The 109,649-nt window shown below is 41.6% G+C and overlaps 1 protein-coding gene across 3 annotated transcripts; it reads left to right on the plus strand.

Annotated features, from left to right (window-relative positions):
- Positions 1–1,119: 1,119 nt before the first annotated feature.
- On the plus strand, positions 1,120–98,521 carry TPP2 (tripeptidyl peptidase 2). Of its 3 annotated transcripts, XM_073614449.1 has the most exons (30): positions 1,124–1,441; positions 5,140–5,268; positions 11,565–11,660; positions 12,691–12,795; positions 15,990–16,114; positions 16,446–16,609; positions 17,402–17,556; positions 21,692–21,768; positions 23,508–23,635; positions 24,522–24,621; positions 27,437–27,585; positions 28,757–28,872; positions 32,717–32,885; positions 34,768–34,925; positions 37,759–37,835; positions 40,527–40,633; positions 42,187–42,341; positions 43,135–43,251; positions 46,897–46,997; positions 48,233–48,329; positions 53,274–53,411; positions 56,470–56,714; positions 64,488–64,566; positions 73,064–73,102; positions 81,890–82,041; positions 83,496–83,592; positions 87,658–87,788; positions 90,466–90,673; positions 96,786–96,905; positions 97,307–98,521. In XM_073614449.1, the coding sequence occupies exons 1-30, from the start codon at positions 1,280–1,282 to the stop codon at positions 97,394–97,396; spliced, it is 3,786 nt and encodes a 1,261-aa protein (XP_073470550.1). In that variant the 5' UTR covers positions 1,124–1,279; the 3' UTR covers positions 97,397–98,521. The 3 variants fall into 3 exon arrangements, with proteins under 3 accessions (XP_073470552.1, XP_073470550.1, XP_073470551.1); XM_073614450.1 differs by lacking the exon at positions 73,064–73,102; XM_073614451.1 differs by lacking the exons at positions 96,786–96,905; positions 97,307–98,521 and having other exon boundaries at positions 1,120–1,441; positions 87,658–87,799; positions 90,466–90,637.
- Positions 98,522–109,649: the final 11,128 nt, after the last annotated feature.

Genomic DNA, 109,649 nt, shown 5'->3' on the forward strand with positions numbered 1-109,649 from the left:
ATATCTCCTGTAACAGTACCATGCTCCTAGTCCTTATCTCCTGTAACAGTACCATGCTCCTAGTCCTTATCTCCTGTAACATGTCTGCCGTCTCTGATGGTCTCTTGTACCATGCTCCTAGTCCATATCTCCTGTAACATGTCTGCAGTCTCTGATGGTCTCTTGTACCATGCTCCTAGTCCATATCTCCTATAACATGCCTGCAGTCTCTGATGGTCTCTTGTACCATGCTCCTAGTCCATATCTCCTATAACATGCCTGCAGTCTCTGATGGTCTCTTGTACCATGCTCCTAGTCTCTAGCTCCTGTTACATGTCTGCAGTCTCTGATGGTCTCTTGTACCATGCTCCTAGTCCACATCTCCTGTAACATGTCTGCAGTCTCTGATGGTCTCTTGTACCATGCTCCTAGTCCATATCTCCTGTAACATGTCTGCAGTCTCTGATGGTCTCTTGTACCATGCTCCTAGTCCACATCTCCTGTAACATGTCTGCAGTCTCTGATGGTCTCTTGTACCATGCTCCTAGTCCACATCTCCTATAACATGCCTGCAGTCTCTGATGGTCTCTTGTACCATGCTCCTAGTCCATATCTCCTGTTACATGTCTGCAGTCTCTGATGGTCTCTTGTACCATGCTCCTAGTCCATATCTCCTGTTACATGTCTGCAGTCTCTGATGGTCTCTTGTACCATGCTCCTAGTCCATATCTCCTGTTACATGTCTGCAGTCTATGATGGTCTCTCGTACCATGCTCCTAGTCCATATCTCCTGTTACATGTCTGCAGTCTCTGATGGTCTCTTGTACCATGCTCCTAGTCCATATCTCCTGTTACATGTCTGCAGTCTATGATGGTCTCTTGTACCATGCTCCTAGTCTCTTCCTCCTATTACATATCTTTGTAGCATGCCTGCAGTCCGATAGCTCCCATGTAGTATGGCATTAGTAGACTATTGTATGCATCCATTGTAGAGGTGAGTGTCCCCCCGGAGACCCTCTCTCCCAGCACTGCTCTATACAGTACGGTGATAACCATAGTTGAGCACACTCCCGCCTTCCTCCATAGAGCCGCCCTCTGTACTTCCTACTCTCCGCTCTTTCTTCCGCCTTAGACCGGGGGGCGGAGCTGATGAAGCGAATCGCCGTGTCCGTCCATCTGTTTGGTGGTAAGGAAGAGGCGTGGTCACCTTGCGTTACGTCTCCCTGGAAGGCAGCGCTGCCGGAAGATTGCTGCTATCTGTTCGCCTTAACTGCCATCGGCCCTCTTCCTTGTCATTATCATGGCTGCCGGCACCGAAGAGCCTTTCCCCTTCCACGGCCTGCTGCCCAAGAAGGAGACCGGAGCAGCGTCGTTCCTCACTCGGTACCCCCAGTACGATGGGCGCGGGGTTCTGATCGCTGTGCTGGACACCGGGGTGGACCCGGGGGCTCCGGGGATGCAGGTATAGTGGGGGAGGGGGTGTCATGGTGTGGGGGTGTACACATCATTGGAGGAAGTACTCTCTATACAGGAGGACTCTATGATTTCCTCCTCTGATCTCAGGCACATATACATTACACTGCATGCCTAGACACCCACAACTAGATCACAGGAGGTGCAACCATTGGAGGACCCCACTGATACCACCCTCCATTGTCTGATCTCTGATGGCTACAAATTCAGGTGCTTCAGCAGGGACCCGCCATATATCTATCTATGACTGCTCCTCTTTTAGATGAGATGATCAACTTCTCTACATCAGGAATGTTGGGAAATTTGTGTCTGATCAGCACAGGCAGCCAATCAGCTGCAGCTATGATCTGTGTATTCTGACAGAAGAGGATCCCTCTATCACCACACTTCTGTGGATGAAATTATGATTGTTGGCTGAACAAATAAAAAGATGTCTAAATCTCCCTTGCCACACATAGAGGCTACTGACAAGCGTTGTAACGCCTCCTCGCCACCTGTTTTAACCCCATTTTTGCTGTGTTCGTTGAACGCGGTTGTTGGGTGTTTGCCACGCTTCCCCTTTTACTTGACTGTGTAGCTGTTGACGGGCTTGTGGCCCACCGATCTGTGCATGTTGGGTGAACATTGCCATGGGTTTGAAGTATTGTGCCCGTGGCATATAGACATCCCTGTCTGCTGCCTGTTGCAGGTTAATGGGGGCAGCTTTTATCTACAAATGCCCTTTATTAGCTTAGGCAGTTTTCTAGTAAAGGTAAGATGCGGTGCACAGAGTTGAAGGAAATGTCATTTTATGACCTTTCAATAAAGTTAGAAAAAAAAAAAAAAAAACACAACACACTGCCCCTGCATATCACACACCAGCAGACGTGCATTATACAGAAGTCAATGGCAGCAAATCAAAATGCATATAACACTTGCCTACCGCCCACTGTACGTTTACTGCAAGTGGCACGGGCAAGCTGGATTATGTATATGTGCGTGTTGTGTATGTGCAGGTTAGGGGCTTGTAGTGTGCTGCTCGGTTTGGCAGCTGTGGGGTCATGTGATCTATGCGATGATCACCATGTCAACAAAGCTGTTCTGAAAAAATTTCATTCATAACCGCTGTTTTCTGTCATGTGGTACCTAGGCCAATCACAGCACCCTGTGCTATAGCCAACCACAGGTCACCAGTAATTACAGCTGTTATGAATGTAACCCATTCATGACAGTTTAGAAGATTGCACTTACATTGATCATCATTTTAACAGCAATCAAAGTGTAAAATAAACTCCCTTACCCTCCCCCCAGTGTAGTAGTGTTACTATGGTGACACTGAACTACTCTGATGAGAGTAGAGCTGCACGATTCTGGATAAAATGAACATCACAATTTTTTTAATTTTTTTTTGCTTAGAATAAAGATCACGGTTGTAACATCATCTTTTACATTATACAAAACAATTGGGCTAACTTTACTGTTTAGGTTTTTTTTTTATTCATTAAAGTATAATTTTTCCCCCAAAAAAATTGCGTTTGAAAGACCACTGCACTAATACAAGGTGACATAAAATATTGCAACAACCACCATTTTATTCTCTAGGGTGTCTGCTAAAAAAAAAATATATAATGTTTGGGGGTTCTAAATAATTTTCTAGCAAAAAATACTGATTTTAACTTGTAAGCAACAAGTGTCAAAAAAGGTTTAGTCTTTAAGTGGTAAACTGACCTCATTTAGGCCCAGTTCACACTTGTGCGATGCCAGACATTGCATGTGATTCGCACCACATTGCTTTGCAGATCACATGCGATGTCTGTGGGGATGCGATTTCAGCCATACAAGCTGTATGGCTGAAATCACATCGCATTTGCACCAAAATGGTACAGGACCCTTTTTTTGGTCCGCACTGGAATTGGATTGCATGGATGTTCAGTTTGCACTGTGATCTGCGAACCAATCTGGAAGTGTCATTAACTTTACATTGACACCCGCAGCGGTTCGCAGATCTCGGTGTGAACCAGTGCGTGATTTAGGTGCGATGTGGGAACCTGCACTGGATTCGCAGGGTTCTTGCATCGCAATAGTGGGAACCGGTCAGTTCACTCCTTTGATCCAAGGCTGCATTCACACCTGAGCGTTTCATTTTCAGGCACAAAGTCGTGCTTTTTTTCCACAATTTTTTTTCCGGCGTTTTTTTGCCACGATTTTGCACAGGTCAAAAGGTCACCAATGTAAAAAGCAGAAAAACACCTGTAATCTGCCCAAAAAGAAGCTCATGTACTTTTTGAGCTTCAGGCATTTTGCTTCAGGCTACAAAATGCTCAGATGTGAACAGGGGCCATTTAAATGAATGGGATTTTGCTTGTTGGGTGTTTTTCGGGTGTTCTTTCTGGCGTTTTACGAGCTGAAAACACTCAGGTGTGAATGCAGCCTAAAAGAAATATGTTACAAAGCTTCTCTTTAACAATGTTGTGAGAAACTTGGCAGGCTGCCTGTTTTTTTTTTTGTTTTTTTTTTTTTTTTGTGTTTTTGTTTTTTGACAGCTGTCTGCTTGAGCAAAGAGCTCTCTGCACTGAATCAAGGAAATGCTTTTTTAACCACTTGCCGTCCACGATATAGCCGAAAGATGGCTACAGCGCGGACTTAATTTGCCGGGAGGGCGTCCCTGGACCTGGGTCGCTCTGTGATCAGCGAGTCTATGAGACTCGCCTGATCACAGATCGTAGTAACGGGTTGATCCCAACCCCTTAACACGTGATCAGCTGTCAGCCGATCATGTGATGTGAACAGAGCCGGTAATCGGCTATTTTTCCTCCTTGCACTGATAGCGTGAGGAGGAAAAAAAAAGCCGATCACCGGCGGCTGCGAGAGGGATATCGGTCCCGATCGTGGAGGTACCTACCAGCGCCACCTGTCAGTGCCCACCGTGCCGCCTATAATCAGTGCGTCATTACCAGTGCTGCCTACCAGTGCCACCTACCAGTACCCATCAGTGCCGTCTTATCAGTGCCGCCTTATTTGTGCCCATCAGTGCAGCCTCATCAGCGAATATCAATGAAGGAGAAAAAATTTTATAATAAACTATTAAACATGTTTTTTTTTTTTTTTTCAAAAATTTCTGTCTTTGTTTTTTTTTTGTTTGTTTAGCAAAAAATAAAAACCCAAATGGTGATTAAATCCCACCAAAAGAAAGCTCCATTTGTGTGAAAAAATGGTAAAAACTTCATATGTGTACAGTGTAGCACGACCGTGCAATTGTCATTCAAAATGTGACAGCGCTGAAAGCTAAAAATTGTTCTGGGCAGGAGAGGGGTTTAAGTGCCCAGTAAGCAAGAGGTTAAGATCGGGACTAGGGTAGAATAACTATCCCAATGCTTTAACGATTAATCATGCAGCTCTAGATGAGAGTATTTAATAAAATAAAATGTTTAAAAAAATTTGAATAAAAAACGATTTCCTTTTTTGTTTTTTTGTTTTTTTTTTTTTATTTACCACTGTCACTATCAATGATCCCTGCCACAGCAGTCATGTAATCTGTTCTATATGTTTGTACTGTCCTGGCATTTTAGCTCCTCAAGAAATGAGAGAGGCCGTCGGTACATCAGGATTGATCGTTTTTCAAATATACAGCAACAGAGTCGTGTATAGCGCTCTAGAAATAATAAATTCCTTATTAAAGTTGCCAATACTATTTATTTTTCTCCTTAGCAAACAACAGATGGAAAACCCAAGATAATTGACATCATTGATACAACTGGAAGTGGCGATGTGTGCACTAGTACTGTGGTTGAACCAAAAGATGGTATCATAGCTGGCCTTTCTGGAAGGACTTTAAAGGTAAGGTCCCATGCGACTTATCTCAGATGGCGCACAAGTGCATTTGTTTGCTTGGTAGGTTATTGCATAATCTAAAACAACAAAACAAAATGCCCAGCAGATTTACCAGCTAGCTAGCAAACAAAACAAATAAACAAATTGCACTGTATGCGTTAAACAGGTTTTAGTTGCACAATATTTGCAAGTATATGTGAAAGCCGCATTGCCTCATCAAGGCCCCTCCATATAGTGTGGTCCTAACTCTCATCTGCCTTTCCATGTAGAGTATATTTGGCAATGGATAAATTAAGAGCAGGTATCCCTTGATGCATCCCATTTCTCCCTAAGGAAAGTGCAGGGACACACCAGACGCTCAGCACAAAACAATGCCAGCTGAAGGCTACCAATGTGTCCCCAAGCCAATTCCAGCAAACTAAACAAAAATGGCAACCAATGGCCTAGTTCACATCTGAATAGCACTAGAAGGTTTGTTGCATTGCTGTGCGATTCTGCAGGTCAATTATTTGAATGACTATAATGGAAAAAAATTACTGCGCTATCCCCATAAAACCTGTATACAACCAGTGTACATAGTATAGGAAATCAAATAACACAAAGCTGCAACTAGAAAATGTGAGACACCCACACTGTAATAAACCAAAATCAAAAGTAGCTGCGCTGAAAAACTTAAATAATGGATGAGAATGAAACAATGAAATCACCTCTCAATGTGAGGGTTATGCACCCGTAATGTAGTGACAAGTAGTGAGAAAACTTATTTAAACCACATCAAACAAAATAAGTATAACATGGAAAAATGAGTGAATTGAGTCCATTCCAAAAGTATGAAGGGGAGGGAAAAAGTTCACTGGCAAAACACTCCTTCAGAGATGGGTGAGACAAGCATCCATGCGATGTGAGTAATACGACTATAACACCCAGAAGAACATGGTGACAGAAGGGTTCCTCCACCAATATAAATGCTGCCCCTTACCATCTCCTTTGATCTCTTGTTACGGAGATCATACAGGCGTGTGGCTATCTACCCCAGCCTCGGGTCTTGGTAAGGACGGGTCCCAATGTGTCTCTCCACCATGGGTCTTCTAAGCAGTAGTTGGACACTCATCCCCCATAACTCCTCTGCTGCCACCTTCAGCTATGTCTCCTCTCTACTTTCTCCTGGGATTTGATGTGGTTTAAATAAGTTTTCTCACTACTTGTCACTACATTACAGGTGCATAACCCTCACATTGAGAGGTGAGGGTTACCATGCGATTTGGTGCCCACAAGCGTACTGTGTTTGCAATCAGCCTTTAGGGTGCTGTTAACATTACATTGGCACCTGAAGCAGATCGTAAAGAAGTTTCGGCACAGTGCAGGAAACATGCATAGAACATGTATTTCCAGCATTGTGTTCTGTTGTAAACTGTCCCCTAGAGCAAGGTATACATGAAAGGGCTTTGCACAGCACATACAAAAGATAGGGGGATTTACTAAGACTGGAGCACAAAGAATCTGCAACAGCTGTGCATGGCAACCAGTTAGCTTCTAGCTTTTATTTTAAAAGTGTAATTGAACAAGCTAAAAGATAATGTAAACGCAACATTTCATATTCCTGATATGTGTATATGCTTTTATGTACTTGTATAAAAAAGTATCCTGTTCTTTTTGTATTGCTTCCCTTGTGTGAAATCCCTGGTGTTTCTGCCAGTCCCTCTGCTTTTCTATTAATAACTGACCACACTAGGCATGAGAGCACAGTGGTCAGTTATCTAGCTGTGCCTGCTCTCCTCCAGTCTTGGGGGCTCACACGTGCCCCCAACCATTTACTGGAAAGTTCAGTATCCGGCTGTTTCTCCTTCCCCAGCTCTTTGAGTTCCATATGCAGCTGAGAACAGAGGGTATGTGATCTCTCTAGGCTATAAAAAGATTGCCAAGACTCTGAAACTGAGCTGCAGCACGGTGGCCAAGACCATACAGCTGTTTAACAGGACAGGTTCCACTCAGAACAGGCCACGCCATGGTCGACCAAAGAAGTTGAGTGCACATGCTCAGCATCATATCCAGAGGTTGTCTTTGGGAAATGGACGTATGAGTGCTGCCAGCATTGAAGGAGTGGGGGTTCAGCCTGGCAGTGCTATGAGCATACGCCGCACACTGCATCAAATTGATAAGGGTAAAGATGTACTGGCCAAGCATGTCTCCAGACCTAAACCCTATTGAGCATCTGTGGGGTATCCTCAAATGGAAGGTGGAGGAGTGCAAGGTCTCTAACATCCACCAGCTCCGTGATGTTGTCATGGAGGAGTAGAAGAGGACTCCAGTGGCAACCTGTGAAGCTCTGGTGAACTCCATGCCCAAGAGGCTTAAAGCGGAGTTCCACCCACCTTTTGAAGTCCTCACCATCCAGCAATAATGTGTGCAGTAATTCCAAATTGGCATATCATTTTTATTTATTTTTTCTGGATCACTTACTTTAGTAATTCTTTATTCTATTCTCACTTCCTCCTTCGTGGCCCTGGCCACGCACGTTATTTGCGGCTTTGCAATGTCTCCTGGGAGATACATATTATCAATCCCAGGAGACAACAGATTCTTTGTAGCCATAACAATGAGGCGGACACTTCCTCCGTCGCTGCCCGTTTGTTATGGCAACAAGACCATCTTTGTATGCTACGGCCTGTGTATACTGCGCGAGATCGGTTGGTTTATGCTGGGTAGCCAGCTGCACCATATCCTGGTACAGACTCCTAGTGGGCTTCACATGCCCACAGTGAAGATGGAAGCGCTCTGCAAAGAAGAAAACAAACCTGAGTACATACAAAAAAAAAAAAAATCCAGGAATTGAACGGCAAATTTATTAACCACACACATTAAAGTATTTAATGCAGTGTAGCAGAACGGATTAGCAAAAAAAATAAAAAATAAAATCTGGGTGGAACCCTGCTTTAAGGCAGTGCTGGAAAGTAATGGTGGCCACACAAAATATTGAAACTTTGGGCTCAATTTGGACTTAGGGGCGTACTCTCTTTTGTTGCCAGCGGTTTAGACATTAATGGCCGTGTATTGAGTTATTTTGAGGGGACAGCAAATTTACACTGTTATACAAGCTGTACACTCACTACTTTACATTGTAGCAAAGTGTCATTTCTTCAGTGTTGTCACATGAAAAGATATATAATAAAATATTTACAAAAATGTGAGGGGTGTACTCACTTTTGTGAGATAGTGTGTGTGTGTGTATTTTTGTGCCCTGGCAGAATTTGATTTCTTGGCCATTTTTGTGGCATTTGCGTAGTAATGACTTTCTTCTGGCGACTCGACCATGCAGCCCAGCTTTCTTTACGTGCCTCCTTATTGTGCATCTTGAAACAGCCACAACGCGTTTTCAGAGAGTCCTGTATTTCACCTGAAGTTATTTGTGGGTTTTTCTTTGCATCCTGAACAATTTTTTCCTGGCAGGTGTGGCTGAAATTTTAGTTGGTCTACATGACCGTGGTTTGATTTCAACAGAACCCCTCATTTTCCAATTTTTGATTAGAGTTTCAACACTGCTGATTGGCATTCTCAATTCCTTGGATATCTTTTCATATCCCTTTCCTGTTTTATACAGTTCAACTTTTGATGAAGGTCAGTTTCTGTTGCCATTATGATTTATGGTGCTTAAGCCCACTTACTGCGACAAAGTACCCCATGGTTAGTGGGTCCTACGCTATCCATAGAATGGGAGATCCTGCTTCTCTGAACCATGGGAGCCATACACTCCTCTATATGGGAGAACTAAAGGACATTTATGAACCGATGACACAGGTGTACACTAATGAGAGGCACTGATGTGGGAGTGGTGTGCTCCTGCCCAAAAGGATTTGGTCAGAATCCATACAATAGATGAACAAGATATTTGGGGGGAACACCCTAAAAGATGCATTAAAGATGGTGCAGCCATAAGACCATACAACAGAACAGAATATTACAGCGCACACATGCAAAAAAGACATTTACCTCCTGCAATGCTATTTAAAACACCTAGACATTTTCAAAAAACATTATCAAAAAATATGGGGCTTTGGTCACACCATATTGCTGTATGGTGCTTAAGCCCACTTACTGCAACAAAGTACCCCATGATTAGTGGGTCCTATACTATCCATAATCATAGGGTACTTTGTCACAGTAGGTGGGCTTAAGCACCATATAGCAATATGGTGTGACCAAATCCCCATATATTTTCACACTGGGGCTGCCCGAGCATTAGCGGTAAAGTGCTGCTTTGTATTAGCGGTGCATTAGCGCTGTTTAAGCAGCGCTTTTCGGACAATAGCAGGGCGTTTTAACCACCGCTAGTGGCCGAAGAAGGGGTTAAAAGCGCCCGTGTTGTTGTGCTTTTGAAACGCTTTTCAATGAATGGGCAGGGGCGTTTTGGGGCGTTCTGTATAAAGCGCTCCGCTCCAGTGTGAAAAGTCACACTGAAATGAATGGGAGGCGGTTTTCAGGCGCTTTGCAGTTACTATTTCTAGCGCTAAAATGCCTGAAAACTCCCTCATTGTGAAAGGGGTCTAAAGGTGGAAAAAGTTCTTGAATGATTTTTCTTTGTCTAATTTTTTTTTTACATCGCAGAAACCTGAGATTTTATATACACTGTATATTTTATGTGTATGCATGTTTTGACTTTCATTTTTATTTTAATCAAAGGGGTGATTTACAAGTTGAGGGTTCACATATACTTGAAGCTAGAAACTGGTTACTTTGAACAGCTGCTCTGAGTTTAGTAAATTCTGCCCGATATGTTTCCAAGCATACTTACCAGCTTGCCTGCACAGCAAAAAATAAAATAAAAAGCAAATTACACCATTCAACAATCTGTGTTTTAAAAATAGAGATTTACATCTATCCAATTCAAGGTTTACCTTTTTCATTGTAGTGTTTTATTGTAAGTTTTTAATGTATTACAGACACAGTGGGATGTGGTGTCATTCACTCATAAAGCTCAGATCAGCAAAGCATTTCCCAATCATATATATTGTAGGCCTTAAACCACTTTATGTTCAACAAGTTTCGTTTACAGCTCAGACGCTACCTGTGTTTCACACTAGGGCGGGCGGGCGGGCGTCGGCGGTAAAGAGCCGCTATTTTTAGCGACGCTTTACCGTCGCTTTTGCAGCGATTTTCGGCCGCTAGCGGGGCACTATTAATCGGTGCTGCCCATTGATTTCAATAAGCAGGAGCGCTTTAAGAGCAGTGTGTACACCACTCCTAAAGTGCCTCAAAGATGCTGCTTGCAGGACTTTTTTTGGCGTCCTACCAGCGCACCGCTCCAGTATGAAAGCACTCGGGCTTTCACACTGGAGTGACAGAGGCGCTTTACAGTCACTATTTTTAGCGCTATAGCGCCTGTAAAGCGCCTCAGTGTGAAAGTGGCCTTTAGGCAGGCTAAGACATCATTGATTTCTACCGTGGCTGCAGCTGTCAGTAAACGTTGATTGTGTCGCATCCAGTTTAGAATCTGTAGAACTGAGACTCTTTTTCAGCAAATGCAATCCAGCCAAAACATATTCTGTGAGCAGCGTAGACCTCATTGATTTCTTATCCTGACTTTGTAGGTTTAACTTGAAGCTCTCTAGATGAAGAGGTCAGCTGCACCTATTGTAAAACAGCATTAATAATCCTATTTATTAGGGATACTCCAATACTGGTATCGGTGGATATCCCCGTCCCGCCGATGATGGCAAATTACGGCCGCTGGAGATGTAGAGGCAGTCTGTCCCCAAGCTGACATCACTCCCCCCTATGCCCTCAGGGTCCTGAAACTTCTCCAGCCCTGTGATCACCACCGGCGCCCGTGATTTGCTATCATTGACGGGACGGGACACCTATGTAGATTTTGCATCAGGTCAGATATGTACTGTGAGTTCTAAAAATTTTGAATAACACACACACACAAGCAGTGGGGGAAATAGAATGTGATTTGGACAGGAATCGCATGCGATTCCCTGCAGTGCGATTTGTGGCAATTTATTTTTTTTGTATTGACGCAAATTACACCGCAAAGTATCGGTACTCCCTATCGGTGAGTACTTAACCAAAAGTATCTGTACTCATACTTGCCGATAAAATAAAAAATATCAGTACATCCCTACTATTTATAGCTGGCATTTGTTGATACATCTCTTTTGACCTATAAGTAGACTGATTTGTTATTTTTGGCCATCTGGGTAATCCATGAGCCATAATTTTATAACTATGACGTTCCATGTAAGTTGTATCATCATTTTTTGTTGCTTTCATAAAGGATTGCTAGTTATGTTTTCTTCTTGTAGATACCCACAAGCTGGAAAAATCCTTCAGGTAGATATCATATCGGTGAAAAGAATGGCTTTGACTTTTATCCAAAGGCCCTCAAAGAGCGACTGCAGGTAATAGTAATTCTCAAAACGTATATCCTCTTTTTCCTTTTATATATAAAAAAAAAAAAAAGACAAATGATCTTAAATTTTGTACGTTAACATCTTCATAACCCGGGGGAATTTAGTGTTTGTGACTGGCGTAACCCCAGTTGACTTGTGTTTTGATATGTTTCTAAAATTGCAAACAAGTGTCAGTCCTTAGTGCTAGTTCACACAGGGGCGACCTGTTAGGTGACTTGTCAACCTGACAATTCGCACTCCATCCAGTACTACTTTGGGGCGACTTCGGAGCGGCTTCAATTGACTTCAAAGTCGGGCGACTTTGAAGCCAACCCTGTGTGAACCGGCACTAAAGGAAAGAGAAAAGTAGCTTTTTAAGAAAAAGCAATGTCACAACAGCACTATGTTAGGTTAGGTGGTTACTGTCAAATTACCAACAGTCACCAACTAGGAGTAGATGTTTTTATGTCAGCAAGGTGCCACTCTCAATAGAGTACTAGCCTCATGTAGCTGGCATGGGTTGTTATCGATTTTGACAGGTACCTGCTTCCCACTTCCGTTCCTAGCGGCGCTCGCAAAGGCAAGTTCTCCTTCCTCCCTCCCCCCTGCAGTATTCTGAGACACTAAGAGTTCCCAGAAGACTGTATCCACCACTCACGATGTACAGCACGACTCACGCATGGGCAGTGGGCACCCGGCTGTGAAGCCGCAAGCTGTCACAGCCGGGTGCCCATAACGAGGATGCTGGGGACCAAAGACAGCGAGCAAGACCGACTGGGGTGAGCACACCGCTGGATCGTGGGACAGGTGAGTGGCTGTTTTTTTAAAAGTCAGCAGCTACAGTTTTTGTAGCTGTTGGCTTTTTATTTTTTTCACAGGTGGCTAGAACTCTGCTTTTAACGTTTTTCACGTGTTACAACCATAAAACCATAACTACACCTAACCTTTGCAGAATTTTGATTTTGTAATTTTAAATTTTATGTTTGCCACTGTTTATTGTTGGACATAGTTACATTAACTTTATTTTTTGCTGTTCTAGAAAGAGCGAAAAGAAAAATTGTGGGATCCCACCCACCGAGCCATACTAGCAGACGCATGCAGGAAGCAGGAGGAGATTGACACAGGCTCGAACAATCAAACCCAGGTTAGAAATAAACTTGCGTGAAGGAAGCCCCTATGATGCGGTAATGTGTTGTAGCTTATAGCAGTTGTCTGCCAAGGGCTTTTATTCCTACACTAGGCAATATTATTTACCTTATTCTGGCACTTCAAACCTGGAATGTTCTTCAGCATGCCAGCGTAGCCCTTACAATGTTGTTATGTTAGTCTCTTTCATATCAATATGGAATTTGCCCATTCAATCCACTGTTGTATCATGGGAGCATGAGAAGACAGCCAAAAACGATCGCTTTGTTTACGGGCAATAAAAAGAAGACGTAATATAGCAGTGGGTACAGGAAGTGTAAGCATTTCCTAATTTAGTGAACCCAGGTGACAAACTGAAGGATCTTGAGGTAAAGAGATATCCTATATAGAGCAGGGCTCAAAATTTCAAGTCCTGAGCTACTAGCCAGGCCTCAAGGGTTACTCGCTCCCAGTTGCACAACCCCTACCCTGCCCAGCCCCTAATTCCGCCCCTAAACACGCCCTCATAACTTATCTCATGAAATTACACTTAAATGTTTTATGCAGAATTAAGTTACAAAAATAAATATTAACACCTTTATCAGCGCCGCCTCGCCTGTGCCCCACAGTGCAGCCTACCTATGCAGGGGAGGAGAGGAAGAGGATTGCTGGCCGGATCATCAGAGTGCCAAGGAACATCGCTGTAACAGCTTTCGTTTGAATTGCTGAGTGTTACTGCCGCTCGCTTTTTCATACAGCGCCACCTCCTGGCTCAGATACTTTGATATACATCACACATCCTGGCATTGGTTGGCTGATCTGTCTATCAAAGTACCTGGGCTAGGAGGCAGGGCTGTGTGTGACAGTGAGTGCGGGAACACACGGCAATTCTAATGAAAGCTGTTACAGCGATTGTTCCTCGGCGCTCTGATGATCCGGCCACCTGCTCTCCTCTCTCTTCCCCGGGGTGATCACTGGAAAAACGGCTCCCATTCAACCCCGCCTACCAGCGGTGTTTGCCCCCCCCCCCACACACTCCAAGGCAGCCCATGCTCACCAGCCCTCATTTTCCATTTGCAAAATGCGAGTAGGCGAGTGGAAAATTTTAGGGCTGTATAGAGGATATAGGGGGTTATTTACGAAAGGCAAATCCACTTTGCACTGAAAGTGCACTTGGAAGTGCAGTCGCTCTAAATCTAAGGGGTAGATCTGAAATAAGTGGAAGCTCTGCTGATTTTATCATCTAATCATGTGCAAGCTAAAATACTGTTTTTTTTTTTTTTTTTTTTTTTTTATTTTCCTTGCATGTCCCCCTCAGGTCTACAGCAACTTTACTTCCAAGTGCACTTTCCGTGCAAAGTAGATTTGCCTTTAGTAAATAACCCCCATAGTGTGAAGGATATTTGTCCAGTACCTGAAAAGCTCCAAAACATGAGTTGGCTCTCCCAAACCACAATGACATTTTGGACAAATGAAAGAATGTCACCTACCCAATCTAAATGGTTTTGTAGGTGTTCTCTAGACTCGATGTAAGCAAAATACCGTAATTGCAACAGGTTTTGAGTACTGCTCAGATAGCCCCCTAACCTGTAGACTTTGCTTTAAATACTTCTAAATTTTCCACAACAGGATTATTGTAGGAAAAGTTGAAGGGGCAAAGGGAAGGTTAAATAAGTGTCAGCTTGGTATAGCAGCCATTTATATAGGGTCATGTATATCTATTATATCCCAACCCGTAAATGTTGAAGCTAGGCAGCATAGAAATAGATCCTAGCATTTGGGACTGCCAAACCTCCTTGATCTTTGCCATATTGTAAAGCAGTAAGTTTAATTGCGGCTGCTTGTTTTATCCAGATAAGTTCCCAGAATTGTGAATCTATACGAGCAAACCGCTTATGTGGTATCCAAATGGAGGAATTGTGTAATTTATATAGAGTAACTGTGTGGCCCATACCATCTTAATTAAATTAGTTCTACCGATGAATGATGAAGTGGTACACACTAGGTTTTTGTTTTTTTTTTTTTTTTTTTCTTTATGCCTAGTGGGTTGAACTGAAAAAACTGTCCGATCTGACGTTCGTACAGAGATCTCCCCCCACTAAGCTGTTGTGTTCTGACAGGGGACACCCCCCCACACTACTTCTGGTGGCCATAAGTCATCCAGGTCTCATTCCCTCTTCCCCAGTGGTACCATATAAGGTGTCTGTCCCCTTAAGGGGGGATCCGCTATGTACACTCAATACCAATATTGGCTGTCCTATGAATATTGGTCGTACCCGAGAAAAGCTTGAATGCAACAGATAGATTTGCTGCAAGTCCACAGCACAAAACTCTCTGGTAATCACATCGAGGAAATTTGGTCATCCACTGCAATCGCCACTGTCACCAATTACCACTGAGAATGATATCCCTTTTACTTTGGACCAGGTGAATTAAAACTGCACTCTATCAAAGGAAAAAGCTCATCACACCAGCCAGTAAAATATGCTCATAGCGCAATATTTATTTAAGAGTTCCAGCAAGCATCCATTACATAAAAACTCCAAAGAAAAACAAACTCCAATAACAAGCCACTGCACAGCATCCAGCGGCTTTACACAGTCGCTACATCTCCACTCTACATAAGTTTCTTTAGTCCAATCTGTAATGGTAGTTTGGGCTCAGGAGCAGTTCTATCCTGCTGTGCAATGGGCACCATGTCAGAGTTCTAAGCATGTGTACTCAGTTCCCCATTTTAAAGAGCCGCTTGCTTCCTCCTTCTTGAGCATGGTATCTTCGCTGTCCACATCTACCAGGTTTGGCACCTCTGTTCCACTGTGGGTTGTTTTTAGCTGGTGTTTTAGCAAATCATTTCTGGAAAGCTTCCTTATACTTATCTTTCACTGAGCGGGGTGGGAGCCCACCATCTTGGAGAACTGGATCTGCTGCCAATCTGGTGTCTTTGCTCTGTTTAGACATGTCTGAGAGGAATTAAAACAATACCAGAGAATAGCCGCCATTGTGGGAAACCCAGCAAAGTGTAGTGTGCCCGAGATACGAGCACTGGAGAAGCGTCAACAGGATAAGACTGGAGCCTTGGCAGAGAAAGCAAACTCTCATCCTGCTGCCAAGCCAAGCTTTAATTCCTCTTCAATTGCATAACTGGTTTATGGTACACACTCCTGTTTTTAGAACTGTGAATTTTTCTTCTTTTGTCTTTTTTGTTTTCTATAGTTGGGAAAACTGATCAAAGAAGATGTTCAAAATCAAGTAGAACTGCTGAATTCATTTGAGAAGAAGTATAGTGATCCGGGTCCAGTGTATGACTGTTTGGTGTGGCATGATGGGGAAACGTGGCGGTAAGTCCTCGTGGATTAATGAAAAAATCAGTTATCTATTTGACAATGAGAAATGATCATGAATGAGAAATGTAAATATGTTGAAGGTTACTGCTTGGAAGGAAAAATCCAGATGGCGGCAAATGTGATTCAGCTGGGCAATGCAAAATCAATCCTGGATAGTAAATGGATTTTAAAAATGTGGCAAATGACACAATGCACATTCAATAGAAAAAAAGTTGATAATTTGCTTGTCCTACTATAGAAGAAATCAGTAATTTTTGTTTAAGATCCTATAATACTTATTTTTTTTCAAGCATAAGAGTTGCTGAATTTAGGTGTTTTCTTCTAGTGCCTGCATGGACACAAGTGAATGTGGGGATCTTGAAGCTTGCACTGTATTAGGAAGTTACAGAGAAATACAAGAATATGCATCGTTTGGTACATCAGAAATGCTGAATTACTCAGTAAACATTTATGATGAAGGGAATTTGCTGTCTATTGTAACAAGTGGAGGTAAGGTCTGTTTTGATACTCTGTCCAACCTCATTTACTACCACTGACCGACGTGTGTGTGTGTGTGTATATATATATATATATATATATATATATATATATATATATATATATATATATATATATATATATATTATTATATATTTTTATTTTTAGAACTTTGAGTTGTTTGTATAGCATGTCTACTTATCCTAACTTGACATTAATTCTGTAATTATTGCTGATCTTTTTGCATCTGCTATGGCTCCCACAGCTTAAATGTGCTTTACCCAACATTAACATTTATTTATTTTATATTATTGTGCATGTATGTTAAAGTGGTTCTAAAGGCAGAAGGTTTTTATTTTCATGCATTAAGATAAAGAAAAACTTTTGTGTGCAACATCCCTTCTGAGCCCCATCTTGATCCAGTGATGTTGCACAAGACTCTGCTGTCCGGAACTCTCCCTCCTGATTGGCTGAGACACAGCAGCGGGCTCCATTGACTCCCGCTGCTGTCAATAAGTCAGTGAGCCAGTGAGAGAGAGGAGGCAAGGCTGGACCATGGCTCCATGTTTGAACGCACACACTTAGTAGGGGCTCGGCTCGGGTGCCCCCATAGGAAGCTGCTTGCTGTGGGGGCACTCAGCAGAAGGTAGGGGCCAGGAGCGCCGGCGAGGGACCCGAGGAGAGGAGGATCTGGGCTGTTCTGTGCAAAACCACTGCACAGAGTAGGTAGGTATGACATGTTTGTTAATTTTATACAAGACTTTAATATCACTTTATTAATTGTAATATTTGTGTATATTACAGGTGCTCATGGGACACATGTGGCTAGTATTGCTGCGGGTCACTTTCCTGATGAACCTGAAAGAAATGGTATAGCTCCAGGGGCCCAGATCCTAGCCATAAAGATCGGTGATACTAGGCTCAGCACAATGGAGACTGGCACAGGACTGATTAGAGCGGTATGGCATACTACTTTATCTTGGGAGTCTAAAATAACAACTATTTTCTTCATGCCCATTTAAGCTCCTGTCATTAGGGATGCTGCACCCCTGATGCCTGGCCCTGCCCTCTTCTGCCTCTTGCACTCCATGGCAGCCCACATTCATGCTGGTTAACCCCCTTGGCAATCTCTGTGGTATTGACAAGCCCTTCACCTGCTGACTTTTCCGGCCCTTGCTTTCCTACCTGCCCCCCTTGCGTGAAGTGTGGCAAACCTGATGTGTGGACAATTCTCGTTGGGGTTCTGCGTGGTAAAACTGCCGAAGACATCAGGCTCCATGTTCACTATTTAATTTTTATTTTTTTCACTGTCAATTTTCAGGATTTTTTATTAAGTACTTTTCCTTGCTGGAGTTGTTTAGTGCAGTGGGTGGAAATGTTGTGCCATGTCCCTCTAAATCTCCTTGTTTGTTCCCTCAAAACTGATGTTATCTAGTTCATGGCAGGTCCTCACCCCTAAGTACGTTCTTCCAATGTCTGCATAGGACCGCACAGATGTTGGTGCTTTGGTTACTGGGTAAGAGAAAAATTACTCTTCCACCCTCTCCTGTATGCATGGCAGGCTGCTGCACATGTTTTTTCTGTTAGACACGTCGTCTTTCCCAGATGTGTGATCCTTCCTGTAAGGTCTTGCTGAAATGCCAGGGCTATTGCTAGCTACTCCTGGCATGATGTGAGAATGTAGCAGCTTAGGTGACTGTGACATCTGGGATAAGTCCTGTGTAAGCCAAATTTTGCTCTCTCGTGCAAAGCTGGCTGTCAATACAGTCACATTAACAGCTACATTCTCACTCAGTGCCAGCTTTATCCCTAGCACTTTTTATGGTACTGAAAGCAAAACCAAAAATTACCAAATGTTTTCTGTTACTAGCATTAACAAAGCTGATTTTATTTTTCTGACTTCCCTTTGTAACAGTTTTTACCTGATGATTCTGCCAGTAAGTCTGTCGATTTTCAATTTCCTTTTACAGACCCAAGCTGTCCAGTAAAAGAGTATGTTAGAGGGTTGAAACAAACCATTTATCACTGACAAGGATAATTACAAAGGTCTTTATTCCAAAAGAAAAAAACTGTCCCTGTAAATGGTTAAAGAGTGTTGTCTTGAGTTCAGCTTTAATTTGTCACATTTGTAAAGTCTATCTAACAGTAGTCTTCCCAGACAATGCTGTTATTTCAGTTGTTCCTTTATACAGTGGAACCTCGGATTGCGAGTAATGCGGTTAACGAGCGTTTCGCAATACAAGCAATTATTTTTTTTTAATCCTGACTCGGTTTTTGAGTGTTGTCTTGCAAATCAAGCAGGATTGAAGCTTCTGCAGTGTGCAGTACCGCATTTGGCCAGAGGTGCGGGGGCGCCGGTGACACTTGGAGCCATTTGGAAATACTCAGAACTACTCCTAAATAATCGGGAACACGCGGAAATACTCCGAGACCACTCAGAAACTGAGTATTTCCGAGTCTCTCCGGCGCGCCCCCCCACCTCTGGCCACATGCGGTATTACATGCAATGGAAGTCAATGTGGAACGAACTATCTTCGTTTCCATTGACTTCTGTGGGGAAACTCGCTTTGATGTGCAAGTGCTTTGGATTACAAGCATCCTCCTGGAACGGATTATGCTCGTAATCCAAGGTTCCACTGTAGATAGATGATCCACCCTAAAACAGGAGGTGTGTTACTGGCTGGAACACCAGGTGTCAAAAAAAAAAAACGTTTGGATGAGGCTTAAGTGTCTATCTCCCCACTAGCGACAGCATTATCAGCTTGTGGGGGAAATCCCCATGCCCAAATACTCCCTTCCCTTTCTCATACCAGCGTTTTTCAGCTCAAGGACCATGACTCTGTGCAGAGAGACAGGTGTAGCTACAATACAAGAAAGCCTTGACGTGTGTGGAGGGACATGAATGTCCCATCCATATCCTCCACCCTCCTCTTGTTTGCAAACGCTTAGTGCTAGAGTCATCCCTTCAGGCAGAATAAATCAAATACTGGGCACCAGGGCCTGTACAAGGAGGGGGCACCTGGTTGCCAGGAGCAGCATGCAGAGAAATCTGTGCACAGAATACTCAGGCTATGGCTTCAGTCATTGCTACAGGCTGCCCAAACAGCGGGCTAAGTCTGGTTGGCTCCATCTGGGCTGTGACACTGAGAGCTCCTCTACAGGTGGGCAGAGCAAGAAGAAAACACAACAGTGCAGTGCCGATTACTGCTTCCTGCCCTGCACACATTACAGCTCACCTCAGCATGAAGATCTCACAGGATGAATGTCAGACAGTCTTCTTCCATGTGAGTCCCCACTGCTCTGCTTTCCAAACTGTACCTGCCTGTGCTGTAAACCTGCCCTGTACTTTGCAGAGCAGGTTTACTAAAAGAAGAACAATTCTTACGGTATGTATGTTGAGAATATACTGGGACTTTTTAGTTGGTAATGTTCTTTGCTGACCCACCTAGTACTTGTGTATGGGGAGGAAATCCAGTGCTTATCTAACTCCCCCCTGCTGTCCCCCATCCTGAACACCGGATGTGTCCCACTGACAGCTGTGTACTTGCTGTATAACATGCCTGATATTAGCTGGGTGCAATGAAAAAAAAAAAAAACCTGTCCTTATTATCCTTATTAGCCCAGCCTCCTGTCAGTCTGATCAAGCCCCCCCCCCCCCCCCTTTAGCCAACCAGCAGTTATCGTCCTGCCCCTTTACCTCTTCAGTAAATGATGATATAGTGGTGATGGAGAACAGTGTTCATTTCCCCCGCACACAGCTGAATGTAAGTTTCTTCCTCTGTGAGCTTCATGTGTGAACATGGCAGTCAGTTCTCCTGATCTCCCTCCTGTGTGTCCTGCTTCATTCATCCCCAGCCTCCCCATTACAGCTCAGTGCAAGCACAGGAGATGTGCAGAGCCCCCCCCCAGGGGCTTTCACACTGGAGACACAGCAGCAGCTCTTTCAGGGAGCTTTGCAGGCGCTATTTTTAGCGCTGTAGCGCCTGCAAAGCGCCCCAGTGTGAAAGGGGTCTTAACGCCGATTTACTGTCAATTTCACGGCACTATTCGGCGTGAGCATGCTATCAGCACAGAAAACTGCCGCCCATAGATGCATATGTACGGTGTGAGGGCTTTAAAGCCCACCCTCTTTGTCACCGCACATATGCATTACATGGATAGCTACAGGTTAAGAAATGCAGCCCATCACACGTGGTGTAAATGAGATCTTTATGTATGCTCTGAGAATCTGCCTACCGTCCTTTACTAGTCCACCTTGGCTAAGTCCATGGAAGGGACTTATGCTCATGATTGCTCTACAGAAAATCCAGGATGAGACGCATCAGGCAGCTTGACTTGTCTGTGTGTGGCCATCCTACTAACTGTTAGGACGTAGAACAATCTTTATGATCATGGCTGCACAGCCTCAAACCTGTAACTGATCAATGTCAGCTCAGTTACATAGCTTGTGGTATTTTTTTTTTTTCAGGGCAGCATGGTGGCAAATCTTGCCTTGCAATGCTGGAATCCCAGGTTCAGTTATTACTAGGGACACAAGTGTGAATGTTCTGTACCTGTTACATGGGTCTCTTCTCATAACCCAGAAACTTGTAGGTCACCTGCCTTCTGGCCTGATGATGTGTTAATAGGGCACATTAGATTGTAGGCTCTTCGGAGACAGATGAAGACTTGCTTTGAGGATGGGTAAATAGAGCTGCAGTTCCTGCCCAATTACATATACTGGAACCTGCTCAATCTCCTGGCTGCCGAATGGTTAACTTATTTTTTCAGTTAGACAGCTGCATCAGGGGAATTTACAAGTGGTCTTTCATTTGTTTCTCTTTAGTAGTACTTAAACTGCTCAGTTTTGCTTTTTTGATTGCTTGGACTCTGCAATTCGTTATTTGCTTTTAGTTTTAAATGGTGTGATAAAGCTTTCCTTGTGGGGATTATTACAAACTGACCTTTGTCACTGTCTATCTTCATTAACCAGGTTGTCTTAGACTTAGATGGTGGCTTGCTGCATAAAAGGGATGTCTGTTTACTTTGTTGAAATGTGTGGCTGGTACTCCCTTTGTGCTATGACACTTTGTTATTTTTTATTTTATTTCACAGATGATTGAAGCAATAAAGTATAAATGTGACCTGGTAAATTATAGTTATGGTGAAGCAACGCACTGGCCGAATTCTGGGTATGTTTCTGAGCCTAAGTATCAAGAATAAAAACGATGCACACTGAACAATTGGTTGTTATAAAGGCCGACGAATTTGGTAAAATTATGACTCTTGCCCATTCAGAAGGCAGTTAATTCTATGCTATGTTCAAGTAGCCCTTTAGTCAGAAAATGAAGTCCTGCTAGATCACTTCAGGCTGGCCCATTTTGCAGGTATAGCTATGTAAAACTTTAAAAATAAAGCATAGACAAAAACCTCACCCAAGCTCTACCGAATATTTATAGGATGATGAGCTGAATAACGGTGCTCAGGCCATTGTGTCCCATACATCAAAGTTGCAAAAAGAATGCCGGCAACTTGATTGCTTCTACTTAAATCTTTATTGAGCACAGACTGCAGTGTGACATCAAAACGCTAACATGTTTCGGCAAAAGCCTTCCTTATAGCATACTGATTTATAATAGAATCAAGTTTATATAGGAAAAGGTATCCATTCCTCCAAAAAAGGGGGACGGTACAATCCAATTTAAAATCAATTAACAATTAAAATCATGTGAGCTTGGTATAACCAGAGAAGGGGGAGGGAAAGAATGGACTCCTACTTACGAACGGCCTCAATGCCGGCTGCTTGTGCTCCACGCTGGTCCTGGATACCTCCGAGCAGTTATCTTGCCACATTCCACACTGCAGTACTTCATGTACTGCATGGCCAGAAGAGCCCCAGAAGCACCCGGAACATCTCACATCCCTGCACAGGCGGAAGTTACACTTACATACAGTGTTCCGACTTACGAACAAACTTACTGTCCTTAATGTGTTCGTAACCCGGGGACTGCCTGTATTGTGAGTAAGTGGTCACAAAGTGAACACCTCCCCTCCCACTGGACCGTACCTTCTTACTGATAGAAGAAGAATTCCCAATCAGATCACCACGTTCTCTAAGCTGCTTCTGTTTGATCTGCAACTGTCATGGTGCTGCACATGTGATCATTTATGACACCAGCCAATTGATGATTTGATGGCTTGCTTGAGGAAATGAGGAAATGTGGCTGTTATTACTAATCCTGGCTATCCAGGACTGTAAAAACTGTTAAATCAATTGTTTTAGTTCCGCTTATGATTTACTACTGCTCTGGGCTTCAGCAAAATGGCAGCCTCCAGCAAGAAGAAACCTGATCAATGCTGGAGGCAATTTTACAGCACACACAAATTTTGGTAGCATAATTATTAATGTGGAATGTATGTACCTTGCTAAAGAATATTATATATATTTTTTTTATCAAGTTATGAATAGAGTTCCGCTTTAAGCTAGCTAGACATGGCTCAATAAATTAATTCCTCCATGCTCAACGTTGTGGTTGGAGGAATCTCCACAGCCTTTTATTATGTTCAGCAGCCGCGGCACCCATGACTGCCTGACTAGTGTCACTTTTTGAACAGTAATTGCATTTGATAGGGACGCAGTCATTGTTTGGGTAATTTTATTTTCCACCGAGCCCTGTCGACTTTTCAAATAAACTTTTGTCGAGCTGGGTAGTGCTCTGGATCAACCCACAGCTCCCATTTTGGCCAATTCAGAGTTGGTTCTGGATGCTGAGCTGCTAACTGAGGAGAAAGGAGGACTATCGGTCATCTGAAAAAGGTTTAAAACCTAAATTTGCTTAGCTAATTTGAGTATGTCGTCCTTTCTGAATTATTAAACAGGCTGCTTGTTATGAATGTACAATCCTCTCTCGCTTAATTTGTCATTATGCAGGAGAATATGTGAGGCAATAAATGAAGCCGTGTGGAAGCATAACGTCATTTATGTGTCAAGTGCTGGAAATAATGGTCCATGTCTTTCCACTGTTGGCTGTCCAGGTGGAACTACCTCCAGTGTCATTGGTAAGTTGGTGATTTTCAGGAAAACAGCAATGCCCTTTTTAAGTTGTGGCCCCACCCAAAAAAAAAAAATGTTTTGAGACTTGAGCCCAAAATACAAAAATACAAATACAGTACAAAATACAGGAAAAAGCCTAGGACAGAGAGGTAGACCCGTAATGCTCTAAGGCTCGGTTCACACATGGGCGGCACGACTTGCAGGTCGCCTCAGCGAGGCGACCTGCAAACGACTGCCGGGGCGACTTGCGAGACGACTTCTGCATAGAAGTCTATGCAAGTCGCCCCAAGTCGCCCCCAAAGTAATACAGGAACCTTTTTCTAAGTCGGAGCGACTTGCGTCGCTCCAATTAGAACGGTTCCATAGCACAGAACGGGAGGCGACTTGTCAGGCGACTAGGTCGCCTGACAAGTCGCCCCAGTGTGAACCGAGCCTTAGGCTGACTTCATACTGTTGCATTGCAGCAACCCTCATTCATTTAACATTGCACTCCAGTAGTAAGTACTGTAGATGCTAATGAACACACACCAGAATGCACATGCGGTACAATGAATGTTCACTGATTTACAGTGTTAGTTTCACATGGCTGCTTGTACAGTTTTATATTGTGGAATTCAACTTGTACAGCCATCGTATCAAATAAAAATGAATCTTTCTTTTTGTTCACTGACAAAGTAATATGGAATTGCTCAAACAACCGCTTTCAGCTGAAAATAAATCACGTGGGTGAAAATAATGATCGCTGTGGCACATGGGTTTGGTGACATGGGCCCACTGTCTTATCTTTTACCTTGGTGCTTCCGGTAATATTTGTGACGACTGACCCTGTTACAGAAGCAAATGGACTGAGCAGGCTGGAAAATCTTAGTATTGTGTTCCTGTTGCCTATAGGTGTGGGTGCTTATGTATCGCCAGACATGATGGTTGCAGAATATTCCCTCCGTGAAAAACTTCCTGCCAATCAGTACACATGGTCTTCAAGAGGTCCTAGGTATGTTTTTTCATTTGAGATTTGTACTAATCTTAGGAGGTCATAGATTGTGCTAAGGCAAAGTAAGTGGCTTTAGGTTAAAAGTTGGGCAACTCTTCTAAATAACAGACATTAAACAGTCCTACATGTTTGACTGTGTACTCTTTCAGTTAGCTGAAGGTGCGCACATGGTAGGCTGACATCACTGCTACTGATTGAGAGGCAATGATTTAGCATGAAAATACATTAACTGCTGGTGCAAAGACAATGTATTTGTGAGAAATAATTTCTATAATAAGGCACATTCAAGACAGGAAATAACATAGTTCCATAAGCAATACTAATAAAACTTAAGTCCATTGAATAGAATAATGGTGGCAGCTATCCTCAGAAAAAGCCAGCTCTATGGAATGACGCAAAGGAGAGAAAAACAGGAAGCTCCACCTGAGTGTAGTATTATGCCCCGTACACACGGTCGGACTTTGTTCAGACATTCCGACAACAAAATCCTAGGATTTTTTCCGACGGATGTTGGCTCAAACTTGTCTTGCATACACACGGTCACACAAAGTTGTCGGAAAATCCGATCATTCTAAACGCGGTGACGTAAAACACATACGTCTGGACTATAAACGGGGCAGTGGCCAATAGCTTTCATCTCTTTATTTATTCTGAGCATGCGTGGCACTTTGTCCGTCGGATTTGTGTACACACGATCGGAATTTCCGACAACGGATTTTGTTGTCGGAAAATTTTATAGCCTGCTCTCAAACTTTGTGTCGGAAAATCTGATGGAAAATGTGTGATGGAGCCCACACACGGTCGGAATTTCCGACAACACGCTCCGATCGGACATTTTCCATCGGAAAATCCGACCGTGTGTACGGGGCAGTAGTGTAAATGATTTAATAGCAAAGATACAAAATGCTCACAGGATAGAAGTTAAAATATGCTCACCCAGAGGGAGAGGAGAGGACACCAAACCTACAGTGCTGAGGCGGACCTAATGCCACTAAAAATCGGACCGTTCTGGTCCTCCTCTCCCTTTTTTTTTTTTTTTTTTTTTTTTTTTTATTTCAAAGAGGTTTGGTCTGAATACATTTTTTTCAACCATAATCTGTATAGACCTTCATCTTCGCGCCAGTAGAAGGAGCTGATGCTCAGAGCGCGTAGCCTATCCAGGGCAGCTTTCCCAGTCGTCTCCCCGCTTCCGGTGATGTCATTTCCCTGCGTTCCACACTGGTTCAGTTGGACTTCCTGGTGGCCACAGGACTTTCTACAGACCTCTCTACCACAGCAGCCCGTGGATACAGTGTGAGGATGTCAGAGACCAGAGTGACATTTTACTACAGATATTTTTTTTTAACTGATATCCTGTCAGTGTTTTATATGTTTGCTATTAAACAGTTTACCCTAATACTACACTCAGGTGGCGCCTGCTGTCTTTCGCTCCTTTGCAGTGATTTAGCATGGACATGCTGTTACTGGCAGGAGTTCCAGGTACAAAACAAAAGATTCACAATAAAATGATTTGCTTAAAGGAGAAGTTCAGACAAAGCTTGGGTGGCTGTACTTCTCCTATGGATCACAGGACTGCAGTTAGTTTTGCACTCCTGTGACCCGGTTTCAGCAGAGAGTGCACTAAAGTCCGCTCTCTGCTGACATCACTGATATCAGTCCAGGCACCACGTCATCCCGACAATGGGAGTCTTGATCCGCCAGGTGCCTGGACTGACACCCACTGAGAGCCTGAGACAGCCGCCCTAGCCCCCTCCACAGCCCAGCTTACAATGAGTGAGGAGGGGGGCAGAGCAGAGAGCTGTGACTGGCAGTCTGCAGCTCTGTGCTCATCGCTCAGTTTTCAGTGCAGAGGCGCCAGGGGACAGTTGCAGCATCCACCTAGGTAAGTATAAATCTTAAAAAAAAAAAAAAAAAAAAAAAAGGAAAGAAACCCCTACTTCTCTTAAAGCGGAGTTCCATACAAAAATGGAACTTCCGCTTTTCGGAACCCTCCCCCCCTCCGGTGTCACATTTGGCACCTTTCAGGGGGGAGGGGGGTGCAGATACCTGTCTAAGACAGGTATTTGCACCCACTTCCGGCATAGACTCCCATGGGAGTCTATGCCTCTTCCTGTCAGTCCGCGCTGTCTCCTGGGAAACACACAGCTCCCAGGAGATAGCGGGGACCAGTTACGATGCGCAGCTCGACTCGCGCATGCGCAGTAGGGAACCGGGAAGTGAAGCCGCAACGCTTCACTTCCTGATTCCCTCACCTAGGATGGCGGTGGCAGCTGCCGAGAACAAAGTGGGTTCTCGGCGTCGCCTGCCGACATCGCTGGACCCTGGGACAGGTAAGTGGCCATTTATTAAAAGTCAGCAGCTGCAGTATTTGTAGCTGCTGGCTTTTAATATTTTTTTTTTTTTTTTGGCGGTTTAGGTGGACCCCTGCTTTAAGAAAGCTGTATACAGTGAGGCACAATGCCAAACCTACCATAAAACAGGTTTTGGGTTTACATTTGTTTTAAAAAGTGAGACCGTTGTTGAGTCCATATAACAAAGGACCCTAAATTGAAAATGGTATTTGAAGAAACTGGTATGATTTTACTGGGAAACTTTTATGTCTTTCTCATTACAGCTGACATATGATAGGCCTGAATGCTGGCTGATTCCTATAGGCTTAGTTTCCTTTTGTCACCGTAGGTGGCATCTGTAATTCCTAATCTAAACTTTAGTAGTATTTCCAACAGTAATACATGTACAAGAATAATTGTGTCCTAGTCATCCTCTCTTTTTTTTAATAAATAAGGTTTCTCTTTTTTTATTTTGACATTATTAGCACTGATGGAGCTCTTGGAGTCAGTATTAGTGCTCCAGGAGGAGCTATTGCATCCGTGCCAAACTGGACATTGCGGGGCACTCAGCTAATGAATGGAACATCCATGTCTTCTCCGAATGCTTGTGGAGGCATTGCACTAGTATTATCAGGTTAGCATAATTTGCACACTTCTAGTAGAAGAAGCTTCTCCATCTAAGGTGTCCACTATGTATATTGTGAAATGTTTAATTAATCCCTTGGGCCTCTTGTTTACATATTGTCTTTTACCTTCAGTGTTTGTGTGTAATATTTAACCACTTACGGCAATGTACTGTGGACGGACGGCCAGTACAGGCAAAGCGATATACTGGTACACCGCTGTTTCTGGGTTTAGGGTACACACATGCGAAGCGTGGATAAAAAAAGTTAGTAAAAAGCAGCACACATTACACAAATTGTCACTTTTAGCACACATTTAACCCCTCGATTACCTGAAATGTTAAACCCTTCCCAGCCAGTATCATTCATGCAGTGACCGTGTATAGTATTATCACTGTATTAGTGTCACCGATGATGTCAGTTCCCACCCAGTGTAAGTCGGTGTCAGATTGTCCGACACACCATCACAGTCCCACTATAAGTCACTGATCACCGTCAGTAGTATAAAAAAAAAACCACATTTGTATATGTGTGTCTGTGTGTGTATATATGTATGTATGTATGTGTGTGTGTATATGTGTGTGTGTGTGTGTGTGTGTGTATATATATATATATATATATATATATATATATATATATATATATATATATATATATATATATATATATATATATATATATATATATATATATATATATATATATATATATATATATATATAATATATTTTATATATATAATATATAATTTTGGAGGTGCTATAACTTTCATGCAAACCCAATCAATATACCCTTATTGGGATTTTTTTTTTTTTTATATCAAAGACGTAGCAGAATACATGTGCTTACATTTATGAAAAAATATGATTTTTTTTTTTCTATTGTTGGATATGTTTTATAGCAGGAAGTAAAAAAAAAAATAATTTTTTTCAAAATATTCGTTCTTTTTTTCTATAATAAAAAAAAAAAAATAAACCCATTGGCAATCAAATACCACCAAAAGAGAGCTCTATTTGTTTGGAAAAAAAATATTGTAAATTTTGTTTGCATACAGCGTTGCATGATTGCGCAATTGCCAGTAGAAAATGGTCTGGTCATAAAGGGAGTGAAACCTTCCGGAGCTCATGTGGTTAAATAATAGTGTATTCATACTTCTTCTTTTTTTTTTTTTTTTTTTATCAGGTCTTAAAGCAAATGATGTTGCTTACACTGTGCATTCAGTAAGAAGAGCATTGGAGAATACTGCTTTAAAAGCTGAAAACATTGAAGTTTTTGCCCAAGGGCACGGCATTATTCAGGTATGTCTTTGTCTAGAAACACAAATCTGGTCTCTTGTATAAAATATGCGGTATGTGTGATGATAAATGCATTTAAAAAAATTATGTATTTCGGATCACCACCTGCATGTAGGCCACTGCCGTCTTAATTTCAGTTGCCACAGATCCATGCCAACAATATTGATTGATTGAACTTTCCAGACCTTGCTAAGTTTGTTTTCACCTGACACCAAAGGTTGTCTTGGCCTTGATGCTTAGAAATCCTGCGCTAGAGTTGGGAAAGTGCTTCTTTCCAATTTTCTGGAAGATCTTCATGACAGATGCCAGTTTGCCGGGCTCGGAACGAGACCTGGATACACTGTCCGTGCAAGGGAATCGAACATCGAATGGATCTTGCCATGTACAATTTGCAAGCAGACTGCATTAGCCAGCAGTGCCTAGGTCACGGAAAATGATGCCATCCCTTCCTCTGAAAATCTTTTCTTGTCTACCCATAAAATCAAAATGAGGGCATTCCAGTGATCTTTATATCTCCAGTATGGGTGAGGCAGATATGGTACTCTGACATGATCAGACTTCTGGCAGACTCTACTTGGGCTTTTCCAGCTTACCTGGATTTTCTGTCCAGAGACAGGTTTACCATACTGCTTTTAAGGTTACTGGCTTTAATGGCATTTTTCTGTTGAAGCCCCAGGTCCTTAGAAACAATGGCTTCTCTGAATCTGTGATTCCTACACTAATCGCTATGAAGTCCATCTTCTGCCAGGTCTAAATTCTTTTGATCCTATTTTTTTGTATAAGGTTCTTGTACCGGGTATTTTATGTGGCTCCCCATGACTCGATGGGATCCGAATTTGATTCTCTCAGCTCTTTAAAAACACTTTTAAAAATACCAGTCGTATTTCCCTTCCTACTCTCTCACATGGCTGTGTTTCTTTTTGCCATCACCTCTGCGAGGTGAGTTCTTGAGCTGGCAGTCTTATCCTGTAAAGAACCCTTTCTGGTTTTGCATAAGGACAAGGTGGTGTTGAGACCCAGAACCTCCTTCCATCTGTCTTTTTCCCCAACCAGAACATCATTCAGTTTCCTTTTATTGCCTAGATGTAGTTGGTACTTGGCATATCTTACTTACAGCCACTGATACTGTTAGACTGGTTGTTAGGTTCTTATTCCTGATGGTCCTCATCAAGGGTAACCTGTTTCCCATTCCACCATTTCTCTGTGACTCAGACCATCTCTCAAGCTCATGGTCCCTGCTCATTTTTATCAAGGCATACTCTAGTAGATTTGTAAGCATTTCTTAGGCTTTTTGGCATCCAGCTATTGTTACCCAGATTTCTAAAAGCTGCCACCTAGTCTTCTGTTCACATGTTCGGTAAGTTTTACACTGTGGAAGTTCAGGCCTCATCTGATGCCATATTTGGGCATAATGTTCTTTTAGTCCACTTTTTGAGCTCCAGGCAGTCCTTGGTTCTTTTTGTTTTCATGTGGTCTTTCTTGAGGGAACCCAATCTACGGTTCCAGCACCGTCATTTATCTATCTTTATCTTTATTAACTCTTTATTAACTCTTTATGCATAGATGTGCATTGACTTTTTTTGTTTTGTTTTACAAATTTTTGTTTTCTTGTGGACCTGCTAGTCTTTTGTTGCTGTTTTGCACTCAGGCTACTTTCGGACATTCCAACAGCTTCTTATTTTCCTGTGTCCCTCTATGACCAAAAAGAAAATTGGAATGATGTTTTATTTATTGTAAAAACCCATTGCTTGTAAATCCTTTTAGCCACAAAGGATATAAATCCACCTTTTGCCTCGTAGAAGTTGTATCATCATTGTGCTGTAATGAGAGCAGAGCTGTGGGGGGCCCAGCAGGCCCTACCCACTAATGGCTGCCGGCAGAAAACTGCAGGAAGGGGCAGAGACTAGATCAGTTACACTGCACAAGGAGAGAGTGCAGCAGTAACTGGTCTTTATTACAGGAGGCTCCTGCACAAAGGAAAAGCTTCACACTGTATTACTGCATAGATCTGAAAGAAATCCACAAAGCACACCAGGATTTCAAGTAAGAATACACATGCCTCGCTTGTATTTCGACAATATTTGTTCATCCTGGAGTTCAGTTTTAATAGGGCTAAGCAAGCTGAATTTGTGAATTAACTTTTTTTTTCACTTTTTAAGGTTGCTTTAGCTGCAATTTTCAATAGCTCGAAGGACACCCTTTTTAATCTGAATGAGAAAGCTTTCGTACATATGATGCATAAAACCAGAGTTGCAGCATATTGTTATGGGGTCGGTTTCTTTTACCCCAAAATTAGGTTTGCATTCAACATTTGTATTCTGAACCAGAGATATATATCTATATATAATATATCTGTCTCTATCTCTCTAATACACCGTGCCTTGAAAGTATTGAAAGGAAGATGATAAATGGTTTTACAAATTTTTAATAAATATGTGAAAAGTGTGGCGTGCATTTCTATTCAGCCCTTTTTATACTCTGATACCCTTAACTGTGTGTAATTTTATTCTCAGTATAAATACAGCTGTTCTGTGAAGCCCTCAGAGGTTTGAGAACCTTAGTGAACAAACGGCGTCATGAAGGCCAGGGAACGCACCAGACAGGTCAGGGATAAAGTTGTGGAGAAGTTTAAAGCAGGGTTGGGTTATAGAAAAAAAAAATCCCAAGCTTTGAACATCTCACAGAGCACTGTTCAATCCATCACCCAAAAATGGAGAGAGTATGGCACAACTGCAAATCTAACAAGACATGGCCATCCACCTAAACTGACAGGCTGGGCAAGGAAAGCATTAATCAGAGAAGCAGCCAAGAGGCCCATGGTAACTCTGGAGGAGCTGCAGAGATCCATAGCTCAGGTGGGAGAATCTGTCCACAACTATTAGTCGTGGACTCCACAAATCTGGCCTTTATGGAAGAGTGACAAGAAGAAAGCCATTACTGAAAGAAAGCCATAAGAAGTCCCGTTTGCCAGAAGCCATGTGGGGGACACAGCCAACTTGCAGAAGAGGATGCTCTGGTCAGATGAGACCAAAATTGAACTTGATGGCAGCATTATGTTGTGGGGATGCTTTTCTTCAGCAGGGACAGGGAAGCTGGTCAGAGTTGATGGGAAGATGGATGGAGCCAAATACAGGGCAATATTAGAAGAAAATCTGCTAGAGTCTGCAAAAGACTTGAGACTGGGGTGGAGGTTCACCTTCCAGCAGGACAACGACCCTAAACATACAGCCAGAGCTACAATGGAATGGTTTAGATCAAAGCATATCCATGTGTCAGAATGACCTAGTCAAAGTCCCGACCTAAATCTAATTGAGAATCTGTGGCAAGACTTAAAAATTGCTGTTCAGATACTCTCCATCCAATCTGACAGAGCCTGAGCTATTTTGCAAAGAAGAATGGGCAAAAATGTCACTCTCTAGATGTGCAAAGCTGGTAGAGACATACCCAAAAAGACATGCAGTTGTAATTGCAGTGAAAGGTGGTTCTACAAAGTATTGACTCAGGGGGGCTGAATACAAATGCACACCACACTTTTTTCACATATTTGTAAAAAAATTGGAAAACCATTTATCATTTTTCTTCCACTTCACGATTATGTGTCACTTTGTGTTGGTCTATCACATACAACCAAAAATGTAAATGTATTTCATTGGGATTTTAACATGACAAAATGTGGAAAATTTTAAGGGTTATGAATACTTTTTCAAGGTGTGTGTGTGTGTATATGTTATGTTTCTTGATATTGTCTTAAATGGGGGTGATCCAGAGTCCCTCTTCATGTACATTGTTTTGATTGCAAGGCAGACAAATTTTTTATTGATATTTTTTTTTTCGTTTTTAATTGTAGGTCGACAAAGCCTATGACTACCTCATGCAGAACACCTCATTAATCAATAAAATAGGTTTTACAGTTTCTGTTGGAAACGGCCGTGGAATTTATCTCAGGGATCCAGTTCAGGTTTCTGCACCCTCAGACTATGGTGTAGGCATTGAGCCAGTGTTTCCAGAAAATACAGGTAATCTGCAGTAATGCAGTACAAGGGTGGTGTTAAAAATGCATATATTATAATGCAGTAAGTGTTTGTTTTTTTTTTTTTTTTTTTTGTTTTTTTTGTTTGTTTTTTTTTTTTTTTACTTTAGTCATACAGTACACAGGCTGCTTTAAATCTTGATGATGGGTTATATGCTGCCACATTCATGTGGGGACACTAGCAAACAAAGTTTAACCAATTCCTGCCTGGCCTATAGCAGATTGAAAGCCGGATGGTAGTTCAGTTATCCTGACTGGGCATCATATGATGTCCTGCAGGATAACAAGCCGGCACGCGCAGTGCGGCGATCGGAGGTGTTGTGTGTCAGTCTAACACACTGCATCTCTGATTGTGGTATGGAGCCTCTGACAGGTTTCTTACCACGTGATCAGCTGTGACCAATCACAGCTGATCATCGCGTGAACCAGGAAGTGCCGGTAAACACGGGGGGTCTGTGCTATTAATCAGCACAGCTTCCAATCAGTGGCTATCAGCTGGCTGTCAGTGGCAATCAGAGCCCATCCTCATCAGTGCCCGTCAGTGAAGGAGAAAAAAATGTTATGTCAAACTTTTTTTTTTTTTTTTTTTTCTTTTCAAAAATGTCGGTCTTTTTTTAGTTTTGTTTAGCAAAAAATAAAAACCCCAGAGGTGATCAAATACCACCAAAAGAAAGCTCTATTTGTGGGAAGAATGATGATAAAAATTTAGTTTGGGTACAGTGTTGTACAACCGTGCAATTGTCATTCAAATTGTGACCGGAGGAGGGGGGAGTACCTAGTATTGAAGTGATTAAGGCATTACATATGCTGTAACCCCTCCTGCTGTCAGTAACCCTTCAGTTTTTTGTTTTTTTGCTTTCTTTATTTCTGGTGCCCTTAGCCTCAGTTCACACTAGATGCGGTGCAAATTCACACTGAATTTACTGCGGATTCTGCACCTTATCAGAACCGTAACCCGTTCATGCGAACCGATTGCAGAGTGTATGTTAACGTAACAACATCCCAAAATCGGTTTGCAAAACGCAGTGCAATTTACAGAATCGGAATTTACAGAATGGGTGCGATCCGATTCTGGTGCGGACAAAGAAAGGACCTGCAATGTGGTGCGATTTGAGCCATACAAACCCATGGCTTAAATCGCACCCATGTGCATGTAATTCGCACAGGAATGTGCACAGGAATGTGCTGTGATTCCTGTGTGACTTGCGCGTGGTGTCCTGTGACGCATCGGTGTGATCGCTCGCTCTCTCGCTCAGGGTGCCAATTTTATACTGGAAGTTTGGAGAGTTTTTATTTGGATCCGCAAATGTAGAAATCCCTCCTCCCCCTGGCTGCATTGATGCCACTGTGGCAATAAGACTGGAGCTCCCATTTTTGACATCTGTTTCTAAGATTTGAAAGACCTGACTTTTATCAGGAGGCTGTATAAGCCTCTGCTGATGCCAGCTTTGGCCTTAAGGAGCTCCAAACCACTCTTTTTGAGTTTGTAACCTGGTCGCCTTGGTTTCAGCCCACTACTCAGTTTTATTTCTTGGGGGCATCCTATGGTTAATAACTAAGACTCTGTGTCCTGTACTGTATAATTAAGAAATGTAGGATTTTTTATGTACCTGTAAAAATCCTTTTCTTGGAGTATATAGTTATGTGGTCTTTCCTAACAACCTTTTTCCCACCTGAAGGTGACAGCTTATAGACCCAGCTTCATAAATTTTAAAGGAACCTGTGTCCTGTACTGTTGTCATCCAAGAAAAGGATTTTATAGGCCAGTCAAAAATCCTTAAATTCCTGCCAAGTCTTTAATCTTCTGTCGTAAAATGACCACGTGTCCCTGAAATGACTTGCTATATATATTATGTGTGTTTTGTCAGATAATAATGAGAGAATTTCCCTCCAACTTCACTTGGCTCTTACATCCAATGCCACCTGGATTCAGTATCCTAGCCACCTGGAGCTGATGAACCAATGTAGGCACATAAACGTCCGTGTGGATCCCCGGGGTCTGAGAGAAGGGGTGCATTATACAGAGGTGGGCATTTTAAACATCTCTGTGAATGTTTTCTTGACTACAGTGTTTGAAAATAATTAAGTTAAAAATGTCATAGGATATTGTATTAAAACTGCTGTTAGGGCTGGTGCATATGTTTTGGCAGAACTCTGCATTTTAACAGAGAAAATACCAGGTTTTTTGCCACTTTTTTATTTTTTTTTTTTACTTGTATATATTTTTTTTTTTCATAAAGGTGTTTTTTTTCCCCCTTAAAGTACAAACATTGCCAGTAAGGGAAAATGTGGCCTAACCATAAATTTGTAGATGGAATGCAGCACAGAGGGACATCATTAATGGTGGACATAGACTGTACGAAAAATTGGCCGAAATTCGGTCAGACAGTTTGTTCGATTTTTGGCCAGTTAATGGGCACAAATCAGTAATCGGTTGGGACGTTTTTGAGCGGAAAAAACGAAGGACAAGTTTGGAAATTTAACAATAAATTAAAAGGTTAATGTTTTTCCTGTCCAAACTGTTTGCACAGGGTATGTGTGAAAAATTAACAAAAAATGGATTAATTTTATGTTCATTGAATGATTTATCGGCCATTACATGATCGTACTATCGTTTGCTCTCACAGCTGAATGTTCGTTTTTCGAAAATGGGTTCGAACGATTTTTCGTATAGAGTAGGGCCAGCATTAGGCCCCTTTCACACATGCCTTCGGTTTATTTCATCAGTTCAGTTACATTTTTTTAAAGCGAGAACGGATCAGTTTTCCATCAGTTTTTTTACATCCACTTAACCACTTGAGTCAAATTTTTGGTTTACATTAGCGCTGCACGATAAAATGAGAATCACAATTTTTTTGCTTAGAATAAACATCACAATTCTCGTGGCGTAACATCTTTCACATTATACAAAAAAATTGGGTTAACTTTACTGTTTAGTTATTTTTAATTCAGGGAAGTGTATATTATATTATATTTTTTATTAATTTAATCGTTTTTTTTTTTTTTTTTTTTTTTTTGTTTGTTTTTTTTTTTCCCCCTCTTGATTTTATTGCTGTCACATAGGGACTAATGGTCCCCTATGTGATAGCAGATACATGACAGGTCCTCATTGGGGGGGGCAGTGTGTGTTCGGGCCCGCCACTAAATTAAACAAAGGGGCAGGGTCACCCAGTGGCATCACGCGATGACCCCACCCATTTGTTTAATTTAATGGCAGGCACAAATGACCGTTCCTTCTGGGCGTTAAGTATAGAAAAAAAAAAAAAAAAAAAAGGACAAATACATTTTAAAAGCTGACAATGGCAGTCATCACCGGCAAGTGAGGGAGCCTGTCTGTACAGACTGCTTCCTCACTGTGTATACTGCTCTGTCCTGTCCTTCTCCTTGCACACACTGCATCCCCCCCAATTGACTGCTCCAAAATCAAAAGAAAAAAAATAAGCCAGCTATTACAGTTAAAAGCCGAAAATGACAGTCAGTGCCAGCAAGTGAGGAAGCCTGTCTGTATAGACTGCCCCTCTCATTATGTACACTCGCTCGAGTGGGGGGAAGACTGCTACATTTCTCAAGGTTCTGGCTAGAGGAGTTTCAAGACAGATGAATGGACTCCGCAATAACTCTAAGCTAGAGTTCCGAGCATTCCCGTCTCCTCGTTTCCTCAGGTCAAATGTTCCCAAAGATCCAGAGAAAAAGAAGTCTCTCCTTCAAGCGTTAGGCCGACTTTTGTCGCAAAAAGTGATCATGGTGGTCGCCAGGGAAGAGCAGGGGTTGGGGTTTTATTCAAACCTTTTCACGGTGCCAAAACCAAATGGAGATGTCAGACCCATTCTAGATCTCAAAGATCTAAACCGGTTCCTGAAAGTCCGCTCTTTTCCCTTGGAATCAATCCGATCAGTAGTCTCCATCCTACAAAGAGGAGAACTTCTGGCGTCAATCGACATAAAGGATGCATACCTGCATGTACCTATTTTCCCCGCTCATCAGAAATATCTGCGTTTCCAAGTAGAAAAACTTAATTTTCAGTTTGTAACTCTGCCTTTTGGTCTAGCTACTGCACCCAGGGTGTTTCACAAAACTTCTGGCCCTTCCTCTGGCCAGATTATGGACTTAAGGTATAACCATTATAGCATACCTAGACGACCTGCTCTTGATAGACCGGTCCAAAGCATGGTCACCACAGTCAACTACCTGGAATACCTAGGTTGGGTCCTCAACCTAGAGAAATCTTCTTTAAGCTTTGCATGTAATAAGAGACACAACAGGGGCTAGTTACCACACCCGAGTTACCACTTACATTGCATGTTTTTTGTAATATTTTAAAGACTTACAGATAACTAAATTTTTTAACTATGCATTACCTCACATAAACCTAATGGAAACAGAAAAAAAGTCCTGGACTGCCGCACTCCATCAAAGAAGCATCTTTATTGAGTGATAAAATCCAAAAACGCAGACAAATGACAGAAGTAGAAACAACAGGGATCAAATCGCTAACGCGTTTCACATCCAAAGATGCTCACTCATAGCTATGAGTAAGCATCTTCGGATGTGAAATGCATTAGCGATTTGATCCCTGTTGTGTCTACTTCTGTCATTTGTCTGCGTTTTTGGATTTTATCACTCACTAAAGATGCTTCTTTGATGGAGTGCGGCAGTCCAGGACTTTTTTCTGTTTCCATTATCTTGTGCATAGCCAGCACCCAACCCTGGTTAGTAGGACGGTAGCACCTTGAAAACACGGAGACTTTCAGAGCGGCATTCCTCATTAGTCTCACATAAACCTACTTTGACACTGTCCAAGAATACATTTTACCCATGCAAATTAAATGTAATAATATTTATGTAAATGTTGTTTGCAGATATGTGGATATGATATATGTGCCCCTACTTCTGGTCCATTATTCAGAGTTCCTATAACTGTTGTTATACCAGCAAGGTAAGCAATGGCAGAACAAGAATATCGATTTTATATATTTATTTATTTTGTGGGAGAAATACAGAGGAAATCACTAACCTACCACAAGCAAGTAGATCAGAAAAGTTGGAGTGAATTTGGTACTCATCAACATATTTGTTCTGGATCAGTGACTCAGGGTACTGCAACAACCACATCGGCATGATGGCCAACATTTTCAGGTGGTCAGCAATGATTGCCCACATATTTCTATTGGTACAAGTTTCCTTGAAGCAAGGTTCCACCCAAAAGTGGAACTGACACTCATTTTGTCTCCCCCCCCCCACTTCACTCTCCCCCCCGGTGCCACATTTGGCACCTTTTGGCGGGGAGCGGATACCGGTCTTTGACAGGAATCCTGTCCCCACTTCCGGGAGACAGGGCCGTGGCACATTACGTCAGTAGCTCGGCTCCCTCCTCCTTCCCCCGCCGCCGGTCCATTAGAAGAGTGCAGAGGCGCCTCACGCATGCGCAGTAGGGACCCAGTGTGAAGCCCTAATGGTACAGTACAGGGTCCCCATACAAGCAAAGGCGGCGGCAGCAGCACCCGACAGCTGATGGAAACAGCTGCAGTGCTGACATCGCTGGACTCCAGGACAAGTAAGTGTCCTAGTATTAAAAGTCAGGAGCTGCACTATGTGTAGCTGCTGGCTTTTAATTTTTGTAGGGGTGGGCGGGCCTCCCCTTTAAAAGAGAAGTAAAGGATTTTTTTATTTTTTTTTGAGAATCATACTTGCCTAGGTGGATGCAGCATCGAACCATGCTGCGTCTGTCCCCTGGCACCTTTAACACTAAGAACCGAGCGATCATACATCTCCGTTCGGTCAGTCTTCAGAGTTTCCCCAGCAGAGCTGCAGACTGTTGGTCACAGCTCTCTGCTCTGCCCTCTCCTCGCTCACAGCGCTGGGCTGTGGAAAGGGTGTGGGGGGGGGGGGGGTAGCGGCCGTCCGTCTCAGCGGGTTGCTGAGAGGCTGAGGTGGGTGTCAGTCCAGGCACCTGGCGGATTCACACTTTATTGTCATGATGACGCAGTGCCTGGATCTAGTTTTACTTTCCCAAACAAGCTTTTGGGAGTGCCAAACCCACTTGATGCATGTTAAATGCATCCGTTGGTGGAATCCAAACGATCTCAGAAGCGTCTTTAAACTGTCATCAACTCTAGCCCAAAGGCCTCTCAACAAAGACCCTTAAACGCTTAAACGTAATCCCCAATATAACCATAAAATGTTACACCTTCTGCCTCATCTTAACTCTGTTCTCCCCCTATTCTTAAAGCCGAAAGTAACACTTGGCATTCTTCATGTCACTGAAACGCACCTTAATCTCTAATCCAATGTTCTCCTACACATAAAGGGATAGTTCACCTTTACCATAAAACTGCCTATGCAGGTAAGGGATGTCTATAGATAAGAAGAAACTGTGCAGCTCTGACTAAAGTTGAATAATACCATTGCTATATGTGTAGGCTCAGAGCTACAGCATCCGAGGAGAGAGAAAGAGCATGTGAGGGGGTTTGAATTAGAGAAAGAGCTCACACCTGTGATGGTGGAGGTGAGCAGTGATGACTAGGCCTCACTTAGCAACGTCCTGGAAGTATTCCAGTCAGACTTCATAAGGTATGTAAGTGGCCTACACCTATAGCAAGGGTATTATAAATCTTTAGCCAGAGCTGCAGTTTATTTTAATCTACAAACATCCCTTACCTTCATAGGCAGGTTTTTGTAAAGGTGTACTGTCCTTTTAGGCTGGGTTCACACTAGTTCACATTTCAGGAGGTTGTGACCGGCTCTCTGAGAGGCCGGTTCACATATCTCCGGAGAGGCTCCAGTGCGAGTTGCACAGGAGTGCTGTGCATTTTCAGGTCCGAATTCAGCCAAAAATCCAGACTGTATTTGGACCTGAAACGGTGAACGGGGATGCACCGAACCCGTGCTGCAGTGTGAACCCAGCTTCCAGTTAACACTAACCTAACCCTAATGCTAAAAAAATACTTTTATTTTTGTGCAAACTGTCCCACACCAATTATTCAGATTTTAAAGGGTTACTTTGACCTCTTGCCGTAGAAATGCCTATGCAGGGATGGAGGCGCCTTAGAAGCACCATCCCCGGATCTCTCCAGTCTCCGATGCAAACCCCATGCAAATGTGTGTTCTCTCTCCATCCCAGAAGTTCTGAGGCTGCTGCAGCAAGGGAGGATGACGAAGCACGCATGGGCAGGATTTGAATCAGGGATAGAAGGAGCTCCTGTGATGGCAGGAGCAAGTAGTGACAGCTAGGAGCATTTTTGCAACGTCCTAGGAAACGGGCAGGATGGGGGCAACATCTCTAGGAGTCTTTTCAGCCTGGCTTTAGGAGGTACATAAATAGCAAGGGCATTATGCAACTTTTGTCCTTTTTTGTATATATCTAGACGCGCTCCTTATCTGCATAGGAATTCTATTGTTAAAGGTGAAATAACCCTTTAACTCATTGATATTTTTGGACAGCACTGAAATTATTCAGAAAAGAGTATTCCATCCAAACATTATCTTGCGTCACCTACTTTAGCAAATATATATTCGTACATATTGAATAAATGTTGTGTGTGGTTTTTTTTTTGTTTTTTTTTGTTTTTTTTGTTTTTTTTTGTTTTTTTTTTGTTTTTTCAAGTGTACTTACTGTTCTTTTTTTTAGGCTCAGTGAGTCTGCATTGTTTGATTTGGAGTGTAAAGATGTACTTTTCAAATCTGGACAATTAAAGCGTCATTTTATAGAAGTTCCCCAAGGTGCAACCTGGGCTGGTAAGATATAAATGATGATTGATGGCCACGCAGACATGATTATGTTGTTCTGAGGTTATTCTTTAACATTAATTTTTCTTGCTGAGCTACATGTTGGTGGTATGCTCATCATCATTTCACTCCCATGCATTGTCTGCATAGCCTAACAATGCAATGCTGGTACATTTAGAAAATGTAGAGCAACACTACCAGATATTCATGTCATGCAGGACTCCTACAGACTGTCAGTGTAAGCTGTTTGCTTGTACGTCATACAGGAAGGCAGTTTCAAACTGACAAGAAGAATCAATGAACTACCAGAGCATTTAACAGTGACCTGGTAGTTAATTGAGAGCTACAAGCCAACATTCGCAAAGGATGTCTGTACTTGTAGTTTTTACATTCACAGAACCCTGTAAATGAATGATGCAGCCAGGCGGAGCCCCGTTTCCCCTCCTCCCTCCTCCCTCCTCCCTCCTCCCTTCCGCCTCCAAATATGGGTGTAATATGAAAGGTGAACTTATTCTTTAGAGTAAGATTAAAGATAAGTGGAGAGGGATTAGAACACCTGTCAGTTTTTTTTATTGCTGCCGCTGTCCCCGTTAGGAAGATTCACCCTATTGATTTATCATGTTTACCATTTATAACCTGAAAGTAAATGTAAATCCCAAATTTTGTGTTGTCCCCAGAACAGAAATAGAGGGAATGCCTTCCAATTGTAACACTAGTCCTGGTGTCATCCAGGGATTCCATCACTTTAGAGGGATTTTCTCTCACTTCCTGTCTCGTTATGGGGCAGATAGTGAAGGACAGTCTCCCCAGTGGACACAGATAGCAAAAATAAAACTTGCAGGGGTTCTAAACCTCCCTTACTCTACCCATAATGGGATAAAAAAAGTTTAAAAGTTTTGCCTTTAGTTCTACTTTACGTTTTATTAGGTGGATGTTCAGGCCTCAGCAGCGCAGGCTTAGACCTGAGGGTGCTTCAAGCTGTCATCTATGTGATTTTGTTCAGGTTCTTAACCCCCCCCCCACTCTTTTTTTTTTTTTTTTTTTTTTTTTTTTTAATGGGTTAGTTCTGTTTGCTGTGTTTCCCTCTGTGTTTTTTTTTTTTTTTTTTCTTTTTTGCTTGGGGACATCCTATGGTCTTTTGAATATAGATCTTGTATTGTACGATTACCATAATAGGTATTAGACTTTCCTATAAATTCTTTATCTTAGTGTACAGTGCAGGACACACGCCTCCCCTCTGTCTTTTATCCCTCCTTGTTCTTTTTTAAAAACAAAAAAAAAAAACTAGTCTAATGGATAGAGTGAGTTAAAGTGTGCGCATTAGGGGTGGCCCTAGCTAGTTTTCCCAGTGTCCCGTTAGCTAAAGGTAGCCTGCATGTAACTCATGATCCATGATTTATTTATTTATTTTTTGTATGATTTGTGAATGAGAACACAAGTGTAAATACACTTAAGCGCAATTCAAATGTGATTCCACAATAATTTAAAAAAATATATACTGTAAAACACTGCAGGTTATATCATTTGAACGAGTGCATTCTTTTGTCAACTTTGTTTTCCAGAGGTTAATGTGACCTCCCGTTCTCCTGATGTGGCCTCCAAGTTTGTTCTGCATGCTGTTCAGCTGGTTAAGCAGAAAGCTTACCGAAGTCACGAGTTTTACAAATTCACTTCCCTGCCTGAAAATGGCTCTGTGACGGAAGCATTTCCCGTTCTGGTGAGACATACTTGTATTTGTGTTACAGCAAGCTATGAATGTGGAGTTCTTCTTCATCCTTTTTTTATTTTATCTGAGACTTAAGAAGTGGTAAAAGCCCAGAGTTTATACTGGCCATGGCTATGTCTTTTGGGATTAACGGGCAATATAATAGCAATGAGCAGTGTTGAAGAGCGAGGTTGAACCAGTGACTTTGTAGAAAAAAGCCTACAGGTTTTAAAAGTTGTAGACATTTTTCCACCTTTTTAAACTGCTTCTGTTATCTTGATTGAGGGCCCATTCACACCAGAACATTTCCAGCACCAAACGCACTGCCCTTGCGAGACGTGCATGGTACAAAAATGTAATGGCACACCAAGCGCAGCTCTCAAATGCAGTATATTTGTGGCCATCAAACCCCATGGTACCTTAGTACCATGGGGTTTGTTGTGGTGTGGTTGCAAAAATATTGCTTAAACTACTTTTTCTGCATTGTATGTATGTATATATGTGTATATGTGTGTGTGTGTGTATATATGTGTGTGTATGTGTATATATATATATATATATATATATATATATATATATATATATATATATATATATATATATATATATATATATATATATATATATATAATATATTATACAGTATATGCCCATTTAGTGTGTGTATTTTGTATATCATTGCAGCACATTATATCTTGTATGTTAGGCCTTTCTTCTTCTTTCTTTCTTTTTTTTCTTGAGGTTTTTATTTGTGGTAGGATTTAACTGTTTTAGTTTATTCTTCTTTGCTTTATTTTTATTGCAGAGTGGCAAAACCATTGAATTTTGCATTGCACGTTGGTGGGCAAGTCTCAGTGATGTGAATATTGATTACTCCATTTCCTTTCATGGGCTTGTTTGTGGCCAATCTCAACTGAATATTGTGAGTTTCCTTTTTTACGTTATCATAAAATATGATCAGCAGATAAAAGCTGTAAGGGGTCATCATCTGGGAAGACATTTCAGGTTCTCTTGCAGAGCTATATATAAAATTAAAAAAAAAAAAAAAGTATGTTAACATTATGAAATTTGAGTTCCTTGCAGATGTGCAGCTAGTGTAAGTACTTGAATTTTCCTTATTAGCCTGCTGTAATACCCTGCACTGCAGCATTCGGGGGGCAGGAGAGCTACCTCTCCAAGCCAGTTGGGCTCTTCTGCAGTGAATGGTGACTGCGATGACATCAACATATTGTAAATTCTATTGAGAAGTGATCTAAAATATATGTATAAAACATCAATCTGCCAAAGCGCCTCAGAAAAAATTATATATATGGCTCTCGCTGCTGCCAAAAGCCAATCAGGAGTGCAAGTCCCCAGAGAGGCAAGGCTCTCCTGGACATTGCTGGATCGAGAGGGGGCTTAGGTAAGTATGTGGGGGGGGGGCTGCTGCTTGCCTTTTTACAACCACTTTAAGACCCATTCCAAGAATATTGGTTACAGAATGTTTATATTTTTATAATTAACAATTACAAAATTAAATTAAAACACTGTTTTACCACATCTTACTTGTTTGCTCATCATGGACTTACCCGGGGGCGCCTACAGTAGCGCATTCATCCTTTCACATTATCCCACTGTTCTGCTTGAAGGTTTCTTGTTTGGAACTGTTTCAGAGGATAGTTTTTTACGTTTTCTGTATAAGTTTTGCAATATTTTTTTTTTTTTTCTTTTTATATACGTCTTAAGGCATTGGTCCATAGTTATGTGATTTTGTTTGGTGATGCATTCGTACATATCCACTTATATCCAGGACCAGGCCTTTTTTCTGACACTTTATTTTTCTGTTTACTTTGTTTTGTGAAAAAATACACTTAAAATAATTTAAAAAAAAAACACAATATATACACATTTTTTTTTTTTTAAATATGAAAGATGTTATGTTGCGTAAATACACTGAGCAAAATTATAAACGCAACACTTTTGTGTTTGCCCCTATTTATCATGAGCTGATTGCAAAGATCTACGACTTTTTCTAGGTACACAAAAGGCCTATTTCTCACAAATATTGTTCACAAATCTTTCTAAATCTGTGCTGGTGAGATAATCCATCCACCTCACAGGTGTGGCATATCCAGATGCTGATTAGACAGCACGATTATTGCACAGGTGTGCCTTAGGCTGGCCACAATGAAAGGCCACTCTAAAATGTGCAGTTTTATCACACAGCACAATGCCACAGATGTTGCAAGTTTTGAGGGAGCGTGCAACTGGCATACTGATTGCAGGAATGTCCACCAGAGCTGTTGCTCTTGAATTGAATGATAACTTCTTTACCATAAGCCGTCTCCAAAAGCGTTTCAGAGAATTTGTCAGTACATCCAACCGGCCTCACAACTGCAGACCACGTGTAACCACACCAGCCCAGTACCTCCACATCCAGCATCTTCACCTGAAAGATCATCTGAGACAAGCCACCCGGACAGCTCCTGCAACAATCGATTTGCATAACCAAAGAATTTCTGCACAAACTGTCAGAAACCATCTCAGGGAAGCTCATCTGCATGCTCGTCGTCTTCATTGGGCTCTCCACCTGACTGCAGTTCTTTGTCATAACTGACTTGAGTGGGCAAATGCTCACATTCGATGGCGTCTGGCACTTTGGAGAGGTGTTCTCTTCATGGATCAATCTTGGTTTTCACTGTACAGGGCAGATGACAGACAGCGTGTATGGCGTGATGTGGGTGAGCGGTTTGCCGATGTCAATATTGTGGATCGAGTGGCCCATGGTGGCGGTGGGGTCATGGTATGGGCAGGCGTATGCTATGGACAACGAACACAGGTGCATTTTATTGATGACCTTTTGAATGCACAGAGATACTTTGACAAGATCCTGAGGTCCACTGTTGTGCCATTCATCCACGACCATCACCTCATGTTGCAGCATGATAATGCACGGCCACATGTTGCAAGGATCTGTACACAATTCCTGGAAGCTGAAAACATCCCAGTTCTTGCATGGCCAGCATACTCACCAGACATGTCACCTATTGAGCATGTTTGGGATGCTCTGGATCGACGTATACGACAGCGTGTTCCAGTTCCTGCCAATATCCAGCAACTTCGCACAGCCATTGAAGAGGAATGAACCAACATTCCACAGGCCACAATCAAAAACCTGATCAACTCTATGCGAAGGAGATGTGCTGCACTGCATGAGGCAAATGGTTATCACACCAGATACTGGTTTTCTATCCCCCCCCCCATACAGTAAAACTGCACATTTTTAGAGTGGCCTTTTATTGTGGCCAGCCTAAGGCACACCTGTGCAATAATCATGCTGTCTAATCAGCATCTTGATATGCCACACCTGTGAGGTGGATGGATTATCTTGGCAAAGAAGTGCTCACTAACACAGATTTCGACAGTTTTGTGAACAATATTTGAGAGAAATAGGCCTTTTGTTTACATAGAAAAAGTCGTAGATCCTTGCGTTCAGCTCATGATAAATAGGGGAAACCACAAGTGTTGTGTTTATAATTAATACCTCACATGTGTGGTGCGAACATCGTTTACATATTTGTGCATGACCTATGTATGCGTTCAGCACTGCGCTTGAGCACGCGGGCAGGGGCACTTTAAAAAAAAAAATGTTATTAACATTTTTCACCTTTTACACTGTCCATTTTTTAAAAGAAATTTTTCGATCACTTTTAATGCTCTTGCAAGGAATGTAAACATCCCTTGCGATAACAATGCATGACAGCTTCTCTTTATGGAGAGATCAGTGATCTAAAAGACCCCAAATCTCTCCTCTACCCTTTTAAAAGCAAAAGATTAAAGATTTTTTTTTTAATTAATATTTTGCTTTAAAAAAACAAAATGGCCTTGTTTACATGGGGCCAAAACCAGAAGTCACGTCGCTCCAGTCCTCCTAGGGCATAGAGTTGAGCGGAGGCCATCTTTCCTTAGCTCATCTCTGTGCCCAGCCATTGCCCGCCCCAAATCGTTTTTTGGGCTTCCTGATCAGCCAGGTAAGCCTGAAAACCACCGGAAAGCGATGGGACGTGGGGACAACCCCTCCCGCCGCTTCTAAAAGTGATCCGGCGGCAAATCCACCACTGGGGCCACTTTTTTTAAGAGAGAGAGAGAGAGAGAGAGAGACCAGCTCCTGAGGTAATCTAGCTGCAGCCATAACCCTGGTATTAAATGTTAAAATCATGACGTATTTTCCTAGTTAGGCGGTCGTCTTTATATGTTTATAGTATAGTATTTATTTGTATTTCAGTATAGTATTTATATGTATTTCAGACAACTGTTTCACTGTGTTTTGAAACCAGTGCTGTTCAATGTACTTTTTCTTTTATATAGCGGTGTAAATTAAAACAGCTACTTTTGGGTTTTGTTATCTTTTATATAAATTCACTATTTTTAGCAGAGCAGTGTCATTGCAACACATTTAATGCATTTTTACCTGTCTGTGATCAGCCCACGTTTTCCTTAGGATGTTTGAATAGCTATATGGGATTATCATGTTGGCTTTGCTTTTTCTTGTATAATTGTATATAATATATATTTTTAATTTTTACAGCATGCATCTGAAGGCATATTTCGTTTTGATGTATCCTCTACTTTAAAGTACGAAGATTTGTCTCCCAGCATTAGTTTGAAAAATTGGGTGCAAACTTTAAGGTATTATGCCTGTTATCATTCTTTTTTTTTTTTTTTTTTTTTTCTTTAAAAATGCTTTCATGGGTTATACTGATCTCAACAAATGTTCAGTGCGGACTGTAAATAGTGACTGATAGCCTTTGGTAATTGTAATTCTTGTATGAAAAGGCTCACATGTTTCTTGTTCACGTAACTAAATATTGACAATTTGTGTGGAAGTCATATGCTATTTTCTATGCAGTCAGTGCACAGGTTATGTATCTTTTCACAAGCACAATACTACTATTTGCATTGAGATCTGTTGCTCCTTGGGGTATTGCCAACTAATCCTTAAGTTGTTTTACTTCAATGCATTTTTAAAGTGCTTTTAAAGGTTCCCTTTTTTTTTTTTTTTTTTTTTTGAACGTGTCATACTTAAAGCGGACTTTCACCCAAAAGTGGAGGTGACCCCCTGACATGCCACATTTGGGGGCGGCGGATACCCTCTTCTCTTCTTCCCGGGGCTCCATGGAGCCAGAAGGAAGTTCCCCTCTCACCTCTCCTCCCTCCCTCCAATCTTCTGGGACATGTCACAGGTCCCAGAAGAATGCCCGGCCAATCCCAGCGCGGCTTGCGCATGTGCAGTGCGTGCCCGGCTGTGGAGCCACAGCCGGGCACCCACAATCACAGTGCCGAGGAGAGGAGGGGGAGAGGAACAGGGCTTCGTTCACCCGCATCGCTGGACCGTGGGACCGGTGGGTGTCCGATTATTAAAAGTCAGCAGCTACACTTTTTGTAGTTGCTGACTTTTATATGGGTTGCATTCCGCTTTAAATGGTTTTGCACAGGGCAGCACCGATCCTCTTCTGGGGTTCCCTGCTGGCACTCATCAACACAAGTCCAAAGCCTGTTTTACACAGGCCCTAAATTGCAATGCCCTTTTTATGAAAATGGCTTATAAAGAATCTATAGTTCATTTAATTTGTCTACTTTATATATATCCTGCTTTGGAGTAAAAAAAAGTTTAGATGTCACTGCAGGCTTGTTTTTAAATGTACAGGCACCAAGATGAGGACCAAGGTGACAGCCCAGCTGCCATTTCTATCCTGCTAGATTACATAAAGGGTGGGGAAATTTTCTGTGCAGTGTGTAAGTTTTGTCCAGTTCACAAAAAAATAGAACCCCAAAGGCTTATGTAGGGTGAACCCATTTAAAAGGGGACATAACAGTATAAATATTCATATTTTGTAACTAGATAGTTTTTATTATGTTTACAGGCCTGTCAGCGCCAAGACGAAACCTTTGGGAGTTCGTGATATTTTGCCAAACAACCGCCATCTTTACGAGATAGTTTTAACTTATAATTTCCATCAGGTGAGTGGTGAGTTATTTAAAAAAAAAAAAAAAAAGATTTTATGGCCTGCATTGGATTTGCGTCACTTTTGCATTGTTGTATGGGGCTGTTAGCCATTATATGTGGGAGACCCAGCAGGGATTTCTGGCAGTTTTAGTTGCGGGAGGCAGTCCTATTGAAAGCAGTGGGAAGCTGACATTTCCCACAATGTATCACGGCCATTTGCATGTAAACACTTGTGGAGCAATTAACTGTGAATGGTCGACACTGGACGCAGATGTTTATTTTTTTTACTATTAAGAAAAAAGATCAACATTTTTGGGCAAAAAAAGGCTTTCCTTGGGTTCTCTTAAAAATAAAATGGCAGATTAGTACGAAAACCCCCCAAATTACCCGTTTTTGTTTTTTACCACAATTTTTTGGAAGTGACTAACCACTTGCCGACCACCGCATGTACATATACGTCCTAACTTTGTGGGCGGATATCGTTGTTATGGCAGTAGCTAGCTGCCATAACCCTGGTATCCCAGTTTTTGGCCAGCGGTCGGCTACAAGATAAAAGTGGTCTCTGCGGCGGATTCGCTGCAAGATCACTTTTATCAGTGGCGGGAGAGGGCCCCCCCCCCCTCCCGTGGCGATTCGGTGCCCTCTGCCGCTTACCGGAGGCGATTGCGTCCTTTCCCTAGCTGTGCATGGAGACGAGTGAGAAGATGGGCCCCCACCCGTCTCCATGACACTGCAGGGCGGAAGCGACGTCAAAACGTCACTTCCGCCCATACGTCCGCGACGTCCTCGTAATATGAAAAAAGTGGCACAATTTTTATTCTTTTTTTAAAACCGTGTAAACATAAAAGCAAGTAAAATAAATAGGAAAAATACATTTTTTTTTTTTTTTTTTTTTAAAAACGCCCCGTCCCGACGAGCTCGCGCGCAGAAGCGAACACATACGTGAGTAGCGCCCACATATGAAAACAGTGGTCAAACCACACATGTGAGGTATCGCCGCGATCGTTAGAGCGAGAGCAATAATTCTAGCCATATAGCCATTTTTTTTTTTTTTTTTGCTGGAAAATGACCTAGCACTACCAAACAATATATATTTTCAGAAACCAAAATTCCTGGAGAATAAAATGGTGGGTCTTGCAATTTTTCATGGCACACGATATTTGCACAGCGGTTTATAGAACACAAATTTTCAGGAAAAAATATACTTTAGTGAATTGTAGTGAGCACAAACACAATATAATACCCAATATTTGGTAACATATAAAAGATGTAAGAGTAAGATACAAAACATGCCATGCGTAAAAAATCTTCACACCCTGGTGACAAACTATAGTACATTTATCCATAGACGACCCCCTAAAAACGTCAATAGCTTACTGACTGGAATGGTACCAGCTGATTGGCGTGATGCCAATATTAATAAAAGGGACAGGATACCTGGAAACTACAGACTAGTCAGCCTAACATCAATAGTATGCAAACTATTGAGAAGTAGGATAAGGGATTTAGAGTAAGGATGTGGAACTCCCTCCCGCAGTTGGTTGTGTCAGCAGGGGATGTGGATAATTTCAAAAAGGTTTAAGTGAAGTAACTGAACTGGATGAACTGTAAAAGTGGTCAAGCAGCTGTATAAACGCTCCGATTACTTTTAAAGCAAATCACCAGATGAAAAGAATTCTATCAGGATCGTGGATGTAGCTGAAGCCATGATTCTGGCATAATCATTCCATTATACAAGTGTATGTATGTATGTATGTATGTGTATGTGTGTGTGTGTGTGTATATATATGTATATATATATATATATATATATATATATATATATATATATATATATATATATATATATATATATATATATATATATATATATATGTGTATGTGTGTGTATATATATTACACACACATATACATACACAGTTGTGCTCATAAGTTTACATACCTTGGCAGAATTTGATTTCTTGGCTATTTTTCAGAGAATATGAATCCTAAAACAAAAACTTTTCTTTCACTCATGGTTAGTGTTTGGCTGAAGCCATTTATTATCAATCAACTGTGTTTACTCTTTTTAATCATCATAATGGCAACAAACTACCCAAATCACCCTCATCAAAAGTTTACATACCTTGGTGATTTTGGCCGGATAACATGCACACAATTACACACAAGTTGACACAAAGGGGTTTGAATAGCTATTAAAGGTAACCATCCTCATCTGTGATCTGTTTGCTTGTAATTAGTGTGTGTGTATAAAAGGTCAATGAGTTTCTGGACTCCTGACAGACCCTTGCATCTTTCATCCAGTGCTGCACTGACGTTTCTGGATTCTGAGTCATGGGTTAAGCAAAAGAATTGTCAAAGGATCTGCAGGAAAAGGTAGTTGAACTGTATAAAACAGGAAAGGGATATAAAAAGATATCCAAGGAAATGAGAATGCCAATCAGCAGTGTTCAAACTCTAATCAAGAATTGGAAAATGAGGGGTTCTGTTGAAACCAAACCACAGTCAGGTAGACCAACTAAAATTTCAGCCACAACTGCCAGGAAAATTGTTCAGGATGCATAGAAAAACCCACAAATAACTTCAGGTGAAATACAGGACTCCCTGAAAACATGGGGTGTAGCTGTTACAAGATGCACAATAAGGAGGCACTTGAAAGCTGGGCTGCATGGTCGAGTCGCCAGAAGAAAGTCATTACTATGCAAATGCCACAAAGTATCCCACTTACAATACACCAAACAACACAGAGACAAGCCTCAAACCTTCTGGAATAAAGTCATTTGGAGTAATGAGAACAAAATTGAGCTTTTCGGCCACAACCATAAATGCTTCATTTGGAGAGGAGTCAACAAGGCCCATGATGAAAGGTATGAAGGTGGATCGCTGATGTTTTGGGGATGTGTGAGCTACAATTTGGTCAAAATTGATGGCAACATTTGCATTCATCAGCCAGGAAGCTGCGCATGGGACGTACTTGGACATTCTAACATGACAATGATCCAAAACACAAGGTCAAGTCGACCTGTCATTGGCTACAGCAGAATAAAGCGGTCTTGCAAGCGCACTTTTTTGGAAAAAAAAATACTTTTTTGCATTAAAGTAAGACAACAGTAAAGTTAGCCCAATTTTTTATTTTTTTTTTATGTTGTGAAAGATAATGTTACGCTGAGTAAATTGATACCCAACATGTCACACTTCAAAATTGCACCCACTGGAATGGCAACAAACTTTTACCCTTAAAAATCTCCATAGGCTACATTTAAAAAATTCTACAGGTTGCATGTTTTGAGAGGAGGTCTAGGGCTAGAATTATTGCTCTCGCTCTAACGATTGCGGTGATGTGAATGTGTGGTTAGAAAACTGTTTTCATATGCGGCGCTACTCACATAAGCGTTCCCTTCTGCACGCGAGCTCGGCGGTACGGGGTGCGTTAATTATTTATTTTTTTTTTTCTTATTTATTTTACTTTATTTTGTGTTTACACTGTTCTTTTAAAAAATAAATAAAAATGGTGTCATTTTTATTCCTATTACAAGGAATGTAAACATCATCCAAACATGACAGGACCTCTTAAATATGAGATCTGGGGTCAAAAAGACCCCCTATCTCATTTACACTAAAATGCAATGAAAAAAAAAAAAGATGGAAAAAGTTTTGACGTCGCTTCCACCCTGTAATGATATGGAGATAAGTGGGGGCCATCTTCCCCTCACTCATCTCCATACCTAACAGGGAGAAGCAACCGATCACCTCCGCCGGCAGCTTTGGTAAGCGGCGGAGGGCATCGTAGAGCAGTGGGAAGGGGGTCCTTCTCCTGCCACCGATTAAAAGTGATCTTGCGGTGAATCTGCCACTGAGACAAATTTTATCTGAAACCGGACCGCTCACTGAAGAAGAGGATACTGGGGTAATGGCAGCTAGCTGCTGCCATAACAACGATATCCCTCTTCAACGTGCTGACATATCTTGTCGTGAGTCGGTCCGGAAGTGGTTAAATAGAGTAAACACAGCTGAGAATAAATGTCTTCAGCCAAACACTAACCATGAATGAAAGAAATCTTTTTGTGTTCTCAAATTCATGTTTCATATTCTCTGAAAAAATGGCCAAGAAATCATAAATACTATATATATATATAGATAGCTATATATATATAATCTCAAAAATTGAGCACTAGTGAGGTGGTTAAAAAATCCCTGTGTCACCTCAACAGAATGAATGGATCTGCAGCTTCTCATTCATTTATTCTGTGCCCATTCATAAGTACTGAACTCTTTCTTTCCTCGGTTGTGAAGGAAGGAGAGGGATCAGCAGTGTAAATAGTACCATGTGATTCCTGTGATGACAAAGTACAGTGATCACATGGTACCCAGCCCCTCAGATCGCTGATCTGCTGTTGACAAATATACAACAGTAGCTAGTGGTTATTAAGCTAAGTGGTTTTAACCCCTCATTTCTTGAATTTGGCTTAAAATTTGATAGCTTATCCAAAATAAAAATAAAGTTTTGGCTGCAATGCTTCCTTCAAACTGGAGCTGCTTCCATCAATATTAATTTGCACCACAAGCTTCTGGGTCAAATTAATGGACATATTTTTGAGTTCTGCTCTATATAATTGCTTAAAATGGAAATCCAGCCAAATGGTTAAATGTTTGACTGTGAAAAAGCCATGTGGGGCCTCTGTCCTGCACTTTTACACAGGATAGCTCCATGGCTATTTTATTTTTAGGGATACACGGAACTTTAATATAAATTTACAAGAATTCTATATGTGCAGTGTCTTTTAAGCTCAACATGTCCAGGCAAGCTAACTATATTCTCTTATCTAGCATGTTAATTGTTGGAATGATTGGTTGGTCTGTGTAGTCATAGTCCTTTTATATGCAAAGCCACATATTTGTTTAATGAAATTCCTATTTATTTTACAAAATTAAGTGTTCTTCATGTGTTTTAATTTAAGCCCAAATGTGGAGAAGTGACACCTTGCTGCCCGCTGCTTTGTGATTTGTTGTATGAATCGGAGTATGATAGCCAGTTATGGATGATCTACGACCAGAACAAAAGACAGATGGGAGCAGGGGATGCCTACCCACATCAGGTATTGTAGAAGAGAAAGAAATAAATATATATATATCGTGATGACATTTTTGTTTTTCTTCCCATTTTGTTGATCTAGTTAAATATTTAAAGGATTCCTTCTTTTTCTCTCTCAGCCGGAGAGAGGCAAGCTGATGGTTTAAGGTGTGGTTCTGTTGTGCTTTCTATACATTGTAACAGACTGCTACTGTGTGTTTGTGTGTGGTTATTCCTTTTTTATAAACAGGTAGTGATTGTAGTTGCCAGCAAAGGGGTGGCGGTGCCTTGTGTTTTTACAATGCATGGGGCAGGTTTCCCCTTTCTATACATGAGAACACAGTTGCCCTGCATAAAAAACATAGGGTTGCACAGAGAGCTGTGGCAAAATGCAGACATAATGCATTTTTCCCACTTTGCTCTGCCCAGCAGCTGCCCGCTGCAAGAGAATGTGAACAAGGCACACAGAAAAACATTGTTTTCTATGTGACCTTGTGGAGAATTGAGAATTTCTTATGCAGAAAAATGCAGCTTTCAAATGAAATGTGAACTGGCCTCACCCCCTCCGTCTCCTGATTGGCTCACTGCCTGTGATTACCAAAAGCCAATCAGGAGTGCAAGTACCCGGAGAGACAAGGCTCTCGTGGACATCGCTTGATTGAGAGGGGGCTCGTGTAAGTATTGGGGGGGGGGGGGGGGGGGTCTGCTGCATAATGAAGGTTTTGCATAGAATACATGAAGGTAAAAAACCTTCTGCCTTTACAAACACTTCAAAGCATAAACCCACTTGTTGAGAAAAAAAACATTCCCCTCTGGGTGCTCTATGTACATTGCAGGGATTTTAAAGTGGTTGTACACCCTGTACAACCACTTTTACCTACAGGTAAGCCTATATTAAGGCTTACCTGTAGGTGCTGGAAATATCTCCTAAACCTCCACGGTTTAGGAGATATTTACAATAAAGCCGTGCGCCGATGTCTACGGCGCATGCTCACTTTAGAAAGGGCAGATTGTGCCGTTTCTAAAGGGGGTCGTGCCGTGACTGACGGCTCCCGCGCGCATGTGCAGGAGTGGCGTCATGCGACTCTGGCCAGTCACAGAGCTGAAGTTCGTGGCCCCAGAAGGAAGAGAGGTGAAGATGGACGCTCGCTGCTTGTGGGGACAGCAGTGACATTGCAGGCTTCTTTTTCAGGTAAGTGACACATAATGGGCTACTATGTAATGCATAGTAGCCCAGTATGCTTTACCTTTGCAGGGAAATAAAGAGGAAGTAAAACCCACCAGGGTTTACTTCATCTTTAAGGAACTTTGCTGCAGATTCCTACCTTTTTGATATTCTGAAGAAATCACTGTTTGTCTGTTTCCATGTGCAAAGTGAATGTGAACTAGAGTGATTTTATAATTCTCAGCTGCTGCACTTGCAGAGTTCTAATGAGAAAATTGATAAGATTTCATGATTTCCCTATGGGAGTATCTCCCAAAATGCAATTTTTGTTGCAGGGGATGCCCAAAATCTGATTTGTATTTAAGCACAGACTTCTGGGAAAATCCATAAACCAATTGCAGAAGCAGGAAATTGCATATCTGGGTGGCATATTAATTTTTTTTTCCCCACAAAAGTGGAGGTTACCCTTTTAAGCACGCATGTGAGTTTCAGCAGTGCACTGATAAAAGCAAGGATGTGCAGTAACCAATAACAAACAAACTTTAGTTTGAGGCCTCATGCACACTGGACGTTTTTTTTTACAGCAGCTGTTTTTGGCTGTAGACATTTTTTTTCTACAGTCATTAACCACTTCCCACCCGGCCACTGAACATAAACGGCCGGGTGGGCTATCTTTCCTTCTTAGTGGACGTTCAGGAACGTCCCTCAGAAGGAGCGGGATCGCGCGCACAGCAGTGCGATCCCGATGCGCTCGTGTCACCCGGACACGGCGCATCTCTGATCGGTAGGAGGGCTCTGCAATTGGCCCTCCTGATCACATGACGGCCGTGTCGAATCACAGCCGTCATGTGATGTAAACACAGAGCCTGTTGCTAGGCAATCTGCTTTCCTCTCCTCACACGGAAGTTGTCAGTGAGGAGAGGAGAGCGGATCGCTACAGCCGGCTGGTGATCAGTGAGCATGAGCTGTTTTTTACAGCTTTTTACTCACTGATCACCAGTCTAGTGTCCCCACACATGTAAAAAAACACAAAGTAAATACACAACGTCCCCAAAACACATGTCCCCCACATATGTCCCAGTAAAATCACATGTCCCAATGATTATCTGCACACATATGTCCGTGATCACCTGCGCACATCTGTACATGATCATTTGCGCACATGTGTCCGTGATCGCACGAACCAATTATTATACACTTAACGGGATTTTTTTTAACAATAACATGTAGCAGAATACATTTTGGCTTAAATTTATGACAAAATTCGATTTTATTGGATTTCTATTAAAATAGAAAGAAGAAAATATTGTTTTTTTTTCCAAATTTCCACTCTCTTTTCGCTTATCGCAAAAAATAAAAAACGGAGTCATGAATAAATACCACCAAAAGAAAGCTCTATTTGTGTGAACAAAATGATAAAAATTTAATTTGGGTACAGCATTGTATGACCGCACAATTGTCATTGAAAGCGCTGAAAGCTGAAAATTGGTCTGGGAAGGAAGGGGGCGAAAGTGCCCAGTATTGAGGTGGTTAAACTCTCCACCATTTTATCCTATGTGTCCATGCACACATAGGCTGTTATCAGCAGTTTTGGGCAGTGGCGTTTTTGAGCAGTAAAAAAAAGAACAAAACTAGTGGGATCTGAGAGACATTTTTCAGCTGTAAAAATGCTCTAACGCTGATAAACGTCCTATTCAGGTATGATGTAACACAAATATATCTTTATTTTTCTTTGCATTATAAAAAAAAATGTCTACAATTAGTGTGTTTATTAATCCTATGGTAGCTGGAAATACTGTATGATTTGATGATGATGGTAGGGTTAACATTGACTAGGGAATAAAGCAGTCAATGGGGTGTCTACAGAGTGGTGTCCTATTACATGATCTTTGATCTTCTGTATGGTCTTTCGTTTCAGTATGCTGTGAAACTTGAAAAAGGCGATTATACAATCCGAATGCAGGTCCGCCATGAGCAGATGTCTGAGTTGGAACGATTGAAAGACCTTCCTTTTGTGGTTTCTCATAGAATGTCAAACACTTTGAGTTTGGATGTTTTTGAAAGTCACAGTTTGGCTCTTTTGGGAAAGAAAAAGGTCAATACAATAACTTTGCCACCAAAACACAGCCAGCCTTTCTTCGTTACAATGTTGCCTGATGATAAGTAAGTGAGCAAACCATGCATTTTTATAACAAAAATTTTGTTTTTTCTTTCACCCATTAAGGGTCACAAGTTGGTAATGAACAACCTAGGGTTATACTGCTGCCTACAGCACATAGAAAACTGAAGGCCCGCTACCCTAACCGCTTAGCGACCGCCCCACGCAGATATACTGCGGCAGTATATATATATATATATATATATATATATATATATATATATATATATATATATATATATATATATATATATATATATATTTTTTTTTTTTATTACCGCAGTATATATAGATTTTCAAAATTGTTGGTCTTTTTTATGTTTATAGCACAAAAAATAAAAACCTCAGATGTTCAAGTACCACAAAAAGAAAGCTCTCTTGGTGGGGAAAAAAAGGACATCAATTTTATTCGGGTACAGCGACGCATGACCACGCGATTGTCAGTTAAAGTAACACAGTACCATATTGCAAAAAATGGCCTGGTCATGAAGGGGGGTAAATCTTCTGGAGCTGAAGTGGTTAAGGCTATAACACTTTCCACCTCACACCTGCTTCGTTTCGCTTAGTGCACTTATTGGACTGGATGTTTCTTTCCCATCTGCTATATTTTCTTTGCTTACATTGGAAGGTTTTTTCCTACTGTCAACTACTACAAGTATTTTCATGAAGTATTTTATTGTGTTAGAGATTTGGGGAACCCTCCTACCCAAGTTTTACATTACAGGACATAGGCTGGATATTCATTGACCCTGGGTTATAGGCTGGCACCTTCTGATGACTGGACACATTCCCTGGGCATACCCCTTTAACCCTACCCCACTACTTGAGACCTCAATTTTTTTTGCTAGTGTGCTTTGGTGATGGACCTATTCTCCCTTACGGAGAAATCTTTTGTTGCTAAATTAGTTTGTTATTTTGAATAAATGGAAATATACAACAGTACTACGCCTCAAAGGTTAAATAAATAAATGTATCAAGTGAAACCTAAACCACAAATTATTTCAGTCCATTAACGTATACAAACTGATTTATAAACAAATGATGTGGGAATATTCATATAAAAAATTATTCAATCAGCAAGTATTGCCCAAACAAAGTATCCAGGCTTAAAAATGTCCCATGCAGTAATATTTAGTGTATATCACAAGTAAAAGTGCTCCAAAAAAAAGTATTGCCGCTTCGAAAAATCAAATATAAATCTTCCTATATATATATATATATATATATCACAAAAATCTTCACCATATATGTTAATTGCATGGTGAAAATCCATGAGTGAAACCTGCACCAATCACAAATGACTCACCAGAACTATTGACTATCTATTGGGTGTTTTAACCTATGGCCCTCCAGCTGTTGCGGAACTATAAGTCCCATCATGCCTCTGCTTTTGGGAGTCATGCTTTTAACTGTCAGCCTTGCAATGCCTCATGGGACTTATAGCTCTGCAACAGCTGGAGGGCCACAGATTGAACACCCCATTGCCCCCAGTATCTTCCTCCTCCAGGAGGTAGTCTTATCACGTGTCCATTCTCATCAAATTTGGTTGAAAACGAGAAGAAACCATCTTCATTGCATAAAACCGCTTTTTATTAAAATCATTATTAACAACAAGCAGGGCACTCAAATGTATTTAGTGCCATTCCTGACACTAAAGAGGAACTGCAATATCTTTTTAAGCTGTGCTGACTCCAGCTGCATACACTGACTGTGAGCACACAGCCCAACGGGACAATGATGCGTCCAAAAAGCCGGGTGTCATGTTTATGTCTTCAGGGATGGATTGGCAATTTATTTATTTTATTATTTTATTTTTTTTGGAATATTAACACATGATTTGTATATAAATCAATTTGAATATGTTGTTTGGATAATATGATTTATGGCTTAGGTTTCACTTGATATATTTATTGATGTAACCTTTGGGGCTTGCACTTATATATTTCCGTTCATTGTCAAGAAGTATTGTTTTTATACAGCAGCTGCTCTTTTTCATAAGTAGTGGGTCTGTGGTGCAGACATATTTACATTCACATAGTTTATAATTTTATCTTGGATTTTTCAATCAGCTCTTCACTGTGTCCTATTCTAGAAAGATCGCTCTGTTGCTAAAAAGTGTACTTAGTGCAAATAAGCCTAAACTCAGTGTGTTATACTTACATTAGTGTGTCCACATGATAACCATATATCTAGTGGACATTTGTTCACATATAACATCACAGTTTCATGTGCATATGGAATTATTACATAACAATTTGTGCAACATGTAACAAAACAGAAAAAGACAAAAACTAAAAAATGTTCAAACACATAATATGTGTATAAAAAAAGTCCCAAAATGGTGAAACAATTCTGAAGTTCCTTTTTGAAATCCTCTTTCTTCGACAACAACGCAAAGTGAATCCACTACCAAATATATTAAATGGACTCATCAGAGGCAAATGCCGGTAATATTATAAACTAGCTAATAGCCCTCTGGGAGTAACAATCTGCAACATCCGCCATTTTCTCCTTAAAAAAAAAAAAAAAAAACTCTCAAAGCCACCAATCCATATATCTAGGAACGAGAGTGAGTTCTCATAGCTTAAAACCATTAAAACATCTTAATTATACAATCATCCAAAGCAGAGACACTGACTTAAGTATGACATGTATAAACCTAAAGCCAAGCTGGCTCTGGCTGCGATTTCTGGGCGTGAGCTGAGACCCGCCGTGCATGGTGACATGTCCAAAGCCCCGCTCCAGGGCGTTTTGTCATCTGACATCCTCCAGGAGCTTCACTGTGTTCTATCAACAATAGAAGCGTGTTTCCTAATTGGTTCAACCTCCATAAAACTTTGGGAGCTGCACCTTTGACCCCACGCCACTGGGGAACCCTGTAATGTTGCTTTGTCACTGGATCCTGTTTGTGAGCTCATATTGGAACTTTGTGCAGTGCATGTTATTAGCTAAAGAGTGCTATACAGGTTCAGGGTCATGGTCCATCCCTATGAAACCCTCAACTGAGCTTTGTTATGCTTGAGCTGCCTTTTTCAATTTCTTGACACTCCTCCTGGACTTGGATGATGCAACATTAATTGATGTAGTGCGTGGTGTATGCCTCCAGCTCTCCTTTCCATCATATTCTTTTATGGGGGTTGCCCAGGAAACCGTGTTGTGAAGCAGTGCTTTTCCCACTACATTTTATACATTTTTTGTCTCTACACACGAGCTCCGTGCTCCTCCACTGAGGGGCTACACTAAAAGATGCAGCAGATGAAGCCAGATGATTATCCTCCTGCAGTGACATTGGTTACACTGCCACCCCCTCTGTATACCCTCTACAGCTCAACTGGTCCTTGAGTATGCTTTCTTGGTGCATGGGGTAGCTCTATGTCTGCTACTTCAAGGAAGGGTAGTTACCCTATGACTGCAGGCTATCTTCCAAATTGGGACCAAATATGGCACAGAGAGATTGCGCTTTCCACATTTCCTAAAAGTCCTAGTTGGAACTGCCTGCATAGTCAGCCATTTCCTCTACCTACCTTACTGCAGGGGCCTTTTCCTCTGGCATGCAAGAATTTATGAGCCAGTTGGTGCAATGCTGTTTCTGCTCCTGATCACAAGCCTAAAACGCCCACCACTGTCTTCTCCAGCAGACTTTTGATGTAGAGACCAGTAATATTTCTGAATTCGTCAGATCCTCCAGAGGATTCCTTCTTGTATGCCGAGTCCCTGCCTTCCCTAGAGGAAGAGATTTCATCAGGTGAATTTAATTTAAACCTATTTAATAAAGTCCTTGTGTTCCACTTTAAATTTAGGGGAGTCCACTGTTTCATTTGCCCGAACATGATGTATGAGCTCAGTTCCCATTGACCCAAACTTTCAGCCAAAATTAACTTGATCTGTAAAGGTTTCGTAATACCCAGATAAACAATTTCTTGCCACCAAATTGTTCCTGGCATTTTATCCCTTTGCAGAGGAGTTTGTCGTGAAATATTCTACTCTCATAGTTGACCCACCTGTTTCTCGCATTAACAAGGCTGTGACCATTCCTGTAGACACTCTTGCAGAAAAATGTGTTGGAAGCACTGGATCCTTGTTTAATCTCCAAATCAAAGGCGGCAGATCTTTTATGTGGGGTATCCCTGAAGGTTCTTGATAAAATCTAAGCAAAGGGTAAAGAGATGAGGACACCACAGGTTAGTTCAAGTCCACTTTATTAGTTCTTAGTAAAAAGTGAGACGACAAAGCCAAGCTTTTACTGGACTTGAACTAACCTGTGGCGCTCTCATGCTTTTACACTTTATTCATAGAAGACAGTATAGCCTTAAGGACCCTGTTGAGAAGAGTTTGGAAGCAATTTATCGATCTATCCACTCTTTGGTGGAATCTGCTCTTTAACCCATGCTTTATATAGTTAGGTTGAAAAAATACACTAGTCCATCATGTTCGACCAATAAAAAAACACGCACACAGCCTCCATTTACATTATCCTATACCCACAGTTGATGCAGAGGAAGGCAGAAAACCCCAAAAAAGCATGGCCCACTTCACTCAGTGAGGGGGGGGGGGGATTACTTGCTGATCCCACAGGAGGCAATCGGATGTTCCCTGTGTCAACTACCGCGGGCTTTATTATGTCTTTGATTCCTCTTAAATATTTGCTTTCTGCTGCAATTATTTCCCAGACTTTGGCTGAATGGTCTAAATTGCTAAGCAGGGATCTGCTTTGAGAGACTGTATTTTCAAACGTTCGCTAGATGATATCATTCCAGTCAAGGTGGGAAGGGGAGGGTGGGGGTGGATGGGAAATTTCAAGGATCTTCCATCTCCAAATGATCTTCCCCACCATCAAAGTTTTAAACACCCTTGGAAATCTAAGGAATCCAAACCTGGGGATAAATTAACCTTTATAACACCAGCTCCATCAGAGGAGGAAGGGGGGCATCTGATGGCTTTCATCGAAGTTTGGGTGGGAGAGGTTGCATCCAGGGTTTACAAACTACAACCCTAATTCCACAAAAATTGACACCCTGTGGGAAATCCTACATAAAAACCGAGTGCAATGATTTGATCACATAAACCTATAGTTTATACACAATAGAAGATAGAAAAGATATCAAATATTTTAAACTGAGAAAATGTACAATTTTTAAGAACAATTTAAAAAGTTGGCACAGGGCAACAAAAAGCTGGCAAAGCGGTACTAACCAGGAAGAGCTGGAAGAACATTTTGCAATTCGGTTAATTGGCAACAGGGTCAGTAACATGATTGAGCATCTCCATGTCTCAGAACTAAATATGGGCATAGGTTCATCTACAGTAGATAATATGAAAAGATTCCAAGAATCTGAAAAAAATCTCTGCACGCAAGGGACAAGGCTGAAGCACAATATTGGATGCCCATGATCTCTGGGCCCTCAGGTGGCACTGCATTAAAAGCAGTAATGATTCTGTGATAGACCTCACTACATGGGCTCAGGAATACTTCTTAAAATCACTGTCTGTGAATACATTTCGCCACGCCATCCAAAAATTCAAACTAAAGTTCCATCATGCACAGAAGCCAAACCTGAACATGATCCAGAAAAGCTGTCTTCTCTGGGTCAAGGGCCATTTAAAATGATTCTGTGGTCAGGTGAATTTAAAATGTGACATTGTTTTTTGGCAACTATGGTTGCTGCGTCCTCTGGACTAAAGAGGAGAGGGACCTTCTTTTGAGCTGCTTGTTATCAGCGCTCAGTTCAAGTCTGCATCTCTGATGGTGTGGGGTGCAATTGGAACAGGCAGCTTGCACATCTGGAAAGGTACCATCAATGCTGAAAGTTTAGGTTTTAGAGCAGCATATGCTCCTTCCAGATGTCCTCTTTTTTTAGGCAAGGTATTGCATATTTCAGCAGCATGATGCTAAACCGCATGCTGCCTCTATGACAACAATCTGGCTTCGTAGTAGTGTGCAGGTGCTTAACTGGCCTGCCTGCAGTCCAACCTTTCACCAATTAAATAAATTTGGCGCACCTTGAAACGAAAAATACAAGAAAGAAGACCCAGGACTGTTGAGCAGTTAGAATCCTATATCAGGCAAGAATGAGGCAATATTCCTCTCCCTAAACTCCAGCAACTGCTCTCTTCAGTTCCCAGACGTTTAGAGCGTTAGAGAGAGAGACTGCTACACCGTGGTAAACATGTCCCTGCCCTAATGTTTTTGATATGTGTTGCTGTCACCAATTTCAAAATTACCCTTTTTTTTTTTTTAAATGGTACATTTTCTCAGTTTAAACGTTTTGATATGTTTTCTATTTGCTGTTGACAATAAGACACAAATTTGAGATTTGCAAATCATTTGCATATCATAAAATTTTATATAAATTTTTCATAGCGTCCCAACTTTTTTGGCATTGGGATTGTAGTTTTGCCTCCATTCTTCACCTCAATTTTTCACTTTGAGTCTTGCCGCATTTTGGCTTTTGCTGGTGGACTTCTATCAGTCATTCAGGGATCGTTAAACCAGGTCATTCTGACTTTTAATGTTTTAGTCAAACATTTTTACAGTTCTGAAACCCAAAGTAGCTTTTTTTCCCTATTTTCTCCTCAAAAGTTTCAAATGGAATCTATTGGGTCAGTTATTGCCTCCTTTATTGTGGACACTTCTTGGAATATCTTGACATAGGGGATGCATATATAAACATAAACATTAGGCTTCATTCACACGAGGCGTACTCCGTTTCCACGGAGCCCGCCTCAGTCCGCCGGCTCAACGGGAGATCAGTCCGTTGATCTCCGCTGAGCCAGCGGATCACAGGTCCCTCTCTACTCACTCAGCGGGGAGGGGCTTGTCAGGCGCCGCTGCTGCCTATGGAGGGATCGGATGAAAACAGACAGCATGTCCGTTTTCGTCAGATCTCACCCGATCCACCAGCGACAGATCTGGACGTAGGGCCATCCGTCTGCTTTTAGCGGATCGGACGGGGGGGGGGGGTCGGATGTCAACGGACATGTCTCTGCTGACATCCGTCACTCCATAGGCTAACATGGAGCGCCCGTTCAGGTCCGCCGTCAAAACTGACAGGTGGACCTGAACGGTCCGATCGTGTGAAAGGAGCCTTAGTCTTTCCAGGTCATCAGTGATTGCTTAGCTTTGCCCTGGGCAACAAACACTATAAGTTTGTGGCCCTTGCCTCGGCCAAGAGAATTTTTCCATAGGTTCCTTAGGGTGTTTTGGGGATGTTCCTCCTTGCAGTTTGCTATCCAAATAGCAGTGTGAGCAGATAAGGCTGTGTGGGAATTGGGATTCCAAAAGCTTAGCCATTTGGCTATTGTATCTAGAGCCAAAGTAGCTAGAGGACTGATAATTATAATGGAATACCAATATGAGAGTCAATAGGGGCATTCGTTGTTGGCAACCAAAAGCATACAGGGCTTAAGCCTTGTACAATCATCAGTGTACACAAGCCCTAAGTAACCTCAAACTATCTTACAGTCTGACTTTAGTTTCAATAAGGCAGATATTAAAGGGATGGTGGATAGACTGTCATGAGTAGCTTATGTGGAGTTTGTGCAAAATATGGGGTTTAATGTCACTCTTCAAAAGTGCATTTGTAACTGAAAAATTGAGGCAACCTGGTATTTTTTACACCTTTTTCTAGAGAAACTTTGCTTTGAATCTACAGGTATAATAGCATCTTATGAAATTTAAGTCCAGTTTAACTTTGGAAGCAACATTAGAGCAGCTGTGTGTAACAATGCAGGTGTATCTGGATATTTTTATATTTCATATTTTGTCTTCTCTTGAACAGAATACCCAAAGGTGCTGGGCCAGGCTGCTACCTCAGTGGCACTTTGACGCTGTCCAAGACAGAACTTGGCAAAAAAGCGGTGAGTTGTGTTTTTATTCCATTTTTCTTTTCTAATTTGATCAGCTTTTATCACCATTGCCACAATATAGCTAACTGTGCTATTATTTGTCATGTAGCTTACAGATTTTAAAATATCGGTCTGCCTTTTTTCTCATCTGTTTGGTTAAAGTGACTAAAATATTAAAGTTCTTAAATGATCTTTGTCCACAGGCCTGTAGATGGGCAAATGCTTTAGGATGCATTCTGCTTTTACTTGAAATCGGTCTAAAGCCTTCAGCTATGTAGTGCAAGGGCCTGCCTGATTGCATACAAATTGAAAGAGTTTGCCCCTCATATTATATGGCTTTGATAAATCTAAAGATAAATTGTGTAAGAAAATTGTATAAATTATAGCCAGCCTAAGATCATTCAAAATTAATTGACGGGTGCATTTAATTGGTTGTCAAACTCCTTGTAAGCAGCATCAGTCTGCTTCAGGCTGTTTACTTTCTCATCAACTTGCCTGGAGAGAGACGCAGTTATGGCACCAGCAAAAGCCTGTAGAGACAGCCCCAAAACACCATCAATTCCACTTGCCTGCTTGTCAACCTAGTGCAGTCCTGTGTTTTTGGGGCAATTGAGTGAGCATTCATTATTCGCTATTCTGATACAAGATGTTAGTTGGCTAGAGTTCTTAGGCCAGTGCTATAACTTTGAACAGTAGTCTGGCTACTCTTTTGATGGCACCAGAAGGCTGTTGTACTGTGTGCATTTTCTCTGTCCTGTCTTCCACTTTCTTTTCCTGCGCTGGACCTAAAGAGAGATCTGAATGGAAGCAGAGATGATTCTGACCAAGTTCCCACCCCACATTGGCTGTCATCGCTGACTCCTAAACATGTAATTTGCCTGGCTGAATCTTTGACTTGGGACAAGTATAAAAAGTCAGATTTAGGCCCCTTTCACACTTGTGCGACCTCAAAGTCGCGCGATTTTACCACGATTTCATGGCTGCAATTTTGCCACGATTTGGGAGCAGTACTACTTTGTACGACTTTGCCACAACTTTGGCATTAACCATTCTCAGCTTGTGCTTACAAAGTCGTACTGAAATTGTGTCTATATTATTCAGGTATGATTTGCATGCTACTTGAGGGTTAAACATTGAGGTCTATGGACATCAACTTGCATGGAAGTTGGACCAAAGTAGTGCAGGGTCTACTTTGAAGTCGCCACGACTTAAAGTCGTGCCAATATGAATGGTAGTCATTGAACATCATGGAGAATGACTTGTCATACGATTTTGCAGTACAAAATCGTGGGACAAGTCGTATAAGTGTGAAAGGGGACTTGGTCTAAAGTCCTTATCTGTACACTTGTTCTGGGTCCATTGCGGCTTTCCTTCAGGTTTTTTTCATCCATGCTGCTTAAAGGCCTGTGTCGACGGGCTTTTGTATACTTCAAACAGGTTTTAAATTCCCATACAAGTCTATAGGACTAAAATGTGTTAACCAACCACCTGCGCTCAGCATCAAACGATCCTCTGTGTAGACTACAGCAATCCAGTATCTGTATAACCAATATACCAAAGCTGAACTAAAAATGGATCAGTTATCTCTAAATGTGTTCGTGCATCAAATCCTTAATAAAACAAAATAAATAAACATAAAACAAAATCCTATGCAATAATCAAATTTTATCATTCAATGTGAAGCCAAAAAGTGTGTGTGTATGCATGCATGTATGTATATGTTTTTTATATTTTTATATATATATATATATATATATATATATATATATTAGAGTGTGTGTGTTGGGTTTTTTTTTTCCCCCCTTAGATAAAAATTCATATCAAATGGAATTATTCAAATGTCATATACCTTCTATAAGTGAATAAAGTGCAATTATGCAAAAAACTAATTGGTAAAATGTAATAGAATGTCCCAAACCAGTGTCTTGACAGACCAAGTAATTCTAAAGTTTTGTACCATATCCCAAACCAGTGCTATGACAAGTCTTGACCACATATAATATGGCTCAAAGTACTGCACAACCTTCAAGTTTGCAAAAGCACCTTTCTAGAAAAATCAGACCTCTGTACTATGAGGTCAATCTAGCATGGACGAAAGGGACCAAGGACTCGGCAGCGTCAGCCTGGGATGTGTCACCAGCAGCTCGTACCACTATTATGCTCCTGCACTTTCCAAGAACTCCCAACAGACCACCTTGTCGATCTTATATATGCCACTCGAAGAGAACCAACACAAACTCCATGGCCCAGTATAACATAAAAAATGAATATTAAGTAAAATGACTCACAAACATGAAGGAATACTCTACGTGATACATCATACATTGCACAAGTTAGCTAGTCACAAGTTGGCTCTGGCCAACGCATTTTATGTCAGAACATAAGATTAGTTAGGTATAGCCTGGTATTCCACTTTAGTTAAAAAAAGACTCTTTATCATTAATTGAAGGATACCCCTTGAATGTAATAAGCGACTTAGATTTATACTGCCACATGCAGGAGAAACGCATTCGGCACATTAAAAAAGGTCAGCCCTTCTCTGATCTCTCACCTACTCAGTTTCACTTGGTGTCCCTAGAAGAATGAATGTCACGTTTCTTTCTGCTACGTTATTTGTTTAACCACTTGCTGCCCCTTACCGTCAAATGATGGCTGGGCGGTGCAGCTCTCGTTCTGGGTGGACATCATATGACTGCCTCCCAGAACAACCGCTCTTGTGCGCCCCCGGGGGCACGCAGCGTGGCAGCTGCACAGTGTTGCTAGGACACGGCACGACCCCAACCTGTGTAAAGAGCCGCGGCTCTTTAACCATATGATCGGCTAATCAGTGCCAGCATTGTGTACCCTGATTACAATTAGTGCCCACCAGTGCCAGCAATCAGTGCCCACAATTGGCAGCAATCAGTGCCCACAAGTGTCAGCAATCAGTGGCCATTAGTTGTGCCCACCAGTGCCACCTATCGGTGCCCATAAGTGCGGCATATCAGTGCTGCCTCATCAGCGCCCATCGGTGAAGGAGAAAAATTACTTATTTACAAAATTTACTGACAGAAACTAAAACTTTTTTTTTTTTTTTTTTTTTTTTTCAAAATGTTTGGTCTTTTTTTTGTTTTTGTTTAATTTTTTTTTTTTTTTTTGGAAAACATAAAAAAACCCAGAAGTGATTAAATGCCACCAAAAGAAAGCTCTATTTCTGTGAAGAAAATGATAACAGGAAGCCAATGGGCAGAGATTTTCCCATTTCATTAAGTATACTGTTGGCCTTTCTGTGACAGTCCAGCAGTTGGCAGCAACTACCCTTTGTATTTTGATTAGCACAGAACTCTGTTTTCCAGGTCAGGCCAGGATATGAGGATTCCTTGCTTAGTTATTGTGGCCAGAGCTGCAAAATTCCAGCTGTTACTGAAGACTCGTGAGACACTAGCAGGATATTTCTGTGCTGAGCATTTTTTTTCTGTTTTTGTACATAGACTGTCCTTTTGTGTAAAGCTTCTACTGTTAATAGCCAAGCAGTATGCTAGGGTAAACTAAATGTCTCCTTTTCTTAGGGGTGCAATGTCAGGATTCTGCAGACAAGTCCTGCAGCTTTCTGTCCATACTTACATACAAGCTCTCTATGGAAAACTGCAGGGCTTGTGAATGAACTATGAGATCACTCATCAGCTGCGGTGGCTGATGATGGTTGTCCATTCGTTCACAGGAAACTGTAAATGAATAATGCGGCCATGTGGAGAGAGCCCACTGTCACACCGAGGGGTAGGATAAGGAGAACTGGTGGAAAAGGCTTGATCTTGTTGCATGTGCCAGTCTAAATATGGGTGGAACATGCTCCAAAAGGTGAACGTAGCCTTTAAGTCTTTTAAGTCCTTTGGACTGCCTGCTACAACAAAGAAAGTGTAAGGTGGGAGAGGTCATAGGCTTAAGAGAGTTATGTGCCTAGTGTCCATTTCTCCTGTAAGCAGTATAACCCTAGGTTGCTTACTTAAGATGCGTGCCTCAGTGGACCCTGAGAAAAGTATTTTATGGTGAATATAGAAACGCCATTTTTATGCTTTAAGGTTGTGAAACACCTAATTAAATATACAAATGGGGCATAGTGTCCCACTTAGCTGCAAAATATGATTAATATTGTTCCCAGGAGATCTCTGCATATTTTATTTATTTTTATACAGATAAGCAACCTTGACACTGCCAAAAGGCTTTTTGATGTGTTGAACACAGCCTTCAAAAGGAATTTTAGGTGCATTTCTAACACTTTATTACATCTTTTACGTTACTGTGTGACGCTTCAGACAGCTTCTTTTTTTTTTTTTTTTTTTTCCATATATGCCATGAATTTACAATGTATGTACATGTTGTGAACAAATGGCAATGATTAGATAAGTCTGTAATCATAAGCCCTCAACTTCTCCTATCCCCCAGGTTTATACTTCCATTCTAGCTAGTAGGATATCCATCGTACTCTCAAGAGCATCGCTTGAACATTAATATGTTAGCTTATTAATTTGTTGCCAGAAAGTGCAGATTTCAGCTAGTTTTGCATTAGGAGGATGCTTAAAGTACTCAGCCTCGCTATTCGGGGGTATGTAACTGACAATTTAGAAGTTTATCTGTTTGCCATGCACTAATTTCTTTGCAAATTCTTTATATACGGTTTTATAGACATACAGTGCCTTGAAAAAGTATTCATACCCCTTGAAATTTGAAATTTCAGCTAGTTATCCATTATGGGGATGCTTAAAGTATTCAGCCTTGCTATTCAGGAGTATGTACCTGACAGTTTAGAAGTTTGTCTGTGTGCCATGCACTAATTTATTTGCAAATTCTTTTATACGCGTTTTTTCAGACATACGGTGCCTTGAAAAAGTATTCACACCCCTTGAAATTTTCCAAATTTTGCCATGTTGCAACCAAAAACATAAATGTAATTTATTGGGATTTTATATGATAGACCAACACAAAGTGGGACATAATTGTGAAGTGGAAGAAAAATGATAAATGGTTTTCAAAATTGTTTACAAATATCTGAAAAGTGTGGCATGCATTTGTATTCAGCCTCCTTTACTCTGATACCCCTAACTAAAATCAAGTGGAACCAATTACCTTCAGAAGTCACCTAATTTGTAAATAGAGTCCACCTGTGTGTAAATTAATCTAAGTATAAATACAGCTGTTCTGTTATGCCCCCAGAGGTTTGTTAGAGTACCTTAGTGAACAAACCGCATCATGAAGGCCAAGGAACACACCAGACAGGTCAGGGATAAAGTTGTGGAGAATTTTAAAGCAGGGTTAGGTGAATATCTCACGAAGCGCTGTTGAATCCATCATTTGAAAATGGAAAGAGTATGGCACAACTGCAAACCTACCAAGACATGGCGTCCACTTAAACGGAAGCAGAAGCAGCCAAGAGGCCCATGGTAATTCTGGAGGAGCTGCAGAGATCCACAGCTCAGGTGGGAGAATCTGTCCACAGGACAACTATTAGGCCCCTTTCACACTGGGGCGGTTTGCAGGCGTTATTGCGCTAAAAATACCGCCTGCAAACCGCCCCAAAACAGCCTCCGCTGTTCAGTGTGAAAGCCCGAGGGCTTTCACACTGAAGTGGTGCGCTGGCAGGAGAAGAAAAAATCTCCTGTCAGCCGCATCTTTGGAGCGGTGAAGGAGCGGTGTATTCACCACTCCTAAACCGCTCCTGCCCATTGAAATCAATGGGACAGCGCGGCTATACCGTGGCTATAGCCACGCTATACGAGTGGTTTTAACCCTTTTTCGGCCGCCAGCGGGGGGGTTAAAACCACACCGCTAGCGGCCGAATACCGTGGTAAAACAGCGCTAAAAATAGCGCTGTTTTACCGCCAACGCCCGCTACCGCCCCAGTGTGAAAGGGGCCTTAGTCGTGCACTCCACAAATCTGGCCTTTGTGGAAGAGTGGCAAGAAGAAAGCCATTGTTGAAAGAAGGCCATTAGAAGTCGCGTTTGCAGTTTGCAAGAAGCCATGTGGAAGATGGTGCTCTGGGCAAATGAGACCAAAATTGAACTTTGACCTAAAAGCAAAACGCTATGTGTGGTAGAAAACTAACACTGCACATCACCCTGAACACACCATCCCCACCGTGAAACATGGTGGTGACAGCATCATGTTGTGGGGATGCTTTTCTTTAGCAGAGACAAGGAATCTGGTCAGAGTTGATGGGAAGATGGGTGGAGCATCTTAGAAGAAAACCTGTTATGCCCCGTACACACGGTCGGACTTTGTTCGGACATTCCGACAACAAAATCCTAGGATTTTTTCCGACGGATGTTGGCTCAAACTTGTCTTGCATACACACGGTCACAAAAAGTTGTCGGAAAATCCGATCGTTCTAAACGCGGTGACGTAAAACACATACGTCGGGACTATAAACGGGGCAGTGGCCAATAGCTTTCATCTCTTTATTTATTCTGAGCATGCGTGGCACTTTGTCCGTCGGACTTGTGTACACGCGATCGGAATTTCCGACAACGGATTTTGTTGTCGGAAAATTTTATATCCTGCTCTCAAACTTTGTGTGTCGGAAAATCCGATGGAAAATGTGTGATGGAGCCTACACACGGTCGGAATTTCCGACAACAAGGTCCTATCACACATTTTCCGTCGGAAAATCCGACCGTGTGTACGGGGCATTAGAGTGCAAAAGACTTGAAACTGGGGCAGAGGTTCATCTTTCAGCAGGGAAACGACCCTAAACATACAGCCAGAGCTACAATGGAATGGTTTAGATCAAAGCATATCCATGTGTTAGAATGGCCCAATCCAAGTCCAGATATAAATCCAATTGAGAATCTGTGGCATGACTTGAAAATTGCTGTTCAGACACTCTCCAGTCTGACAGAGCTCGAGCTATTTTGCAAAGAAGCTAGATGTGCAAAGCTATTAGAGACATACCTAAAAAGATTTGCAGCTGTAATTCTAGCGAAATTGACTCAGGGGGGCTGAATACAAATGCACGCCACACTTTTCACATATTTAATTGTAAAATATTTTGAAAACCATTTATCCTTTTCTTTCTACTTCACAATTGTGTTGGTCTAGCACAGTGATGGCGAACCTTGGCACCCCAGATGTGTTAAAACTACATTTGCCATGATGCTCTTGCACTCTGCAGTGTAGTTGAGCTGCATGGGAAATGTAGTTCCAAAACATCTGGAGTGCCAAGGTTCGCCATCACTGGTCTAGCACATAAAATTCCAATAAAATACATTTATATTTTTGGTTGTAACATGACAAAATGTGGAAATTTTCAATCGTTGTCAATACTTTCTCAGGGTACTGTACAAGCGAATAGGGTTCAAATTGAGAAATCCTAGTCAAATATCAATATTGGACAAACTATCTGAGGTAAAACATTGAGGCAAAAAATAATGGCCTACAAATTTTACAACTGTCCTGTATTACTTGTTTGTGTCATCCTAAGCTTTCCAGCAATGCCATGAAAGCGATGTGGTATCAATCTACAGTTGAAAAACAAAGCTTGAGTATTTTTGAGCACAACTAATATATTTATCTCTAAAATTTAGCCTTTGTGCTTGTTTGCAATTCAACCTATTCACTTTTAGTTTCCTTTCCCCGATAGTTGACCTATTCATATTGATTATATGGAAGGGTGTTCTTTAACATCTGGGGAACGAGTAAGCATAGAGCTATAAAGTGTGAAAAGTCTGTCATTTTGTTGCGTTGTCTTGTACAGAAATGTCCTATACCGTGTGGAGTGATTAGGGCATCTGACTAGTTGTCCTCAACCTTTGGTGTTCCTGGACAAACTAGCTTAAATTTTGTCTGTCCCCAAGAGAAACAAATTTCGATTTTCTGTTTTGTACAAGTACAGTAAAGAACATTTCAGTTCATCATAATTATTAAAATAGTGGATAGAGTAATTATGTTAAAGATTTTATAAAGAGTAGTTCATCACTAGAACTAAATGCCATAAAGGGTTAATTTTATGAATTGAATAAAAAACTATGTGACCGCTGTTATGTGGTAAGCAAACCTCCTTATTATCCTTTTTTGGTAAAATGACCATTTTCTTGATGGTTAATTCATCCTACTACAAATGGCTTATGATTCCTAGTCTAGTACCTAGTCTTTTGAGTAGCATATTAGGACAATAGCACAGTTCACAATGCCCTGTTTGCCATGGAAAGTTGGATCTTGGGACTACATTCACACCTCTGTCTTAGTGTTGTGCGCTTAAACATAAAAATAAAAAATTGAATTCCTGCAACTTGGTATATTTTATACTAACAAACTGTAATGCATGTAAAGAGTGTCTAAAGTGCACCACGCTGCAACTGCACAACATGAAAATCTCAGAAGTGAATGAATGCAATTCCTAATCCATATTCAGTCTTTAAAATTTTAAGTTCTCGCATGAGCAGACCATATGTATTAGCGGTTAATATGATAGGGAGACAGTTTATCCATTCCTTGTAGAGTACATGTGTTCTTACAGTATGTTGTTCTAACTCCCAGGGGCAGTCTGCAGCAAAGCGACAAGGAAAATATAAAAAGGTACTTTTGTCAGTTACTCTAACCTCATATATCTGCATATGTTCATCTGAATCTGTCGCCAAAACCTTTTTTGAAGACAGATTTGCAGCAGAGAAAGTAACTTTTGTCTTTCATTTGCTCACTTAAGGATCCAGTAAACCAGTTCCTGTATGTAGCCCTAGCATAAGACATAAGGTTATTAGATAGATAAGGTGGATTTGCTAGGTGGATTGTCGTCCAATGTGTTTTATAAATTACAAGCTGAAGAAAAACAAGTTGAATTGTTTTCTTTAAAATAAATTGCAGTTTTTTGTGACATATTCACTAAAATTTAGCTTTGCTTTTATTGATCATTGAAACTGCTATTTGAATATTATTTTCAAATAAACTGCCTGGTGTGGTAAGTAGAACATACACTTTAGACGACCATTACTTGATCCATGTCCCGTGATTATTTCTATGGCCATCTTCAGATTAAAGAAGAAATCCAGGCATGTATATGCACATATTATAGGCAATTTGTATAATCACCAGAATGCTATCTTATGTCTAAAGATGGCTGCACACAGGAAAACGTGTTTAAGAATGATGGTGGGGTATCTACCTAATTTTAAACAAGAGCTGCTTTGTCAGATCCTACCACTGCTTTCTTCCCAATACAGTCAAATGTGGAACGTGTTGGGTTAAACCTTTTCTACATTAGACATGGAATGGCTAATCACAAAGATTGTGATAGAAAATCCTTTGCATTCTAATGACCTTTTCTGGCAATTGATCACATTGCTTAATTTTATAACCACACTGCAAGGGTTTTTTTTTTTTTTTTTTGCAGATTGACTTATTTGAGAACCAGTGTGCACAAATAGCAGTCTAATGTGTACCTGTAATTGGGAAACTTTTTCCTGCGAATAAAAATATAAAGTTTTTGGGATTCTCGATTTTATAGCCCTACTGAAATACTGCAGTGTTTAGCTAGCCATCATTTTGCAGGGGGGAGTAGCCTCTCTACACTACTCATTGGGAATGGAGTACTTTCCCTGGCTCTGATGTACAGACTGTACATTTTTCCAAGTCCATCCTAGCAGACTTCCTGGAAATTTGGGGTTCATAACTATACTCCGTTCTAGAGCTTAAAAGGAGTGTGGAATTTTTACATCAGTTTCTCAGTGGAGTTGCTTTTTTCTTTTTAAGTGTTACTAAAAATGTAATTTGCCTTTTTGTATAGAATGGTAGAATAGGTAATATGCGGCCTCGTTTACACAACTGCTGAGGTCCATGTACTATGAACAGGCCATTTTTTTATTTATTTTTTTTGGTCTCTAAGCTCCAGGTGTTGTGAACAGGCAGCCCATTCAAGTCTGTAAGGACGTAGCCACTTGTCCTAATGTGACATTGTCACATTAGACAAATAAATACACTGTCATATTAGGAAATGCTAACCTTTGGACGACTAGCCTATTTTTTTTTTTTTCTAATAGACTTCTGCCAAACGGGGACAATGACAGACTGATCGAAATCTAGCTGGTCCCTGCTGAACCGACCAAATTTTGATTTATCTAGGGCCAGCTTTAGTTGTACCTAGCTTAGAGGTGCTTTACAAGGAAATTATTGTGGCAGGTACAGCAGAGAACCCGTGACATTGATTGAGTAGTTCAGTATGCAGCTTTTTGCATGATATAAAATATCAACAAAACGAGAGAAAAAAAATTTTTTGGATGACTTGCCAATTTTTTTTTTACAATTATCTCTAAATTTTGCAAGAATTTCAAACGTATACACTTTCCACAGTGGGGGCAGAAAATCTGCACATCTATTCAAAAGTATTTCCCAGATACTACCATGTAAAATGTACTTTATCTATCTTATCTACATCTGTTTGCTGTGTCTTGTAGCCCTGCTGTATTTTCTTTTTCCAGAAAATGTGCCTTATTTATATTTTATTAAAGCGAATTAATGTAAACTAGTAAATGAGCATTAAAAGCAATTACAGGGTTTTATGTAAACCCCACACAAACCTTGGCAATTAAAACTAAAACGGAAGAAAATGAGTAAGCAGAGGTTGTACTTGGTAAAAACCACATGTCACTTGTTCCCACCCCTCCCACATCCAGAAGCCTCCTTATTGATCTTGGTGTCTACATGTTTTCTGTTCCTCAATTTGGGGACACTAAGCATTGGAATTCACTAACTACAGAAGGAATGGACACAGGCAAACAAAAAAATAAATAAATCTAGGCCAACCCAGGGATAACCCCTCCTACTACCAGTAATATATATATATATATATATATATATATATATATATATATATATATATATATATATATAATGTGTGTGTGTGTGTGTGTGTGTGTGTGTATATATATATATATATATATATATATATATATATATATATATATATATATATATATATATATATATATATATATATATATATATTACATACACAAAGTGGGGACGGAAGTATTCAGACCCCCCTTAAATTTTTCTCTTTGTTATATTGCAGCCATTTGCTAAAATCATTTTTTTCCTCATTAATGTACACACAGCACCCCATATTGACAGAAAAACACAGATTTGTTGACATTTTTGCAGATTTATTAAAAAAGAAAAACTGAAATATCACATGGTCCATAAGTATTCAGACCCTTTGCTGTGACACTCATATATTTAACTCAAGTGCTGTCCATTTCTTCTGATCTTCCTTGAGATGGTTCTACACCTTCATTTGAGTCCAGCTGTGTTTGATTATACTGATTGGAATTGATTAGGAAAGCCACACACCTGTCTATATAAGACCTTACAGCTCACAGTGCATATCAGAGCAAATGAGAATCATGAGGTCAAAGGAACTGCCTGAAGAGCTCAGAGACAGAATTGTGGCAAGGCACAGATCTGGCCAGGGTTACAAAAAAATTTCTGCTGCACTTAAGGTTCCTAAGAGCACAGTGGCCTCCATAATCCTTAAATGGAAGATGTTTGGGATGACCAGAACCCTTCCTAGAGCTGGCCATCCGACCAAACTAAGCTATCAGGGGAGAAGAGCCTTGGTGAGAGAGGTAAAGAAGAACCCAAAGATCACTGTGGCTGGGCTCCAGAGATGCAGTCGGGAGATGGGAGAAAGTTGTAGAAAGTCAACCATCACTGCAGCCCTCCACCAGTCGGGGCTTTATGGCAGAGTGGCCCGACGGAAGGCTCTCCTCAGTGCAAGACACATGAAAGCCCGCATGGAGTTTGCTAAAAAAAAACACCTGAAGGGCTCCAAGATGGTGAGAAATAAGATTCTCCGGTCTGATGAGACCAAGATAGAACTTTTTGGGCTTAATTCTAAGCTGTATGTTTGGAGAAAACCAGGTACTGCTCATCACCTGTCCAATACAGTCCCAACAGTGAAGCATGGTGGTGGCAGCATCATGCTGCGGGGGGTGTTTTTCAGCTGCAGGGACAGGACAACTGGTTGCAATCGAGGGAAAGATGAATGCGGCCAAGTACAGGGATATCCTGGATGAAAACCTTCTCCAAAGTGTTCAGGACCTGAGACTGGGCCGAAGGTTTACCTTCCAACAAGACAATGACCCTAAGCACACAGCTAAAATAACGAAGTAGTGGCTTCACAACAACTCTGACTGTTCTTGAATGGCCCAGCCAGAGCCATGACTTAAACACAATTGAGCATCTCTGGAGAGACCTAAAAATGGTTGTCCACCAACGTTTACCATCCAACCTGACAGAACTGGAGAGGATCTGCAAGGAGGAATGGCAGAGGATCCCCAAATCCAGGTGTGAAAAACTTGTTGCATCTTTCCCAAAAAGACTCATGGCTGTATTAGATCAAAAGGGTGCTTCTACTAAATACTGAGCAAATGGTCTGAATACTTAGGACCATGTGATATTTCAGTTTTTCTTTTTTAATAAATCTGCAAAAATGTCAACAAATCTGTGTTTTTCTGTCAATATGGGGTGCTGTGTGTACATTAATGAGGGAAAAAATGAACTTAAATGATTTTAGCAAATGGCTGTAATATAACAAAGAGTGAAAAATTTTAGGGGGTCTGAATACTTTCCGTCCCCACTGTGTGTGTGTGTGTGTGTGTGTGTGTGTGTATATATATATATATATATATATATATATATATAATTTTTTTTTGTGCTCATAAGTTTACACACCCTGGCAGAATTTTGGTTTCTTGGCCATTTTTCAGAGAATATAAATAACACAAAATCATTTCTTTCACTCATGGTTAATGTTTGGGTGAAGCCATTTAGTATCAATCAACTGTGTTTACTCTTTTTAAATCATGATGGCAACAGAAACTACCTAGATGACCCTGATCAAAAGTTTACATACCCTGGTGATTTGGGCCTGATAACTTGCACACAAGGTGACCCAAAGAGGTTTGAATGGCTATTAAAGGTAACTAACCTCACCTGTGATCCTTTTGCTTGTAATTAGTGTGTTTTTGTGTGTGTATAAAAGGTCAATGAGTTTCTGGACTCGCAAAAGACCCTTGCATCCTTCATTCAGTGCTGCACTGACGTTTCTGGATTCTGAGTCATGGGGAAAGCAAAAGAATTGTCAAAGGATCTGCGGGAAAGGGATATAAAAAGATAACCAAGGAATTAAGAATGCCAATCAGCAGTGTTCAAACCCTAATCAAGAAGTGGAAAATGAGGCGTTCTGTTAAAACCAAACCACGGTCAGGTAGAGCACTACAATTTCAGCCACAACTGCCTGGAAAATTGTTCGGGATGCATAGAAAAACCCACAAATAACTTCAGGTGAAATACAAAACTCTGAAAACCTGTGGTGTGGCTGTTTCAAGATACATAATAAGGAGGCACTTGAAGAAAAATGGGCTGCATGGTCGAGTCCCCAGAAGAAAGCCATTACTATGCAAATGCCACAAAGTATCCCACTTGCAATATGCCAAACAGCACAGAGACAAGCCTCAAACCTTCTGGCACAAAGTCATTTGGAGTGATGAGACCAAAATTGAGCTTTTTGGCCACAACCATAAATGCTTCATTTGGAGAGGAGTCAACAAGGCCTATGATGAAAGGTACGAAGGTGGATCGCTGATGTTTTGGGGATGTGTGAGCTACAAAAGGCACAGGAACTTTGGTTAAAATTGATGGCAAGATGAATGCAGTATGTTTTCAAAAAATACTGGAGGACGTACTTTGGACATTCCAACATGACAATGATCCAGAACAGAAGGCCAAGTAGACCTGTCATTGGCTACAGCAGTATAAAGTGAAGGTTCTGGAGTGGCAATCTCAGTCTCCTGACCTCAATATAATTGAGCCACTCTGGGGAGATCTCAAATGTGCAGTTCATGCAAGACAGCCCAAGAATTTACAGGAACTGGAGGCTTTTTGTCAAGAGGAATGTGCAGCTTTACCATCGTAGAAAATTAAGAGCCTCATCCACAAATACCACGAAAGACTTCAAGCTGTCAAGAGGGCAATACACGGTATTAAGAACTGGGGAATGTACACTTTTGATCAGGGTCATTTGGATAGTTTCTGTTGCCATTACGATTTAAAGAGTAAACAGTTGATTGATGATAAATGGCTTCAGCCAAACGCTAACCATGAGTGAAAGAAAAGTTTTTTATGTTATTCATATTCTCTGTTGCATGGCCAAGAAATCATAAATTCTGCCAGGGTATGTAAACTTATGAATATATATATATATATATATATATATATATATATATATATATATATATATATATATATATATATATATATATATATATATAAAATAATTTTTTCCCCTAGTGTCCTAGGAGGAGGGACGTCTTCCCTCCATGTTTGTTGTGTATTTTTATTTTTTACATCATTACTAGAGCTAGTCTCTTTGATTGCAGCCATTTGTGTCATGCCCGTCCTAAGCCTAGCTTTTTGAGTGCAGCATCCAGACCATGCTAAACTGTACATTGCAGGGATAGATAGCCTGGCAGTGACCTTTTGAGGTATGGGTTCTCCTTAGGGCATTCTGGTAACAAATTTGCAGTCCAGTGCTGCCAGCATTGCCTAAGCTCATGAAGAATCACTCCATGAATAGGCCAGTTGAGCTGGCACTGGGAGGCTACCTCATTTACATTGCCCACTGGGTACCTTTACATTTTCTGCTTCTTGGCAGTTCCTAACACAGAATGCTTTGAGACTGAGCACTGACGTCATTCGCTAGGTGGAGTGTTTAACACCTGCTTTCTTTTCTGTGTTGCTATTGGCTGCTGCTGCTGCTCCTGCTTGCATAGAGCCACATGAAACTCTGATATTCAGATCATTCCTGTTGCCCGCCTATAAATATCCTATTTTTTTTTTCCCCCAAACAAGTCCTAAGATAAGTCGACCCTTCTCTACCTTATCTACCTTATCCAAAACTACCACAAATGTGTTTTCTATACATCCCTTTTAATGTAATGTGCCCCCCACTAAACAATGGGGAGTGTAAGGAGGTGGGGGGGGGGGGGAGCGGTGCTAAGCTTGACTGTTACAAGAAAATACTTCTGCTTACAGCTTCTGCTGCCTGTATCTTTAGATCCGCACATCATTGTGACATGCAGTCTTTACTGAAGGTAACCTCTGCTTTTGATCCTTTGTATTATGCTCAGTTTGCATTTTCCAGGTTTGTCACATATTAAAGCTGAGCTCAAGGCAAATGGTTAAATACACTGTTCATATACCTATAATGTGAACAGTTTACCTGAGAGAGGATTACCATTCTTGTAATATAAGCACTGCTGCCAGATGGCACACCCTGGGTGGAGACTATAAATGCCGTAATACATCCAGGGCCTGCCCGATCAATTTTGTTGGACAAATGTTGCAGCAACAAATTGATTCAGTCCTGTCTGTGATCTCCCCTCCTGTAAGCTTGTGTCTGTGCATTGCAATTAATCCGTAAAATATTTTATCTCAGTTTGAGTGCTGGTTTGAAGTGTATTTCCAGTTTTGCCATTTCTCCAATTTTGCAGCCAGATTGGGATAACAACTGCTTTATATTTTTTTACATGTTTTGATTCACGTAGCATAACTTGTAAAATGTAAAAATTACAGCTTACCTTTTTTAGATGCTCTATTTTTAACTCTCCAGCAGGTAGTTTTCTTCGTTAGCAGGTGCTGGGCCACTGTGTTTTCCATAATTAATTCAATCTGTACTGTGCAGGCAGATCTTCATTATCAGCTGTAACTAAATTTGAACACCATCTGTCCTAACAATGGGTTAAAGGTTTAAAAGCTGGGATTTTTGCATTGTATGTTGATGAGGACTTACTTAGGCAGGTCATAGATCAGTGATGGCAAACCTTGGCACCCCAGATGTTTTGGAACTGCATTTCCCATGATGCTTATGCACTCTACAGTGTAATTGAGCATCATGGGAAATGTAGTTCCAAAACATCTGGGGTGCCAAGATTCACCATCACTGTATAGATGATGCAATTTTGCAAAATCACTCAATTTCCCCCGTCAACTCTGTTGATGGGAATCCCTCCCATAGAGCTATTGTGTTGGGTGGCACGGAAAGCCATCCCCAACAGGAGAACACCATGATTATTGCTAGCGGTCATAGCCGCTTGCAATAATCTCATGTAAAAATCTGACATGCTGGTTGTACCCAAGTCCATAGATGGATCGACTTGGGAACAATCAGCCTACTCGTAGATGGTTTGATCTATGGATCGACTTGGGTGCAATCAGCCTGCCCATAGATGGTTCGAATCGTGGCTGGTCCCTGCTGAACTGACTGAGATTGGAACCATCTATGGCTGGCTAAAGGCCAGACTCACTTTGACTTTGTTTAAAATAGTTGCAGTCAGTCATGACACCTTCTCCTGAGAAACAGATGTAAGGTAGGAAATACTTTAAGGCCCCTTTCACACATGCGGACCATATGTCCGTATTTCATCCATCCGTTTTCGGATGAAATACGGACATACATGCATCCCTATGGGATAGCGGGTGTCAGCGAATGTACATCCGCAAACACCCGATGTCGCCCGGCTCCGCTCTCGTCCGATTCTGCGGACGGAAGAAAATCCTATTTTTCTATCCGTCTGCAGAGCGGATCGGATGAACACGGACAGACGGTCCGTGTTCCTCCGATTCCCCATAGGAGAGAGCGGAGATCTGACAGGGCGGTCCCTGCACAGTGTGCGGGTCCCGCCCTGTCATCTGCCTGCTCAGCTGGGGAAAACGGAGCGATCCCCGCTGAGCAGCGGATGTTCACGGGGCGGATCAACACGGATCCGTCCCGTGTGAAAGGGGCCTAATACATTTTTTTTTTGTTTTGGTTCAATACACTTATCTTTTCAATAAAAAATGTAACAGTCAAGACTTAGTAGGACAGTGTTTCATACATACAGCCTGTAAGGAAGGCCAAACTTTTTTTTTTTTTTTTTTTTTAACCGATGTCAGGCATTACTGGACAAGTCAGTAAGTTAACAACCAGACAATATGTATGGGAGTTACATTAATTGCAACTGTATATATTTTTTAGGCATGCTATGTGAATGGGAACGCATAACAAAATTATAGTAGGGTTTTGTCTGCAAAAGTGGAAATACCCTTTAAAGTACTTTATTCTGGTTCTGGCTAGCTTTAACTACTTTCAGAATTCAGCTGTTCTTCGTTTTTAGAGTTCAAATTAACAATCTTATCTAATTTTATTTCAACATTTATTTACAGTTGGGTACTTTTACAGCCTTTTGTATGGTTTTTTTTGGTTGTTTCACTTGAACTTTTTAACGTTTTTTTTTTTCGTTTTTTGTTTTTTTCTTTTAATTTTTTTTACAGGATGTGATTTCTGTGCACTACCATTTGATACCAGCATCAACAAAACCTAAGAATGGCAGCAAGGACAAAGAGAAAGAAGCAGAAAAGGAGAAAGATGTAAAAGAAGAATTTGCAGATGCTCTCAGAGACTTAAAGATTACGTGGATGCCGAAGTATGTCAGCAGAGGGATAGAATTAATTTCTACAGGCAATGGCATTTTATCAAACAGTAGCCGTAGAAAACGTAACATTGTTAGAAATGTTTTACAAGCTATTTTGTGCCACAGGAATTGAGGGAGCAGTTGAAAGTATGTAAACAGACTTTATAATTTTATTAAACTGTTCAATGACAATTTACATATGAAGTTAAACATGTCAATGGGGAAAAGATATGCCCATCTTAGTTAATACATTGGTGTCTTTAATGGTTATTGTTAAATTGGGCCAGAGACTGTGAATGTCTCCTTTAGTAGATGACTTGAATGTACTGCTGATGCCCATTGCAATCCTTTCTCAGCCATGTTCTTGTTCCCTCTTTCCATGGAAAAGAATGTAATCTCACTGAAATACTTTCTCAATATAAATCTCTGCATATAACACTGCCCTCAGGAGGTTGGGTACTCTTGGAAAAACCCTTTACAGGCTAGACCTGCTTAATAATTAATAGCAGGGTTCCAATTTTATTTCTACAACTGCAGTCTTGCATGTTTAACAGCCAACGCTGCCATAAACTTGAATGCTACGCCGGGTGTTCTTGTTTATTATCATGGAGAGATTTGAATTGCTGGATCAAAAAACCGTTGGGTTTCCTTTTATGGTATAGAAAGCATATGAAAATGATTGTGATGTCCCTGTCGAAGCAGCTCCAAATACATGACTGAGGTCACAAAGGGACGCTTTGGGTGAAACACACGGAAAAAGAATGAAGTGCCACACCAAGTCCTAAGCCAGAGTATTTATTTTTCCATATAAGGCCCCTTTCACACTGCTCCGCTGCAGTTTCCCTGCAGTGCAGTGTACGCACGGTTTTCATGCAGGTTACCTGTGGTTTCTCATAGACTTCTTTTAGTCTTGTGTTTTTAGTACATTTTCTGAAAATGCACAAAAAGTCCCACGTGTTGCAACTTTGGTGTGTTTTCCGAAAGGTACCAAAAACTCCCAATCTGATACAAGTCTATGGGAAAGTGCTGGTAACCTGCATGAAAACTGTGGGTACACTGCACTACATCCACGCTCCGGGGAAACCGCAGCACAGCAGTGTGGAAGGGGCCTAATTTAAACAAATGCTTTTTCAAGGTCGTCTTTACATGACCCTCTTCATCAGCCATAAGGGGGAATTTGTAGGGCCAGAAAACATGTTGGCCTAAATTATTTGCAGAAAAATTCTGGTTTTGGAATCCTTTCAAATGGTGTGGCTTGCTGTTTTGCCTTTTTTTTTTTTTTTTTTTTTTTTTTTTTTATAACATAAAGCAAGCAGGAGGCGAGTGTTTCAGGAGAATTGTTTCTCAGGCAGAGAGTATCAGTTTCGGTGTGGATGGGGGCTAAGGGGGACAATACTATTTGAGGTATTCTTCTGATACTTCAGGTTTTATGTGCAATTAAACTTTTGACATGGTTTTTATTGAAGGCTTGAAAGCAATGATATCTTCAATGAATTGAAGGAAGCCTTTCCAAACCATCTTCCCCTGTATGTTGCAAGGCTTCACCAGCTGGATTCCGAAAAGGTAACGTTAATTTTTGAGTTAAAAAAAATAAAATGTTGAATTTAAAAAAAACAAATGTGTGCTTGTTTGTTGAACACGCTGTGTCAACAGTCGGGCCAATTTACACCAGTGCATTGAGGTGCCAGTCATTTTGATTTGCACATAACACACCTCCCCAGTGCACCTGCCATACATGTGGTACGCTGTGCTAGCCATACTTGGAACAGGGGCATTTTTTGGCCCATTGTAGTGTATTATGCAGCCCATTCACGTGACTGTGACATGATAAACACATAAACCACACCATTGTTGGTTAATTCACCAACAGACCACCTTGGTGTCAATGGGTACTCAGACCAGGTAGTGGGCTGCTGGGTGTAGTATTAACAAAATTGCATTTGAATAGCAAACTTGTGAAATACACACCACAATGACTTTTATGTCCACTATACAGTAAAGTACTGTACAATTTTATTCTGTTCAGTTTTTTTTTTTTTATGAACTTGGCATTTACATGAATTGTCTTAGAATTAGTTCTACTTCCTTCTATAGCGTTGTTTTTAAAATGACATTCACTGGCATCACAAAAGCAGCTATGCCTTGCAGCTCCATGTTCATGGACTTTGCTCACCCCAGAGACCTTGCATAGTATTCAAGTTCGCCCTCCTATGCGTTTTCACACTGCTCAATCCTCTGACAACTCCAAAGCATTGGGCAGGACGATAGGATAATTGCCTCCTGTCTACTTTGGACCTAGGTTGTGTGTCTGCTTGCTCAAGTTAAGTATAGTAAATTGCAAGCTCTTCTGGACATGAACTGTGACATGCTGAATTGAGAAATAGGTGGAGAACCACAGCTCTAGCTCCAAAACTGTATTTTTGTTTTGAATATAGTGGGAAGGGTTAGAACGTGTGTGTGTGTATATATATTATATTATATTATAATAATATATATATATATTTTTTTTTTTTATATATATAAATGCAAATTGATGCATGTGCACACAAGGAACAACCAGTTCAAGAGGCCAAAAATTCAGGAATCACCAGTTCATCCACCTTGGGACCATCAGATATCCATTACCCCTTTTAAAAGAGTCTTAGGCGTTTTAAGAGTATATCTTTGCTCCCCAGGCCCACTTCATAAACTTTCCTCTATTTGTATATGCAAAAGGAAAAAACCCAGAGGCAACCCCCCCATAGTGCAATTGCACATTTGTTGTCAATTTAAAAAAACAATTATATTCACAGGCTACAGCGCATGTAAACCACTTCCTGGGGCTGAAGTGACATAGTTTCATTACTCTAACGTCTTAAAGTGGAAGTCCATGCTAAAACTAAAATCCCTGCATCTATAGACACCAACATTCTAACAATAACTTATCTAGCCCTGTACAGAAAAAAATCAGTATACGTACCTTTTCTACAGGCAATCTGACCTGATCTCCAGCGGCAGAAGCTCTGCAGAGAACACGGCCAACAATGACTGTGAAATGAATGGAGAGTGATATCACCCATAGAGTTACTATGGGGCTTCCATTGTCGGACGTGTCCTCTGCACCCGCCCACACAGCGAAGCCACGGCTGACAGCTCAGTGTGGGATCGGGTCGGATCGCCTGCAGAAGAGGTCTGTATAGCTTTTTTTTTTTTTTTTTTTTCCTCCTTACGGGGCTAGATAGGATAGTGTTAGACTGTTGGTGTCTCTATAGATGCAGGGATTTTAGTTTTAGCACTTTTTCCACTTTAAGGAAGCTGTAGCTTGCGTGTATATACAAGCACTGTTTTGATGTAAGTGTATTTTAATTGTTTTAAATTGCCAATAAATGCGGAATTACACTATTGGAGGCTGCTTCTCGTTTTTTTCCCCCCCTTTGCATATATAAACTGGAGGAAAGTTTATGAAGAAGTGATCCTGGGGAAAGAATCTGGATAAAGTTGCTGGAGGGAAGATATACTCTTAAAGTGGATAAGACCCATTTATAGAAGATCATGAAGATATGGTCCGGGAGTGGAGGAGAAACTGATGATTTCTGGATTTTTGGCTTCTTTAACTGGTTGTCCTTCCTTGTGTGCACATATTATTTCACTTTGTATTTATAGTGCGGCATGTCATTTGTAAATCCATTTATTTTTGTCCTTGCTTCCTATGTAGGGCTTTGTCCGTGCAATGTTCAAAATAATAAAAACAAAATGTGCTAGAGTTGATCTGAAGAAGAGAAATGCAAGACATGCTTGATATCTAGATTAGGGTATGCCGTCAGAACAGTTTACATACTACTGTAGGACTCAGAGTAGTTTGTGTACGCAGACCAATGCAGTTCTTATCAGCTGTTAGTGTGTAGTGTCATGGCTGGATGTATGTGCTGTCAGATTTAGTTATTTTTAACTTTCCTGCTTGGTAAGTTTCCTGTTTTCATCTGGGATAATTCAGAATATGAACGCTTCAGTTTTAAAGTGTAGCAATATCCAGATCAAATATATAACTCTAATAATTGAAAACACCCACTATGTGTTTCCTTGCAAATTACCAGAGGAAGGGTACTTCAAAATCAAAAGTAAGTAATTCACACTTTAACACAAGCTGTCTTCATTTACAAGCTTGTACAAGTTTCAGTTGCAATATCCCCCCCTATTTTACCAGTAGCAGCATGGTAAACAATCTATGCAATTGGAAATTTTCAGGAAAACTTCTTTAGAGGTCTTCTCTTTAGAGTATAAAAAGCAATGCTATTCTATAAAGATTGGAGGAAGGGAAAGTGGATATTTTGCCTGTCGCAAACCAGTTGTCATTATTCTACTTTGGATTGGAAAATGAGGCACCTTGGTTTTATTTTCACTGCAAAAAGTGAGGCATTAAAAACAGCTACTATATTCTTCAGGTGCATTCTATACTGTACATTTGAAAGAGTATAGCAAACTTTCACTGTAGCTTAACTTTTTTTTATTTTATTCTGAAGTTGCCTTCAGCACCTGTCACATGAAAGGATCTGCCATCATTTGTTACCACCTGATCATTCTCGGTGCTGCAGCAAGAAAAGCAGCAGTGTCTGCATCTCTATAGTGTGCAAAATGCTAAAAGGCAAAACTGAAAACACACATTGCAGGGGACTTGTAGGCAAAGCAGTGAGCCAATCATAAGGAGGAAATGAGAATAACGGCAGTAGAGTGAAATGGCAGGGTCATTTGATTTAGCTTAACTTTGTGTTCTTTAAGTTGGGTTTTCCTTTAGGAACCATTGATCCACAGGGTGGAGATCTTCCTAAACTCTTTGCAGCTAAACTTGTTATTGCTATGTAGCAGAAGGTACCCAATTTGACTCTCCTGTGTATGAACAATGGTTCATTTTGTAGCCTAAATATCAAATACCACACAATGTGTTATGGTCATATTGTTTGCTATGGATGATATTCAGTAGAATGTGCTTACTGCCACTGTCAGCTGGCTTAGAGAGCATTCTAACTAATGAGTGATAGTTACAAAAGTTGTGTCTTTTTATTTGACTGCATCAGATAAGAGGCATAATACTCAAATGTTAAAGTTGTAAGGAATTAATCAGGATAAATAGAAAGAATAGGACACTTTGCATGGAGCAAATTCTGTTCCGTAGTAAAGGGGTATTTGGTCACGTGATCAGTCAGTTTAAACTCTGCCACCTGAGCTTGAGAGCCAGAAGCAGCATATGCAAGGTAAATCTAAAAGGCCTTCTGGTACTTTCTTGTATGTAATCGTATAGTCATTTTTTTATGCATTGCAAGAAGACCATTAACATAGCATTGTGGTAATTATTTTTTTTTAATTATTAACCTGCATTTAACGCTCAAGCTCTGATAATAAAAACATCTTTTCCCTTGTATGGATAGTTGTAAATGAAATCTGGAATTTTACCCTCTTTTCTTTGCTTTATTAATACGCATTGCAGTGTTTTTTTTTTTTTTTTTTTTCTTTTTTTTTTTTTTTTTTTTTACTTGCTCGTAACTAATATTAAAATTGCCTGTCAATCTTTAGAATGCAGCCCTTGCTTGATAGTCTAAGGTCTGTGATGATATTGGTTTAGCTTGCTTCTAATGTGGCGTCTTTTTATTCCAGGAAAGAATCAAGCTCATAAATGAAATAATTGCAGCTGCTGAGGAAGTCATTTCTAGAATTGATCAGACCGCTCTTGCCTTGTTTTTTGCCATGAAATCCGATCCAAGACCTGACGCAGCCACTATAAAAAAGTACCTAACCAGTAAATATTTTCTTTTCTGACCATTTTCCAGATAAATTTTATGTACAGATCGCAAGTCCTTGTGATGAATAAATTTGCCTCTAGGGCTTTGCAATTGATGCCTCCTCACACAGAGTTTGTATGTATATTATACTGTATATAGGGACTTTATTTGCTTATTTTTGTTCACAGACCCCTTTTGCGTTAGGGTTTCCCAAAGACCTAAGATGACAGTCCAAAATAACGGCAAGTGCCATAACCTATAACTGGCCTTAACAGCAAGGAGCACATATAAGGGCGAGGCGTCAAACAAAAATTGCCAGCTCAACTTACCAGTCAACCTGCAACAAACCAGATTGTCATGTCTAACAGTTCATGTTAACAGGGGTTAGTTTGCACACATTTGCAAATACATTCATAAGATGCAGAGGCCACAAAAAGGCAGCACAGTATTATATGCAGTCTTAACTCTATAAATTTTGAGAGCCTACATAGTAGGCGTACATATAATAGTTAGGGATAGATTGAGGACAGGTTTTCCTGGAGGGAGCCCACTCCTCTAAAGGTGCCGGAGTGCACTAGACACCCAGCAAAAATAAGTCGCCTGATCCAGCTGTTTCTTTTTTGTTTGTTTTTTTCCAATTCAGTATTTTTATTGATTTTTCACACAGTTATAATTGAAAACCATATCAAGCTTTGTAGATATACAGTGCCTTGAAAAAGTATTCATCCCCCTTGAAATGTTCCACATTTTGTCAAGTTACAACCAAAAACATGTATTTTATTGGGAATTTTTGTGATAGACCAACACAAAGTGGCACATAATTGTGAAGTGGAAGGAAAATTATAAATGGTTTTCAAAATTTTTTACAAATATCTACAAAGTTTGGCATGCATTTGTATTCAGCCCACTTTACTCTGATGCCCCTAACTAATATCTAGTGGAACCAATTGCCTTCAGAAGTCTCCTAATCATCTAGGGCAGTGATGGTGAACCTTGGCACCCCAGATGTTTTGGAACTACATTTCCCATGATGCTCAACTACACTGCATGAGCATCATGGGGAAATGTAGTTCCAAAACATCTGGGGTGCCAAGGTTCACCATCACTGATCTAGGGTATCCCCAATTTCATATTATAATCATGATGGTCCGTATCAGTAATGCCTCACATGAGGGCGCCAGCCATTCTCCTTTCAAATGGACTTAATCATTCCCCAGCAGCTGAGACCCAGAAAAAAATATAGTAATCTAGAATAATGTGATACTGTTTATTAAAAATTCAAATACCACAGTTAAACTAATTTTGCACTTGCTTTGCACCGTGGTGCACTTCCTGGTATGCCCTAGATGATTAAAGGCTCATCTATGACATATGGTTGGTAAGTGTGCATTCTGCACACACCGGAGCACTAACTGAAGAGGCATCTAAAGCACTTTATTTACCAGAAGGCACAGTGATTTGAGTTTTTATAGCAAGGACTATTCTGTTTAATGGACTCTGATTTTGGTTTTTCTGTTTATTTTTATTATCTGATTGTTGTTCACACATACTGTGCATGGTATTGAAATAAGGGTGTGTTAGCGCCTTACTTTCTTCTATATTTTCTGTTTTGGAGGTGGTATATCCACTTAAAGGGGCAGCTTCACATAATTATTTAATGTCTTTAATTTAGGTTCGCGCCAATTTTTACTCACATTTTTTCACAAGATTTGAAAATTGCTGTTCAGACCTTCTCCATCCAATCTGACAGAGCTTGAGCTATTTTGCGAAGAAGAATGGGCAAAAAAATTTCACTCTCTACTGTAGATGTGCAAAGCTGGTAGAGACATACTCAAAAAAGACTTGCAGCTGTAATTGCAGTGAAAGGTGTTTCTACAAAGTATTGACTCCGGGGGGGCTGATTACAAATGCACACCACACTTGGCACATATTCATTTGTAAAAAAATGTGAAAAACATTTATCATTTTCCTTCCACTTCATAATTATGTGCCACTTTATGTTGGTTTATCACATAAAATCCCAATAAAATCTATTTACTTTTTGGTAGTAACATGACAAAATGTGTAAAATTTCAAGGGGTGTGAATACTTTTTCAAGGCACTGTAACCCATGGTCTAAGAATTAACGCCAGTGGTCCTGCACTGTCAAAATTCCTTAATTTCTGTACTTGCAGAGTCTTTTAAAAAGATAAGAACATTACTTGACAAGAGGCTGTATCGCTCTCAGGAGTCAGACTGCTAGTGTATAGGACATGTGCGCTCTTTTGTGTATGCTCCATAGCAATACATTGAGAGAACGGAGACCAGTGACAACAAGCAGGCTGGCTGAAGGAGATTAAATCCTACCTCACTGCATCCTAAATGCAAGGCAGTTTAGATAAAGTTGCTGCTTAGGTTAGGTATACCTCCTTTTATTTCTGTTTTTCTTCTTCCTTTTTTATGATTTGCTTTGTGTTTGGCAATAGTAGGAGTTAATCTTGTGTATTTGCAATCAATTTAATGGTCAGCACATAGCTTTCCACTTTCTAAAGATGTTATTAAATTCACTATACTAATTTTATGGATGGGTCCCTCTGCCTCGTGACTAAAATTTGGTACTGTTCTAAAGGTTTGGAGATTGTTATAGAGTTGGTGTGTATGCTTTGTAGATGACCATGTCTCTTCACTGTATACTTGCTCACAGTGACATGGAGAAGCAGAAGGGTACCCTGATTGATGCTCTATGTCGAAAAGGCTGCGGCTTGGCAGACAAGGTGCTCCACCTTCAGTCCAAAGATGGTGCTGCATCATGTGACGTTGATGGGAGAGAAGATGATCAAGAGGCCGCTCTAGAGGCCTTAAGTGAAACTTACTGGGAAATTGCAAAATGGATTGATGTTTATGACTCAAAGGTAAAATATTGGTTTATCTGGTTAAAACCAATGGTAATATTTTTTGGTATGTGTGTGTGTGTGTGTATATATATATATATGTGTGTGTGTGTGTGTGTGTGTGTGTATATATATATATTATAATGTGTGTGTGTGTGTACTGTGGGGAAAATAATTATTGGATCCCCTGCAGATTTTGCAAGTTTGCCCACTTACAAAGAAATGAAGGGTCTATAATTTTTATCATCTGTGTTTTTTAAATGATAGAGACACAAAATCAACCAAAAATCCAGAAAAAACTCATGATACAAATGTTATAAATTGAGTTTCAGTTCAGTGAGTAAAAGAAGTATTTGATCCCCAAGCAAAACATGACTTAGTACTTGGTGGAGAAACCTTTGTTGGCAAGCACAGATGTAAGATGTTTCTTGTAGTTGTTGACCAGGCTTGCACACTTCTCAGGAGGGATTTTGGTCCACTCTTCTTTACAGATCTTCTCTAAATCCTTAAAGTGTTTGTTTTGAACCCATATACCATATATACTCGAGTATAAGTCGAGGCCCCTAATTTACCACAAGAAACTGGGAAAAAATTATTGACCCGAGTATAAGACAAGGGTGAGAAATGCAGCAGCTACTGCAAGTGGAAAAAGAAGGTCAACAATGCCCATCTGCAGCTGCATGCCTCCCTGTGTCCTGTGCAGCCTACCTGTATCCTGTGCATGTGTCCCGTACATGTGTATGTGTCCCTGTGTCCTGTGCATGTGTCCTGTACATGTGTATGTGTCCCTGTGCCCTGTACATGTGTATGTGTCCCTGTGTCCTGTACATGTGTCCTGTACATGTGTATGTGTCCCTGTGTCCTGTACATGTGTCCTGTGCAGCCTAGCTGTGTCCTGTGCAGCCTAGCTGTGTCCTGTGCATCCTCCCTGTGGCGATCTCCATCCTCCCTGTGGCGATCTCCATCCTCCCTGTGGCGATCTCCATCCTCTCTCCTCTCTGTGGCGATCTCCATCCTCTCTCCTCTCTGTGGCGATCTCCATCCTCTCTCCTCTCTGTGGCGATCTCCATCCTCTCTCCTCTCTGTGGCGATCTCCATCCTCTCTCCTCTCTGTGGCGATCTCCATCCTCTCTCCTCTCTGTGGCGATCTCCATCCTCTCTCCTCTCTGTGGCGATCTCCATCCTCTCTCCTCTCTGTGGCGACCTCCATCCTCTCTCCTCTCTGTGGCGATCTCCATCCTCTCTGTGGCGATCTCCATCCTCTCTGTGGCGATCTCCATCCTCTCTGTGGCGATCTCCATCCTCTCTGTGGCGATCTCCATCCTCTCTGTGGCGATCTCCATCCTCTCTGTGGCGATCTCCATCCTCCCTGTGGCGATCTCCATCCTCCCTGTGGCGATCTCCATCCTCCCTGTGGCGATCTCCATCCTCCCTGTGGCGATCTCCATCCTCCCTGTGGCGATCTCCATCCTCCCTGTGGCGATCTCCATCCTCCGATCAGCGTGTAATAATACACTTCGGTGGCCATTCACTGTTCAAAAGCCGCGCCTCCTCCTCGTCTGTGATGGGCAGAACACTCAGCGGTCAGCCTATCATGGACATTCTCTCATTCTCATAACACGGACGAGGATGAGAGAATGTCCGTGATAGGCTGTACACTGACTGCTGGGAAATGGAGTGTTCAGCCTATCACAGATGAGCAGGAGGCGCGGCTTTTGAAAGCTGGAATAGCCTCCAAACGCTATCATCACACGCCGGCCGCCATCTGCCTGCATGACAGGCTGATCATGTAGGCAGACGGCAGTGACTCGAGTATAAGTCGAGGGGGGCACTTTCAGCCCAAAAAAAAGGGCTGAAAAATTCTACTTGAGTATATACGGTAAGTAAGTCTATGCCCGCTCCTTTATTAGAGCTAGGCATAGCACACTGTACATGTATTTTTAAAACAAAGCTTGTAAATGTCATTTTTGGGTGATCTTCAGGCCAGTCACGTGACCCGTGACCGCTTTACATTTCCGATACATGGATACTGCAGGAGGTGCCGAGATCTCCTGACATCAGCCGGGGAGATCATATGCCCACTCAGCCCCTCCTGCAGTAGCCCTGGAAACCAGCTGAGAGTCACGTGACCAGCTTGAAGAGCGCTCTAAATTGGTATTTGCATGCCTTGTTTTTATAAAAGGCATGTACAGTATGGTATGCCAGACTATAATAGAGGAGCTGGCACTGAGCATTTAGAATTTTTTCATATGTATTGGGCATGTATCGGTCTCAATCTTCAGTGTACAATTGAGTCACTCTGCTTGTACACTCTTGCCGATACATGCCTGGGTCAGAGGCCCCTCCCCTCTCCACTGTATACACTTGTGAAGAGAACTACTAGCCCCAGGGAGATCCCGCGGGCACCATAGAGTTGCCGATCGCCCCCTCCCACCTCCCCCCACTGCATGGTAAACTGACTGCCAGAGGTGCAGAGGGAGATGCCGGGTCTTAGGGGGTGGGGCCCCCACAGTGGCAGAAGGCCAGGGCCCAGTCACAAGTACGACTGCTGCAACCCTGGTAGTTCCGCCACTGCCAGGAAGGTTTCTCTACAGTTATGCTGCATTTTATGGGCCAAATTGCAGTTTTGTTTGCTAAGTCTGACTGCAGAGGCCATAAGTATACCTATACTCCTGTGCTTTCCCTTTCAGAATTATCTGAGGGGGTCTCCCCACTATCAAAAGTGGGGGATGTCGTTTATCCTTTACAGACACCTGGACAGACAACAGCTCAAATGCCTGGGTACAGGATGTAGTTTTCGTGAGCTCCAACTCTCTTCTTGCTTCATGTCTTTCAACCTTCCAGTGTCAGTTTAGAAAACCTCCATATAGCCTTTGCAGGTCTTATGGGGCAAGGGGGTTATCGACCCAGTTCCTGTGGCAGAAAGGTTTGAGATTTTATTTTTAACCTTTTCACAGTTCCAAAGCTTAAAGGGAGCATCCACCCCATCTCAACTCTCAAGGCCCTGAATCCTTTAACTTGTTCCACCCCCATGTGTTTTTCTGGGTATGTTTCTAGGGCATCCCCATTTGGGGTATCTGGATGACCTCCTGTTGAAGGAACAGTCAGTACACGTTTTGACTTACCATTTGGCATGGACGGTTCAGGTTTTGTTTTGATCTTGGGCACTTTATCAATGTAGGGGGCTTGGATGCTGGCGAAATTCCACTTTCCAATCAACTTTCTGCAACTTAAAGTGATTGTAAAGGCTCTGATTTTTAAATTAAAATAAAAAAACTCATACTTTACCTGCTCCGTGCAATAGGTTTGAACAGAGCAGCCACGATTCTCCTCTTCTTGGGTCTCCCGCTGGCACTCCTTGTTTCTCCCCTCTGCCTGGTGCCCCGTCAGAAAAGTATTTGGGGGGGGGGGTTGTGGTTTAGTTGGTTATTTCCAACCCTGGCTTGACCATGAGGAAATCCCTTCTTTATCTCACTGGCAAGTGATAACAGATGCCAGCCACTGGGGGGGGTTGTGTTCTCTCACCGTTCAGGGAATATGGTCACCCAAGTAAGTCCAGCTCGACCCCCTATTTCAGGGATGTATGATTAAGTTGCAGACAGACAAGGCCACGGCAGTGGCTTACATCAGTCATGAGTGGATTGCCAGGAGTCATGCTGCATTGAAGAAAGCCTAATTATCTCATGGACAGAGAAGTACTGCCCACCAATCTTTGCTGTTCTCATCTCTGTGGTGGACATTTGAATGATGGATTATCTCAGTTGTCATAGCCTGGACCAAGGGGAATGGCCTTTCACCCTGACATCATCAATCTAATAAGTCAGAAATGAGGGGCTCCACATGTGGAATCCTGGCCTCTAGGTTGACCAACAAGTTACTTCTTTTTGTGGCCAGGACCAGGAATCCTCCAGCACTGGCATCGGTTGCTCTGATGATTTCCTGTACTCCATTTAGGCCTAATTATGCCTTTCTTCCAGTGCACATTTTGCTTTGAAACCATTGACTGCACCAAACTGGCACAAAAGAACCAGGTACACAGACACACTCAGACTTCTAGGAGACATCCCTTGGCCTCTTCCTTCCTGCTTCTGTCACTGGCTTTAATAGGGTTCTTTAGGGACTGAGGGGTCTCTGATTCTGCCATTCCAAATTTGCTAAAAGCAAGCCCCTTCCAGAGAGATCTACTATCATACCTGAAAACCCTTCGTTGCCTGGTGTGAACACAGACACGTCAACCCCAGAAAATCCTGTGTGTCATTCTGGCTTTCCTGTAATCGGGACATGACCAAAACTTAGCCTTAAAGTGATTATAAACCTTGGTGTTTTTGTTTTTTTTGTTTTAAAACCAAATAGCAAACGTTATACTTGCCTGCTCTGTGCAATGGTTTTGCGCAGAGCAGCCCTGATCCTCCTTTCCTGGGGTCTACCATCGGCGCTCCAGGCCCCTCCTCTTCGAGTTCCCCCTAGGAAAAGCAACTTTTCCTAGGGGCACCCGTGTGTGCTCACTCCTGAGCCGTTAAGCCTGTGTCGATGCTCTCTCATCACGGCATTTGATTGACAGCAGCGGGAGCCAATGGCTGCGACTGCTATTAATCTGCCCAATGAGGACGGAGACTGCATTGAGAGCCGCTGCTCTCATGCACGTCGCTGGGCTGGATCGGGTTGGGCTTGGGTAAGAATAAGGGGGGCTGGGGTGGCTCCTGCAGCACAAAGTTTTTTTTTTTTTTTTTTTTTTTTTTTTACCTTAATGCATAGGACAAAGCAGCTCCTACACTAATACAAGCTCACTCCACCAGGTTGATAGTTTTATGGCCATTCTGTCTTCAGCCCTCTGTTGCCCAGCTTTTTAAGGGTGCCACTTGGTCTTCTGTTCATACCTTTTCCAAGGTCTACTAGGTGGATATCCAATTGTCTGCAGCTTTCAGCTGCAAGGTACTCGAAGCAGCACTCTAAGTTTGGTTTATTGACCCTTGGTATCGAGTGGGCCTGTTGCCATATTTCTGTTTCCCTTGCTGTTGCCCCCACCCTTCTTATTCATTGCTTGGGTATGTTCTAGGGCCTTTGAATATCAATTCTGTGTCCTGTACTGTACGATTTAAGATGAAAGGAATTTTACCTGCCAGTAAATTTCATATCTTGGAGTACAGGGCACAGGCCACCCTCCCCTCTGTTCCTGTGATAAACTGCTTGTTAAAAAAGAAACTGAGGACTTGCAAAGTTAGATAGAGATAAAGGGGGATGCCCAGGGGGTATGTCCCCAAAAGCTTTGGCAGTGTCAAATCACCTGAAATTACCAGCCTATAACCCCATGGTCTATGAATATCAGGACTGTGTCCTAGATTATACTCCATGATACAGAATTTATAGGCAAGTCAAAATTCCTTTTTGGACTGGGATCTCCTCTGAAGCTACTTGCCTTTTTGTGTTTTCTACAGTAGCTAGACACAAATAATACACAATAAATTCTCTCCTGCTAATTTTTTTCTTTTTTTTTTTTTTTTTTTTCAAGGAAGGGCTCGGAGCCTCTAACATGTTTCTGTGTTGAATATTTGTAGGGTTTTTTCAATTCAGTCCCTCATTACATCACATAATTGGCCTTGAAAGGTTATAGCCTCTGGTAGGTCTTTTATTGCGGTCATTGTGCCTATTAAGGGCATTTTATATCCTAATGAAAAGTTTCACTTGGACGGTACATTACCCTCTCCAGTAAGGATGAGCTCAGGCGTGTTCGCAAGTCCACGTACCTGCACCTGCCAGGAAGCTGACACTCCGCAGCGCTAATCACAGGCAGTGAGACATTTCCTGATCCGCGGCTGCACAGATCGGAAAATGTCTTGCTACCTGTCATTAGCAATGCAGAGTGTGAGCTTCCTAGCGGGCACGTGGACTTGCGAACACGCCCAAGCTCATCTTTACTCTCCAGTAGGGAACCAGGCAATAGAAAAAAGCTGACAGGTTCTAACTTATTTAAAAAAAAAAGGGAGAGAATTTTTGAAGCACCACTTTAAATGTAGCAGTTAGAACTGTTGTAATTAAGCACATCATTAGTATTTCTACATTTTAGTTTTCCGTATTTCAGTTTTTCATTTGATCGTAATACTTTTTTCTTTTTTTTTTTCTTGTATTCCTAAAGGTTTTGCAGTTTGTCTACAAACATGCTTTAGCAAATAAACTATATGGACGAGGAATTAAAGCTGCAACAAAAATAGTAGAAGAGAAGCCAACTAAAGAAAACTGGAAAAACTGTGTCCAGGTAAGAATTGTTTTTATCACTGTCTAATTTCTGCATTGTTCTCCAAAGCTGGTTCTTTTATCAGCCTAGACAAGCTCTGCAGTGTTCACCAGAATTTATTAGGAAATATAGACCCATGTAGTTAGCACTTACATACATGGGTGCTCAATCGTCATGATTGTAACCCAGCCTTGCAATGTCTCATGGGATTTGTAGTTTTGCAACAGCTGGAGGGCCACAAGTTGAGCACCCATGGTAGAAGGTTTACTGTGGAAATGGGAGGAGCCTTGAGTGAATATTTTTTTTTATAATCTGTTGTACCTTTCACTTGAAAGAATGTTTGTCCATAATATAGATCTCCATGTAAGTGAACATTTGGTGATCTTTTACATTAACAATGTACTGTTTTTATTCTCACACAGTTAATGAAATTGCTTGGTTGGACCCATTGTGCAACTTTTACAGAAAACTGGATCCCAGTCATGTATCCCCCGGATTACAGCATTTTCTAAAATTCTAGCTGCAATATCATTTGATACAAAATGTCTTATACATGAGAATATTTAGCTCTCCCAGATGTCTGTTTTTTTGTTTTTTTTTTAAGCATGTTTTCTGTTAAAACAATGGTTAAACTATGTATTTATCTGCCAATGCACCCATGTGCATTATTGTGTGTGGTATTTGGATGGCCTAGGGTTGTTGCATGTGTTTAATAATTTTTAACTCGAGACCTGGATTTTACAGTAATCATATTTTTAACATTTTATGTTGAGGTTATGAAGGCCTAAATAGTTCAAATAAGTACTATTTTATTTATAGAAATAAATTTAAATAATGCATATCCATTGCTCACATATGGTAAGGTAGCAGTTTTCTGGGCTGAGCTAATTGGAATGCAACTTATTAAGGGTCCACCAACTGGCATTTCTAGTGCAGTGATCAGCTACATTTTAAATGATTTTAGCTTGGCCCACAACATACTTATCTCCAGTATGTGTAGACAACAGGTGCACTTTAAATACATGCTATAGTTTTACATAAAAGATGATCCCACCTAACAATGTTTAGGGTTGGTGAATTGGAGTAAAAGCACTTTGTGTGCATTTATCTCTTTGGTGCTCTTGAATTTCTGGCCAGAGTCACTGTCCCCTTCCTCTCTCCCGCCAACCCCCCCCAAGATTACTTTGTTCCAGTGCAAAAGGCATGAACAGGGTAGGGCCATTTTTTTGCTTGCATTATGCAAGCAAGTGCCCACTGTCTGTCTTAGTCTTCAAGACTCATTGAATAGTGTGAAATGTTGGGTAGAATTCTTTACAAAAATGCACAGATGTTTTACAATCCACTGAATTTTGTAATAAATGGATTTCAGAGTCTGGTTTTGTTTCCAGTGTCAGTAACTGCCCTTCATGTTTGAGTAGTTGTGCTTTTATAAGTCTAGCATTTACTCTTCATTGTATGTAAATGAAATATCGGTCATCAAGGAGTTTTTTTTTTAGGCAAAGGCATAATCTGTATATGAATTAAAATAAAGACACGTGCCAGGCATTTAATGTTTCTTTAATCGGGTATATTGTACAGTTATACATATGTTTATCATCATACTTATGTAAAATAAAACAAGTCATGCACAGAACAAATATGTTACAAATGCTCGCCTTTTTTTTTTTTTTTTACAATTATAAAATGATTATGGGACCTACAGTTGTCTGTGTATGTTTATTTCACATATCTTTTGGGATAAAGTGGAAGCCTAACACCGCTTACCTAATGTAATGTCTGTCAGACAAAGGTTCCAAAAGTCATGGCTTCCCATTCTATTGTAAGGTTGAACGGCACTTTAAAGTGACCCTTGGTGGCAGGATCAAAAAAGCAAATGACAACGATTGCAGAAAGAAGAGCATCTAAACTTACCTTTTCGTAAGTCCATCTCTTTAAAGAAAGCTGGTCACCAGACCATTCATTTCAACAACAATCTTCCCATAAGATTTTTTTCCTTTTTTTTTTTTGTGCCTTTTAACAAATTTTCAGTACATTATGGGAAAGCCTTACTTGTGCAGACATCCAAAAGCCCTGAGATTGCTGCTGGGCACCAGAATCTCAGATGTGATGTCAACTGTGTCGATTGTGAACTGTCCCTCTAGTAACTCTATAGTAATCCTATTCACTCTTCCTCCTAGTGGTTACATAGAAGGTAACGTAATTCCACCCTTCCAAATCAGGAGAGGGCTATGCTAGGGAATTGACTAGTCAATTTTGTTTTTCTGTTTTACTTGAAATGTTTAAGTTGGTAATGTCTTTTAAAGCAATGCTGCTCCCCAGCCGCCACAAGTTTCAATACTTTAGATGTGTGTGAATTCCTGACACCCTTGCTGCACGTAGTGGTTCTTCCAATGGTTCATGCATTACTACAGGACAGCCATTCTCAACCAGGGTTCCTTGAGAGGTTGGTAAAGGTTTCTTGAGCTATAGTTGATTGACCTCTCATCTTATTTCTTCAGTTTTTCATTTGGCAGAGCCAGCAGCAATGATCTTTTTAGGTGCCTGAAAGAGTAACATTCTGACAATACTTTAAAAGGGGCAATCGTCCCACTGACCACCAATGTAGTGGGCATTTTTTCCTCTAACACCTGTTCCCAAGCACCTGAAAATTATTTTAATGGTTCCTCTGGGCTTAACAGGTTGAAAAGGGCTGCTACAGGACATACGGGGCAGCAGAAGGAGCCACTGTGTGTGAGATTTGACTCAAATACTTGCAGCAGGGTTTCAAGATGGGCACCATTAAAAATATAAACCTAGTGCCTCTTCTTTCTGCAGATGTTATGAGTTGCTTTTTAAACTTGAAATGACTGCATCACTTTAATCTGATCAAAGGGAAAGGGTGTGGATATGCTGGACTTGGAAGATTTCCACTGAGGTTCTATGCTTTTACCATTTTGCAGTCAGTGTCTCAGGAAATGAGAAGAAATCTCCCCAGGAGAGTTCAAAACCTTTCTGTGTTAAAAATATGTTTCTACTTTCGATGTAATCACAATTTGTGATTTAAAGTAGGCAACTATAGGCAGACTTTTTTCCATTTTAAATAGAGTAAGGGCAGGTTATAACTCCTGTCAGGGTTTTATTTTTTCGCCTGCTATCTGTGTCCCATTGGGGCAATTTACCTTCAAGTCCTGTCCCATAGCCAAATCAGCAAGTGAGAGGAATTCCCTGGGGGGAGCCCCCCAGGTCACCAGTACTAGTGTCCCTTCTGGAAGATTTCCTCTCTATTACTGTTCTGTGGTCAACTGAAAATTTGGGATTTAGTTTTACTTTAAAGGATATGCTCACCTTTACAAAAAAAATAATACATGCACATTTTTTGCAGGTAAAAAAAAGTGCATTTATTTTTTGTTAGGAACCTGGAAAGCATTGCACCCACAATCAGCAGATTGTGGGTTTAATGCCACAGTCCTGCAGACTGTGTACAGGCAGGCAGTTACACACTGACAGGAAGCTCAATGAACTACCTAGAGTAATCAACTGCACTCTGGTAGTTCATTGGGAACTACAAGCCAACATCCACAAAGGCTGTCGGTACTTGTGGTTAACACATTCACAAAACATTGTAAATGCATGACACAGCCAGGTGAACCCCCGCTCACTGTCAAAACCTCTTACAAAAAGTGAACTTACCCTTTAACTTTCAATGATATTGGTAAACGGGACAAATAGAGAGGGTGCATTTCCATAATGGGGACACAGAAAACAAAAACCTAATAGGTGTTCTAATCCCTCTCCACTCAAAACAAAAAAAAATGTTGCTTCTAGTTATACTTTAAGTTCCTATACAGCAATCAAAACCACATAATGTGTGCTGCTAATTTTACAGTATTGCCTGATGACTAAATACACAGTTGAAATATATACCATTGTACCTGCCAAGGATTTGTAATTCAATTCAACCTGTACTCTGATTTAGGCATCTGTAACAGTTATATCTTAAACGCTCATAAGACTGATTTTACACAGGTATCGGTGTAATAGGCGGGGAAATTGGGACTTTAGGTGAGGCACATAGAAGAACCAGTCGTGGTAAATACATTTATTAAACAATCATTTGCATAACACAATAGGTCAAAACTGATTATTGCAGTAAAAATTGTATTGGCACAAGAACTGTAAACAATTGCATAACATCTGGTACAAAAAAATAAATAGGACACTGAATGGTGTGAGATCTCATATGCCAATATTGCTCCATATGCAGAGTAACATAAAACATAATTGCACAAGGTAAATTTCATCATAGGTCAAGTCATGTGAGTATGCATCTTTGGATGCGTTTCAGGGTTAAATACTACCTCATCAGGAGCAGATGCAGAGGACAATTCTGTAGAGAAAAATATGTATACAAAATGGATCTATATTAACCCCAATAGCTAGGGGAGTATGGAGGAAGGAGCAAAAAGAGGACAGTAGGAGGGGAAAATATATCCATCCCCCTACTTGCATCAAAATGCCAGAGCAGAATGCTGGGCGGCTGGGAAACATCTCAAATGTCTGTACCAGGAGCTGAGGTGATAGGGGCCCCCATGACGGAGCAAGCCCACAAGGCCCCACCGGGTGAAGGAGGTCCACGCTGTCATAACAGGTAGTGCTTGGTGACAACTCCAAGGTGTCTGTGAGAAATGAGTAACTAAGGTAAGATAAATGGTGAATGACCATGATGGAATAATCAATAGTGAAAGTCCACAGTGTGAGCAGCACAGCTAAGTGCACACTGGTGATAAAGATATAACAGGATGTGCATATAACTACCCAGAGCAATGGGACTAGGAGGAGGTACATAGTGTGAAACAAATGGGACAAGAGTGCCTGCAAACACCACTAAGTACAGGGCAAATACCTGGTATGGTTCCAATTAAAAGGAAACGGTTCAGGTGTCTGTCGGTTGCTGTTTATGGGTCGTGACAGTTTTCAATTCCTTTTATTTGGAACTATATCAGGTATTTGCCCTGTACTTAGTGGTGTTTACATGCACTCTCTTGTCCCCTTTGTTTCACACTACCACTCCCCTCCCAGTCCCATTGCTATGGGTAGTTCTATGCACATTCATTTCTATCTTTATCACCAGTGAGCACTTAGCTGTGCTGCTCATTCTATGGCTTTTCTACATTCACATTCCTTTTTTTTTTTTTTTTTTTTTTTTATAACTCCAGCTCCCATTAGGTTGTCACTACTCACTATTGATTATCCCAACATGCTCATTCACCTTTTATCTTACGTTAGTTACTCATTTCTCACAGACACCTTGGAGTTATTACCAAGAACTACCTGTTATGACAGCATGGACCTCCTTCACCCGGTGGGGACTTGTGGGCTTGCTCTGTCATGGGAACCCTTATCACCTCGGCTCCTGGTACAGACATTTGAGATGTTTCCCAGCCGCCCAGCATTCTGCTCTGGCATTTTGATGTAAGTAGGGGATGGATATATTTTTCCCTCCTACTGTCATCCTTTTGCTCCTTCCTCCATACTCCCCTAACTATTGAGGTTAATATAGATTCATTTTGTATACATATTTTTCTCTACAGAATTGTCCTCTGCATCTGCTCCTGATGAGGTGATAATTAACCCTGAAACGCATCCAAAGATGCATACTCACATGACTTGACCTATGATGAAATTTACCTTGTGCAATTATGTTTTATGTTACCCTGCATATGGAGCAATATTGGCATATGAGATCTCATACCATTAAGTGTCCTATTTATCTCTTTGTACCAGATGTTATGCAATTGTTTATGGTTCTTGTACCAATACAATTTTTATTGCAATACTCAGTTTTGACCTATTGTGTAATGCAAATGATTGTTTAATAAATGTATTTACTTCTACGTCTGGTTCTTCTATGTGCCTCACTCAAAGTCCCAATTTCCCCACCTATTACCCAAAAATAGGGATGGAGGCGCCTCTCTCTCCCCGATGTGTTTCATTTACAGTCCCAACCTTCTTTTGTTTATATTACACAGGTACTAGAGGCTTCTACTTGTCTCTACAGAATAGCTCCCTCTTTGGCCTGGAACGCTGCTGAATTTCCCTTGCTCTTAAATGAGGGACCCTGTTAATACAGGTAAATAGATAGCAATCCTGTTGTTGGCATGTTTTCACTAGCATCAGGATTAACAGTGTGGCATCAGCCTAAAGGTTTTTCTGCAGTTAAGCAATACATCCTGCATCAGAACCAACTCCAGCCTGTGATTGGACATTGACGCAACAGCACACTGATGAGCTTACCCCTCTCGTCTACCCCCATATAATACTGTTCAATGGTAGAAGGACTGCACAATTCAAAGAAATAAAACCCAGCTTTGGCTAGTACTGTAGAATTGCATTTTAAGTACAAACCTTTTAAGACCCCATAAAAGTAAAAAGAAAAAAAGTCTCCGTGGTTGGTTCTCTTTGCACAGCATGTAAATGGAGCAGCGTGATATTTCCTGATAACATGAGCTAGATACTTTTCCTCAGGAGCTTTTACCCCTTTCCTTCTCATACCTGTATACCTCCTATAAGCCTGCGCAGGCCTGGACCTGTTTATTTATTATTCGGTACTTCTGGAGTGCTGTCAATTTACACAGCGCTATATAATATATACATTTACAGAGTCCCTGCCCTCAAGGAGCTTACAATTTTAGGTCCCTAACTCACATTCTAGGGTCAATTTAGACAGAAACCAAATTCCCTACCAGCATGTCTTTGGAATGTGGGAGAAAACCCATCCAGGCACAGAGAGAACATGCATTTAGTGATAACTTTGCCATTACTTAAAGTGATTGTAAAGGTTTGTTTTTTCCCCTTTCGTCTTTCAGAACAGCCACCGTTGAGAGACCTCAGCTCCTCCCTTCTCAGGAAACCCCGCCTCCAATAGAGATTTAAGCCCCATGCCCCACCGGCCCTTCAGTTCTGGTATTTCCTCTGGTGGGGAGACACCGCTAGAAACCGGGGCCAGTTCAGCTGGAGAGGCTGAGGCCGGTGTATTCCTGGAAGGAAGAGGCAGAGGCCTCTTGCTTGCTGCTACTACTGGGCTAGGGAGCTTGTTACCTGTTGCGGCACCGTAGCACGCCCTGGCTTCTCTTGGGGAAGGTGGAAGCTCTGGGGGCCCCATTCTTCCGCTACCCAGGGAGGCTGCTGTGAGAAGTGCGCCGGGTCCCCTCGCTCTGTGCGGCCAATGTGGAGCTCGAGGCTGGGCTTCTGGTTCTGGCCACGGGACGTGAAAGTGGTCAGCATGTAGGGCTGGTGCGAGCTCTGTATTGCTGTAGTGACAGCAGAAATGACTCAAGGCAGCGTGCCACTATTCCTGGGAGATGGCGAAAGCAGAGGCATCCTGATCTGCTCCTGGTGATGGCAGCACCAGCCATGCTAAGGTTACCATATTCCCGTTAGCTCCACGGCTGTGTCCCCCTTCATTGGTGGTCAGAGGGGAGGGGGTGCACTCCTGGTGGTATTCTGTGGTAGTGCTGGCAGGCATTGATGGTTTCTTTTCTTGGGATCCTTTCATTTCAGGGCAAGGCCACAGAGAAATCCAAGTCCCCACACAGCTCTAAGAAAAAGTGTCCCTCATGCAGGTCCACCATGGGTGAATCCTGGACCACTTTGTAAAGAGTTCATTGAGGGCTTAGTGAAGGAGCACTCAGTAGAGCAGGGTATGGATTTGGCATCTGTCAAGGAGTTTTCTAGCACCTTTCAGTCCTTTAAGACGTTTTTTTTAGTTTCCAGCTTTCGCAGCCCCAGGTTAATCCTCCACCAGCGCAGCAGAGCTTTGCACCTGGTCTGCCGGCAGTCTCCCCCCCCCCCAGCGGAAGGGTATTAGGGGGCACCGGTGAGGTAGTAGAGGAAGAACATGATAGCGTGTCCTCAGCCTTCCTAGGGGAGGGAGAGGGGGTAGATGGCGAGTCCACTAGAGCCTCTCAGTACAAGCTCTCCCTGGACTAAGCGGAGAATCTCCTGGGAGCCATCCACACCACCTTAGGTATCTAGGAAGAGAAAAAGTTGCTGTTGCTTCACAAGCAGATGTACGAGGGTCTCGGGGAACAGAAGAGGAGGGTCTTTCCAGTCCATGATGTCCTGGTGGAAGGGTGAAGGTTTCCTTTCGCGGAGGATGACATGGCAGTCTGGAACAAGTGTCCTAGACTGGACGTGGCCTTTTCCCAGGTATCCAGAAAAACAGACCTGGCCTTTGAAGACATGAAAAAGACCGGGACTAGTCCCTAGGAAATTTCAGGCCTGCAATGGCGGTCACAGTGGTGGCCCGCAACATGGAATATTGGCTGACGCAGATAAAAGTGCATATTGAAACTGCGACTCTGAAGGAAACAATACTGTCTTACATTCCCATGCTCTTGAGAGGGGTAGCGTACATTGCAGATGCCTCGGCGGAGTTAGTACGCGTGTCCACAAGGTCCTCAGCCCTGGCCAACTCGGCTAGGACAGCTCTCTGGCTTAAGACTTGGCAGGGGGATAGTGCGTCCAAGGTAAAACTCTGTAGGGTTACGCTTACAGAGGACTTATTGTTCGGTCCAGATCTGGAGGCCGTTCTAGATCGGACGGCTGACAAAAAGAAGGTCTTTCCCATCAAGAGAAAGTTTGGGGAACAGACTAAGTCTGAAAGTCTCGCCCACAAAAGAGGTTTGTGGCCCTGAGGGTTGAGGGGCAGAAAAAGGTTTGGGGGCACAAGGACAGGGGGGGGCGATTTTTCGCCCTCCTGAAAAGCCCCAAAAGAACTAATGATGGGTTGACCATGGTGGGAGGAAGACTGGGGGCTTTCCTTCCACATTGGGAGTGGGTCATCTCCAATAAGTTTGTTCTGGAAATTGTAAGGAGGGGTACCGGCTGGAATTTTCATTGGAATTTTTTGTTCTCCCCAACGAAGGCTTCTTGTCACAGAGCTTTCAAGGTGTACAGAGAAGGTGTTTGCTCTTTTATCCTCCCTGGAAGAACTGGAGCAACAGGAAGTAGTGGTGTGGGTTCCAGCAGGGGAAGTAGGCAGAGGGTTCTATTCCCACGTCTTTGTGGTACGCAAACCCTCAGGCAAGTTCAGGCTCATTCTAAAACTGAAACCTCTCAATCGCTCGGTAACCTACAGGAGGTTCTGAATGGACTCAGTCTTCTCAGTGAAGGCGCTGCTCTCTCCGGACTGCTACATGGCGTCCATAGACTTAAGAGACGCCTACCTATTTGTTCCCATTACAGAGGGCAGTAAAAAATGTCTCAGGTTGGCAGTAAGGACCAGGGAGAAGACAGTCCATCTGCAGTTCCGGGCTCATCCTTGTGGCCTATCCTCTTCCCCCTGCATCTTCACAAAAGTCATGGTGGAGACCCTGCCCTTTTTGCGACTCAGAGGCATTTCCGTGATCGCATATCTGGACGATCTGCTCCTGTTTTCTCCCTCCCCGGAGCAGTTGGTCCAAGATCTGCAGGTAGAAAGAAGCCTCTTGGAAAACCTAGGGTGGCTCTTGAACCTAGAAACATCCAACCTGGTCTCATCCCAGAGGGTCACCGTTTTAGGTTACAAACTGGATTCAACTCAGCGGAAAGTCTTTCTCCCTCAAGAAAAAATCCAAAAAGTGGACAAGGCAATTTTATTGCAGTCGCCAGGTCTCGATAAGACAGGCAATGTCAGCCCTAGGCTTACTGACGGCTGCCCTCCCTGCAGAGCAGAGGGCAGGCCTACACTTTCGCCTGTTGCAGTGTTTCATCCTAGAGGTATGGGACCAGAGGTCCTTGGACTCGCCAGTACAAGTACCAAGACAGGTAAAGAGGTCTCTGTGGTGGTGGAGTTAGATGGCAAACGTGTCTCGTGGGCTGGAGTGGGTTCTGCCAGTTTCCAGGACCATCACGACAGATGCAAGTGGCACTGGTTGGGGTGCGCACCTAGGTCCGCAGCTGGTGCAGGGTTCTTGGAAAGCAGAGGACTCGAAGAGGTCCTCGAATTGGAGGGAGTTGAGGGCAATTGCACTTGCCCTTAGAGCCTTCCAGCAAGAGCTCCAGGGACAACACGTACAGGTTCGCTTGGACAACTCCTCGGCGATTGCCTATATCAACCGACAGGGGGGCACCAGGAGCAGTTCTTTGTGGGTCCTGGCGGAAGCAATCTTCATGTGGGCCGAAGCCACGGTGCTATCCCTCTCAGTGGTGCATTTGAAAGGGGAGTTGAACCAGCTGGCAGACTTCCTCAGCAGGAAGATGCTGAGGGAGTGCGACTGGGTCTTGAATCAGGACGTCTACAAGATGATCACTCGAAGATGGGGGGGTCGCATGTGTGGACCTCTTCGCTTCGAGGGAGAATGCGAAATCTCGCCTTTTCTTCTCCCTGAACAGATGGGATGGGGCAATCGGGGTGGACGCGCTCTCAAAGCTGGCGTTTTACCAGGTGTTATGCCTTCCCCCATCCCGCACTATTACCCGCAGTACTGAGAAAGCTCCAAAAATGTGGAAACTGTTTAATACTTGGTGTGCAGAAAGTTCCTTTAACATACACAGCCCAGTGGCAAAACTGGAATTCCTGCATAGTGGGGCAGACAAGGGGCTGGCCCTTAGCACTCTGAAGGGCCAGGTTTCTGCTTTGAGTGTTTTTCTGGAGAAACAGCTAGCGGTGAACCCCTGGATAGCAAGGTTCTTTAAAGCCCAAGCAGGCAGAGACCAGTAAGCATTCCCCCACCCTTCTCTATGTGGGATCTCTCCCTGGTGTTACAGGCTCTTACAGGGGAACCCTTAGAGCTAATGGAGTCTTGTGCAGTCAAGTTGCTAACTCTCAAGACAGTTTTTTCACTACCGCAAGGCGGGTTAGTAAGCTGAAAGCCCTCTCGATTAGGGCGCCCTTTCCTCAAATTTTTCCAGATCGAGTGGTGTTTAAGAAATGGCTTCTAAATTCCACAAAAGCCAAGAAATCGTTTTGCCTACTTTTTGTTTGAATCCTGTAAGAGAAAAGAAACATTTTTTCACAGGCTAGACATTAGAAGGTGTATCCTAAAGTACTTGGATAGTACGAAACAGTTCAGGAAGTCTGATTCTTTTCTTGTTTCATTTTCAGTGGCTAGGAGGGGGTCAAAAGCCTCTAGGCATACGATAGTAAGATGGCCGAAGTTAGCTATTAGTCAGACATACTGTATGTAGTCAAGGGAATGGAGGTCCCGGAAGGTATCAGGGCCCATTCCACTAGGGCTATGGCGGCATTGCAGGCATAGTGGGTTGGTGCTACACCGGAGCAAATCTGTAGGGCGGCAATGTGGTCAAGCTTTATCACCTTTGTTAAGCACTACAGGTTGGATCTGTTATCTGCTTAAGGCCAGGCCTTCGGCCGTAAAGTTCTTCAAGCGGTAGTCCCACCCTAGGGTAAGTGCTTGTTTATCCTCTCAAAGATGACTGTCCCGAAAGACGGAGGGGGGAAAATCAAAGTTACACTTACCGGTAACGTCTTTTCCAAGAGTCTTTCAGGACAGCACCGCTACCCACCCAAATAAGGGTTCATCACTGGAAGATTCTGACATAAGATCTTCAGGATAAACAAAGAATCTTGCGAGCTACCAGAGATATATCCAAACCATAAACACAACTAACCATGTGTTGTGGTATATATATATATATATATATATATATATATATATATATATATATATATATATATATATATATATATATATATATATTATATATAATAAGATGAAAGACCATTATATACAGCAGCTGGCATTGATCACACTCCCATAATTAGTGCTAAATTTAAATATATAGATAAATAATGCAGCGCTATGTGATTAAATCCTCAATATCACCATACCATAATCGCTAAAAATAGAATATAAAGTGCTGTATGTAAAATAAATAAATAATAGATTCATAAATATACAACATTAAATGATATGTGCTTCACAGAACAATAATAAGAGTGCTCCAAACGAAATTCCAGTACAAAGTGATAAAAATGCTTGTATTAAGCAAGTCCACAGTGAAAGAAGTTGATAATGAAGTTCAATGATATTCAATATTGTGACTGTGTGATGTGCTCCAATGATAAGGTGACTTCGAACACGTGCTCCCCCCCCCTATGTGATTGTGCTCACCTCAGGGAGATATGCCCCTGAGGAAGACATATGACAAGCCCTGTGTCACCACATGTAGGGGAGGGACCAGGACGGTGGAGGAGTCAGCACACACAATCTCTGAGCAGCTGCTGTTACACAAGTTTTCAAGACTTTTGCATTGGATTTTTACTGTCTGTTTGCTGTAGTTTGGTGCACTGGAAGCACCATAAAAGTGTGAGTACCCTGACGTTTTTATCTCCAATAAATATGATGTCTAAACGATATTAGACTATCCAGCCTCTTTTTAATTTTTGAACCGAGGTAAGCATCATTGGATTTACCTGGGGATTCCACAGAGACCATTACAAGGAGCCCAGAGGTGATTCAGCTGCTTTTCCAGACCAAACTTAGTTGTGCGGTCACATACCATGAGGTAAGCACAATCACACAGGGGGGAGCACTTGTCATTGTTTGGAGCACCATCACACAGTCACAATATTGGATATCATTGAACTTAATTATCAACTTCTTTCACTGTGGACTTGCTTAATATAAGCATTTTTTATCACTTTGTACTGGGATTTTGTTTGGAGCACTGTTATTATTGTTCTGTGATGTACATATCATTTGATGTTGAATATTTATGAAACAATTATTTATTTATTTTACATATATCACTTTATATTCTATTTTTAGCAATTATGGTATG

This window comes from Aquarana catesbeiana, linkage group LG02 (assembly GCF_042186555.1).
Source record: "Aquarana catesbeiana isolate 2022-GZ linkage group LG02, ASM4218655v1, whole genome shotgun sequence".
Classification (NCBI taxonomy): domain Eukaryota; kingdom Metazoa; phylum Chordata; class Amphibia; order Anura; family Ranidae; genus Aquarana; species Aquarana catesbeiana.

What these genes read in the sequence shown, in the direction of transcription:
- TPP2 (XM_073614449.1), top strand. Translation starts at nt 1,280, where the DNA reads ATGGCTGCCGGCACCGAAGAGCCTTTCCCCTTCCACGGCCTGCTGCCC. An exon ending in ACGCACTGGCCGAATTCTGG is followed by an intron (nt 21,769 to 23,507) that starts GTATGTTTCTGA and finishes GTCATTATGCAG; the next exon opens with GAGAATATGTGAGGCAATAA. An exon ending in TAACTTATAATTTCCATCAG is followed by an intron (nt 48,330 to 53,273) that starts GTGAGTGGTGAG and finishes TTTTAATTTAAG; the next exon opens with CCCAAATGTGGAGAAGTGAC.